Source organism: Passer montanus, unplaced genomic scaffold, assembly GCF_014805655.1.
Source record: "Passer montanus isolate IOZ18808 unplaced genomic scaffold, ASM1480565v1 scaffold3, whole genome shotgun sequence".
In the NCBI taxonomy this organism is placed as follows: Eukaryota; Metazoa; Chordata; class Aves; order Passeriformes; family Passeridae; genus Passer; species Passer montanus.
In genome coordinates this window covers 18635618-18779796 of record NW_024367707.1, presented here as the reverse complement: position 1 = coordinate 18779796, position 144179 = coordinate 18635618, and the positions used below count along the sequence as shown (strand labels likewise).

At 40.7% G+C, this 144179-nt stretch overlaps 3 protein-coding genes across 8 annotated transcripts; 1 reads left to right on the top strand and 2 right to left on the bottom strand.

Annotated features, from left to right (window-relative positions):
- Positions 1–15877: 15877 nt before the first annotated feature.
- Positions 15878–52066, bottom strand: TGFBRAP1 (transforming growth factor beta receptor associated protein 1). 2 transcript variants are annotated; one of them, XM_039714135.1, is made up of 12 exons: positions 51938–52066; positions 48602–49303; positions 41490–41684; positions 40393–40547; positions 34708–34790; positions 28766–29107; positions 27353–27410; positions 25822–25965; positions 24694–24840; positions 23246–23405; positions 21216–21649; positions 15878–20606 (listed from the first exon to the last, which is right to left on the bottom strand). In XM_039714135.1, exons 2-12 carry the CDS (start codon positions 49284–49286, stop codon positions 20418–20420), a joined length of 2592 nt encoding a protein of 863 aa, XP_039570069.1. In that variant the 5' UTR covers positions 49287–49303; positions 51938–52066; the 3' UTR covers positions 15878–20417. The 2 variants fall into 2 exon arrangements, with proteins under 2 accessions (XP_039570069.1, XP_039570071.1); XM_039714137.1 differs by lacking the exon at positions 51938–52066 and adding an exon at positions 50865–50885.
- A 3890-nt stretch (positions 52067–55956) lies between these two features.
- CUNH2orf49 (chromosome unknown C2orf49 homolog) lies at positions 55957–64576 on the top strand. The gene is made up of 4 exons (XM_039714411.1): positions 55957–56129; positions 57965–58131; positions 60460–60823; positions 63031–64576. Exons 1-4 carry the CDS (start codon positions 55992–55994, stop codon positions 63085–63087), a joined length of 726 nt encoding a protein of 241 aa, XP_039570345.1. The 5' UTR covers positions 55957–55991; the 3' UTR covers positions 63088–64576.
- Positions 64577–66714: 2138 nt separating this feature from the next.
- FHL2 (four and a half LIM domains 2) lies at positions 66715–120302 on the bottom strand. 5 transcript variants are annotated; one of them, XM_039714521.1, is made up of 6 exons: positions 120284–120302; positions 80465–80639; positions 73662–73836; positions 69139–69308; positions 68311–68497; positions 66715–67582 (listed from the first exon to the last, which is right to left on the bottom strand). In XM_039714521.1, exons 2-6 carry the CDS (start codon positions 80618–80620, stop codon positions 67431–67433), a joined length of 840 nt encoding a protein of 279 aa, XP_039570455.1. In that variant the 5' UTR covers positions 80621–80639; positions 120284–120302; the 3' UTR covers positions 66715–67430. The 5 variants fall into 5 exon arrangements, with proteins under 5 accessions (XP_039570455.1, XP_039570451.1, XP_039570452.1 ...); XM_039714517.1 differs by lacking the exon at positions 120284–120302 and adding an exon at positions 104436–104565 and having other exon boundaries at positions 80465–80644; XM_039714518.1 differs by lacking the exon at positions 120284–120302 and adding an exon at positions 104436–104564.
- Positions 120303–144179: the final 23877 nt, after the last annotated feature.

Here is a 144179-nt window from a genome sequence, read left to right as displayed (position 1 = left end):
CTTGGACGTGACTGTGGAGAAATTTCTTGATGCCTGACCATGGGCTGCAAGCATCTGGTAATCCCTGAACAGAGGCAATGGCACAGATCTATTTAGCTCATTACAGAGTTCAAGCTTTCAAAAGAAAATCCAGATATGAGCATGCTAATGTCAGTCACCCTGACCCTGTCTGTCCATCCTCATGGCTTCTCTCAGACAGCCTGCAGCTTCTGCTGAAGCCCTCGTGCTGTGTCCTGAGCTAAGTCTTTGTGTCTGATGACACCAGAGGTGCTGCTCTCAGAGAAGAGAAGCACAACCTCCTCGCCTGCCACAAGACCCCTGAGGGGGGTTCTCAGTTCAGCTGGCTTTTAGGACTTATTGAACCTTGAATGGCTACACTTAGCTGGTGCTCAAAACTGGCCCATGGCTTTTTGGAATGGTAGATGAAAGAGAATTGTGTTTCTAGGATGAGAGGCTGAGCTACAGAAAAGAGGAAAGTTGGGGCAGGAGGCCAGGTCTGACCTTTTGTTTCTGCTGCTATTAGCAATGCTGGAGACATCTTGAATGACCGCTGCTTGAAGTGGTGGTGTATCATTCCTCAAAACTGAATTATATCCTTTCTCTGTGTCTTCCCCTCCTCCTTGATGTCAGCACTGGTGCCCAAGCTGGCTCTGTGTGCATGACAGAGGCACTAACACCGTGGCCAGTTTGTTGCAGAGAGGTTTCCTCCCTAAGCCTCATCTGTCCTGCTCATCAGGCAGGAAAGAGAAGCTTTGTCCAGCTGGAGGTCTGCCACAGTTATTCCCAGGCATGACCAGAGAGCAACTCAGCTGCATTTGTGCAAACTTACGTATGTTTTTTCATTTTAGAGTTGCTGTAACATTTTGTCCTTACTTGCAGGGGAAGGTGGGATTTTGAGACATTGGGGTTGCTGCTTGCAGTGTCAGTGAAGTGATGGAGTTCAGCCAGCTATGGACCAGGACATCTGTTGCTCAGTCCTGTCCCATTTATGGGTTGTGTCTTGCAGGTCCAACAGCTGTAGAAACTTTTTAAAATCACTAGTTTAAGAAGATATATCTCTGGATACACCCAGGGAGGAGATCTGTTGAGGAAGCAGGTGCCAGTTTTCCATAGTTACTTTTAAGAGCCAAATTGTGCCTTAGTGCTGATTTTTAGTTTTAAGGCAATATTGAGAATTTAAACACCCTTCTTTCTTTTTTATTATTTTTTATTTGATCCAGCTGGAGCTCATACTTCCTCTTTAACTTTTTCTTTTATTATTTAAAATCCTTAATTATCTGAGACAAAATTGGTAAGAAAATCTGCAGAATCTAGGGATTCCACAGAGCTCTCTCTATAAACACTCAGGCTATTCACTGTTGCCAAATAGACATGTGCCAACTCTGAAACACCCACCCACTCCCTCCTTCTGCCGCAGCAAACTAATAAGCACATTGATTACATTCATTTAAGGAAAAACACTGCTCTTTTAAACTTTACATCCCGCATGCTTTAGATTTCTGATTACGAGAGATATCCTGTTTATCACACATCATGTGGTGAAAAAGCTACTTGACACACCTCAACGCATTAGATATTTTAAAAGAATATTTTATAGTGTACCAGCAAGTGGTAGTAGGAGATAATTATCATTTCCTGCAAGCTCTTGTACTGTTTGCAAGATGAACGAGAGGTCTCTTATATGTGATTTTTGTAAAGGTCCCTTAAATGCCTTCAATCCCCCCAAACAAAAATGTTCACATGCAGTTTCTCTCTTTCTTCCCTCTCCTCTCCCCCTTTTCCCCCTCCAAAAATCTGGGAAAACTTTTTTACAGTTATATGACACATCCAAGCAATGCCTAGTTTGCTTCTCTAGGAATCAGTCATTAATAATGACAATTCTGTTGTTACATATAGGTGCATATGCATATATATACATATATATATTTATATATATATATAAGCAAATAAAAATAATATATATGTGTTGTACATTGATAAAATACATAGTGCATATCTAAGCCAAAGCTGAAGCCCATCTTTTCAAGATTTGAGGACTAGCAGGAATGTCCCAAGGTAGATGAAAATCCTTTCCAAATGTCCCATGCAGCTATATGTAGTTATGTACACACACCAGCTTTCCTCCAGCAGACCCTTGTGGGAGTCCCCCACCAAGCCCCAGGGCCCTGGTGCTGGCCAGCAGAGCTCCCTGGGAGTGGTTCTGGCCAGGTTTCCTGAAAGTGTCAGTGCAGGGAAGGGAGGCAGGTCCCCACTGGAGCAGCTGGTGCTGGTCACCACCTCTGAGCAGCTCAGAAATGAGCAGCAAGCTCATTGCAAAGCTGTGCAAAACCTTGCTTAGAATCCTCCTCTGGGCCTCTTTGAGTTTACTGTGGTGAATTTTTGTCATGATTGAGTAATTTGGCCACTTAAAGATACACTATCAAAGGAATTGGCAAAAGCAGGGTTTAATATGAATGTGTGAAAATATGATTTATAAATTTTGATGGCAAGGTTCACTCTATTACTAACTGGACAATTTAAAGCATCCATAGAACGGTAAAGTTAGAAGAAATTTGGAATGATTTACATGGAAGCTAGGAATGCAAAAGAGTGCCAAGGGTATGGATGCAAAGATAAGGTTAGCAGCACTTAATCACTGAGTGCTTTAACATTTACAAAGCTATTCAATACAATTCACTACAAATATGACAATGACTATAGTTGAGATATAGTCTATATAACTATAGATTTGAGATAGTAACATTAATACCATAATCAATTCACACATACACGGGGTGCTGGTTTGTTAAGTGGGGAAAATACCCAGACCCTGAGTAATAACCAGAATTCTGATTCGTTCTCCTCACTTGAAATACCCTGATGGTAGGACAAAGAGGGTTGATGGTAGGGCACCAGCCCCACTGGCTGACCAGCCACATCCCCCAGCAGTGGGACAGTGGGACAGTGGGACAGTGCTCTGCCATGGTAACACCCTGCTCAGTTTCCAAGTCTCAGTGTTTCACACCCTTGAAGCTCCTGACCAGACCTTAACCCTGAGCCTGGCAGTGCCCCATGAGAGCAAGGGATTAGTGATGGAGAGGGATGGTGTCTGTAGATTCCCTGGCATCTGACCCTGCAGTACCTCTCCAAGCAAGAACCATCTTGAGCTGGCTCACATAGTGTAGTGCAGCTTTGCTTTTCTCCAGGAAGGAGAGATTATCTGCAGGTAGTAGAGAAATCTGTTGGGATCTGATTTTTCTTTCTACTGAACTTCTGTATTTGTGATTCTGAATTTAATGCCAGGTGCTATGAATAATAGGGAACAGAGACTTGTGCATCTGTAAAACCAGTCACCATAACACAAACAACCCCTCATGGGCATGAGGTGGTGTGAGTTTTTAAAATTCACTGTGCTCATTTGTAACCTAGAGTAAAACATTTGTCTCAGGTCCTGTTTCCAGACTATGACTGAAGGAAAAATCAATCCACAGTTTCTCATTATCAGGCTGGGGTCTGCTAATATTTCTCAGTATAAGCATGTATCCTCAGTTACAGATTCATTTTATTAGTTACCTTTAACCCTGTATATTATTGTCCAAATCCATAAATATTTCTAAAAAATGTATCTTTTCCTGTTCCCCTATACAGTACTAATGTAGATTAAATCTTTCAGTCAAACCCAGGTACTGTTTGGTTTTGGTTTTTTTTTCCCATATGTGTGCAATCTCCATAGCTATTCTAGTAGACTTTTAAAAGTGTCATTTACGAAGAATTCTTCCTAATATTTTGACTGCTAACCACAGATTTTCCCCCTTAGAATAGCTTTTCTAATGGAACAATTCAGGAAAAGCACTATCATCATATCATAATGTACTGTGACAAGAACTGTTCAGCTTTATGTTTTGGCATTCAATGTATTCTCAGTTCTTCACTGTGTCTGGCAAGGTATTATAGAGAAGTAGTTGAGACAAATCTTTGTAGTAACAAATACAGGACAAATTGTAGCAGATCTCTTGCTGTTTTTCAATTGTTTTTAACGTGTGTGTTTCTGTCTGACATCTTCCAGCAGGAGGACAAGACACCCGCTGAAAACTTCTGTGGCCTGCAACTGCAAAGTTTCTGTAGATTTTCCAGGATTCAGTAGAGCTTGTTTCTGTCCTTGGAAAGAAGGGAGCAACTACTTCTTACAGAAACCCTAAATATATAGAAATCATGCTCACAGTAGAGGGATTCAGTTGTAGATCTAAGTGAACTTAGTTCACTTCCAGAAACTTGACTGAGTTGTTCAACTAAGAATTACTTTGTTTGGATATATGTCACAAATCCAATTGTGAAGTTGAAGAATCCTCTGAATTTTCAAGTGCTGTTGAGAAGCCTTCGGTAGAGGGATCAGTAGAAATTGTAAAAACATTCCTCTGATTCTAAAGTCTTAGAAATTACTGAAAATATAAATTTATGCTGTGGAACATTGTTTCTCTTGCTACATATTTTTGTTGCTGTTCCTGTTGAGACTCTGCTATAGTGATCTTTACAGGGAGGATTCCCAGGAGGCCCGAAACCTTTCAGATCTTATTGCTTATATGTTTTCTTTTCTTGACAGAACAATATGAAATATCTGACCTTGCCCAGAGCAATGTCATTAAAGCTAAACAAGATAACACTTGTACTGTGCCTTGGTCAGGAGCTGTCTGAAGCCCTCCCCGAGTTTTTGTGGAACAAGAAGAAAACTTCAGGCAGTTGAAGCACATGTGATTACAGAAAACTAATATTTCTTAATTTAACACAAGCAATAATAATAATTATATATGTATATATTAATACACATGTTTAAAACAAGGAAATGGGGTGTTTTATAGCCCAGAAGCTCATACTGAATTTTTTTTTATCATACAGTAAATGAAATTCAGACCTAGGTATTTTGAAGGATTTTTGTTTGAGGACCTACTAATGTGCTTTGGGCTAACATCAGGTGACCAGCAGAGGTCTGTCAGGATGTTTTTTACCTCATGTCAAGCAAGGAGAAGATATGAAGCCCAGCTGACTGCCAGCTGCACATCAGTCAAGGTGAGCCAGGAGGGCTAAGGAAGTGAAAGCCAGCGGGTAAGGAGGGTACACAACAATTTTCTGCACTGAACACAAGAAGACAAAAATTAATTTTTGGCAGACAGTAAATCTACTCTTCCTTTTTTCCTGTACTTGAGGAGGAACTCAAAACACTTTATATATAGGTACCATTCATGCAGCCTTTTTGTCCACGTACTTAACTGGGCAAATATTTTAAAGCTCCTTTATTTGAGTTCTGCTTTGTGCTTGCACAGGATCAGTAGCACTGAGGAGGGCGAATAGCCTCAAGAAGAGGATTATTCTCCTTTCTGGATCACCTTTTCCCCTGCTATACTGGCTGCTGGGTACTTTTCCCCAGTACAGCAGAGTTTCACCAGGCTGGAGTGCCATTCACAGCACACTTCCCATCCTGGAGATTGTAGTCAGCACAGATGGCTCTTTGTGGCTGAGTGTATGTGAGAGCTAAATTGAATGTGAGCTCTTGTCTAATATTTAACAAAGCACATATTGAGTTAATGACTAATGTGTCATTATTGCAGGAAGCTTTTAGTTCCAAAAGGTTAAGTGGTTCATTTGAATATTGCCCAAGTATCTTTGCCCTGTCAGGGTGTTTTTTCCCCTAAAGTTAATTTGCTATTGTTGTGATCATGTCTGACAAGTGGTGGGTAAAAGCAAAGGCAGGTTATGGGGGTCTGTTTCCACAACATTCTTTTACTGGTTGGATTTATTTAGCTGAGCTTCTCATTTGCATGGGCATTTTTCAGGGATTAAAAACTGGTTTTGATCATAGGGCATCTTCCACTGGGAATTATTTGCATCAGAGGCAAAGGATTTGGGGAGAAGTGATAGGAAAGTGGGCAAAGTTAATGGATCCAGAAGAGGTAACCAGAGCTACAAGAAGAGACTCGCTGTGTTTTCACAGGTAGAGGAGTAGGCTTAGGAATTATTGTTAAATATAAAATTGTAGTGGTTGAGTACTAATAAAGCATCATAGAAACAAGTTTCTGCCACACTGATATTAATCATATGAACTGTTTATGACATGTGATCTTGAAAATGGAAAAAAAATATTTCTCCATGTTACTTTGCTTATGTTGAACTTTCCATTATTTGACTGAATTTTTCAGAGAAGAGCAGATTCCTCTTAAATTGCTTCAGCACATATTTTTCTATCATGCACACAAATGCATTCTGTCCTACTTTGCTGCTTCCAGCCCAGAGCAGTGTGTGAGGCTGTCAGCTGAAGCTTGCAGGGAAGCCACAGCTGCTGCAGCTCATCAGCCCTTTTCTGCCATGGTCACTGCAGCAGCTTTGCCACCCTACAGCAGAGTGGAACACCAAAGGTTCCCCTTGGCTTTGTAAAAATGGCTTTTTTAGCATAGCTGCTTCACAGGTCTGCACGATCCAGCTGTATTTTGAATAGAATATGGATTTATTTTTTTATTCTGTCTCTTCAGTTTAGAATATTTTTAAACTATTAATTAATGATAACCTCCAATGGCTCCTCCTCTCTGGAAAGGAGAACCAGCTTAGGACAGCAATGCTAATACAGAGGAAAAAACAATCTTACTTTCAAGGTAGTGGGCATGATTTTTTTATTAGTTCATTTATTAGAGTTTCTACATCTACTCCTTGAATTAGGCAAGCTTCTTTGTTCTAAATAATCTGAACTATTTATTCCTAAATATTTTTTCTAATGTCATCTGAATTAAGATGGCTGTTTAATTAAGCCTAGCTTGCAATTGAAGGTGAAATGTAGATAAATTGAGGTACCTCCTGGTTACAAATTGTTTTTTAATTTGTAAGATAAAAATGAAGCTTCTTTTCAGCTTTCAATTCAATAATAAGATTTGCTTTAAGCATTGGTAGGGAGAATATCCAGGAGCTAGACTGAGAACAAATATGTCTGTGTGCTAGTAGGGGATCTAAATTAGCAGTCATCAATTAATTTAATACACTTTCAGGCTTCTTAGTCCAAACACCAAAAAGCTTGGACTTTAAAGTATTTTTTAAAAAGTTTCTTTTAAAAAAAATTAAGATTTTTCTGTGGGCCTTTGAGTAGGCTGATATATGTTCTTGCAGTGGAGTGGTTCTTCTGTCCTGGAGCTCATCTGTGCAGATAGAATTACAGGACAACTACTAAATTCCTTCTTCCTCAAGAAACAAACCCATTTCCTCTTTGTTTACTTTACTGTCTAAGCTCAAAATGTTCCTTCAAATGGTTCTCAATGGCTCCCTGTGCACATTTTCAGCCCAATAACTTGCATGAAACTCAGCTTCACATTTTTCACGTTTCAAGGCTCCACAGAATTTTGATGAAAAAATATTTTATTCTGCATTGCTTAGAGTACTCAAAGGAGCTATTTTCTGCAGGAAAAAAAAAACCCCAAAAAAACCCCAAAAAAACCCCACCACTTGCCAAAGTGTGCTCTTGTGCCAAAGACCTTTGCTTCCCAAGTCCAGATCTTTACCTCTCTCTGAGAAAAATCTCCATGATGGTTTTCAAAACACTGTAAAATCATATTGCTTGTCCATGTAAGCAAGCTTTGCTAAACCAGGGTACTCTGTGCACCTCACCATTGCAATTCTGTGAAAGGATCAGCCTTCTTACTGTGAGTTTGGATCAAAAATAGGTGGAAGGAAGTATTTTTTTGTAAATGTGCTCTAATTCATCCAAAAGCATTATTCTCTAAGACCTAGTGAACGCGATCTTACAGGAATGACCTGATTTCACTCCTTGTTCAATATCATCCTTCTTGGTAACATTTTTTTCCTGCCCTACTGCATCAGTAGGTCCTTGCTTGTGGTGGTATCTCATCCCTTCTGATCCAGAAGTGAAACATGATCTGCAATCCTCCTCAGAGCAGGGCGTGTCGCAGTTCTTGGGCTGCCAGAGAAGGCACCTGAGCACAAAGCAAAATGAGCAATTCCATACCTTGGGCCAAGACACGGAGTTATTCAAGTGGGCAGGGAACAAATGTTCCTTCACAACCTCAGGACCCCTGCAGGAGACACACCAGGGAAGGGTGGCCAATGGATACACCCACATGAGAGCACCTTCTGCTTCAGAGCAGGATAAGATAAAGTGGCTCTCATCTCAACACCTCACGTTCCAATAGAGTGCCTCAACAGCCACATAACCCCAGAGGTCGCTGCTCAGGGATGCAGTAATGTGGGTACCAGGGCAGCAGCTGTTCCCAGACATGGGAAGTGAGGTGTGTGGGAGTTTTATTTTTGTGCCCATCCCTGCCTGTTCTGTGGGGCCAGACAATGCTGTGCTGAGGCATGAAGCAGCATGGAGTCTGTTTTCCTTCCTGGACCTGAAAAGGTTTGCTGGTTGGCACCACTCTGCTCAAGGTGTCAGGGGTCATTAATGGGTTGTACAGACCTAAACCCCAGATGTATCCAAAGGAAATGCAGCAAGCTGCCAGCCCCAGTGAAAAGACAACACCCTTCTTTTCCATGCGTGTCAGAGACCCGAAATTGTTTTTGCAGGAAGGAAGCTGAGGAAGGTGAGAGGCAGAGTGAAGCTGCCATGCCCGTGGTTACAGGCTGGCAAACGCTCCTTTGCCTGCAGCCTTCTCATTGCAGCACTCGTGGGTCTCCACAGGCTGCTGCGTTTTCCCTCTTACCATATGCTTCTCCCATGTAAGCACAGCTTTTCCCACAGGAGCTGTTTCTAGTGCCTGCTTCCAATGGCTCAGTTTCTCTCCCGGCGCTGCCGGAGCCGTGCTGGATGTTCTGGATGCGCTGGAGCTCTGGATGCGCAGGATGCGCTCTCCGCGGGATGCGCTGCATCTCTGGATGCGCTAGAGCTCTGGATGCGCGGGATGCTCTGGATGCGCGGGATGCGCGGGATGAGCAGGATGCCCTGGATGCGCAGGATGCTCTGGATGCGCGGGATGCGCGGGATGAGCAGGATGCCCTGGATGCGCAGGATGCTCTGGATGCGCGGGATGCGCGGGATGCTCTGGATGCGCAGGTTGCTCTGGATGCGCGGGATGCGCTCTCCGCCGCCGGGCACCGCCCCCGCTGCTCCGCAGCCCGAGCATCCTGCCCCGCAGCTCCTGCTCGCTCAGTCGCTTCGGCAGATGTGCATGATTAATGGATTATTTACCTTTTGCTGCCTGATTATTATTTTTCTGCCTTCTAACCTTTTCACTTTTACAAATATATTTTGGCTTTGAAATTCTGGGGATTCCACTTATAACCTTTATGTTTATTGGTGAAGTAGCTATTATTAGACTGTTTTTCCTGTTCTTCCTAATTCTGGAGTTTAATTATATTTTTCCTTCTACCTTTTCATACAGGTGCAGTAATTAAATGGCATTAAATCTGTTTCATGATCATTAAGTAGGCTCGTTATTGTCCTTTTTGTATATATTTCAAAGTGGTAAATAAGTCACCTTCCTAGTGAATCTGCTTGGTATAACTTTGGCATCTCACTGAGACAGTGATGCTGTGGTTGTGCACAAAAACCTCATGAGTCAGGTACGGCCCCTGTCCCTTCCCAGCCCCCAGCACAGAGGTCAGAGTGACCAGAGGAACACTGTGTTAGAGAGTGCAGCCCAAGACGTGCAGATGGGATGAGCCAAGGGCAAGAGAGGAGACAAAGAGGGGAGAGATTTCACTTGGCTGCTTGGACCACCATTCTCAAGGCCCTGCTGGCATATGTGAGTGCCTCCAGCCCTAAAACCTGAGTGGGCACTGAGGGAACCTTGTTTTTCCCCTGCCTTTTCTTTCTCTTGCTCTGTTGTGGCTGTTCTCCTCTATTCTCTTTGTAAAGAACAACTTGAATTGTGCTGAACCTGAAATAATAAATGTAAGTACTTAAAGCACTGACAACTGTTCAGGTACGAGTTCATTTTTAAACTCAGGCTTGTAAGCTCAGGGCACTTGGGCGAGACCCCTGACATTTTCTGTGAGCATGGGGTTTTTTTCAGAGTTTCTAAAGTACTATTGATGGGAGATTGTAGCGTGACCTTTTTTTAAACACTATTTAAGGGGTGAAACACTATATTGTTGCAGTGTGCATAATTTCAGAAAGGCTGAATTAATCAGCTTTATGTCTTGGCTGTGCAGGAAAGGAACTTGCATTATTACAAGCCCACACACTTTAAAATATGGTAGTGGAGACAGCAAATGGAATAGAAATGCCCAAAAGGTGACTAGGGCAAGGAGCAGAAAAGAAGAGGGGCTTCTTGCTAGCATAACTCCACAATGTTCAAGCACTTTTCCAGCTAAGTCTGGAAATTTATTTTCCACGATTATATGAGAGGAAAAATGCACTCATCTTTTGAGGCACGTATTCAGGTTTTAAAATCTTCTGGTAAGAATCCACAGAGAGTGACAAGCATGACCTGAATAAACATTGCCTCTGCATGGTACCTGCCTCCTTATGCAAGATGAAGGTGCCAGTCTTTTTTGTTGTGATTGTGTGGCTTTTTATTGTGATTGTGTGGCTTTGTTTGATGACCTTCACTGGCGCCATCAGCACATGTTGCTCCTAAGGCCAGCTTGGGTAATTTGAAACAGCTCAAGTGCAAAAGTAGTTGTCTGGGGCATCACCAAGTCAGCTTAATGCTGTGAGTCAATCTTTCTTTTTTTAATATATTATTGTTATTGTTCTGCTGTAGGGTGAGTGGCAATAAAGTTGATACCCATCTTTGATGCACCTCTTTGCCACTGCATTTTAGGAAGAGCAGTGTGGGTACTGCAGGTGTCTCCTCTTGGGTGCCCAGCCTCCCTCTTGCTGCTGGGCTTGGCTCAAAGAAAGCCTCCATTGGAAAAGGATGAGTAAAGGACAGCCTTGGAACGAGCAGGTTTTGCTGCACAGCTGAGCCCATGGCACATTTGCCTCTGACTTTTGTGCCCACCACAGTGCTGGAGCTGCTTGTCTCCCTCCACAACACCTGACATCTGCTGGGAGCAAAGTTGTGCTGGAGAGGACTGGTTATACTGGTGGGAACTCACACTTGTGCTGGTGCTGCCTGCTTTCTTTGCATTGTGTTTATATCACCTACTGGGAAGCACAATCAGTGAGAGCACACTTTTAGAACCACCGCTATCACTTCACAGGTAAGGCATGACAGCATTCCAGCAGAAATGAGGCCATTTTCTACCTTGGGTGCAGTTTTCTCCCCCTAAAATATTACAAAGAATAGGAAAAAACTTTGTATGTCAGAGCATTCCCAGTGCTCTGACAGCAGGAGGACAGTTGTGTAAAACCATGGCAGGTAGTGATGCATAAAATAAGCATATCAAAGCTGCTAGGCTGTTCATGGTTTTCATTGCTGAGACTACCTGGACAAGGCTGTTTATGAGTTTTCTGGGATGGCTCTGAGCTGATGCTGCAGGTAGCACAGAACACTCAGGTGCTGGGTTATGCAGCCCTGGAGTACCCAGATAAAACATGATGGATGAAGATGGACAGGGCTCATCTTTTCCTCCACATCCCCCGGCTTACCCCCACCAGAGAGACTTGTTATTTATTGTATGATGCAAGTCCACAGGCAGCAGGGCTGTTCCCTTGGCTTCCTCAGACCTCTGCAGAGCTGGACAGAATGGGACAGGACTGCTTACAAATGCCTTCAGACTCTTTTAAATGGCATTAAGACAGCAAGTCAAGGTATTAGATATTGCTTCCTTAGTAAAATCATTAAAGACAAAATTTCACCATAGAGACTTCATTAAAGTAGTGTGTGTGTTAAAGCATTTCAACAAAAAAAATATTGCTACAAAGTTAAGGGACCATGAATTGCTGTTTGGAGCACAGCTTTGCTTTTATTTAATGCAACATTGTTTAATAAACTCAGGAATCTCTGTTTAGTTTTCCCTCATTTTTATTTTCTAGCATTTTACTAAAACCTAATATCAAAGTGCATGAAGTTGATACAAGACTGGAGGGGAAAAGTCCTTGAACCCAGGCAGAGGGAATGCCCCAGGCAGGGCCCAGCCTGCACTGCCCCCAGGGCCACACAGCTGGAGGACGTGGAAGAACAAAGCGTGGCCAGGTAAGGGAAGGTGGCCAGGGACCCCCAGAAGCCTGGGGACAGAGCAGCCTGGCAGCCCCTGAGAGCTGGAGGAGGGCAGCTCATTCCAAGGCAGTGAGAAGGGGATGGGTGGAGGGAGCTCTGCAATTCAGCAAGTCATTGATGTTTGTTCTGCTTTTACAGAAGTAAAAACCTGTCTTGACAAGACATGAGATGAGGATGTTGCTTGCAAACCTCTAATACTTTCTCCCTACTCAACTCCTGAGCTTTTTCCATTTTAAAATTGTTCTGGTTCATGATTTCTTGAGGGCTGGCTTTTACAGTCAGAGCCCACTTGGTGCTTTTAAGGGCACTTGCTTTGAAAAAAGGCTCTGTCAGGTCTTCTCTTTGGCTGCCTTCAAATCTTGTCATGGCATGGCTCCAATCAAGAAAATCTTTCCCTTTTCCTGTCCACAGGGAGGAAAGTTATCAGCAGAAGTGATTATTTGTATGAAACACTGCACACTCTTGTGATTTGATATCAGTCAGATGGGAAAACCAAAAGCGTAGGGTATTGAGGCATTGATAATTAACAGCAGCTTAACAAGAGACTCCTCCCTCCTCTGGGATTGAAATTTCTTTGGTTTGTAGTCTTTAGTTTTGACCATCTGTGCTGGTTTTGGGTGGGATAGAGTTGATTTTCTTCACAGTGGCTGGTTTGGGGCTGTGTTTTGGGTTTCTGTTGAACACAGGGCTGGTACCATAGAGATGTTTTGTTATTAGTGAGCAGGGCTCACACAGGGCTGTGTGGGGGCTGGCTGCTGGTTGGGGCTAAACCATGACACCAGCACACTGGTATGGCCATTCACATTACAGAACCAGCAACTGTGAGGAGAAGTACTCCTGACATGCTGACTGGAGTACCTGGAGGGTATGGACTGAGTGGCTGCTACCCAGAACAAGAGATTTCAGGAAGGTTTTGAAGCAGGAACACTAAAACATCTGCTTGACAAATCAGCATGTCACAAAAGGCCACAGAGATGCTTTGAAATGAGATATGACAAGTTAAAACCTAAAGATGGATCAAAAAAGGACAGGAATAAAAACCTTCTTTCGCTTTGCAAATACAAATCCCCAGTGAATGACATCTTTTAAAAAAGCAGATACAAATCCGTCCTGTACTCCTCCCTCCCCATCTTCAACTGCTTGTGATTCAAGTAGAAAAACCCCTACTTCTGTCACACTCTGGGAGCTTTCTGGCATGACACTGCAGAGTAACCTTGTGTGTTAGAGGGACTAAAAGGATTGAAACATCTTTGTATGCTGTGACTTTCAAACCGATACAAAGAACTTGCATTTTATTTGAATATACTTCTCCAGGTTAGAGAGACACAAAGTACATTATCTTGAAGCTGTCACCAGTTCTTGATAATTTTTAGAAATTCCCTGCTTATTTAGTCTTTTTGTAATATTTGAAAAAAAAAAGCAAAACCAAAACCAAAACAAACAACAAAAAACAAAACAAAACACCAAAAAACCCAACCAACCAAAAAACCAAAAAAACCCAAAGCACAAAAAAAAAGAAACTATTTATTCAAGGCGAATGTACCTTTTAGCCTTTTACTTTTCTTTAACAAAGAGTATTTTGGATGTTTAAACAATACATGCCTCTGGCAAAGACATGCCAGGAGGACACTTGGACTCTTGCCAATCTGGTTTCAAGCTGGTCAACACTGGTTTAAAACAAGACAAGTAACCTGACACAGGAGAGAGTATTTTGGATGTTTAAACAATACATACCTCTGGCAAAGACATGCCAAGAAGACACTTGGACTCTTGCCAATCTGGTCAACACTGGTTTAAAACAAGACAAGTAACCTGACACAGGATGACCCTGCATCAAGTTGGGCTTGGACAACACCACCTCCGAAGAGCCCAACCAGCCTAGATTTTTCTAGGATTTAACTTGCATTGGGATGGTGAGGCCCCAGTCAATGCAAATACCATGCTGACAAGGTGGTCGTGGGACAATACCTTCAGGGGAATATTGGCAATTATAGGCATTGGTAATGATGTTCATGACTGCTATTGGATTTTGAGGCACTGTAATCAGCCTTGTTATCTACTGAAAACCTGCCATGTGTTCAGCCATCAGCTTTCTGCTGGCAGCCCTGGCCTCTGTGACCCTGTGCTGTCCTGCAGCTACAGTTGTGGCAGTGAACTGGACCTTTGGGGCTCATTTCTGCCTAAACTCAGCTATACTCTATTGATTATTTGTCTTGGAAGGAGTTGCCATCTGGATGATTAGCATGGACCATTTTCTAACTGTCTAGAGGCAAAACTAGCTGAAATCCCACTGTGCTGGAGTCACGACTGGGTTTGGGGCTTAATGCTTTCTGTGTTACCTTTCCATGGATAGATAGATAGATAGATAGATAGATAGATAGATAGATAGATAGATAGATGGGTAGATAGATAGATAGATGGGGCAATGCAAATCAGGGCTCTCCAGGGTGTATTTCCTGTTGGCTGAGCTAATAAAGTCATGCTTGTTGTGTTAGTTTTTCATTTCTTCCAGCATCATGCTGCACTCAAAATTTGCATCCCAAACACCCTCTGTAAGATGCCCTGAGCACCCACCAATGTTCCCACAGCCTTCACTTCAGCCAAAGGAACAAACTTTACCCGATAGAGCTGTAGAAACCTTGCCAAGTGTTCACAGACCTGAACTTCAAAGCAAGAGCCCTTCCCTGAAGCTCCGACTGTTGGATTTTAGCCCTGCTGGATCCCCAGTTAAGCTGTGCACACACCTGCCCTCAGCATGCAGGGGATGCCTGCAGCATTGCCAGTGCCTGCACTGCTGGGCAGAGTGGGGCTGGAGAGCAGCTGGGTTAGGTCACCCCTGCATGCCCTAAACACTCCTTTTCTGCACTTCTCCTTTGCATTCCCCTCTCAGTCCCCTTAGAGATCACACCAGTTTCCTTGGCTTAGCACAGACTCTTTACCAGCCCATTACCACCCTTCCTTTCCCAGGCTTCCTTGTCCTACAGTGTCACTGTGGTGGCACTGGGAGCAGCTGGTCCTTCAGGCCTGAAGTCAGGGTCTTTAGTCCTGAGAGGTGAGGAGGAAGATGAGGAACACCAACACCTCTGCCTTCTGCAGAGTATGTAAGCACCAGCCTCACTTCCACATGCCAGGGATCTGACCCCTCTGTCAGTCCCCTGACGAATCCTCCATCCATCAACAGATAATCTTTTCCCTTCACTTGGACATTCTCATTCCAGGGTTTATGTATCTATGAATCCATGACAAATGTAATTAAAAGATTTTATTTTATTAAAAATCAACATATTTATACATTTGTACATTCCACATACTGCTGTGTATGTTCACCAATATAGCCACTAAGTCCAAAGGCCTTAATGGTACAAACTTCCATCTGAACAAATTTACTGCAGGGGAACTTCAATTTTGAAATCAATCATACATTACAGAATGTTATTAACTTTTCCTCTTTTTCCTTAAAAAGTAGCAGCACATTTAACTACCAGTGTTCACAAGGCATAAGCCCCAAAGTGTTGTACAGCAAGAGAAAAATTAATTAGCTAATATAGGCAATAGGAAGAGAGCTCACAATGAAAATGTATTAGTTGCTGCCTGTTATGAACAGCAGGATGTTAATAAAACACTTAGAGCCATGCTGAATAGAGACTGCAGCAAACCAGGAAGAGTTATAAAATAAAAAAAATTACTCATTGATAGAACTGTATAAAACAAAATATTTTTAATGTAATTCAGGACAGGAGTCCTGTGAAGAACAGATGTTGTTATAAAGACTCAGCAGTCAGGATAATGCTTGTGTGTTTAATTAGGTAATAAAGTTCTCAGAAAACATACACATACTCTGTTCCTACCACCAAATATCCACAGCTCACGTTAGTAGGGCTTCATGTGGCTGAGTAATAAAGTGACATTTTACTGAAGACAGATCTGCTCAGGAGTCCCCAAACCTCTCAAGATTTGTACCTTCTCAAGTTAAATGCTAGAAGAATGACATTAATCAGGTCAGTAACACAGGCTGGAAAGTTCCTGGAGACTGGGAGCAAGGGGAGCAAAGAGAGAAGTTCCCATTGTGACTTGGACTCCAGTGCAGACCTCAGCCACCTCAGTATGGGCTGCCTGAACAAGTCAGTTCAGATGTGTCTGTGGTGTGCTCTGTGTAACAACCCCCAAATGCTTATTTCCCCCTGCCTCTGACAATATTGAACAATACTGATCTCAATGTGACAACTTACCCACTTAAACAAAAGAAATGAAGATGTAACTGAATTCTTTCTCATGAATATACAGCCATGAATCTTATTTTGAGCAGAGTGCCAGATTCTGAGCAATTTTTTCATTTAGGATTTTTCATCTTACTGACTGAAAGAGAGAAAAACTGCATATGATGACATACATACATCATAGGTCATTTTTACATGAGGAAGTGTGGAGCTATGAAAGTGTAGAAGAAAGTTTAACAAGTGCTTTTCACATGTACCATCATCTGTAGCAGTGAATGGCTGAAAAAATAGTCAGGGCTGCAATATTCCAGTAACTGGAGGTTACATGTTAGACAAACGTGTCTTGATATCCACAGAGGCATCAGTGTGAGAGACTAATCTCATTTATTATGTCCTGAATCACAGACACAGTGTCACATTAAAAAAAATCCACACTACTGTTTTAGTTTTGGCACATACAGACTTGGAGGAGACTCATTGGAAAAAGTGAGGGAGATGAATTTCAAATAATTTAGCAACAACTAAATTAAGAGTAAATATTCTGGCAGAATCTCTACTCTCCAAGGGCAGATCTTAGACTCCACATTCCCTAACTGGAGATAAAAAGATCACATCAAGCTTTAACTCCCAAAAAAGCATTTATTTCCAAACTAGAAGAATGGCCAGAGAAATATTTCTCTTTCCTGCCTCTCCATCTTCACATATGCAGTCAGCAATTGATACCCAGATCTGGTTCCTTCCCTGTTCTCTCCCTCTGTGCTGCTGCAGCCATAACTTACCACAGCAGCAATGCTGGCCCAGGATTTCAGGTACATAAATCAAGAATCACCAAACTGACAGTGCCAAAACAAAAGAAGGATTGGACTCAGGTTCCCCAGGATGAAGCTCTCTTACCCAAGGGCTGTTCAGTTGTCCCACCTAAGGAAATTTGAATGCAGGCCTTTCATAAATTTCCTGGTGCAAAGCCCAGAACACCACACAGCACCCTGATGTGGGCTGACATCTCCTCTGGTTAGGAATATTCCCAGCTGGACACACACAGGAAGAGCACTGCCCACCTGCCACCTCCCTGCTGAGCTCTTGCTCTGCCTCAGCCTCACATTGGCTTTCTTTGCTTTTTGCTTTAGCTATTGTGGGATTTCCATATTAATTCATTCAAATTACTTCTAGTATAAAACTTAACAAAGCAACAGGTAACAATGTATCAATTTTCCCAGTCCACGTTTTTGGGGGACTGGGTTTCAAAGATCTAGATGCCCCCAACTTTAATATCAATCACATTTTTGATTGCAAAAATACTGGCTTTCATTATTCTGATTTCTGTTTTTGTTCTGTATGTACAATTATTGGTTTTGCTGCATTTTAGCCAAAGTATATATCTGCAAAAAGATACTGACTATTAATAAAGAATTATTTAATCTTTTATAGACATACTTTTTCTTGCAATAGCAACTGAGAACTTTCCTGAGGTCTGGAATGATATGATTTTTATTCTGTTGCAGCAGTAGTTCATCACTACTAAGTGGCTAAAATGACCCTAAATCATGGAGAGGGGTCTGTTTTAGCATCTCCTTACTAAATAGAAAAAAAGAGCTTACTTAGGATGCTGGCAGCAAAAGGAAGTATTTCTTAAGAAATGCATGCTAGTGTACACAAAAATTTTATAGGGTCTTTGTAAGAGGCAGTTCCACTGTTATCAGCAAGTATTTTGAGGACAGGGGACTACAAATTTTTCTATACCATTACTGCCAGTTGTATGCACAATGTTCAAACCCCATGACTACAAGATAGAGACACTGCTTATACCAGTGCCACAGCAGAATCACTCACATCAGAACCGAGTCACAAATGCCCACACTTGACTTCTTTTGAAGTGCCTCTCACTAAATGTGACTTGCATGTCTTAGTACAAAGCACTACAAAATTCCTTACTCGGGCTTTCAAAAATAAATAAAATTCAGCACAACAGTTATACTTTCCTAATTTCAAAATTAGGAGAAAGATTCAAAGGTCTTTGCTTTAAAGCAAAGTACTCCACACCTCGAGTACAGCTCTGGGACCCACAATACAAGAAGATGTTGAACTGTTGGAACAAGTTGAGAGTTAGGCCTCAGTGATGATCACAGGGCTGGAGCACCTCTCCTGGAACACAGGTTGAGAGCTGGGGCTGTTCAGCCTGGAGAGAGGCTCTTGGAAGACCTTATAGCACCTTCCAGAACCTGAAGGGAGACAGCAAGGGAGCTGAAGAGGGACTTTGTACAGATGCACGTAGCAATAGGGCAAAGGGGAATGGCTTAAGCTGAAGGAGGGCAAGTTCAGATCAGATATCTGGGAAAAATTCTTTACTGTGAGAGGGGTGAGGCACAGGTTGCTCAGGGAAGTTGTAGACAACCCATCTTTGGGAAGTGTTCAAGGCCAGATTGGATGAGGCTTTGAAGAACCTGGTCTAGTGGAAGATATCCCTGCCTGTGGCAGGGGGTTTGGAATAGATGATCTTTAAGGTCCCTTTCACCCCAAACCATTGCATGTTTCTGTGAGGAGAGATGGATATCTTCTTCTGGATGAGGTCTGGCTGCCTCTCCTTGGAGGCAGCACTGTACTTCCTAAGCCAGCCTTTCTGTACAAGGAGGCTGCATGAGGACAACACTGAGGAACATGGTGTGACACTGGGTGTCCTGTGTGGGGCCAGCACCTGGACTCCATGATCCTGATTCATCCCTTCCAACTCAGCTTATTCTGTGATTCTAGAAAGGACCAAGCAGATACTCCATTTTGCTGAAAGCCTCCACTGATTTGGAATTCTGAAACAGGGAGCAGCCATACTAACTCAACTCCATGCAGGTCAGTAAGCCTGATTTTATTAGAGCTTTACAGAATTCAAAGAAATGCTTTCATTTTGCAGTACTTAAGTTTATTTAAAGTTGTTATTTTTTAACCTCTCTTGGGGGAAGCTACATCTTTTAAATCAACTTCTTTAAAATGGTTAAATAGCAATGTGAATACATATGAGGGCAGTTAAGTAAAGGGTTTGTGTTATTTGAAAAATTTTCGTTCACAGAATATTTAGTAGAATATAAAAAACCCAGTACCCCTGTAGTGCACTTTTGTAGATTTCTTACAATTTTATACCTTCTCTCTGTGTTTTTGATTGCACAAAGTCATCCATAAGCACTAAAACCTATTTTTGTGAGTTTCAACCTGCCTAAGCTATGTTATAGCAAACATTTAGCACATCATCTGTACATTTTTGTATCAGCTACATCTTAATCCTCCAAAGAAATGCTAGAATGATAAGATCAATTTATTCAACTGTATGTACAGCATATTTGCATATTAATAAATAAATCAGTATTAAAGTCAGGGCCTCTTCCCCCATATAAAAGTGACTACAGTCTGTCCAGACAAACTTACTTTCTTTTTTCTTCCAAGCTCACCTGTGTGATTGAGGTTATTGGTTTCCCCTCAGTACATTACAGTAACTGCAGGAGCAGAAACCTAACAGAACAGTGCTTACATTTAAATTCCATATAGCAGGTGGATGGGAGGGAGGTACTAAAAAGTGCATCAAAAGCCAACATTTTGTAGAGGAAAATAATTGAAGTTGATAATGTGATCCTGTAGAAGATAATCCAGCCCAAAAGAAGACATGCTGCAGCAAGCACAAAAATCGATGCACATCTCTGTTTTCATAGCAAGCTGCATGATGCCCATCTTGTCCCATCGCTCTTCAAGAATTCCAACTCCAATAAATGCCATCTTGCCCTCCACAAATTTATCAACACCACAGTCAGTGCAAAGTGACAATTCTTAAAATGACTGTTTGCCTTCACTCCGTAACATTCATCCTCACTGTGAAGAAAAGGCTCCTTTTCTCTTAAGTGTTTACTCCTATTCACAGAAGAGCCCATATCTGCACCTCTCCATGTGTGGTAGTGAATTTTCTTTTCTATCTACATTCATTAGAAATCAAAAAGATAAGTAGCAGTATTTTATATTTACTGGAAGTCTTCCCATTAACCCGAAAACTAGCTGTCCACCTTGATTTATACTTAAAGTAGCTGCACTGTTTTCTTTCCAGCCCACTTTCAATGGAATAAGTCATGGAAACTGTGGGAATATTTCAAGTCTGATTGCTGGAGCTGGGCGAGTGATGAGTCACATTGGAATTGGGATGTCTGTTTGCAGCACAGTGCGTGTGGGCCACACTCCCATTGGGGTATCTTACAAACACAGGCTCGCAGAAAGGATTTTGGCACACCTGACACACCTTTTTGTCTGAAAGAAGAATCGGGGCTCCTTTTTGTTTAACCTGAAAGAGAGGGGGGAAAAATTATAACAAATTTTCTAAGAAGAAAGGAAAGGAAATGATGGAGCATAATTGCAACTATACCAAATGGATAAAACAAAAACAGTTTTAAGAATCTGCTGTGAACGCTAAGCAACACTAGCGTTCTAGCTAGGAACAGAAGAAAGCTTTATCATTAACAAAATCTACTAACAAGCTTCAATTAATACTAAATGCTGGATAATTATTTAATAAATTTTGACAGGTGACACTGTAAAAAAAAAAAAAAGGAAAATTCTGACACTCTCTCCTACTGAAAGAAATGCTAACTGACACTTGTTAAAGTTTCTGCATGAACTTTGTTAATCTGCAAATCCCAGATTCACTTCATATTCATCCCAGAAGCTCACCAAGGTTATTCCTATTTCAAGGCTCCAACTTTCCCTTCTTTTACAGAGAAAACATACAATTAATTTTGAATCTAGTTGTCATGGCAAAAAAAAACCCCTAATACATGCCAAAGACACGAAGACAGCTTTTGTACTAATTCTTCAAACTGCTTTTGATATATATCAAAGGACTCAACTGTAAAGCTTCAAAGTGCTTTTATTTAACAACACCCCAGTTACCTACCTTCTCGTGCTTGTAGATTAAGTTTTCAGCTTGTGCTAACCCAAGTGCCACCTGAGTCATCCTTTTTGTGTGAATGCTTTGTCTCACTGCTCCAGCCAGGAAAGGGGAGAGGAGCTGCACTGACCAGCTGTCGGGCACCACCTGCAAAACCAGACCTGCATCAAATTCCGCAGCGTGGTTGTTCAGGAGGTCCACAGCAGCCATGACGAGCGCGCAGTCCGAAGTGCCTGGAGTTAAATACACTGACAGCAGCATGTGGAAAAGCCTCCGCCTGTACTGCAAGTCTCTGTTCTCAGAGTTCCACACACAGTACTCTTCAGCAGCATGGAAGTCCTTCAACTCGTGGACAAGGATGTGCAAAGCCTTCTCATGTTCTTCTAGTTTCCCATATAAAATTGCACTCTCCATATGAAGGTCTGTGCCCTGGATTTTGTCTGTTAAATGAGAAACAAGGCAATATTTGCTCAGTGGAGGAGACAACTGCTCCCTCTGCCAGGCAGTGCAACTATAGAGAAGGCAGATGCTTGTAAGCACAGGAAAGCTTAGATGTATGGAAGAAGTATGGAAACTTCTCTAACAAAAGAGCACCACAAAATATGGGACAAAGAAATTACTAAATAATAGGTAATCAACCACTGTCACTGACACCTTTTAAATTCTATCAGACACTGCTGCCATGTACAATGAACTTGAAGAGGAAGCCACTATATTTTTAACCTCTGCTTCTCCCAGTATTACAGGAGGTCACAGAATAAACTCCATAAAAAACAACAAAAATCAAATAGTACTCTCTTTGAGAAAAGGACATTACAAACCCTTAATGCAGTTTAAAGTTGAAGTGTCAGCACTAGGCAGGTAGAATGGCAAGTTCATCTGGCATTTCAAAATGAAGTAGAAAATAATCTAATTACTGTAAAGGTGATCATAGGTCTATGTAAAATGCATGGAAATACAATGTTTTTCTCACCAAAATGTTTTGGTTATCAGGGAGGAACACACTAGCTTGCATCGATCTCACTTTCATGTAATGTAAGAATTGTCATGTAAGAAATCCTTTATTTTGGAGCACATGGATTTCAAGAGAATAATCCATTTTGTAACTATTGCCTGGAAAAATTTGTTTAAAAACTGACTAAAAGATGAAGAAGAACAAGAGTTTCAATGACTGTGCTCTATTTGCACAGAATCCATCACATAACATTTTGCTGCCTGAAAAGGCAAGGAAACATTAAACTTTGATAAATTATTTTAGTTGCTACTCAGCAATTTTTATTTCCCTATACACTGGATTTTTTCCCACTGAATTTTAAAAAAATAATTTCACATCTTTCAGTTCAATAACAAGTCACTTCCCTTTCATCCATTATTCCATCATTCTTCAGCCATAATCCTCCATACCAGAGAAGATTTAAAAACTTGGCTTGCTTAATTGCATTGTATGTTTGTATTCCAGTGGATGAAACTTTGAAAATTAACCCCTATAAACATTGACCAAGGAAAATATTTAGTTCAACTGTTGCTTGCCTTATACCAACAATAACATGTACTTCATTTAAAAGATGTTCATATTTTTATTTAACATGAACCCCAGAGTTTCAGGGTTATGGGTAACAAGTCCTTGGCCATTAGATTCCTTAAAGTTTCACTTCCATTCACTTGAAGCAGACTGCTTAAAAAATAAAGTCGCAGGTCTCTCATTTGCAAAAGGTTATCGTGTCTTGTCATGAAAAAGTTCCATGCTCATCATTAAAAAGAAGGTGACTATTAAGAAAATTGTATGCAGATATTTGTTCTGGCCAATTGGTATTTTGTCTCTGGTGCAGTGGCAAATATACCATTGGAGCTATGGAGCCAAGGACAACACCAACACATATGCTTTCTAAATGAACCTGTTTGTTAGAAATACAGCCTATCAAACAAACACACAGAGAGCCCTTAGATCTTTTCATTTTCTACCCTTGAAAGGACTATGATTTTGTGTCCAGCTGGAAATCACATACAGCATTTATAACAGACAACATGCAACCTACCTAAAATAAAGCGAATTCTATAAAGATCAGATTTCTGAAGCAGACTGCGAAGTTTCAACAGCAGTTCAGTTGTTTCTGTACAATTATCTGTGGTCACAGATTTTAGCTGAAGTATTGCCTCCAAGTACAAGACAGCTAGATGAGTATGGTACTTTTCTTTCTACAGATGAATAAAACAAGGTTAGCTCAGTTTACAAATCTCTTGGCCTCAGAAATTACAGTGATGAATATTTACTTAATTACATAGAAATGTGTTTTAACTTATTTAATTTGAATTAATCCCAAAGTTTTTTGTCCATACAGATAGATAACAATTCAGAGCAGCATCACTAACTACATTGTAAATACGGGACTCCTCATATTCAGGTATGTTCTTTGAGCTTATATATTTCTGCAATAAAATCTGACAAAGCCAACACAGGTAGAATATCAGTCTGAAGGCACAGTGCTTTTTTTTGTTATCTACTATCCAATATTCATCAAAATAAGCTGATGATTTGACTGTTTTAAACATTCTCACTAAATCATTCACAATAACCTAGTAAGTTTTAAAGATCAAATTACAACCCAGTTTTTACTAGCGGGTGGATTTAATTGTAAAGTATTTTCACAAATATTTTACAAGGTGCTGTGTTTAACTCAAAAAGTTTGTTTGGAAATATCCACGACATCAGAGACAAGTACATTCATCAGTCATGGTGTAACACACCTGCAACACCAATAAGGGAAAACCACTGATATGACGGGCATTTGAAGAATGTGAATTAGTGCACTGACCATCAGCTCTGCAGAGTTCTTTCACTGTTCATTTCCTTGCTTTATTTCCAGGTTAAAGAACTTCTCCTGTGCTTAAAATGTTTCATATCCAAATACAACATTTGGCTGCTTTTGTATTGAGCTAAAGTCCCCAAAATAATACACTGTCACTTAGGACTTGTGAATGCATTTTTGAGCATTCAAAACCAAGAGTGGTTTGGAATTCTAGTGAGGGGCACATGGTTTTATTTGATTGTTGATTGTTCAAATCTCTCTAGAAAGACAGAATAAAACATTCTTACTTGTAAAACACTGAATCAGCAATTTTAATATATTGCTGCCGCTGTGCAATATGATCAACCTGATGCTGATAATTTTCTATGATCTTACCAGAAGAAGATTTGAGCCTCATCAAGTGAGTGAAATAGAAAATATGCAATAACCAGATGTAACCCCTTAAGTCTGTGGGGACATAAGAAATTGTTTTGCTATCACAAGCATGAGGAATTCAAAATAATGAAGGCATCCACTCTTCATCTTTAATCTTAAAAACACTCCTGCTCTACTCTGAATACATTTGAAAGACTTCATAGTATGTCTATTCTTTCCAGACATTGCCTATTTTCAATCCTGTTGATCATAATCTGCATTCTGAATCCTATGCCTACTTTTAGCATTCTTACAGAACTCACCTGTATTTTTCTCTCCAGTACTAGATGTTCTAGATATTTGACACGTGCTTTAGGATATTTATTAAGGCAACTGATGATATCATCTGGATTAAAGTTGTTTTTCTCCTGTTCTTCCAAGGGCCTTTTAGTGAAAATCTGTACACCAACCTAGAAAGAGTTTATTGCATTTGGGAACTTAATGGCAACTATTTTATTAAATAAATATTCAAAATTATAAAGGAATAGCACTGTTGTTAATACATTATTCAGGAAGATAAACATAAAACCTTGCTCAACACCACAGGATTACACTACCGTGTGCTTATCTTGATCTCACTCACTCCTATCTGCACACCTCAATTTGTGGTGTATATATTGTCCAGCCTATAAACCTTGGCTTGGGAACAACTTCCACAAAAAAAAATTGAATAGATTGCACTACAGAACCAGAGACTTCAGACTTTGCAGCAAGAAAGCTTGAATTACAGACCAGAATATTCTAAGCCTTTTCACATGTGATGATACAGACAGAGCAAGAGACTTCTGTAATTACCAAACTAAAAGCTTAGAAATCTGCCACTGCACAAAATAGACATGCTTAAATTAATATAAATCAGGGAGTGACAATTTTCAAGAGCACAGACTGTCTTATCAATATCAAACATCCCAGAATTTGTTTGGTTTTTTTATTTTTATTTTTTTTATTTTGGCAGGTTAATTCTTCTAACAATGAAATTTTGTCTTGAATGTAGGCTATTTATTCCATGTCCCAGTGTACACAGACACTACCCATCCCCTTTAAAATAAAAAGTAGCAGCAACAGCTAACCTGCCAGATGATTTATTTAAGGATTCAAAAATTACCTTACTCAATATGAAGAAAACAGAAGACATGCTGTATTTTTAATGCTCTAAATTTTGTTTTCAGAATAAAAAGAAGCAATTATCACTATCACCTGCTAATAGAGGGACTTGGATGAACTGAGAAACCTCCAAGTTTTCTTCTGCTGATCACTATTTAACTGGCATTAAGTATTCTGCAAAAGGTCCAATCAATATTAAGGAATCAAGAAAAATCAATATTAAGGAAAACCCAAACACCACTCCAAGGAAATACTGATATTCTGTTGTAAGTGTATCAATCACAAACCTCTTCATTTTTTTGTAAAATCCATTCAGAATACTTCCACACTAGCTCTTGGTCTGAGCAGAATGTAAGGAAGTCTACTATGTAGTCATAGAGATCTGAACGTGTAGAATCTTGAATGTCTCCATCAACTATTTTCACCCATAACTGCAACAAAAACACACAGATTAAAGTGCTTAAAACATGTACTAGCTCTTCCAGCTCAAAATTTATGTCAGCTACTAAAAGACTTAGTCCAAGACTTGTGGAGTCAGAAAGGAACATTGCTGGTCACTCACTTTTGCCATCACACCCTTCTCTTGCTGGAGTTAGAAAGAGTTGACAAGAACACCAGCTGCAAGGAACATTGCTGGTCACTCACTTTTGCCATCACACCCTTCTCTTGCATCTGGCATATTCACCAATTCAGACCCCATATCACGTGGGCTCTCATTCTGAGAGTGACTAAAGGAGGTACACTAATCACAAAAAAACCTTTTATCAAAAGTCCTTTTTTCCAATGCATGGTATACTTTTCATGTGTTCTGTGTGTGCAAGATAAAAACCAAATTATATAAGCAATTTAGAAAAAAACCTGGTGTTCTGCTTTTCTTTTGTTTTGACTGAAGAACTACAAGTACCATGTGATATTATTTTTATATACATTATAATTGGAATTAAAATGTGCTACACCTAGCAGAGCAGTATAGCAATAAACCTTGTTTTTTGGCAGCATCAAAATTCTCCCAAAATTTCTTGCTCATGACAAATGTGTTTTTGTTTTTGCCCTTACCTGTTGTCTTCTCAGGCCATTATTACTATTTATATAACTAACCTGAATACATCTGATAGAGTTACTGTGATGAATGTGTTCAAAAAGCTGCACAGTAAGGCAAACTTAAGATACTGGATATGGTCTGAGACACATCAAGAACATTCTAATTTCTCTAGATGGAGTTTTGCAGACACAAAGGACAGAATTATTTAGTCTGCAGTGTACAGGCCACTGCTAGTATTAGCGACATCAGATGGAGGGTCCCCAAAGGGAGAGTCCTAACCCAGCTGAAACCCACAGATCTTGCAGAATGCACTCTTCATCACCAGGTAAGCAAATAAACTCTCAGTTGCAGTCAGTGTCTGCCATGAGAATACAATGCTGTTTTGTTGTGTGTATACAAATCAATCAAGACAGGGCATGCTCCTTGAGTCCCATAAATATCTTTTCAAGTGATGGCTTGATTATTTTAGCACTTTTGTCCATCTTTCAGGAGTATAAACGTATGTTCTGGTATGTACAGTTTTGCTTTAAAAGGATCATACAAGTTGTCAACTTCAGTAGTTGTCAACTTCAATAAGCTCCTCAGACTTTTCACATCTAGCGTATTAATTTATTCAAGGAAGTCAGCATAAGTTTCAAGTTTCTTATAAACACACACATACATACACACACATCACAACTTTTCAAACAGATAAACTACAACCTCAGATTTTTATCTCAGAGCCTAAATGGTATTTTGGAATGGTTTTCAGGTGACACTAAAAGCTTTATTCTAACCTGAAGTGCTGCAGCATCCTGACCATTGTAGTGATACAGGAGACCAAGAGCAAAATACCTGTAAAGAAAGAGAAGATAATATTAACATTACTAGAACTTTCCCACTAATTTAATTATGGATGATTAGCACAGAGTGCAACGAATAATGGCTTACAATGACATGTACATGGCCATGTCTACACTTCAACAAATCTCTGTAGGTTTTGTTTATGAATCAAAGGGGAGAAGTTTGCCCTAAGAGTGTGTCTCCATCACTCCTGTCCCCAAGACAGTTTGAAGTTACCAGATCCAACTTATCCAAGTATGTGCCCAATTAGAAATTTTCCCATGCTGTTCTGTCAATTTTATGTACAGACATTACACACATCTCCAAGGAGTTATTCCTCCAATAGTTCATCAGCTGTCATTAAATCATATTTTATTATGTGTTTATTCAAAACTCTGTTTTACTATCAGAAACATTGTTCTTTACTATGGTATGGAGTCAGGTCAGGCAAAGAAGAGCTTTGTACAGTGCAACTTCAGAGTGTGTTTTTGTGTACTCTAAGAAAAATACAGCCAAGTTCTGTAATGGCTTTCCTCACGGAAAAATGTTCTAACATTGATTCAATTCACACTTGCAAAAGTATACCATGCAAACCACACTTACCAAAAGGTTTTAAAAAACCACCTGAAATAAATTAAATCACCCCAATTATAATCAGGACTAAAGGCTTCCTCACCAGTATAGTTGCTATTACTGCACCATACAGTTCAAAGCTAAAGAAATGAAAACCAAAACAGACATACTGCCTAAGGCTGGAGTTTGTATTTTACACACTTAATGTTTCTGGCTTAATGATTAATCCTCTGCCTGCTGGCATTTCTGGTTTGAAGTCATTTGCAGTGATCTTAAGGAACCTCTTTTTGGTCAATCAGTGGAACATAGAAAGTTTGCAATTCAGAAGTAAAAGCTCTTTCCTTGAACAAGCAACTACAATTTTAAAGCCACTAACTAGTTAATAACTTTTTCCTAAGGCAGTGCATGCTTGAAGGCATCTTTTCATTCTGTTTGTGTACAACTACTGCAGCCATTCCACTCTCCCATTACCTCAAGGGCAAACATTTAACTTTTTTCTCCTAAACTTGTACCAGTTCTTTATTTTTGTGTTGGATGCAGAAACTTTCATGTTGAATTCTGCATTTCCCAGGATAAGACAATGCATTTCCTTTACCTTAGACGGTCAAGTAATAGCTTTTCAGCAACATTTTTAAATGCTAACAATTTAATTGTTAATTTAGACTGAGTTGTCTTTTGGACAAGTGTAAGCACAGAAACTACAAGTATTCAAACATACTGTTCAATAAGCCAAGAGCATCTAAGGCAATTTTCCCTCTGATCTAGAAGGTGCAATAATAAAAAGTTCCACTTACTTTTTGTGTTTTTCCAGCCAGGCAGCACTATCTGTTAAAAGACAGAAGTTCTCTGAAACCAGGAGATCCAGCAGGCTTTCATGATTTGCCTCTGCATACAGTTTGAGTAAAGCAGTGTCGATATCCTCCTTGTAGCCATTTGCAACCTCAGTGCTGCGGACTTCATTCAAGTAACTCATGAGGAATCGTTTGCATTTTGTCATCTTCTCCTGGTCCCCTTGGGTCAGCTGGTTCAGGTCGGCGTACTCGTGCAGAGGGGGATGAGACCGGATAAATGAAGAGGAAGTAGGCAACAGGAAGGGGTACAGAGAGATCAGCTCCCGGACATCAAGCTGGCCGCTTCTGCAATTACAGTGTCAAACTAGATGAAGCAAAAAGAAAGAAAAAGTATACATAGGCACAAAAAAAAAAGTGTGCTCATATATGCTTAGAGTCAGGACACTAACATGTAGGCAGTTTCTGGAATATTTTTTGCTATATTTTTATCATTTTTCCTCCTCTAGATATTGAAAGCTCCGACAATTCAGAGACTGGACAGCCTTTTGCTTTTAAGCTTCCACAGCTGCTCTCTGGCATATACAAAAATCAGATGAACAGCCCTACAGCAGTCCTAGGACTGCCCTAGACTTCATCCATTCATTATGGGAGCTAGTCTTCTGCTGGCAGAAAAAAAAAAAAAGGCAAAAGTGAACCCTTTTAGGCAAGCCACAAAGATTGTGCCAGTGTAATTCTGGAGAAAACAGCAACTTCCTGTACAAAACTAAAGCTTCCATAGCATGTGTATGCATGATGAAAACATTCTCCCCAACCTGAAATGCACCAGATGCCTCACTTGGCTCTCTTCTTACAGAAGTTCTGTAAGCAAACCACAGATACTGATTATGCATCCCTTTAACCCATAAGTTTGTTGTACAGGCAGAGGCCTTGGGTGTACATCTATGGAGGCTCCCCTGGAGTGGCTTTTCCACTTTGGGTGTGAAGGACACCCTATACTTTTATTCAGCAGCAAGTAGTAACACAGATATGCCATACAAAATGTTTTTCTTTCAGCCTAGATTGAAATTCCTCAAGCTTTTAAAGAATGCATGTTGTGACAGAAGAATATTTTTTTTCACACATGGCAAACAATTCCTAGTTTTCACAGATAGAGCGAACCCTCTTTCCAGGCCTTGCTTTAGAAGAACAGCAAGACATCAGGATATTTTATAGTATTTTATTTCACTGTCAAAGTTTTTACTCAGAATTCATGTTTAAAAATTAACATTACTGAAGTGCAGGAAATACTATTGCTGAAAAAAAAAAATCAAAATGAACTTGACAGTTCTCTAAAAGAAACCCTGTTTAGTTATTTTGTTGCAAATAGAACTTTTAAAAAATAATTCTTATCTCCCTGGTGATCAGCAAGCTCAGACTTTTTCTTCACAACTTTGATTCAAACGAATTCCAAAAAGAAACAAATGACAACACAGACGTAGAAAAGCAGCAGATTTCTACAGGCAATAAAGTGTGAAAGGTTATCATAAACAGGCTCATCCTTTCACTACAGGCATGCCCTGCATTTTTCACTTCGTGCCAGAGACAATTCCAAAACCATTCAGGAAACATGAACTAATAGGAGCCATTACAATCACAAGCCCCATTTAGAATTTTTCTTTCAAGTTACTACAGTGCTTTGGCTACAAAAATCTATACCAGAAGAATGAAATTCTGGGAGAAAGCAGCAACAGCAAATTTAAAAGCAGCATCCTCTCTTCTAGAACCTAGTGACTGCAAAGCACAGGAGTAGCAACACAGACAATAGAGAAGAACCACAACAGACAAAATTGGGAAGCCTTCCCTTGAAGAGAAGTTTGAACAGCAGGTTTTCCCAATTCCTATGGAGAACTCCTACTGCCTAAAGCCCACCTCTACACTACAAAGACCCACCTCTAACAGAAGGTAAAGCATTCAGGTCTACTTTTCAGATTTCTGCAGTTGAAATTTCTTTTAATCCTTCTTTTGGGATTTGGCTTTGAAATTCTTAGATCTACATTACGATAAGAGGCAGAATAACCCAGAAGCAGCAAGTTCTGGCAGTGGCATGACCTGATGGTTCCAAGAATATCTGAGTTTTCAGTATGAACTTATCACAATAACCTAACTGCAGCTTCAGCTACTGCAACTACTCTGAAATTTCAAGTCCCAAGATTAAATATATTATATGAGATGCATTACACTAGAAAATTAATACTATTTGAAGAAAGAGATTTTTTTTCCCTCCAATCCAAACAAATCTTCCCCGATTTGTTTTAGAACAAAAGCCAACTCATAATTAGACTAATATCCACAGGCTGCTCAAAATTTGTGCAGAAAAAAGGAGTCTTAATTAATCTGGAGAAATTAAAATATAAACATCAATTCCCTTGCTAGCTATGCTGTCAAGTATTTGGAGATGGCCCTAAGCTTGGACTGGAGACTGTGACCATTGAAATAGATGATGTTAAAAAAAAAAGTTATATTTAATATGCCACTTTTAATAAGTTTCAAAACATTTTCCAACTTCTACAGTAGCTTCTGAGTCCTTTCATCTTACCATCCAAGACAGTAAGATGAGGAAGTAGTCATCTACCTTACCTCTGACTTCACAGATTCTGGCCTCAATGATGATCTGTTTCCAAAAAGGACAATCCACTTTAAACTTTGGCTAGCCCAGAGCCTGGGCTGTGAATCACCTGTGGTTCTCTCAGCAGATCTGACTCAACCTCAGCTGTACAGTTTTGTTCTCCCCACAGCAATGGTAAGCAGTAATCAAGCAGCCTCCTTAAAAGCACCACATCATCCATGAGCTTCTTCAGAAAAATACCAAATACTAAACAATGACCCCACCTGCACAAATGGCTAACATTCAGCCCAAGGCTTATGGCCCCTGGGATTTGTGGATGTCTTGGGGATCTTTCCATCATGTCTGGACATAACTTTTAGAGCAGCTACAAAGGACCTCATCTCTTTTGAAAAACATGTCTGAGCCTTCAGCTTCTAGCATTTTAGGTTTAGCAAAACACAGATAGGAACTTATTACACAGTAGAAAACAAACTCTTGAGACATCAGTGTTGTGAGCCAACTTCCCTTTGAGCAATTCTGCATTAACTCTCTTTGGGCTTCATATATATAAACAATGCAACAAGAAGAATCTACAAGTTTTCAGGAAACTTAGGCCTAAATTCAGACCCTTGTATTTACAGGTATCAGAGATGCCAAAGAAGTCTACATTGGTAACTGTTTTGCCTAAATCCCACTGGCTGTATTGGAAGCTTATGTTCTTGAATCACATTTAAGATGCAAAACCCACATCATTTCTACTTTTTATTTCTCCAGGTACAAGTGCCAGCAATTTTTTTAACCTTTTCAGTGTACCTGAATTCTCTTTATGGGCTTTCCAAGGTGAGGAATACTGTGCAAAGAGTTAACATTCTTATTTGTTAAAAAGAGCAAAGTTTAGAAAAGCTCCAGTATCCAGAGGGTCAGAAGGCAAGCAATATCTAACCAGTAAACACTGAAGAGAACTGGTTTCCCTATGACATCTGCCAAACATCTCAGTAAGGCATGGAAAATTCAGCAAATGACCTCCTAAAAAGCACTGTTTGTTAACCCTAATGATAGCAACATGAAATAGCATAACTATAAATCACAACTACCTAACATAATCACAATCCTGTTATTGCTTATAGCAGAATTTGTCAGACCAAAAAAGCCCTACTGTTACTTCTTACTCAGTTTTAAGGTTAATGAATCTAGCTGAAGAAAATTATCCTCCTTATGTTGAACTATTTGAGTTTCAATAAAGCTACCACTTTATTCTTCCTTTTTGTCAACCTTCTTCAGTATTCAGAAGCATCAGCATTAACCACGAGGAACTTGGCAAATTATTTCTCTTAAAAGTTCCAATGTTTAAGAACTATGAATTTAAGCATAAGGTAGAACTGTTTCTTGACAAGGTTATCCAAGAAGGGTAATATGCAAAAAAATGAAGACCTTTAATCCAATATAATTGCCCCTGCTAAGCTGTAACTGGCAGATATTTTCCAAGCAGTGAGACAACCTCACGCCATATTTAACCAGAAGCAGGACCACATATCACACCAAGATCTCTGAGGTACTGCTGCTACCCTGTTTCACTGCTTAACACCCTCTTTCCTCAGATAGGTACCAAGTTTCCCTTTGACATTAAGATTGAAGTGATTTCTAAAACAAGATTGAAATGTCTGCAGAGCAACAAACCGGGATGAGAGGAAGTGTTTTCACAGACTGCCACTCTCCCATTTTGCCTGTGAGCATCACTAAGTTTAAAACGAACAAGATTGATTGAGACTGTATCAGGTCACCTGCAGCTGTTATTCTAACTCAGTGTGCCCACCAGGGCTAAAAGTCAAGGAACCTAATTACCATAGCAAGTTTTTTCAGTCACCAAAATACTCTGCTTAGCTTGTGTATGGCTGGACAGAAGAAAAGCACAGAAACATACTCTGGCTTTCTTCCCTAAGCAGACATCAGCAATTCATTCATCAGCAGAACTGTTGTTCTGCTTTGGAGTTGCAGCTTTTAGAGGAAGGGAACACCCTGGGATGCTGCCTGAGCTGCACAATTTGTGGCTGGCCAGCACATTTTCTCATGAAGCATGTTTGTTTCTATGGAGAAGCTCCCACAACTCTATTCATTAAAGCTTATTTGTCAGATGGACTGATAGCTGGATGGAGGATGCATAAGCAACCCTGGCTCCTTCCACAAGGTGGTAGAACCCCTCACAGGATAGATTTCCCTGTTTTCACTGCTCTCAAAATATTCTTAACTGTGCCCTACTTGTACTTCTGCTTCAGATACACAACCCAGAGGTCAGATACACAAGTGTCTGAAAGATAAGGGTGGAGAAACACTGCAAATTTCTCACTAAAGACAACAATTGCTAGCTGATAGAGGAAGTGGTTGTGGCCAGAAAATTGTCGGTAAATGCTGCTCAGGCCTTTCCTGTCATTCCCTCATCTTCACTCAGTGTACACTGCTCATCCAAGCCCAGTGTCTCTCAGGAAGCAAAATGGCAAAGTCTCTCACCAACAGCAGCATTCCTCAAAGCTTTACTTTCCTCAATGCATTTCCATATATCCAAGGACAACTTTTTTCCTACACTGTAAATATGCTTACGGTATACTGAAAATTGTCTAACCTTAATCCTATTCCATAGACTCTAAACTGATTTAAAGTGAATTTCAGCAGATAACAAGGAGAGTTATTTTATGTGGTCAGCATGCATTCCACTAACTACAGACAGTGCTGCATCACAGGATGAGGTATGGCTAGCAGAAATGAAATTATCAGGTAGAATAAAGATAACAAGCAGCATTTTCTGAATGAAAGTGGAATATCAAGGTCAATTTATAAACAAGTGACTGCTGAAATGGCTAAATCAGCAAGGTTAGTACAGACTTCAAGAACAAATCTGTCTTCTGGAAAAGGTCTAACAGAACAAGTGGTAAAGCAAATTCAGTATCAACATCCTCATAAAAAATAGTGCAATTGTGTCAATAATATTTCAATTGTAATAATGTTTAAGTTATATCTTTTGTTAAAAGTATTAAAAAAAAAGAACAAAGCAATGTTCATGCTGTAAATCACAGCACAGACTCTGTGATAAAGCCTTGACCTTTATGGGCATAAAACAAAAAAATCTCCATACATACAGTTCTTAATGCTACTATGTGTTAACATCCCAAAAAATACCAGTTGCATTAACTCTTCAGCTAAAAAGTTGTTTCAACATTACTCTGTTCTTAACCCCAACAAAACCATTGTATAACAGTGAACTCACATCTACATCAAAAAATATTCAAACAATTAAGTTTTTCAAACCAAGAATACTAACTTCTTATTTAAAGAAGGTAAATTATTAAATTTCTTGTCACACAATTACCTGAAGAGTTCTTTTGCTTCAAGGAACTGAAGCTGTGCAAACTGTATAAAACCTGCTTGCTGCAGGATTCGTTTGTACATTACCTATAAAAAAGAAGGAGGGGGAAAAAAAGTTTTATTATATTTGTATTTATGTACTAGTTACTAGTGCAATAGCTATATAATACTAGTTACTATTGGTAGTTACTACTGCAATAGCTATCTGCCAAAAAACACCAAACAAATCATCTTCAGCCACACCTGACAAGTCATGAGCAAAATGAACCTTGATCCTCTACATTTTAAATTATGTACCTGAATATATTGAATCTGCTGCCCAGACTCATTCTTACACAAATGTGTGTGAACACAACACTGCTCATGAGTACTTACTAAAAGCAAAGTGAACTAACAGCAAATTTAAGTTTTCTTGTTCAAATTATGACTTATCTGACATCACACTGACTTGCCTCAAGTTTTTTGAGTTATTTGCAAACATAAAAGCCAATGGTTATCTTTGAAGTTCCCCATGATTCAGTAAGCACAAAAAATAAAGATGGTCCCACTTGACCACACACAGCCACTTCCTTCCTGTCTCACCTCTCTGTGCAAACTGCTGGCAACTCTCATAGTCTCATCCTCAGCTGATGGCCATATTTTTGACTTTCTGCCAGTTTTGCTACTTTGATTTTTTTTAAAAGAAAAAATTCTTCCAAAACGACTCAACCTATCCAATATGTGGTACATTACGCAATATACCATAAAAATATGGTTAAAGACCAAGTAAATCATAATATGGGAAGTTATGTTATCAAACTTTACTGTTAAGGACACACCTAGACAAAAAAGTGTTTAAATGAAGCTCAGTGGAAAGAGAACACAAAAACTACTTTAAATGATAGGTAGTTATTAAATCTGAATGGTCAACCAACTACCAATTACAAGATTAAATTAAATCCTTGAGCTCAGAGTATTTCCCACAGCAAAAGAGAAGTACTAAAAGCAAGGAACCTAAAGTGTGCTCTGCAGAGCATTCCCATTCATGACAACACTGGTACTTTGGGAAATACACCCAGCTACCTTCTCATGTCCTCAGTTTTTCCCTTCAGTTTGCTCATGAATACACAGCTTTCCAATGTTTCACACTGTTGCTAATATCAGACTTAAAAAAAACCAAAACATTTTCAGTGAAAACTTCCCAGAGAAGCTATAATACAATAGGAACTTATTCCAGGAAGGAATTGCTGAAGAGCACCAGGTCTCAAGTACAGTGGACTGACACTCTGACTGATGATTTTTCACCTTGATAAAGGTTATGGATTTACCAGAAAAGCTTGGCTTCAGTCCACTTAGTCTGTGCATACTTTACTAATGGTTAATGTAATGGAAATACTTAATCTCTGTTGTTAGCAAGTCTCTAAAATGCTTTGTAAGGTTGTGGGTCTTTTCTTGCCTCTCTTGTATATAGGAGAAAAGGGGAAACAGAGTAATGTGATCAGGCACAGTTTTTCAGACAAATATAAAATTAAACAAACAATACCTAATGACATCTTTATATAAACTAATGTTTTACATTCAATGTAAATGATTAACTAAAGCTAAAAGAGGATTTAATTAAAGTTACGAAGTAAAACTTCTTTAGAGGATTGACTCACAAAATATCCAGAATATTTTGGACTTCTGACAGTGTTATTACACCAATACACAGTAATCTGTGAACCAATGAATACCTACCTGGTCACCTTCCTAATGACACTGCTGAAGGATTAAATTCTGCAAATATTTGCATCTCATGGCAGCAGAAAAATGTTAAAATCCAGCCTGACTTTTCAGGGAAAGACTTCTCACCCCACTAGCTAGTATCAAAAGTAGATAGGCTGGCGTTTTTTCCCCCCAAAGCCCATTTTCAATTTTTGCAATAGTGATCACTAAAATTTACATATTTAGTCAATTATGATTTCGTAATAAAGTTTGAATTAATTTCACTGAAAGCACGGCTTGAATTGCAGAGCTAGTCTGTACAGTATCTTTTTAACAAAAAGTGGAAAAGAGTTCATTGATAGTATAACTATAGGCTGACGGAAGCAGTTTTAAATTTGAACTGATAAAGTGGTATTCACTTTCATTTAAATGTTGCTAGATCTTCAATTCCCCCTTAAAGACATGCAACAAAAAATGTAGAATATCTACAGAAAGACATTTTTCTGAACTTTTTAAAGATGCAATGACAAGATAGGCAGTACCCAGGTAGATTTTTAACTGACAATATAAACACTAGATATTAAGATGGCCTAGGGTGAAGATTACGGAGGAAAATGGAGCAGATTATGGAAAATCCAATATTCCCTTTCTCACACATTTTTAGGAATGGGCTAGACCTACATGTCAAACACACACCGTTAAATTCTGTTTATGACAGAAAAAAAACCTTCAGTTCTTCCAGATCATTTTGTCAGATCTGGAACAGGCTTCTTTTAAAAAGGTACTAAGCTATGCCCAGTCAATATTCAACACATTGCTTAGTCCTTTATAAGTTCTGAAGAACCACCATAGGACTTGCAATTCTTTAGGCAAATTCTGCACTGTTGACTAAATTCAGATCAAGACCAGTAGCTACAAAAACATGACATAAGATTTGTATTAATTCACACCTGAAAAAGCAATAGGAAAAAAAAAGATGACTGCTGAAGCTGTGATTGCTGTGAAGTCTTAATTCTCTCAACTGCTAAAAAAATCCTTTCTAAAATGGTCAGAATTACCAACTACATTGTCCAAAGGAATTTTTCTAGAAAGCCACTTTGTCTTTTGGTCAGATTTGGGTGCAGTTAATATGTTTTTTAAACTAAAAAGAATTAGGAAGTAAAAAAAAAAAAAAACAGAGAGGGATACCTATGCAAGATGTGTGTCAATCTAACCAAGGTCTTCACTACCATCAACCATGATTTCTGCAAACATCAGCTGTCCTGAAAAATTAATAAGTAGTATTCAGTCATTTCACGGTAGCATGGTAGAAAGGCCTTTGTATTCTATCAAAAATTATATCCAGCAGAGATATCCATCTCCTTGGAGCACTTGTGCTTAGCTTTTTTTACCTAGCAGGAATTTCTGATGCTCAAAAACAAAGAAATTTTCATTTGTTACTGCAGAGCTAAATTTGAAGTCTGCGGGAACCACAAGTCAAATGACAGGTTAGAGCTTCTAAGGCATGACCATTTATTTTTCAATAACTAAATATTGACTGTACAAATAATTCTGAGAGTATAGTATTTCATTGCTGCTATTCCACCACCATTCTGCATTACCAGCATACATACATATATGTTTATGCTGCTATACAGAGGGAGAGCATGCACCCAAGCATGCAGGCAGTGACAAAGTACTGAACTGTAGGGGAAAAAAAATCCCATGTCCTCAAGATCTGCCCTGCAGTGCCCTGGGTTCAAGTGACACATAAGATGGCATCAGCCATTGAAAACTGCATCATGTGACAAAGGGAACACTATGCTTCATGAACCACACAATAATAATCACTGTCATGTATGGATAGATTATAGTGGTTGGATCAAGTGCCTTGACGACAACCCTATGCAGTCCATCCTGCTACTTGTACAAAATGGCAAAATAAGGCCCCTGAAGTGTGACCTGCTCAGGATTCAGTAATGCTTGCAAACAGATACCAGAAGATAACTATTAAAAAATACCAATTTTCTAATAGACATGATAGCTATCTGAGGATAGCTCTCAAAAAGGAGTTATAAATGAAAGCTGTGTGGTCAGTTAAAGTATGTCAAAGAAATGTTGTAAAAACACATATGTAAGATGTGCAATTTGGTTGAAGTCCATCAGACTTACATTACCCAAGACTGATGTGCCTGTAATGACAATATCAGAGTATCAGAGTGCCTTAGAAAGCAAACTCAACATGTTACATTTCCAGCTACAGACAAACTCTGAAAAACTGAAGTAATGTCTCAACAACTAGGCCAAGCTGAGTCACTTTAGTAGGAGTCAGTGGGAAACTCCATCAATTCAATAATTTGATAATTGGTTAATATCAGTTTGCATATACACCCCAGAAAAAGAACAGCTATTTTGCTTGCAAGTACTATGTTTTCTGGTTTTCAGCTGTAGCATTGAGTTAAAATAACTGAACACCCTTAAAAGCACACTAAGTTAGAAAGAACTTACAATATTCTAGGAAATTAATTTCAGGAAGACCAACCCTGCACACTTAAGATATTTGTGAAAAGCAAGTAATGTATTTTAAAGGCTGAAAAATTCTTAATGCAAGAAAACTGAAGAGGAATGAGATTCTACATAATGTATTTTAGCTAATGAATTGTAGTTCATCCAGTGGCAAAACACAGGAAGTCATTCCCACACTAAACCTACATGAACTGTAAAGAAATAACTAGAAAATGACAGGTCATCACACATAGAAGACATTGATTAGATCATGCATCCTGCCCTCACAGCAAGATTTTTGTTTGCTTCTTTAAACAGATTGGAAGGATAAAGCAGGAAGTGAAGATGCAAAGCAAAACATGCTGGAAACTGAACTCTGTATCTGCCTAAATACTCTCAAGCTTCAAGTACTTTCAGGTAGTTGGACCTTCACAAAAGGATGGAAACGCTTTTCTCGAATAGCTTTTTAGTTCCAGCAGTCTCCCAGCTGCCCATTTAAGAGAGGAGTTAAGGATCAAAATGAAAGCTGATACAAGTTTCCTTTAATGTTTGCCTTTTAGGCCTTGACTGAAACTGAAATTAAAAGGAATTAGAAGCTTCTTGAAATTTAAAAACCAACAAAGATCCCGACAGCCAGAATAGTTTTGATCCATTGCAATCCTGTATCTTCCAGAGTCATGTATACCTTTCTAAACAAACCAAAAGTAACACAACTGTTTTAATGGCAGCAAAATGCTCCAAAGTATATTTAAAAAAAGGAAAACCACAGATTTTCTGCAGGTTACAGATAAAATTTTGCTTTTACAATAGGAAAGAAACTAAGTCAAATATTCATTCACCTACTCCATGAGTAGAGAAGTCATGTTGCATTCTACAAGTCCCTAAATAGAAGAAAATACAGTAGAATACGTAAGGCAATATAAATCAGGGGTAGAAGGGAATGAGTATAAATCTTTAATCAACACTGTAATCAAAGAGTTAAAGACACTTTGCCACACAAAAACCTTCAAATCTGAGTTACGCAGCAGTACAAGCACAACTTGTAAGAGCTTGGAAGTAAGATTTCCCATCACTTAACTTTGAAGTCAAGTGCTACTGTGGAGTTTAGGATATGGTGAGAATCTTTGATAAAAAAAGTAAAATTTCAAAATTCTAATTTGAAATATAATTTTTAAGCAACAATAGCAAATAATAACTGAATCTAGTACCAAAGAAGCATTCATTGGATTTTCTGCCGCTAGATTTCTGGTTTTGCTTTGTTATCAATTCTCCCAAGTTACAGTTGAAAAAATTCAACAAAACCCCTGAAGAATAACAGCATTCAACCCTGTCAAAGTCACAGCTCCTACAAGTACAAAACAATTTAGCAGAATACTTGTTTCCTCAGGCTGACATCAGAAAAGGTATTACAACTTCTCTACAATTTAAATTCTTCCCACACATTCACCAATCACCTGACCAATGGAGTACATGCCCCCACTGTGAAATTTCTGTTTTTGTGAAAATTAAGGGAAGGACAAACCTGAAATTTCTCTTTTGGAATATTCCTTCGAGCTCCTTTTGCTAGAACAAGGGCTTCTTCCACTCTGTGGCCAGCTAGAAGATCCTGAATCTGTTTTTCCAAAGGTAGTGGCACCAAGATATACACACCCTTGTTAGTAGCAACAATCACCTTTCCTGGACAGAACAAACAGATATATTCAATTTACAGCCTCTGCAGGAAAAAGCAATTTCAGAAATAAGCTTTAAAATACACAATTTAAGATGCAAGAACCTAAACAGGGCTAAAGTCCCAAAAGTGACCTTTGCTGCTACCACATTTACTCGATAGTGCCATTTACCTATGAGTTCCACCTCAGAATTACAGAGATATTGGTAAATTTATTTAGTTACAGCAGATGTTGTTCCACTCAAAGTAAGAGAAATTGGCTAGAGTCACTCATGATGAACTAAGCTGGTAAGGCCACTGAAATTATTGTCCAGATTCCAGAGAGTAGGAACTTTTAAGTAACAGGTATTTTCCCAGGCTTATATTTGAAAATTTTAAGCCATACATCAAATCTAGCAAGAAATACATAGTTCACAGTGCTGGAGTTTGTAGCTTTTCTGGAAAAATAAAGAGTAGCATAGTATATTCCACACTCAAGAGAAATTTTTGCATTTTTTTGGTTAACAATTCTATGTGAAAGATCCAATTTTAAACCTCTTACACAGATATTTTTAAAAATATTTTTCTTTTGTATTCCTTTCTAATAGGTAAGAATTTTGTCAGGATAGTCAATAGAAAAATACCTGTAGATCAAAATTACTGAGTTGTAGCATTAAATTAACATTGCTCCTTTGAAAGAAATAATCAAGTTTCAAGAAAAAGCTCTAATTCCACAGACTCCTACCCAACAATTAACTTGACAATTACAGCACATTTAATGAGCATACACTTTGTTAGATGCGTGCAGTTTTAAATTACTGAAGTCTGCAAGGAATCTAATGGGGAAAGCACTTGCAACAAAAGTTTCAATATTCAACACACTTGTTATATACTTTGTTTAAAAAACAAACCCAAGTGACTTCAGTGGTTGTTCCAGAACTACTGATGCAACAAAGTGTCCTTTTTAATACCTTCAAAGTCCTGTAGAATGTGACCTTCTTTAAAAGGCAGGGTTTGCTTTTGCTGCTGGTCCAGCATGCTGTGCACCGTAATGAACTCATCATCGAGAGCAACCACGTAAGGAAAGCACAGAGCTGCCCCGATCACGTTCTCTGACCAGTGCACCGGGGCACGCTGTGAAATCCCATCTACAGTAGCAAACATGCCTGGAAAAAGGGAAAGACAAAGCCTGAGGCTCATGCTAGTTGAGGATTGAAGACTGCTGTTTTTCCAACACAAAGCAGGGTACCAAGGTACAACAGTGGAAAGCCTCAGAGCAGGTGCAGTATCAAGGCAGCCCGAGGACAACACATCACACCTCCCTGGACCTAACAGAGATGTTGGTTAATTCAGTTCAATTTTTTTTTTCATTCTTCTTCAGCACAGGAAGAGACAATGCCAAAACCAGATAAGAGATGAATACTGAAACAAACTAGCAGGAATTATTCAAGTTTAGTAAATTTAAGAGCTTTCTTAAAGGAATTATGCCATGTAGTTTGAATTCATACCAGAACAGTCACACTTGTTGAGATCCAGCTTTCAAACAATCTTGCCTTAGTGTGAGCTGCAGACCTGCACCACCTGACCTATCTGGCAATGCAGATGTGTTTGTTCTTGTCGTGTTCAATGACTACAGAGCATTTTAGTGGACACAATTGTTTACTTACACTTTTTCACTTTTGAACAGACAACCTTTTCAGAGAACAAGGGCCCAGCTCCTTGGGGTGAGTCACTTCCTGTGAAGCATCTGCATTTTCAATCATTTGAAAAAATGCAGAGGCTGTGTATAAAGCAGCACAAAGTGAAGACTTTCTATTATTACAGTGATAACTCTTATGTTGTCTTCAGAATAACCAGATTAAAGCTTCAGTTAATTTGCAGGGTGTTTTTTTGTCATTCCCTTTTCTCATGTCTATTCTGTCCTCCATTCTTTTCCTAGCTTAATAAACTTTTAAATTGCTTTAGGACCACATGTCACTGGTTCTATTCATTCTACTTGATATTTCCAAATTATGAGACATAAATTGAAGAGAAATTTCAGTCACAATTTTCAGGCCCAGTTCTATAAATATTTACCAGCACAGTGTAAACTTCTATTCTGAATATGAATTCATACCCCTTAAACCAAGAATTCTCGTGCCATTAAAAAGACGTGCCCATAAAAATTGATCTTTGGCAGCAGTGAGCCACTTGACAGCTGGCAGAATAAGTCTGAGCTCTAAAGAACAGAAGAGATTAAAAGATTATGTTATTCAATTTACAAAATCTCTTCCAAACACAGGATAATGAGGCAAGGCGAGCTGGGTACAAGGACCTTCTTAGAATGAAAAAAAAAAAAATTACAAGAAAACCAGAGTAAATAAAACAGAAGATTGTAGACTTTAACAGAACTACAGTGTAGAGACCAAGCTTTTGGGTCCCTTACAGTGACTTTCAAATGATCAGCCCTTTCCCCTTGACTAAGAGTTCTTTTTCACTGCAATGATCAGCTTTTCAACCAGAGCGCCTTACAGAAAATTTCTAAGTCTAATATATAATTCCTAATTTACTCTATAGATCTTCATATTCTTATGACTCATCAGTAAAATTTTATGTCAGGCAAAATGTACTGTCCAGTTTTAAAGGCTTTCAGTTGTTATTCCATTTTATAATCCCACTTCAAAACATGAAAGAAAACCTGTTCTAAATTCATGCTAACCAGTGGTAAACTTAGGGCTTATTATATTTTAAAGACTAATTCATAGGCTTTTCTATTTCTATGATGTTCTAACACAAATAATTATAAACCCTTTTTTTTTTTTAATGAGAAAGCTCTTTTTTAGGTAATTTAAAAAATCCTTTATGGAAGTGAAAAGTTATGCATTCCAGTCAATGACTCTCTACTTCCCTCTGCCTTCACCAGCTAGAGCTTCTGTGGCAGAATGATGTGTTTTCTGTCTTCATCCAGCTCTCACCTAAGGATAACAATAAACATAACTACAACCAGGAACCACAGCCTTTTTATAGTGCAGGAATGCATCTGATGAAACTTGAGATGAGGCTGGCAATCAATTCCATATTAAAAATTGCAAAGGCTACCTATGGATTACAAGAGTTACCTGAAACAAAGCTACACTGTTTTCAGGACCAAGAGATACAGAAATATTTTGTATCATCTGCAAACTGTGTAAGGCGTGCCCTTCCCTACCAGCCACGTTGTTAAAATGATGTCAGTATTGACCTCACATTGGCCCCCTGGGGTACAAGACTGGCCTCCACCTGCACTCTGCACTGCTGGCTACAAATCTTCCAGCCAAGCTTTCAATTCACCTCAACTGTTCCTCCAGCTCATTTTTCATACATCTGTCTTCAAAGGATGTCATGGCAGACAGCATCAAAGCCTTGCTGAACTTCACAGGATCACAGCCCCCCTCATTCTCCAAGCTGGCCTCTAATCACAGAAGACAGTCTGGTCAGGCAATTTCCCCTTTTTAAATCACATGGATTACTTAAAATCACATTATTGCCCTTTGTATATTTGGAAACAGCTTCCAGGATTTTCTCAGATCATCTTCCTGAGGGATCAGGGTAGGGCTGACTGCTCTTCCCTGGTTCCTTTCTCTTGATCACCTAAGGCAGGGGTGAAAACGTTTGTTTTCTTCCAGTTCTGAGGAATATTCTCTGATCATCACGATCTTTCAACTGGCCTCACAATGACATTGACCATCACCCTCAAGCCTTCATGAGAACACCCCATCAGATTCCATGGATTTGTCTGTCCAGTTTATTCAAATGTGCCACAACCTGATCCTTCTCTACTGAGGGCAGCTTTTCCCACTGTTCTTAAGGGCTGATGATTCCTGAAAGAAGGTCATACCAGTAGACTGACATAAAGAAGGCATTAAGCACCTCTGTCTTTTCCATGGCCTTTGGCATCAGGTCCTCCATCCCATTTGACAGTGGGTTTCCACTAGCCTTCCTGTGCTGCTGATGTGCTTGTAGAAGCTCTTTTTGTTGCCCTTCATGGTGTTCAGCAGAGTCAATGCCAGATGGACATTGGCCTCTGCCCTGGTTTTGGTCAGAGTTAATTTTCTTCTTAGCAGCCAGTATTTTGGATTGAGTAGAACGATGCTGATAACACACTGATGTTCAATAGAGCACACCCCTTCTTATCTCCTCAGTCACTACCAGTGCACTCTAGAAAACTCCTGGCCTCCTTGTCTGCTTGCTGTGCTGCCCCTTCAGAAGGTATTGGAGTGGTTCAAGTGTACCCTAAAAATGAGGGCCTGCAAAGGTAGATTTCTTCAGGTTACCTAAAGAGGATCTTACCTACATTGTTTTCCTGATGAAGTGGTCAGTTTCAGGCACTCATCACAATTAGTTTGCTCACTCATGCTAGTTTGCTCTCTAACCCAAATCCATAAACTTTTATTGGCCTCATCCTTTGTTCCAAGGCACCCCACCACATCTTTCTACTGCTCCCATGTAAAGGGTAACCCCTATCTCACTGTTAAAACACAGCTGTGCTGATTTCCCAGAAAAAGTGAAAGCTTCCACTACCACAGTGTTATGTAAAGACTTTCTCTGCATGTGGCTGAAGAAGAACTTTTTCAGCTCTGTTTGCTGCTTATGAAGTCTCTCACCACACCACCTTGCACTGATTTGTTTGCCAACACAGCCTACCACCACCACCATGCCTAACCTAAATCCAGCTCACCATGTTTCTCAGTCAAGATGGCAAAAACACTTTTGCCTCACTTGACCTGGTGGATCCCATCTCTTCCTTAAATAGGGATCCAGAGTCCTAAAAGACAAAACCCATCACCATAAGCTGTACAGTCCATTGGTGACCTGCACAATCCAGGTAGTCCTCCTCAAGATCTCTCCTTACCTGCAGGATTAATGAGAAAACCCCATCTCCAATATGAGGGAGCTTCCTACTACTACTATTTGCTAACTCCTCCTGGTGCTGCTGCATTGTACAGGCTTGGATGATTTGTTGGACAGAACTTCCTGCTTTTCATCTGCTAGTGTAAGCACTGAGCATATTACATAGATGTAGATCAGCAAGCAGAGAAGGAGAATTCTTCCCATTATCAGAAGTCATGAGTTTCCGGAGTCAGACATCACAGAACAGCAGAGACCCAGCTTGTCCTTCCCCTCCGTACAGCTGGAGGTTGAAACCTCATGCCTGGGTCCTGGAGAAGATTCAATTTCCTTTTTGCCATCTCTGGTGCCATGTACTCTGCTGACCTCCCACTGCATCTCGTTTACTTGGCAGCAGAAATCCTCAACCAAGCACACATATGGGCAAGGACAATATTTTCCCTTGGTCCCGTCTCAGCATGAGGCAGGAGGCACTCTGTTCAGCTCAAGGTGTGAGGAGCTGCACCCTCCATTGGGAGCTCAGTCTGAGTCAACACCTCAGACCTTCTGGGGCAGTTGCTCCAGCTGGTGCTAGGCAGCATATCCTGTACCAGTATCAAGAAGCCAGTAACAAGAAGTGTCTGCTGTAATTTTAAACACTTAAAGCCACTGCACAGCAGGAAATCTGATTAAAAGCACGCAATAAGAGCTTCACAAACTAAAAAACTGAATTTTGGTAAGCAGTTTCATACCTATCAGAAAGGACTGATTTTCAATTGTCAATTAATAATTACTGGACAGAATGAAGAAGCACCAAAAATTAAGTTCTTCCCACTTTTGAAAGAACAAGCTAAATATTAACTGCAAGTAAAGACAACAAAGTACCAAATGGCTAAGGATCTGCTATGAACAATTCTAACAATCAGTTTAAAATCCAATGTACACATAAAGAAAAAGGTTACATACACAATAAACTCAGATGTTTTACATTGATTATCATTTTAAGCACTTGCTTTTTGCCAATGTAAATTCCAGTCTTAACTCAAAAGAAAATTAATACAAATAAGTGTCACTTCAAACACTCTAAAGCCAAATACATTAATGCAAAATATCTCCACATCTGTAAAAGAGGCTGCACTTAGCACAGATACTCTACCAAGTGCCAAACCAGCATGCCCCGATCAGTGAGACATATGAAAGCAAATAAAATTAGAACTGAAGATTTACATCAAGCCCTTTCAAGTCCATGCATTCCACAGCAGAGGCCCACCTGAGATACCAAGATACACAACACTTATCTACTATAAAGGTGCCCAACCATCTTCATAACTTCAAAGAGACAAGTGTTAAAGAATGCTAGCAAGGAGGAGCAGCAAGATGGATAATACTTGGTCAAAACATCAGTGGGGAGGGACTGGAGAACAGGAGGTTAAACAGAAGATTAATTAAGCAAGGAAAAATTATACAGTTGATAGCAAATACTCTAAAAGGTCTCTGAGGTGGTACAGGAAAGACTTTGCCCGCATCATGAGGAAAAGAGTGGTTTATAGCATGTTTACAGCAGTACAAGTGCATTTGCTTAAGATCTCCCATACCTGACACCTTGCACAAGGATGCTGGAGTTTATAAGTAACCTTCTCTTCATGTCTCTCTCTTATAGTACACCAGACAAAAGCAAAAGTCAGAAAAAATACAATTCTGATTCCTAAATAAATACAATTATGCTTTTGAAATTATATACTTAAAGAAAAAAATATAAATTACTTGAATGGAATCTGATTTGACATACCTAAATTTTTTTACAAATTAAAGTAAGAATGGAATCTTCTCAGAAAATTAGCTAATTGACAAATTTTAACTTCTCTAGCACTAGTAAAACAGTTCATGTCCAAAAATACATGTCCGTATTTAAAAGAACTAAGAGCTTTAAGGAAGTAGGCAGCCAAAATGACTTAGAAAAGCCTGTATCTGAAAAAAAACCCCAAGTTCATCTTGGAACAACTTTAACTCACATAAGCTCAAATTATACTGAGAGTCTACTTCTTCACAGAAAAGCTGGTGAGATGATGGACATCTTGCATTCTGATTACAAAGCAAAACTTCAATATAAGCAACTGATTTTCTTTGGAGTTAATAATTGCACACTTGATTTTCTTTGGAATCTATATTAAAAAGCCAAAACCCAAATTAAGAACCTAAATAGCTGTGAACTTTGTGCCATGCTATTCCTAATGTCTCAGGGAACATACATAAACAGTGTCTCCTGAAAGGAGAGTCATATGGCAAACAGCATGAAAGCATTCTGTCTGTGGTCTGTCAGCACTGGGATATTGCAGCTTTTCCAAAAAAAGCTCAAGATTACTAACCTCACAGCATATTGTCCATTTAGATAGATTACAGTAGTCCTTACAGTCATCTCTTAGACAAGAGCACGATTTCACTTTGGTTTTGCAATACTTAAACTATCATTTTCTGTTAACACAGAGCTGAATAAATACTACTAAAAATATTAAGCAAATGAGAGCATAAAAACTGGGTAGTATCTGATAACACCTACAGTTAGGACAGCATTTACTGTTATAGGAGGTAGGATGCAACTTACTTCCACTAAAATTTCTTACTAATACTGTAGCACAACATACCTTTTTGAGAATCTGTTAAAATCTATATAATGGACTTCATATGAGCTCCTCTGAATAGCAACTGAGGAAAAAATTAATTAATCTACACTAATTGAACAATTTTGTAGCAACATCCACAAACCCAATCCCCCTAGTCACTACAGACTGTCTATCAATCTCTGAAATTTCACTTGATACCCAACAATTTTTTTGGTAGGAGCTGCAAGACATAATGAAATGAAGCTTTGATTAAAATAAAACACATCATGTGAATAAAAATAATAATAAAATCTTGTGCATTAATAAAAAAACATGTAGTGTGGTTTTTTTACAGTTATAATAGTATTACAGAGTTATAATAGTACTAAGTATCAAAAATTTATCATATTTTTTTATCTCAGCATTCCAATATAGTTATAATAGTATCACAGAGTTATAATAGTACTAGGTATCAAAAATTTATCATATTTTTTTTATCTCAGCTTTCTAATATAGACCTGTGAAGGAAATCACCATTATTATGCATAACACTTAATTTGTAAAGCTTTGCTTCAGAAATTCAGAGAAACAAAGAGAAGTTATAAAAAACTGCAAAAAATTAAAATTCTTAGTCTCACCTAGGCCTCCAGGGCCAGCCAACAGAAACTCTTGTCTGCCTATTCTTTTCACAATTGGCCGTTTCTCATCACTGCAATAAGGAAATAGGTCCTGGGAGACACCAGTATTGTAATTCAAAATTATATACTGTGTAGTGAGGGCAAGGCATAAGTAGTAACCATCTACAGCCACAGCACAGGGTTGCTCTGGAGTAAACACTTCCTTCACTATCTGGACTCTGTCTTCAAACACCATGAACATTTGAATGGTGCGACGCTTGACCGAGATAATGCAAACTTCAACGCAGAAAGGATCCCCACTCACAGGGTTTTCATTCAGTGTGAATGTCACAGCTCCTTTGATCCTAGCACCAGTGGGGACAGGCTCCAAGTTGATCATGTTCACTAGTGTTATCGTGTTGTCACAAAGCACAAGCAGTCTCGTGAGGGCAGAGGCTGCTTTCAACTCGCTCACAGGCTTCTTCAAACCCAGGTATTTGTGTAGTTGCTTGGTGGCAGCAAAAGTTATTTTTCCAGCTGTGGATACCTTTTCATCCAACAGAAAGTGATAGATAAAGCAGTCATTGGTTCCAATGTAGAGGTTCTTCCCACAACACTCAATGCACTCGATGTTGATGTAATTTTTGTCTCCCATTAACATCTCCCGCTCAACAGCAGAAACGAGCTTGAAAGCTTTAACACTCATTGTGTCTTCTGGGTGATCTAATTAAAGAGAAAAAAACACTACTATTTACCTCTGCACACAGAATCAAACATCAAAGAAAGCAATTTGATATCCACTTATACTAAAACTTAACTACTGCATTTTTAACCCAACTACACAAGCCAGAGCAAGCACATTAATAACCACAGAAATTAATCAAATTGTATGCCTCCATTTCTAACCTCTTCTGAAACAGACTCACAACAGCACCCAGCTATTCTGAAGTGATGCTTTCTCCACAACTAACCACCATGCTATTGGCTCTCTCAGACACTGGCACTATAAGAGGTTATTGCCAGTAGTTAGTTACTTATAAACCTGTCATGCACAGGTTTCTATTGCCTGTACATGAAAACAGACAAGCTTCAGGTCTTCGATTTCCTGAGAAGCTGCAAGGCATTTAGTGCTACTAGTTAACATGTCATATTGCTTTACACTTCACTGTAGGCCTGTTAATACACAGCCCTTCACAAAATATCACACGTATATTCCATTTTAACACATATTTTACATTCCTTAGTCTCCAGCAATCAGAAATACATACTTTCCAAGCTACCACTGTAGGCCTATTAATACACACATTTTAACACATACTTTACATTCCTTAGTCTCCAGCAATCAGAAATACATACTTTCCAAGCCAGTTCAATAATAACTTACACAAGGCATCATCAAACTCATAATAAAAATCGTTGGTTTGGGTCTGTAGCTTGTTGGGTTTTTTTAACATAGGCAGTGTGCATGACCCATAAAGTATTCATTAAGCTCAAGACAGTATCACAGAAATTCAGAGTGTTTCTCTTCTCCACTACCACAATAATTCCAAAAGCCTGTCTTTAAGTGTGAACCAGCACGTCTAATATTTATTCTACAAACTATACCTACCCCTCTCCAATCAAGCACTGTCAAGGGACAGATGCAATTTATGAAGCAGATCATACTGTCTTAAAAATAATCCATGCAATTTTATTATACTCCAGACTTGTGTTATTTTTATAAGAAACCAGCAGACAACTGTGTTCAACACTCCAAAGAAGAGCAAATGAGAAACTGCTGGCCTCGCTTAATCACTTTTTAATTTGTCATGACTGGTCTGTAATGGCCCTTACCCAACGCAGGCACAACACTAAACATCTCAAACACACACAATTACTGTGGAGGCATAAAACATCAAACTAAATCTCTGTGGACCAGCAGAGAAACCAACATCAACAAACGGATCCTGTAAACAAAATTGAAACTAAACACAGTCAAAACAAATTTAGTTTCCAATTACTACATCTGACAAAACCCTTTGTTTTTACACAACTAAATCTCTGTGGACCAACAGAGAAACCAACATCAACAAACGGGTCTAAATTGAAACTAAACACAGTCAAAACAAATTTAGTTTCCAATTACTACATCTGACAAAACCCTTTGTTTTTACAAGAGAACACTAAAAACTATGGCCAAAAATTTCTATAACTGAGTTAGAAAAGATAAGGTACACAACCTGCAGATAACAATGAAATAAAATCATCTAAAACTAAGATTATGGCTAGAAGCAAACCATATTACCAAGATACAGTAGTAAGTGTTAGTGCCAAGTACTTCGGAGTTCATTTTTTGGGTTTTTATCAAAAGTTTAAAGGATTTTAATTTGGGCTTCCATGACATTTTCAAGTTCCATCCTCACCTGGAATGTAAATTAGTGTTATGACCTTCAACAAAAAAACCAACCAAACAAAGCCGGGAAGCACTAGAGAAACAGCTGAGGGTAAAATGATAATGCAAGTCTGGCAACACAGCCACCCTACCCTCCAACGGGATCAAAAGAAACACAGCATTTTAAGTTAGAGAGGACTGTCCAAAGGTTGACTGCCAAAACAACCCCAACAGTTTTAAGAGCCTGTTTGTAGCCTGAAGTGATAAACTACCATCTGCAGAGGTCAGGCAGCTTTCATACCTGAAGCTGCCAAGGACTCCGTTAAAGTTCCTGCAGCCCAAAGTAAAAATGTAACTGACAGAAATGCAGAATTTTACTCCTGACCAAGATGTGTTAAAAAGTCCAAAAGAATTTCCTAAACCAAAGATGATGAAAATTAAAAGTATGAAAGAAATCCTAACAGATACATGACTCCTGAACAGAAAGAACAAAAAATCCATAGTACTACACAAAATGAAAACATTCACTCTAGAATAAAAAATGACGTGAGAAAAAGCTTTTAGGAACAAACAATGCCAACATGCATGACCTGGACATAACTTCTTTTTTAGCATTTCTCTTGTTCTAATTTATGAAACCTTAGGGCCAGTGAGCACTGTAAAGGAACAGGTTCTGCAGAACATGCTGTTCCTTTGAAGTGCAAGAGGCCACTCCATAGTCACACATAGCATTTTTTATACTATATTTAGATGTAACAAGCCCGGAAAACAAGATAATGGGGATGTTTTCCCGTCAAAGAAAAATAAAGCAACAGTCAACAAAATTATCAGTGTAGTAGGCACTGATTTTTGAGCGCAATAATAACCCCGCACGCACTCATTTCCTGCAAGAAGTGGGAAGCAGCTCTCCCCCGCTCCAGTGAAGCAATAACCTTGCACTACATTGCGCTCTGCCTGCCTCCCCCAGCTCCGCACCGCTCTCTCACCTGCGCGGGCTCTAGTTAACCTGCGGCTGCCCCTCTCCCGAGCCGCGGAGCCCCGGCAGGGCAGGGATGCGCTGCCCGTGCCCTCACACACACAGCCCGCAGCCGGGCCCGCCGCCGGCCGGCCCCGCCGCGCCCTGGGGCTCTGCTGCTTCGCGGCCGAGAGGAGAGACCGATACATTCATTTTATATATATAATATATCTGTCTATCTCTATATAGTCTAATATTCATGTTTATATGCATATATTTATTTGTATATATATATATATTTAACATAGATACATAAGAGTCCAAAGCCCTGGGATACACACACACACACACACACACACACACATATATATATATGGGAGATGCTTTTTTCAGGTTCTCAGAAAGTGCCCTCACTCAAATTTGACTTAATAACAGTATAAGTCTCATCTCTGAAACTTACAATAATGCTGTTTATAGTATTTTATATATTATATAAGTCTCATATATTATAAGGGACTTATACTACTACTATTATTTGTATAAATATAAATATATAATAAATTTCCCAACTATTAAATGTTAAAAAGACAAATTACTTATCGGTAGAATTGCCTTGTTAAAGTGTAGGGCTTGACATGTCCCAGTGACCTAGGAAGAGGTTGACACAGCTTGGCGAGAAGGGTGTGCTCCTGATAGTGGACACAAAGAATGCAGACTTTGTGGGCCACAAATACATTTGGCAGATAAGAAATTCCTTATCCTTATTATAAGGGAATAAGTTCCTTATTCCCAAGATAAGGAACAAACTAACAAAGCCTGCTCATCAACTCCGCTGGAATCAGCTCCGACTGGGTAAAAAGTAATTCAGACGGGTGGGAACTCTCGTCACTGCCTTATGGCCACAGAAACCCACTGGCTCAAGAGAAGAGGAAGACTGTGCAGACTAATCAGCATGAGAAGTGAGGAAATCATTGACCAATAAAAGACTAATTAATGAAAGAACTGTGTAATTTGTAGCCAATGAACATAAATGCCTTTGTTTGCTAAAGTATGTAAATGGTGAGTTTTGATGCTCATCATGCTGGGTTTGTGGATTGGCTGCTCAACATATCTTTCTGCACTGAACTGTAAATAATCAAATATCTCAATTCTCTGTGTGGATTGGCCTCTTGCCCACTGGGTGAAAGAAGCTATTTTGGGACAACACATACAGCTAACGAACACAGTAAAGAGCAAGGTATCAGAAGTGATGTAAAGATTTTTATTTTTTTTTTGTAATTGTAAAATCTTAAAAAGAGAAAATGGTACCGGGTATCATTTATTTAAAATTACCCTATTGCATCAAAAAAAAAAAAAAAAACACAAAAAAACCCCTCTTAAAACGAGAAAATGGTACCAGGTATCATTTATTTAAAACTACCCTATTGCATCAACAAAAAAAAAAAAAAAAAAAAAAAAAAAAAAAAAAAAACCCAAAAAAAAACCCCAAACCCACAAAAAAACCCCAAACAAAACAAAACAAAACCAAAAAACAAACCAAAAAAACCCTCTACTATGAAATGCAATAGGATCATTCAACAAATCAATGAAAACAATATAGCTCATTAAAATGATATTATTTTTACAGCAATTATATTTTTATCAGACTGTTTGCATTTCATCCCTTTCAGAATTTTATTGTGGGAGGATACGCTATGGTTAATCAAAGAGGAAGTATACTTTTTAGTTACAAATGCCTACAAAGTAAATAGTAACATAAAGTCACAGGGATGAAATCTTGATCAGCACAACTAATTCAGTTAGCTAGGATATGTTTCTGTCAGGCAGAACTTACAAGGTACTTTAGGAAGAGGGAGATGATCCATGTAATTTACAAGAAAGTAATTTCATTCATTGAAATAAGCACAAAAATCCAGGCTGAACATTCACCCTAAAAGCTATCTTCATTAACAAGATTACTTGAGTTCAGCTGATTTTGTGTCGTAATTGGCTGAAATGAGAGAAATGAATGAGAAAATGAAAATAGAACAAGCCTATAGCTGTGTGCCTGCTGGGCACAGAGCTTTAAAGTTGGGCTTTGGGCAGTCCTGGCACACAGCCCCTGCTTCCCCTTGGGCACAGCTTCCCTGAAGAGAAAAAGCACAAGGGAACAAATTGTATATACTGCCAGAAGACACTTTTGAGGAAGCCATATGATATAATGTTACTACTTGTACACTGAAGTGATTTTTAAATATTGAAAATTTGAATTTATGCCTTTTGAAGTGCTGTATATTTGTAGGCTCTAAAGTGACATACTTAGTCATGTATCTTCAACTCCTTCCACGTGGATGTACTTTTATTGTGTTACATTGTTGCCTGTGCCTTGCAATTCTGTAAAATGCATCAAGTACTTCAAATTACCTTGTAATTTTATGTTGTAAAAACTACATGGTTATTTACACATGTAACCATTTGTAATTCTCCATTCTGCTTTAAAACATGTGAGCAGATGACAGACTCCAATGGGCAGGTAGCTATTGCACTTCGGAATTACAAAGCAACTTTTGTTGTTGCCTATCAAGCAGACTTAACCAGTGGGTGTCGCAATTATGGGCAGGATGGAGATCGTGTTTCATTCCATAGCAAGTTCCGGCACGCAGCAGCACAAAGCACTCATACTCTTGTGTGCTGACAGAATGACAATAAAACAGATGTTCTCCTGGTTCCATGCTATCAGCTGGGGGGTGACCTCACCTTATCAGCAACACCGAACTCCCTCAAGGGCAGAGAGGTCTGGTAGAGAAACCCAGACAAACAAGAGAGCTGTGCAATCACCAGCTGTATGACATTTAACAAGGGTGAGTGCTGGATTCTGCACCTGGCATGGTGAACCCTGGATGTATGGAGAGACTGGGGAATGAGGCTGGAGAGCAGTGCCATGGAAAGGGACCTGGGGGTCAGGGGCAAGTTGGATGGTGAACCCTGGATGTATGGAGAGACCGGGGAACAGGAGGCTGGAGAGCAGTGCCATGGAAAGTGACCTGGGGGTCAGGGGCAAGTTGACCATGAGCCAGCAATGCCCTGGCAGCCAGGAGGGCCAGCCCTGTCCTGGGGGCATCAGGCACAGCATGGCCAGCTGGGCAAGGGAGGGATTGTCCTGCTCTGCTCTGAGCTGGGACAGCCACACCTCCAGTGCTGGGGGCAGTCTGGGGTGCCACAGTATAAAAAAAGACATAAAGCTATTGGAAAGCATCCAAAATAGGGCCACAAGGGTGAAGGGCCTTGAGGGGAAGCCATGTGAGGAGCGGCTGAGGTCACTTGGTCTGTTCAGCCTGGAGAAGAGGAGACTGAGAAAAGACCTTATCGAGGTTCTACAGGCTCCTCATGAGGGGCAGGCACTGATCTCATCGCGCTGGTGACCAGCGACACCCAAGGGAATGGCCTGAAGCCGTACCAGGGGAGGCTTAAGCTGGATATCAGAAAAAAGTTCTTCACCAGAGGGTGGTCAGGCACTGAACAGGGTCCCTAGCGAAGTGCTCACAGCACCAAGCCTGACAGACTTCAAGCATTTGGAAAACACTAAGACATGGGGTGTAATACTTGGGGCTGTCCTGTGCAGGGCCAGCCGCTGGACTTCGATGATCCTTGTGAGCCCCTTCCAACTCAGAACATTCTGTGATTCTGTGGGATTCTGTGTGTTTCCCCTGACTCGGCTGCCCCGCGGAGCGGGGCCGCCCCGGCATGGCGCACCTCCGGCCCCCTTGCCCCGTTCCGGCCCCGCTCCAGCCCGTTTTGACCCTGCTCCAGCCCGTTCCGGCCCCGCTCCAGCCCGTTCCGGCCCCGTTCCGGCCCCGCTCCGGCCCCGCTCCAGCCCGTGACGCCACGGCGGCGCGCGGCTGCTCTGGAAGCGGAGCGGAGCCGCCCCGGCAGAGCGCACCTCCAGCCCCCTGTCCCGGCCCCGCTGCCCCGTTCCGGCCCCGCTCCAGCCCGTTCCGGCCCCGCTCCAGCCCGTGACGCCACGGCGGCGCGCGGCTGCTCTGGAAACGCGTTTTCCCCCGCGCGCGGGATTGTGGGAGTCCGGGAAGGGCCGCCGGGGGAAGAAGATGGCGGCGCAGGGAAGAGCCCGGGCGGGCGGCGGCAGTGGAGAGGAGGAGCGGGCGTCTGGGGGCTCGGAGTCGGAGCTGTTGCTGCTGCACCCGGAGCTGCTCTCGGAGGAATTCCTGCGGCTCACCCTGGAGCAGGTGCGTCCGGGGAGCCGGGCCGGGCGGAGCGGCGGCCCCTGAGGAGGGGCGGAGAGAGTCACGGCGCTCAGGGAAGAGCAGGCACCAAGCCGGTGCTCTGGACACCACGAACTTGCAGAGAGGAGGCTCTGGCGCGGGAGATATCTCCGTGTTTGCGAAGGGGCTGTGCTCGAACACCGAGGCTGCCAGAAAGCAATTTGCCCAAATCGAGACAGTGCCTGCATACAGTAAAACTGGCTGTGGAAGGATGAGCTTTGCACTGTTAGTTGCCACGTCCATAGCTGGTGTATCCTGCTCTAAGTGACCCTGCCTTGGCGGCTCGGTTGGACCAGATCATCTCCGGAGGTCCCTTCCAACCCTAATAGTTCTGTGAGTTAAAGAAATGCAGCCTCTGTAGTCAGTCAAGCTAATGCTTTAATGCATAAATACTAATATTTGATAGTTGAAAAATAACTGAGTTTGAAAGTGACTTCTAAACAGTTTAGGACCATAAAAAGCTTTATTTCATGTTGTTTGGAATACTAGTTACTGCCTTGGATGAAAATTTCAGGTGCATGAAATAATAGTAATGAAGGTTTCAGGGCTTTGTGTAAGCTCAAAGAATTTTCATATGCTTTTGTCCATGCAGCCATGTGGACTGGTTTCAGGTTTCACAAGTCATGAAGTGTTGCCAGAACTGGTAGTGGCAGAGGCTTGACCTGCTTTGTAGGATTTAGTGGGGTTTTTTTTCTCAGCCCATAAATTTGGCATGAGGTACCAAGAAATGTTCACAATTGTGTATTGACACGATTAGAAAGAAAACTGATGTTCTAACTGATGCTTCCTAGAATCACTGAATAGTTAGGGTTGGAAGAGACCTCTGGAGATCATCTTGTCCAAGCCCCCTGCCAAGGGAGAGTCACCTAGAGCAGGTGACACAGGAACACATCCTGGTGACATTTGAATGTCTCCAGAGAGGGAGAGTCCATGACCTCCTTGGGGAGCTTGTTCCAGCTTTAACGTAAGGAAGTTCTTCCTTGTGTTGGGATAAAACTTACCTCCATTATTCTTTGGGAACTGGGGAAGATAGCACAGTTCTACACCTATGAGTTTGACTTGTTACATTCTAGTTGTCTGTTTTCTAGAAATGTGAGAAGGAGTTCTGGTATTGTAGTTGGATTCAGGGAAGCGTGGTTAAGAGTGCATGAAAACATCAGCCATCAACAGTATGTCTATCATAACTTTTCCCTTTTTTGGCTGCAACTTTCCTTGGGAAAACTTGCAGTAATTTCAGTGGAGAGGGGCTGCAGGGTTGACCTTTGTGGGCAAAGGTGAATAACTGCCCAGTGCTGGTCACAGCTGGGTCCATGTCTCTCACACTGCTGAAGAAAGCAGCCCATCACACCCCAGAATTTGAAGCAGAGTTGCCCATGACACCTGTGCTCAAATGCACTTAAAGAGCAGCAGACACTGGGGCAGGAGACTGCAAAGGACACACTGGAAGAGGCACATGAGGACATATGAGAAGAAATGCACTTGCAGGTGGTGGAAAAAGAAACCACTATGCACTGACCAAAACATCCTGTGTTTCCCCTTGCCTCACTGAAGGGACAGGCTGAGTGTAATCCACACAGAAAATGAAGGAAGTTGACAGTAGGAAGGTAGGAGACCAGGTTGCTGTTGGCACTGAGCAGTTCATGGCCTCTCCAAACTGATCATCCTGGTCACCCCTTTACTTCTGGAACCCTGGCCCAATACAATACTTCACAGTGGATTTTGAAATAAGAAGTTCTGCCACTCAGATGGTTGAATGTTGAGTTGCATAAAAATAACAACTCTTTTTCTCTTCCCCACAGAAAAATATATTAGGTGAAAATGATGTGAAGATGGACAAAGATGGACTCACTGATCTCTATATCCAACATGCCATTCCCCTGCCTCAGCGTGACTTGCCAAAAAGTAGATGGGGGAGAATGATGGAAAAGAAGAGACAGCAAAATGACTTGAAAAGTGAGAAGAAAAGGTAATTTAGCTTTATTGGGCCAGACTTGGAAAATTTAGGACAATGCATGTAGTTTAATCTTTGCCTGATTAGTGAAGCTTGTACAGCTTTAGGATATTGTTACAGTTTACAGAGAACACCGTGTTGGCTTGCCTATGTCAGAAGTGTTAGATCCTACTGCTGCAAAAATAGAGAAAAGGGGAGGATAATTTTTTTTTCTTTTGCCATTTAATTGTTAACGCTATCTGGCATATAGTGCTTCTTTTCACAGAACTGTCTTTCTTCTTCTTCCTATTTAAGTACTGAAAGGCTGTTGTAAGGTCTTCCTGGAGCCCTCTCTTCTCCAGGATGAGCAGCCTCTGCTCTCTTAACCCTTTCCTTATAATAATTTTATGACCCTCCTCTGGAGCTGCTCCATGCCCTTCCTGCAGAGGCTCCAGGTCTGGATACAGCACCCCAGGTGAGGTCTCAGCAGAGCAGAGCAGGGGGTGCAGAATCATTTCCCTTGGCCTGCTGGCCACGCTGCTTTGGACATGTTTGTCTTTCTGGGCTGCAAGCACACGTTGCTGACTCGGGTCCTGCCTCTCACCCACCAGTATCCCCAAGTCCTTCTCAGCAGGGCTATTCTCAATCCCTTCATCCCCAGTCTGTATTGGTTCAGAGAATTGGTATTGTTCCTCCATCCCCCAGTGTGTGTTGATAATGAGTTATTGGTACTTTATAATGAGGAGAAAGGAAATATTTTTTGTTTCACTTTATAATTACTAATTAATAATCATGTTTGCAGTGTTTAAGGAAAGTGCTAAAAGCATATTTAACTATGCTTTCTTCTGTACAGGGGTGGCCTACTCTATCTAGAGTGAGAGGTGCACGCTGCAGAAATTTTGTGTGTCTGTTTCAAAAATAACATTTGCTTTCTGAAATAAATACTTTGTCTCATTTTAAAAATTGTTCTGTTTGTATTTGCTCAGAAAGCAAAATCTTCTTCAAAAGTTTGTTTTACTGAATCTCTTCACCCAACCTTCTACCTGCCCGAGACTTTGACGTGTGATATGCATGAGTGGTATTCTGATATGTTCAGCAGTAAATCCTAAGGAAAAGTGGATGGAAATTCCTGTAGTTTTTCAGTATTACAGCTTGTTGATGTCTTGAGTCTCTTTCAGCTTTGCTGAGGTTTCTAACTGTGAAGGGCTAAACAAATTCTGTCAAGTGATTTGGGGTTTTTTAAATGTTTTTTCAGTTTTTAGGTGTTTTTTAAAATTGTAGCAGTGGCTAAAACACTGAGCTGTCTTTTGTCCAGTCTATTTTCCATGTGCATAAGAGGTTAGAGTACCTCAGTTTGTTTACATCTGTGGACTTAAGGATGGAAGCATGAGGTTAGTTTGGGTAGGAAACTGTTAGTGTGCTGAAATAGGTGCAAAAGAGCTTTTTATCAAAACTGAAGTTTGTAATCAGGAATATTTTATCTCTTAATGGTGGTTTGGGGTTTTTACTTGTTATATCGGCACTTTTTAAACACTTTCTCTTTGTCATTCTTGAGCATTGCATTTTTAAAACTGAATTCATATAGTGTGAGTTTGTTGACTTTGTACTTTATTTTTTTCTCAGTCAATATGTATTCTGGTAATACTGTTTTGACTTTAGCTTGATAATATTCCTTATAATGAATCAGTGGTTACTAAACTGTCCTGTTCTGACTATGCATAGGCTTAAAGGCACAAACTATTAAAAAAAGTAATTAAATCCACTTAAGATTCCTATTCAAAGAAGACTTATTTTAAAAACGTGTGAGTTTTTTGCTTAGTGTTTTTATTCCTTAGCTAACAATCTTTTGGACTTACCTTAGCATTATGATTTTGAATAAGGGTGGAAACAGGAAAATTTAGAAGTATCAGAAAATGAGATGTTGTTCCTGCAGGTAAGGCAGCACACCCTTCCTTATATACTCATCTTTTGAAATACTTCACACTTATTGTCTCTGTAGTTACTCTGGAGTAACTGCAGTGGTAGAGGCATAGTGCCTTTGGTGTACAGCTATAAGTGTCTGCTTAGACAGTTCCTCACACGACTTTTCTTGCTGAGGAGCACTGGTCCTTACACAACCCCTTTGCCTTTATATTTTGGAAGTGGCTTTTATTGCTTTTTAGTTTTATTTAAGTATATGTAAGTGTATATGAGTATATTTATTTTTATTTAAGTTTGGAGCATCTCAGAGTTTAATATTACTATTTTGGGATATATGTTTTCTTCAGGGAGGGTAAAATTAACTTTCACTACTCATGTCATGGATGTGCTATTTTTTGATCATCTAACCTATGTTTCTGTGAATTTTATGATTTGTATTTTCAGTGTTACAACAGTGGAAGGTTTAAGGAAAAGGCCATTGATTGTATTTGATGGCAATTCGACAAGTACAAGCATAAAGGTGAAAAAGACGGAGAACGGAGCTGTGGATCGCCTGAAGCCTCCTCCAGCTGGAAGCACCACCAACACAGTCAGGAGATTATCAAATGCCTCCTCATACCTTTCAGCCTCCAGTTTGTCAGAGGACGCTAAGCTAGGAATAAGGAATAATGAGGCTCAGCAGAACAATATTTCAAAGACTGACAGCAGTGTGTTGACTGGTCTGAAGGTTTACCCTTTGTCTCCAATAGCAGGAACTACTGTTGTGAAGTTAAAGAGGTCTGTTCCAAAAGAGGAGTCTGATTTGCCGGTATGTTTGTGCAGTATCTTGTTTTCCAGCTTTTTTTTTTTTTTAATTTTAATTGAGATTTACAGGAGCCAAAGTTAGAGCCTTGCAAGAGTTTTCAGGATGATTTTATTTTGGAGTAATGGCAGAGTATTTAGAAACAGTGAGTACTAGTAAAGTGTAGCTAGTTTGGGAAGTACCAGAATGAAGGAAGTTTTTACTTGTCAATAGGAAGCTTCTGTGTAGGTAATGGTGCTGAGTGTAGCTGCCAGATGGGGACAAAGAACAGTGGTTAGTTTTGGCAATGGTGTGATTACAGGGCTTGTCAATCAGCAAGGAGCAAGGGGCTGTCTCTTAAAAACATGCCACAATACAGACATAGGTCTTAGGTCTTAACACTTGTGTTGTATTCCTTCATGATACAAATGAAGTAGCTTTCACATTTCCACTGGAACATGGGAATATCTGGAATAAATCTGGGCTTCAAAGGAAGAGATAGAAATATCTGTTCTCAGTTGAACTGCAGGGGGAGCTTTAGATATACAGTGTGCAGTAACATTGATTTTCTTAAGATGTGACACTGAACTTTGTTTTCTCAATATTGCCTCATGAGACACAATAAAACATTCATATTAATAATAATATGTAAACATATTAACATATTTTTAAAAAATCCTTTAATGAAAGAATGCAGGTAATATTCTGCTGCATGGATTGGTATGTTCCATCAGACTTCTATTAAACATGAGTACCAAGACATATGGCTGTTGTGAAACACAGCTTTAGCAGCTTTTAAAAGATCCATGGCTGAGGCTCTGAATGTAATTTATGCTTGAGATGTGTGTTTCCTACTACTAGTAAGAACTTACTAACTTCTTTCAGTATTTAGAACTGTTCCAAATATTGGTCGGTCTGAACCTACAGAGCTTTTGAAACTTGTTTGGTATACATCTCACAGCTTCTTTGTATTTGGTTTAAATGTCCTGTAGACACAATGATGACATTTTTAAGCGTTCCTGTATGACTGACAGTCAGAAGAAGAATGACTTCTGACATTTGACTTTGTATGTTAGCCACAGTTTCCGTTGTTCTAGTTAATACTTATAAGTTCAGTCATGCCTTGATTGATGCTGGTCAGAGGTGTGAAGCTAGGCATGTGTGTTCTATGGATGTTACTCTACCATCTGAAATTAAAAGAATGTGCTATTGAATAGAAAGTGAAGCTGTCAGGAAGAATCACTGTACTTGGCAGATATCTGTAAAGCCTGATCTATTTTTAGCGTAATGACAGTAAAGACAATTGTGTCTTCAAGCAAGTGACTGTTCCTTGACATTCAAGAAAAATTTAATAAATAGCACAGAACTATCCATATTATCTTTGGGTGCAATTCCCTTAAACATTTCAATGGTTGCAGTCCACAGGATTCCTGTAAATAAATTAGCACTGAAAGTCTTTTAACGAGAAGAGCGATCTCTAGATTGTGCTCCCTGAACCAGTGTGTTGCAGTATGTTCTTGAAAACTCATATGCCTGACTTTACTCTGCTTATATGAGCTATTAAAGCTCTAATTTCTCAGAATATTTTTTATTATTATTTTAGATGATGAAAGGGAATTATTTTACCACTTCATCTGCTATTGCTTTGCTTTGGGCTTTCTTGAGTTTTACAGGTTTCTTTGGGCAGGGGGACTTGAAAGATGAGTTCATCTGAGGCTTTGGCAATTATTTATCTTCTTTTTATTCAGATCATTACAAAGGAAGACCAAATTTTCTTTTTCTTTTTTTTTCACGTTTTTTACTATTTGACAAAAGTAAATTAGTTTCCTAGTTGTATATTTGGGGAATTTTCCTTATACAATTAAATTTCAACAAGTATTTTAAGAACAACCTGAAATAACTTCAGAAGTATGTTTTGAACTCCAATATGTACCTGTTTCTAAGCAGCATAACTGAAAGCAATTTTTGAATATTTAAGAATATTTAATTGTAGGTTGCTGAAAAGCAAAACACATGTATGATTTGCAGGTAGTTAAATTCATTGGCTCTATTTTTATCTTCACCAGAGAAATTCTGTGATATTTAGCTTTCTCCACAAGATGGCAATAGAAAGCTGTTGTAGTAGCTTGTAGCTGAATATTGTAATAGTACCAGATTGAAATATGTCAGATTAAAGACTGACTCCTGTTTGCACAATATCTCTAAGAATAATGATATATTTTCTTATATTCCAGAATGACCTAAAGCCTTCAGAAGCAAAGAAGAAAATCCAGCATGTTACATGGCCATGAAGTAGCTAATGGTGCTCAAAACATAAATATTTCTTCCGTATTTTCAAATAGATAGGTCATATTTAAACAGTTTAAATAAAAGTATTTTAAAATTTACAGACTTACAGAGATTCAGATTGCTGTGAAGTTTTAACAAGTTTAACAGCTCCCTGTTGGAAAGCTGGAGTCACTATCACCAGTCACCTTAAAAGTGTCCACTCTTGTACACCAAGTAGTTAATTACTTCTTTAAAAGGTGGTGATATTACACTATACTAAACCCTCCACTCTTAGTTTTCAAGATTATTATAGTTCATCTCCTCCATGTCACTGTGATTCACACATTGTTTCACTAAGATTCAGTTTTATTCCACATTTGATTAAATAGTTAAAATGCCTATTGAAATTTAGAGTGATCCATAGAGCCTTCTTGGCTTTAAAAAGGTAATTAATTTAGGTGAGAAAAATGACCATTCTGCTGATAGGATAGTCTACAAAATTTTATTTTTCCTTTTTGTTGCACAGGAGTGTAGAATTTGCAGTGCAAGTTAGGTTGGTAATAAGAGATGAACTATTTTAACAGCATTACTTCAAATTGAAGTTTCTCTTGATATATGAAACAAGGAATGCACAGATGGAAATATGTGACTAGACTGATATGAAACTTCGAGAGGAAGTAGTGAGTGGATTAGTGCCATGTTCTCTTAAGTTCACAGGCATATTTTTTACATGTGCAAGTGTAAAAATGTGCCAATGTAGGAAATTTGCTTGTTTTTCTGGTTACAATCATGCTTATTTATAAAATATGGGGAAAACCAGTGGAATGCAGACCAGTGCTTTCTCAGCCTACAGACAGTTGAAGAGGGATGTGGATAGGAAGACAGAAGTACCTTGAGAGCATTAACATATGTAATTGCACTCTAGAAAAAGCCCCAGAAACCTGTTTTCCCTTCCTTTGATAATTTAAGATGGATTTTGGTTTTCTGTGAAATTTGGTGTTTCATCTGGATTATTGGTAGTGCCTCACAGGGCAAAAATCCAATTAAGTTGATGGAAACTTTTTTATTAAAACTCATTGATTCAGGGTGAAGGCAGTTTAGATCAGTTTTAGATACAGATGGTAAATAAGAATAATAACAATGTTCCCAGACTTGGTAAAACAAAAAGAACCAACTTCTGAATCCACTTAGTTAACCCAGTAAAAGAAGTTTGGTAGTGATCAGAAAGCTTGTTTACATTTTTAACATTGGTTTATATTGAAACCAAAAACTGTAGCTTAGTTCTTTACAGAAGTTCTCCATTCACTGTTATGATGCAAAAGGCACTTCTCGAATGCTGTAAAATGGTAAGAATGTGTGTTTTGAAATGGTGTGCTCTTTCCCTTTTACTAAACACTTGTGCAGTTTTTGTACTTGAGTACAGCAAACTTTAACGTAATGTACGTTTTTTTATGTAAAGACTTGTCTTTTAAGTAGCCTTATCCTATTTAAATAAATTAAATTAAAAGCAAACTAAACAGTGCTGCCTTGTTTTTGTGATGTAATTAAGTTTATTCATTTCATACAGTTGTATTTCAGTGGACTTGACGTAATCAGCGTTTTAAGGGTAAAAGGTTCAGTAGCTGCTTTGCAGCTGTAGGAGCAGTTAGTCCTGGTCACATGAAGTGCTGGTTTTTGCACTTGTGTAGCAGTTTGATGGGAATTCTGTTTTGTGGCTGGCTTCCTGTCAGTGGTCTAGAGTGTAGGATGTATTTTGTGTAGTTCCATTTGCTAGGAGCCTGTGTGTGTTGGTATGTGCTGAGGAGGGATATGCAGAACTGCACTGGAATAATAGCATCATGCTGCTCTTGCGTGGTACAGTCCTGTTTCCAGGCTGGGATGCTTTCCAGCCTTGCAGGTTTCACCTACCTTTCCCCGAAGCTGGGGCCATTTTGCTGTCTGTTGTACCCCTTGGGAGGCAAGGTGCAAGCTTGTGCTGCTCCCACTGCCTTCTTAGAATCATCAAGGTTGGGAAAAACTTCCGAGATCATCAAGTCCAACCTTCAACTGAATTCCACGCGCACTCTATGTTGTATCACAAAGCAGCATGTCTGTGTGTTTTCTGTACACTTCTAGGGATGGTTGGTGACTCCACTGTTCCCTGGAAGCCTGTTCTACTGCTTTACCACATCCAGTCAAGAAAATTTTCCTAATAGGTGGCTTGAACTTCCCTTGTCAAAATTGGAGGCTGTTTCCCCTTGTCTTATCACAAGCTGCCTGAGAGAAGAGGCCAAGCCCCACCTTGCTATGATCTCCTTTCAGGCAGTTGTAGAGAGCAGTAAGGTCTCACCTCAGCCTGCTTTTCTCCAGGCTAAGCAACTCCCAGCTTCAGCCCCTTCCACTGCCCTTCAGCTCCATTGCCCTTCTCTGGACACACTCCAGCACCTCTGTCCTGCTTGTAGTGAGGGGCCTAAAACTGAGCACGTGACTCAAGATGTGGCTTCTCATCAGTGCCAAGTACAGGGGCACTACCCCTTTAGCTCAAAGGAATCTTTCTTGTCTCAGCAAAGTACTAGAGCAGAGCTGCAGTGTGCTGAGGGATTGGCAGACCCCTGAGGAGAGAGTGAGGTGTTAGCCCTCCTTTTAGCAGTGTGGATAAGGGGGATTTTTGTGGCTATTGCTCCAGCTTTCATTGTAGAATGAAAACGCCAAGGAATAGAATTTAGTCATCCACTGAGTTCTGATTAGCACAGTGTGCACTTCAAAAATGTCAGCCAGCCAAGTTCTTCCAATGATGTGCAATAAACTAAATCTGATCTGGTAACATCTATTTAAATGGTCAAATTAATGAGAGGGGAATGACCTGTGAGAACTTTGCTCTTGGTACTAAGAGACAAACTCAAGAGTGGTGGCAGAGACTAGTAGCAAACTTTCCCTACCCAGTAGCACATAGAGTAAGTATATTCCTAAATCTTAATTTCACATCTGAAGATTGCTGTTGGAGGTGTGACATATTTCTTTCCTCTTTTTTTTTGAACACAAATAAATTCCATCTACTACAAGCAGGAAGGTGGAAGGTGGGGAATGGGGGAATACTGGGACTATGCATCACATAACATGGCCATATTTCTTGCAGTTTGCTTTGGGAAAAGATTTATCTTCCTTTGTATTATTTCCTTTCCGTGTTACTGTCCTGCCAGCATGCTGTTGCTGACAGTTGATGCTGTGATAAACATAGCAGAAATTATGCTACAACAAAGAGTATTATGTATCGCAATAGAGAACAAAATTAAAGCATGCCCTACTATAGAAGTCAAACTTCTGACTTTCACAAAGATAGATAGATGTCTTTTGAGTTGTCTTGACCTCCTTGCTTGCTGAGAAGAAGAATATTTTGGGCTTGATTTTAGAGCCTATGAACACATTTTTATCAGCTCCAGCCAGTACAGTGTGTGTTTTCACACACTTGTTCATTTTTGCTGGTAGTTTTCCCACTGACTTCAATTAGTAAAAGACTATGTTGTACAGCAGGGCCATTCTGAGAAGTGTCTAAACTTCACACCCCCAAAAATTGGGTGCAAAAAGGGTTGTGTTTGTATGCATTGTGTTTCTTCAGAATGTGACAACATTTTTGTAAATATTGTGTAAATACAATTAAGCCACAATTGCAGTTTTGTTTTAAAGAATTTTATTTTGAAAAATACAATGTGCAGTGTAATGTCAACTAACTGTAATACTGACACTGTCGATCAGAACTTCACACAATGATCAGCTAGACGTGCAATAAAATATGTACCTGTCATGAAGCACTCCCACTTCCACTGTTTCATCATTATCTCTTTATGGCATGTCACAAATCCATGTACATTGAAACACATTCTACTTTTGCAGTCTTTCTACAGACTGGACAGCACACACTTGTCACATAGCTCAAGAACATTGGGGTCACACCAGCCTTATTGGAATTGAATGGCCTTTGCCATTGATTTCAGTGGGCAGAAGGCTTCACCTTGGATATCCACCTATTAATGTATTGTGTGTGGCCATTGTTATCCTTGAACTGTATCACTTGCTTGTAACTGGAATATTTTTTCAGAAAAAAAATCTTTAAAATGGTATGTTATGTCAAAAACAGCCAAATAGTTTTACATCATGGGTTTTGCATGAGTTTTTGTTATTGGTAGAAATCTTAAACACTGACACTGCTATTAGAGATTCTCAAGCTGTTTTCCCTCCAGATTTGGAGAGTATAAACAAAAAGATTAAGAAATGTTAATAGTACAGTGAGACACAGAGTGGCAAAGCTAGCTCTGAACATCCATGTGTTTCAAACTATATATTGTGAGCACGGCTCTCCTTCCTTCTTCCTCACCTCTTAGTTTGAGCTTTAAATATCCTTTCCACATTCAGGGCAAAGGATATCATCCCTTTCTGTGAGGAAGCCACGACCCACCAGTGAAAGGGAGCACTTCTTACAGTTAAAGCAATCATTATGCCACTGCCGTTCTTCAAAAGAGATGTACTTGGTTCCTCCGAGTCCTGTTTGAAAAGCAAAATCGTTCTGTTACAAGAAAAGAATAGCAGGTCAGCCATCAGGTCATGCAGACTGACAGGGAGATCTGACATACAGCAGTGAAAAAATGCCATTGTGGCAAATCTGTTTGTTGCTGTGCTAATTTTGCCACCCTTATTCTGTAGTGACTAATATTTTCATCCTCAAATACTTCTGCTGCTTTCAGTAAAGTTAATGAGCAAAGCTGTTATCCCTAGTGATAATAGCAGAAATGAACTTCCAAGGGATGGCTCTGCAACATGCAGCAGAAGAAAAGCAAATCACCTGCCTCTGAACAGAATTCTGGGAGTTTTTTAAGAATGTTTTATGGTGCCTGAATATGTTAATTTATGTTTTGTAGAGGTGCATTTAGATAATTAAAAAAGAAGTCTGTCATGTGTCATGACTTGATTCATAGCTCTGAAGGAAGAATGCCTCAGGAAAAGAAACAGGTTAGTAAAAAAGCATTCCAGAGTTTGAGGCTATGGCAGTTATCATCAGGTGAAGTTGTACAAAAGAAATAAAAAAGGAAAAGGTCTCTTAGTAGTAATTGTCTTTTGCTTAACCTAAAAAATTACTAACTGGAGTTCCATGAAAAGATTTAGTTGGGAATCTCTTCTACTAGGTCAAACTTTTTGTTTAGTTTTGCCTTTAGTAGCAGCTCAAAACACAAAACAGCTACAAAATGTAAAACCACCAGGCATGAGAGACCTACCACTGATTGGGTTTGTGCATCCAGCACACTTTTTGGCATAGAGGTTGCAGAAGCAGCTCAAGCAGTATGCAAACTCATCCCTGGAGGTAAAGCGCTGTCCAGACAACTGCTTCTTGCATGCAGTACACACGAAGCACTCCTTATGCCATGGCTGCTCCCGGTAGGTAACGCCTCCTGTGGTGATAGCCTGTTTTAGGAATCAAAAAAGACAAGAAAATGTTTTCTTAAGAGTGGCAAGTTTGTGTTTTGATTTGGTAAAGAGGAAGGTTGTTGAGATTTTTGTGGGTGGCAGGATGGGAAGAAGGCTTAGCAACAGCAAGATTATAATTTTGCTTGGAGTTGACCTTGAGAAAATCATGCCAGTGCTTTATTGTAATTTCCTTATTTATAAAAAGAACTCCCATGCTAAAAGTACTTTATTCTGCATATATTGTGAAATATCATTCTCAATTGTACTCTGTTTTTCAAGCTGCTCTTTGTGTGTTGCTTTTCATATGCATGTACCAGAGTTTGTCTCATCACTGTTCCTTCCCTTTCCCTTTCTTCATGGTGGAGGAATTACTTGATATGTTTCAACTTCCCTGTTACTTTCTTTGGGAAAGACTGGTTTATTTCATATTTTAGATGAAGTATTTACTTTCTGCTTCTACAGACTTTGTCGGGGAGTTTTCTCTTACAAGTAAGTGGAACGGAAATTATATACTCTCTTAAAACCAGTTAATTCTTAATTTTTTACACATACAAAAATGAGATATTCTGCCTACTTGGATATAAAATGGGATGGACTTCAATCCCTTAAGTTTCGCATAAGCAAAATAAGAGCACTACCTTCTTGCACTGGACGCATTGCATGGCAAACTGCTTTTCATAGCAGGGTACACAAAAGTTTTGATTGTCCTTAGGGATGAAGCTCTTTGTCCCAATAGGCTGTTGGCAGCGGTAGCAGATAAAGCAGGTCTCGTGCCAGCTGTTGCCCTTGTATTCCATCTTCCGAGTACCTGTAATGAGACCAGAGCATCAAGTGAACTTCTGGATGAGATGGATGCAGTTCGTAGCTCTGGTTTGCCTGGCAGCTGTCTGTCAGTCAAGAAGCATTGCAGCTGTGAGCTAGAGGCTATTTAATGTTCCTACCAGCTTTGCATGACATTTGGTACCATTTTAGGTTTTTTGGAGATCTCTTCTGCAAAGAAGAGAAATGTTTATTGCAAATAGCTACAGTGTAGAACAGCTTTTTGTGGTATTATTAAGCAAAGAATGAATTCCAATGCACAGGAAGATTCAAGGAAATTGGACAGACACCAACATAAGCTGCTGTTAGTGCTGAGTGGAGGTCAGGCCATTCCTCATTAAAGACTGACCTCATCCATTCCACATCTGTTTTGTACTTTTTACAAATAGCAACAAGGTACCTGGTTAATTACAGGCTCTAGAATGATTTGGGCTGAAATACACCTTAAAGATCAGCTAATTTTAAACTCCCTGCCATGGACAAGGACACCTCTCACTAGACCAGGTTCTCAAGGCCTGATCCAATCTGGCTTTGAACACTGTCAAGGATGGGACATGCAATTCCTGGCAAGTACCTTGCCTCCTTTTCCCAATGGAATACAGTCTTTGTCTGAGACAAAGGATTATTTCATATCTGCTCAGGCGCCTTTTTCTTGTTCTCATTGAGGTGCATTATAAGTTTGCAATTGTTTCCAGCTCAAGAGAACCTATCCTAAATGTTTTTCTGTGTTTTGAACCTTTCAGTGAGAAAAAAAGTTTCTGTTTTCAGTTGAATTAAAAATATTGTTGAAACGTGGAATTTAAACAATCCTTTATTGAAAAGCAGAAAAGTGGAATGGTATCTAGGAAATAAATGCATTTCTCTAGAACAAAGTTTTAGGGTTCAGATAGTGTTCTTTGCAGATTCAGTCCACTGTATGGCAGGTGGACTCTGAGCCCTTCCAGGAAATTGGAGATGCCCTATTATACAGATAAATTTATTTGCACACAGTATGATTTCCTATTTACCAGTCTGAGTCACAATATTTGATACTGGCCAGAAGGGTAAACAAATAAATGTTGTTCCTACAGTTCTGTATCACTCTTGGAGCCTGTAACAACAAACATGAAGTCAAATACTTGGAAGACTGACAAGCTGATCGAGTTGGCTAATGATGAAGAACCACGCTAATGCCTTTGATGCCAATTCTCTCTGCCTCTATTACTGCAGGGTGAAGTTTAACCATTTTCCCCCTTCTCAAACATTAATTCATCTTTGTTTACTAGTTGCATATTTTTCTTCTTTTATGATCTCATTAAATTCTGCTGAGAGGCATACTTCAGGATTTATTTGGTGGTTGTTTGTTTTTTTTAAAATTGACTTGCATCAATAGTAAGTGAATTGTTAATTATCTTTCTGATGCTTACATTCTTGAATATTTTTGTTCCATCTTATTAACAGACACCTTCTAAGAATTAAGCCCTCTCTATGCTGGTAACTTCCTATATCATGTCAAGGAGCAAATAAATCAGTCCTTGAAAGAATAACAATCTGGAGAAAGAAGATGTGGATAATTTTTTTTAATAATCTAGAATTTAATTTTTACATTTGCAGCTGTGCTCTCTTTGGGATGGTGTTGTCATTGAAACTCAAAGCAGGCAGAACCCTGTTTTGTTAGCTGCTAGACTGAAGTCAGTGTGAGTTGGGTTTGCAGAAGGACTGAAAGAACAAGCTTGTAATCACTTAAATGGGCACCTCATGGTAAATCTTCCACAGCTTGGACAGGAGCACTCTGTGCTGGGCTCTGAACGGGCTGGATGCTGTGCCCAGAGAGTGCTGGTGAATGGGGCTGCATCCAGCTGGGGCCAGCCACCAGTGGTGTTCCTCAGGGCTCTGTGCTGGGGCCAGCTCTGTTCAATATTTTTAGTGACGACATGGATGAGGGGATTGAGTCTTTCACTGGTAAATTTGCAGATGACACTAAGCTGGGAGCATGTGTCGATCTTTTGGAAGGTAGGAGGGCTCTGCAGAGAGACCTGGAATGGTTGGATGGATGGGCAGAGTCCAATAGGATGAAGCTGAGTAAGTCCAAATGCTGAGTCCTGCATTTTGGCCACAATAACCCCTTGCAGTGTTACAGGGATGCTGTGACTGGACAGTGCCCAGGCAGAAAGGGACCTGGGGGTGCTGGTGACAGCAGCTGAACATGAGCCAGCAGTGTGGCCTGGTGGCCAGGAAGGCCAAGGGCATCCTGGCCTGGATCAGGAACAGTGTGGCCAGCAGGAGCAGGGAGGTCACCCTCCTTCCCCTGTACTCGGCACTGGTGAGGCCACACCGTGAGTGCTGTGTCCAGCTCTGGGCCCTCAGTTTGGGAAGGACCTTGAGACGCTTGAGTGCATCCAGAGGAGGCAACGAGGCTGGAGAGGGGCTGGGAACACAAACCCTATGAGGAATGACTGAGGGAGCTGGGGGTGTTTAGCCTGGAGAAAAGGAGACTCACAGGTGACCTTACCACTCCCTGCAACTCCCTGAAAGGTGGCTGTGCTCAGGTGGGGGTTGGTCTCTTTCTCCAGGCAGCAGCTGACAGAATGAGAGGACACAGCTTTAAGCTGCACCAAGGGAAATATAGGTTGGATATTAGGAAAAAGATGTTTACAGAAAGAGTGATAAAGTACCATCCTCCTCTGCTGTAGCTGCTGTACTACCGCAGTATGCTGTGTAAGTAGAAAAACATGCTGAGTGTACTGCTCTTCCAGTGTGGTGACATCTGAACTATCTTGGGTAAGCAGCTAGAGACTAGCAGGTAGTTATAAAGCTTACAAAAATTAATTTGTCATCTGGTTATAAGAGAAGCAGGGATTCTATAACACTGAATCCAGCCTCCATTACTAAATATCAATGTATAGCTGGCATAATAGAAAAAAAGATCCATTAAAGTAAATCACTGATAATGGCAATGAATCTAATGAGCAGTACTAAAAATATATACACATAACATTATAGAATCATAGATTCGTAGAACACTTTTGGTTGAAAGAAACATTTAAAGATCATCTAGTCCAAGCCCTTGCAGTAAGCAGGGACATCTTCAACTTGATCAGGTTACTCAGAGCCCCATCCAAACTGAGCTTGAATTTTTCCAGGCATGGGCAATTCACCACCTCTCTAGGCAACCTGTTTCAGTGTTTTGCCTTACCCCCTCATTGTAGAAAACTTGTCCTTATACTATTTTAAATCAACCCTCTTTTACTTTAAAAGTTACACTTTGTTCTATTGCAACAGGCCCTGCTGAAAAGTTTGTCCCCATCTTTGTTACAGGTCTCCTTTCAGTACTAAAAGGCTGCAAACAGGTTTCCCCAGGTTTCTCCAAGCTGAACAACCCCAGCTGTCTCAGACTGTCTTTATAAGCAAAGTGTTTCAGCCCTCTTTGTGGCCCTCCTCTGGACCCCCTCCAACAGTTCCATGTTCTTCTTATGTTCCCAAAGCTGGATGCAGCACTCCAGGTGGGATCTCTCAACAGCAAAGTTAAGGGGCAGAATCACCTCCCTTGACCTGCTGCCCACGCTGCTTTGGATGCAGCCCAGGATACAAGTAGCTTTCTGGGATGTGAATGGACTTCCTGTGTCATGTAGTTCCAGCTTTAAAACTAGCACTGGCTATTCCCAAGCATGTCTGGTTTTATTTCTGTGTCAGCAAAATGGGTGCACATGGGGATAATAGGAGATATTTAAACTTGGAATAGATAGAATAGTCTGCTTTTAAATATTGTTGCTCTATTTCATCATCAAGCCTTCATTTTTACACCCTAGGAGCAAAATGTTGTGGTTTCCTCTTATTATCTGAGATGACCAATGTCAGAACCAGCTGACAAAGTAACTAGTAATCATGACGGAGTCTATATGAGGATTCTTCAAATTGCCTTTTAATATTTTGTTTCTGCACTGAGAGCACTTCAACATTAAAGCCCTCAAATCTTCACAGAATGCTACAGTATTGTAAGAAGACCAGGTTTTAGCAATTATTACTATAACCTCATGTTTCATGCTAAAAAAAAAAAGTTCTTTCCTGTTCCTTCATATCTTTGTGTTCAAGAAAGACCTCAGAGGCACTTTGACCAATTTTTCATCTGTCTGAGAGAAGCTAAATTTTGAGTAATTAGACAAAATTTTCACATGAATGAAAGTTCTTCCATGAGACATTACGGCCATTACATGTTCTGGTCATGGATGTGGCCTAGAATGCACTATCACCAGTTTTTTACATAGTTCAGCATGACCTGGTAGAGATAGTCAAGGAGAAACATTTCTCACAAATATTGCTGAGTTTGGGATTGATATTTAGTCCAAAAAGTGAGCATCCTAACCTGGCATAATAGTCTTCTTGCACTCATTACATTTGGAAGAGTATTCATTGGAGTAGCAGTCAGTACAAAGGAGATGTTCCTCTTTTGCAGCAAAAGGTTTGTCCACCAAGGAATTCTTGCACTGGAAGCAGTGGAAGCAGGTTTCATGCCAGTGGCGGTCCTTATAAGACAGATCCTGTAGAAATCCAAAACCACAGAATAAGTGGAATGAATAGTTTGCACAACTGGAAGCTCAGAGAATGCAAACACATCCAAATCTGAACTCCAGCCAGGGGCTGGGGCTGCTTTGAGGAAAACAAAATGTTCTGACAAAGGTGAACTTACTTTGCTGCGATAACCAAGAGCAGCTCATGACAACTACCAATGCTTTTTCTGTTCAAGATAACCCTTTTAGTTTGTGACAGAGGAGCAGCTAATTTCACTTAGGCATTTCCTTTGAGAATAAAGCCCCGCTTTTGAGTTGGATTAAAACTTGTTAATGTGATAGGTATGATAGACTTCCCCTATTTGCCTTATCTATTGCTGATTTCTAGTTCATTTCACAGATATTTACGCCTGAACAGAAATATTTTTCCCAATTGCATTCTGGCATTTTTTGACAGACCATGAGTGGAATGAGTCTGATATCATTTGGGTTTTTTCCACTACAACAATTTTTTATTGACTCTTGTATTTTGGTTTACCTATATTTCAGATGTGGATTGTACTGAAAGATACAAGACCACATTGTACCTACATCATGTGATCCAGAGTACTGGCCAAGGGATAGTGTGGGCAAGTTAGCATTTAAAATACTCTTCACACTGGTTCCTTTTATTATTTAAAAGAAACAGTCCTTCTCAAAATTGTGACCTAAACTGTGGATTGTGCTTTTTAAAATTTAAATTAAGGTGGCCTCTATATGTAACACTTAAACAGTGTCTTTGGACTTCAAACAAAACAGATCATAAGATGATTACAAGAAGTGGTGTCTACCCCAAAATATAGAGGCTCTGGTTTGGGTTGGGAGTGTGACAGGCTAGAATTGTCATGAAGACAGAGTATGAAAGTTCTGCTGAAATAAGTTCTCAGGTTCTAGCTCAAGATCTACTGTGTATTTATTGCAGACTCTAAACTAATTGGGTTAACTGAAGGAAAAGAGCAAGAGGTAGAATAATGAATTCCAATTCTGCAGTTGTGTGAAGCATCAGAGAGGGTTCATACCTGATCTGGCATAAGCTGTACTATGTCAGCCAGTGCAGTCACAGGTAACTACAAATGTGCAATCTTAGGCCAGAGCAAGATACCACAGATTTAGGTTAACCTAAAATAACAGTTTGTCTTTGGGAGCCTTGTTCTCATAAACAGCTAGCTGGAAACACTGAAATAGTTTCATCTAGCTCAGCTGATATGTGGTAGCTTGTTAAACTTTAGTAATTTCTGTCCAAATTTGACTATGCAATTAAACATTTCTGTTTGGACATCTGTGCTACTCACCTAAATTTTTCAATCATTGTGAGTAACAATTTTCATCTCTGAGATTGCACTCTGTGGTAGAATATCTAAGACTTTTACTTCACAGCTTTCAGACAGTTGTTTATTCAGCTCATCTATTCATTTCAGCTAAATTCTTTTGAAACAACACAAATTTCTGACTGTAATATTTTAATCTTTTCTAATAGCAAATGCAAAACAATCTTCTTTGGAAGTTACTTACATTTTTTTTTCTTCTCTTTGGGAGAAGTCTAATTGCCTAAATCTGGTCTCATATTGTATTTTCAACAGAAAATACAATATACAGTGCTTTCCAAAATAACTGAAATTTGACTTTTAGAAAGTAGAACAACAGATCTGATCTTTCTCTTGTAACAAGATGTATTCAATTATTTTTCCTCACTAACTGCCATTTCCTGGTTTTGCAATTTTCAGCAAGCTATTTTTTAATATCCAAAATTCTTGTGGTGATGAATGCTTATTTTATCAATGAAATGATACCCTGGAGATGGTGCATGCCTTTTAGAAGAGGAGTAATGAAGACAAAGATCAGGTGTCAAAGATGAGAGATTTGATCCCTGAGTCAGTTATGATGGCAAGATTTTATAGGCAGTAGTTGGGTAGGTGACAGTAGCAGATATTTCATAATGATGAAATCATGAAGCAAAACTACAACAAAAAGTACCCAAGATAAGAAGTGGATGAATAATCTTTAGTTACTCTGGATTGCCATAACTCTACATTGAATGTAGAGCGAGTCTAAGGTGTCTGACTTTGAGAGCAGAATATTAGACTGATGAAATGGATATTGCTTTCTCTCTCTGAATCTGTCACATCTGAAAGCAAGGAAGTCCAAGGTACTGATGAAACCATTTATCTATCATGAGTGTTCTTAGGTAACTGAAAAGGAGGTTTGGTCTATTTCAGCATGTTGTATATATTATTGGAGCCTTTGACTTGTTCATAAGCTGTGGATGCATTGATCTGGAGCAAATTCTACACTGGAAAAGCATGAGCAAAACCTGACTTAAAGCTGTCTGAATGTCAGGCTGCTCCTCTGTTAAGCTGAAAGAACATCAGATTTAGTCTAGGCATGTGAATTCTAGTTTATGCTAGCTGAATTTAACCTAAATAAATCTGTTCCAGCAGAAGGTAAAAGTGATATACAACTAATTCCTGTTGTATTTTCACTCATTTTCATTATGACACCCACAAAGAAAACTTTGACAAGAGAACTATTAACACTGGCAAGATCAAGTTTTACAGATTCTCCACAGCTCTGTATAGTTTTTCTCCAGCATGGTTTATTTGGCCTCTAGGGTAGGACTGCAAGTGACTTAGAAAAGTGTGCTTTTTAAAAAAAATCCCAGAAGACCCCCTTAGACTAGGGTTAGCAGTTAATTGGGTTAAGCTTGGGCTCCTCAAACCCTGCATTTATATTGTCTTCTCCTCAGGCTTTTTAAGTCTAAGCAAACTGAAGCCATCATGCAGTACCATTTGTCTTGAACAACAGGGTTTCAGCTTCTCTGGGTTACAACAGGGACCCAGTAGGAAGAAGGAGATTAGAGAACAGTAATTGTATATGTTGTTCATGGCTTTTTTTACCACAATGTTCTTTTCAGAAGGTTGAATGTAGGAAAAGGGCTACACCAACTAAATGCTGCACAGATTTTAGCTACACATACCCTGTAGCAAAACACTTAAGCATGTTAGACTGGCATGTTAGACACCTATAAATGTATGTTGAGAAAAGGTAAAAACAGGTGATATTGTGCTGTACTCAGCCCCTTACATGTATGAGAAGATATTAAGGTATTCGCCTCTTTTACCATTTCACTTTACAAGAAGTAGCCTGAGATTCAATAATGAGCTGAAAAAGTGTTGTATGTTGGGACAGGGTTTAAATATTAAAACCAATAAAAATAATTATTTTTTCTCTTTCCTGACCCTCATTACTGGAGGTTTTATTTTTTGTTTAGTTCATGTGTGAGAATGATCCTTTTGAGCCATTTTTGGCCCACATGCTGACACAGTAGCTGTATCTCACAATCTGCTCATAATTTGATTTGCACATTTCACAGAGGGAGTTTTCACCCCCTTCTGCCTGCCAAGGCCAACTTGTGGACTGCATTAAACACCAGATTACCGTAGGTATTTCCTGTATTTGCAATGCTTTCCATACCATAGGATCTGCAAGGAAAGTATTAAAAAAGCCAAAGTCAACCAAAAGTAACCCTCCAGCACTTAAACAAATGGGTGCAAGATGTATGGATTTCCAGAAATATGCATGAAACTGTAGGTGTGGTCAGCATTCACCAGGAACTTAGCCAATAAAATGCTATTTTTTTTTCTAGAAAAAGTAAATTTCTCCCATAACCTGTTGGCATAAGGATAATGTGTAATAGGTGTGAGAGAAATGGCATTGTGTTTTCACACTGCCTGCTGGTGCCTCCTGCCAGTCAGTATATGAAGCTTTTAATTTGTCTGTGAAAGTTTTGTAAGCATCAGCTAGAAGAGTTTGCAGTTCATAAAATGGCTTATGCCCAAAGGTGTCATTCAGACATATGCTGTCATTCTGGGATTTTCTGGTGGCAAAGACTTGTTCTTTTAAAATAAGGGACAAATTAGTTATTACTCAGTTAAGTTCACAGTTAACCATAAATTACCTTAAAACATAGAAAGATAGTGAAGAAATGTCTCCCCTGACCTGAATTCAAGGTAAGTTTCTCTACAGCATTGTTGGTTTGTGGGCTCTCTGTGCTATAGTTAACACACAATGTGAAAATGCAGCATCAATTTCATCCTCTCAGAGTTCAGTGCCATCAGAATTTGAGTATTACAAGTGTCCTCTTCTCAGCACCTGTGGTTTCACTTTGGTGTAATCCTGTCACTAACAGGAAGTTTGATTGTAATTGGGAGGGTGTGAAAGAAGGAAATTAAGAGCATCTGGTTTTCAGTGCATCTTTTCTTAGTGAAGAGAAATAATGGTGACCAAGAAGGGACTTATGAAGGAAAATCTGATGTGAGAACTTTGTGGGACTTTCCAGGTGTAATGTGGATGTAAGTGTGGACACTGCTGCCAGATGCAGAGGCCTGGATGTGACCTTTTCTCATGACACTTCATTATATTTTTTATTCCAAATTTTACAATTTTAGTTTATGTCAAGCATACAAACAAATTGGAGTCCATTTTGTACATGCAGTAAACACAGTGGTTTCATTCCCAAACATGGTATAATTTATTTTCTTTGTTCAGGTGAAAAAGTAAATGCTATGTGTAAAAAGATTTATGTAAAAATGCATATATATGTGTGTGTGTGTGTGTGTGTGTGTATTTCTTATGTATTTATATACCTATATATTCATACATTTAATGAGGAAAAACCTGATTTTTTGTGACTGTTTCATGGCTGAATTATGCTCAGTCACAGTGCACACACTTCATCTGAAACTTATCTTGTGGCTGAGGCACTTGTAAGGGCTCTCTCAAATGTGTTCTCTAGTGTCAATTACTGTCATTGAAAAACTACTCTAGTTTTCTTCTCAGTGAGAGCATTTATAGGATCTCTTTTTCTACCCAAACATGGGGTTTTTTTTCAAAAAACTTGCAGGAGTTTAAGTTTTAACTTTTATCCATCTATGAGAATTTGCTAAAATTGCTCAACAGCTTCAAAAGCTACAGCATAAAGTATGAACAGGCACAAACAGCAGTCACAGAAACAAAAAAAGGACATGTTTGTATTTGGCACGCTTTATAGCTCTTTAAGAAATCTTTATTTACTATCTCTTAGCTGTATTTTCCACATATAGTTCTGGTTCTTACACAGATAAAATATTCTTAGATTGCAGACAGTTTGGGTTTTTTCTTTTTTTTTCTATCTGTTATTAGAGTGTGCTTCACTTAAAAGTAAAGAAAAGCAGTATATCGGGTAACACTCACACTCCCTAAATACATAAATCTGGGTTGAAAAGTTCAGCCCGATTAATTCCTGAATACTTTGACCAAGATTTGTTGAAGCTGGTCCAAGTTTTTAAATTCTTGACTATCAACACATGGAAATATCTTCTCAGGGGATTAGAAAGAGACCTTAAAACAAAAGCACATTCTGGAACAAGGCAGGAATATTTTGCTTTTTCAGGTCAGGCCAGGCCAGCTGTATCTCATCTCTAACCTGAATATTTATAAGCTGTAGGAAAGCTGGCAATTTTATACCTTCTTACAGATTATTGCCAGTTCCCTGTCTTGGTAGTGAAAATTTTTTACCTTTTTAAGGCTTCTGAAAGGGACTTTCCTACTGATTTGCCAGTAGGGTGTTGTAGATCAATTTGGAAGGTATGAGACATTTATTTTTTCCAATCCGAGTAAGCATATATTTTTATGTCTCTGAACTAGTGATTGGGTGGTAGTATCACTAATGGGAACTAGTTTATCTTTGTAGAGGCATGGATCAGCAGTGGGAAATCAAAAATCAGATCTCCTTGGGTCAGTGAAGAATCCTGTGGCCATGCAATACAAATTGCAGTTCTACTGCAATCTTATTCTGGCAGTGGAGATCTTGCCCAACTTTGAACAGGCCAATTTTTTGTGAGGAGGATGTATATCAGATGAAATCTGTTGGTAGCTGTGTAACAGACACTTCACTGGATGGCTCCTCTGTCCTCTATCAGGCAGGTTGAAACTGGCATGAACTCCAGTTGTTTTAATTAATTTCAAAGAAATACAGGTGGTCACAACTAACCTGTACCAGGCAGGTGCTTCCTGGCATTGTGTTATAGCAGTGCATAACTCAAGTGAGCAAGGCCTCTGCTTTGTCCATCCCCTTCTTTAATTAGACTCCACTATCATCATTCTGTATTTAAAAGGTTAATTTTTCTAACTCTATCTGATTTATTGCTTGAGTCAGCATAAGCTGGATTTCTGTGACCTCCAAGTTAGCACCTTGAGTGTGTGTCTCTTGGTGACCACAGAAGTGGTCACTGCAAAGCCAGCAGTGGCTCAGCTCCCTCTGACCCAAAAGTAGGCACAACCAGCTTCTGTCACCCTTTCAGATCTCAGCTGGCCCTGAGGAAAGGCTCACACAATTAGCTAAAAATACATCAGAGCATTGGATCATTCTGTGCTTTACAGGAGTGCACTTCTATTACCATGCCGGGTCAAGAAGGGTTTGCCAAGTGAAATGATACAAAACAGATACAGGGGTCCAGAAAACATGCTCTCCCATCAAAAGAAACCCCTGTGTAGCTGTTAGACTGGATCCTTCTAGATCTCAGAGCTCTGTATCCACGCTGCTCCCTCAAGATTTCTGTAACAAGACACAAATCCAACATACCTTGCAGTCAGCGCCAATAGGTTTTTTGCATTCCTCACAGGTGTTGGAATAAAGGTTTTCATAACATTCCACACAGTAGGGGCTATCCTCCTTCAGGATGTACTTCTTACCAAACAGAGATTCTTTGCAGTAGTGGCAATCAAAGCGTTCAGTCATGTTGGTGTTTGGAGTCCAGCTATCCTGCCACAAAGACAGGAACAGGCACACGTCAGACTGAGCTATACTTGACCCAATCCCCCCACAAAATTTTATCAGTTCTTGTTTTTCACATTGTAACTCAGTTTTAATCCGACTTACAGTCAAATAAATGAACACAATAGGAAAAAACTGGGCTATAAATTATGCAGTGCAGCCATCTAAATTAGCCATCTGTTGATCCATCTTTGGCCAGACCTAGTGCTACAGATGAGAGGAAGGATTAAACCCCAAGTGTGAAGAATTCTCATGGGATTTGTAAATGGAATTTGACCTATAGGTCTGCAACAAGAAGGTGTTTCTCTAGGAGATGGAGGCAGTCAAGTCCATTAAGAGGATGAGCCAGCTAATCTTCAGAAGCCACATCTCCTGGATAAGGCAAGAGAAAGGTTTATGTTGCTAGCAGACTTCAGTTGTGCACAGACTATCAGGCACCACAGTTATGTGCTTCTGCACCTTCCTTCTCTACATTCTCAGTAGGGCAGTGTCTGGCAATCATTCCCCCAGAGGCAGACACCAACCCTCCTTCTCTGCTTGTGCATGGGACTATGGGGGTAGAAGGTGTAGGATCGGTGACTGTGTATCTGAATCTCCTCTGATGCACCTGAAGAAGTTCTCCATTAGCTGAAGTGTATTGGGACACAAATGGGAGCTGGCTCCTGGGTGCTCTGGCTCAGAAAAATGTAAAAAAATTATTATGGAAGGGGAAAATCAAGTAGAAGAAACTGTATATGATGTTTCAGCTTGTCTGAATTAGGCGCAATTGATGTTTGCTCCTCAAGTTTTGTTACGTCTCTATAATTTTCTGGATGCACACACAAGCAAAGATGACACAAATGCCTTTGATGAATATTTATTATTGCCTGGGACAATTTATTTTGGGTTTCATTACAGTCATTACCTTCTTTCTTAACCTGAGGCTTGCAGCATGTGTTGCACCTGAAATCTGTTTGGAGGGTACAGCTGGAGCAGGGCATAGCTGCCTGCTTAGGAAAGAGAATTTCCCAAGCAGAAAGTACATGCCACCTGGACTGCATGATCTTAACTGCCTGCCAGGCTGTATCTCCTCTTTAAGGCACATCTGATCTATAAATCCTTAAATGTTTTGAGTACTAATAGCTTAAGTGGCTACCTCTGTCTTTCATGCACAAGTGACATTTACAGCATCTGCAGTCATTTTGCCAACTTCAGCTCTCAGTTTTAAACAAAATGTTACTTGCTTGGTGTTCTTGGCACAGGTTGCTGATTTCTGGAGTTTGTCCTCTCTCTTTGGCAGTGGGAGCCACCCATAGGGCTTTCTGAAATCCTGAGTTCTCCTCCAGGATTTCAGTTTTTATTATTATCTTTCATTCTGTCTAGCTGGGATGTGATTAAGGTTTTAGGGCTGGCTGAATGGAAAAAAATTATTTTTAAATGGCCATTTTGTGGTGACTAGCACAGACTGAGGTGTGAGTGCTTTCACATGTGTGAGGTAGGTAAGTGATGTCTCAACTGCAGAAAAATCTTATGAATTCCAAGTAACTACTAAAGAAGAGAGACAAACTAGCAAACCCCAAAATGTGCTTGGAGGAAGCACAGATCCTGGCAGCTGGTCATTTGTGCTTCTGACAACCCAGGACTAACAGTACAACTGCTTTGGCCTTCAAAACAGTCTAGGAACTAATTAACTTTCTTATCCCAGAGGGAAACTGGGAGTATGTAGGTGCTCTTTGTCCTTAAGGAGTAGAGAGGCTCTTAGGACTGATAAGAAGACAGAAAGTAAGAGGATGTGCTGGACAGAGAAGTGCAATGACCCAAAGCTCCCCTGTAGCCCATTTCCAGCAGCAGCAGCTAGCAATGGAAGTATAAGGCAGGAGAACAGGGACAATACAAAGGGACATTTCCTTAACAATTGCTTCTGGCAAGTTAGTCTTCTCTTGAAGTACACCTGCAGTCTTTACTAGAACATTTAAAAGATGATCGTGGATTTTCCTCTCTGTTTTGAGCCTGTTTACACCCCTAACCTACATAATAGTTTTGGACTTTTCCAGGAAAGAGCTAGTCAGGACTTAATTTCCTTCGGGAGTAATCTCAGCAAAATGAATGGAGTCAGACAAAGGTACACTGAGTTATATGTGTAGATGTATAGGACTAAGTCTGAGAGGAGTGATAGCTTTTGCTCAAATAGTCTGTGTTTAGGACAGAAATTTGTACTTTTTACCTGACTATGTTAGGTATTTCTTTTCCAAATGATAGGATTTTATTGCCCATTCAATGTGCATTGTTGATAAATTAGAATGTGAGCAGAAACCACTTATGAACTTGCATTTGTCACCCTTCTTCAGAATTATTTCTTGCTAATCCTGATTTAAAAGTAGATGTGAGATACTGAAGAGTGAAAAATTTCTCTGCAGTCTTGATGTGTAAAAGCAAAAACTATAGGGTGTGATTCCTTTACAGGTTTATACCATTTCATCCAAAGCTGCTAAATGTAAAATAGAGAAGTGCTTTGTGATTGGAAGGACTGTTCCCTTAGAAGTGGACATTCCTGTCTCTTTGTCATAGGACTTCCCCTCTTGAGTGCTGTATTGTCTTCTGGACTCATTTCACTGGAGCAGAGACAAGCATCATGAAATAGTTGTATTTAATAATTCCCATAATAATGCAATAATTCAACAGTTCTAAATAACTCGGCAATTATTTAATAGTTTATTATACTATTTCAGAAAATACCTGGGCATAGCCCTCCTATCCTGAAAGAGATCTAGTTTTGTAAAATGTGCTCTAAGATTGTCCCAGGGGATTGTCCCCCCCACCCTGAGCAGGGACAGGCAGTCCTCATTTCTACATCTCAAACAGATTTAGGGATGAACTCTGCTCTATGAAGACAATGCAGGGACAGCTCTGGATGAGATTTGAGGAACAACTCTAGAGATTTGGGAAACTGAAAGACAGGATCTGCATTTTGGCTTTAGTTATGTGAATCTCTTATTGGATCTGGGACCAATTTTGGATCCAATATCTCTTAAAGTTAGGAATTCAGGTTCATGTGGTTTCATTCAGTAAGCTGGAATTAAGGTTGAAGCATCCCAAAATTCGAGGCTGTTTAAATCCAGGTCTTGGACTGAATCTCATGATCTACTATGTGGTATTTTTAAGCATATTGTACAGTTTTTTTCTGCTCCAGAGAGAATTAAATGTGAGGTAATAATGGGTCCTATCTACTAAATACTAGAAGAAATTTCAAACAAATAATTTCACTGTTGTCTTACATTCAAGAAATGTAAAATCATACCGAGCAATATTTTTGCCTGTCACTTTGTACACATGGTCCTTTACATTGCCAGCCCATTAATTCCTGTTATATAAAATCCCCTCATGTTTAGCTTAGTGCAGGCTTTATGCACTGTTTTGGACTTTAAGGGGAAAAAAAAACAACAGGAGACTTGCACAGCAGTGGATGGACACAAATTGCAATTTAACCTCCTTGCCATTGATCTATTTCTTTCTCTTGTGTTTGATATTTGTTGACCATAAAGTGTTGTGGGACAGAGGCTCATCATTACAGCTCTTTGTGGTTAAAGATCTTTAGATTTTATCACTGTGGTCATTCTATACTTATGCTTTTTCAGATTGCTCTCAACATAATCATGATGAAGAAATTGATTTTTTCTGCCATTCAATCTCCCTCCTACAGCATCAGACACAACAAGTACATCTCCAAAAGGAAAAGAGCTTTCTGTTGCCTGCCCAAAAGAGAAGCTACAGCTTATGCCAAATGTTAGTACTACCCACACTGTGTCTCACAGGAAGTAAGAATTGGCAGGAAAATTAACAAAAAGTTAGTAGACTGACTCAAAATCTATGCTTCTTTCCTCTTCTTTCCCTGTTGGCTCAGTCTCATTTTACTGGCAGCAAGTCCCAAATTTGTCATGTTACTGCATAAATATTAGGGCTCATCATGCCATTAAGAAATTATCCAGTGTTCCCCCATCCCATGACACTACTGACTACTGAAAAAGCAGACCTTGCCTGCTTCTTCAGCTACGTCTGCAAGCCTAACAAATGCTGTCGTGTCCATCTCTCATTTCAACTTTTCACAGGGGGTGTTGAGCACTGAGAGGTGCAGATGCACACGCACCACAGAGAGAAAGAGGCCAAGGGAAACTATCTAAACCGTGTAGGAGTTGTTTAGTTTACTCAGTGAAGTTCTGACCTCTTGTTGTAACAGCATCTGGAGACACAGAATTAAGCCCCTGTAGATGCCAAAGGGGGGCTTGCTGTTGACTGAGTTAGGTGGCTAGTGCTGGGGTTGTCTCTCCCCGTGCCCCTGCACAGGAAAAAAAAGCTCTTCCTTCAAGATGTATGGGCATTTCTCCCACTTGACTATTTTTCCAGAAGAACAGTACACATGGAGAATTTTCTATCTGTTTATTTCTCTTCCTCTGAGGAAGGAAGATTTGTGTCTGGCAACTCCAGTGACATGAGCCATGCAGGTATAGAGCATTTGGAAACAATTTATGCTAATGCTCCAAAGGCTAAAATGAAAAGATTTATTTACAGCCATGAACTGACAGTTCAAACTATGCTGGTCTTTCTGGCAAGAGGTGATTTTTTCCCTGCAACTTAGCTGCTCTTACCACATTCATTATCTATCATCTTGTTGCAGCAGCAGGAAAACACTCTTGGAAGACCTAAGCATCTTTCCAAACCAGACCATAAGGCCATGCAAAGGGAAAAGAGGGAAACCTAATTTTATTTGTTTTTTATTTACTTTAGATAAATAAGGAATGATCATTTTCTCTTCATTAAGAGCCAGGAAAATTGCTTTAATATTTGAAAAGAATAGTAATAATAACATAAAATAAAAAAAAATTGAGCTCAAATAAAATATCTCAATCATGCCTTTAAATGCTAAATTTTAAAAGCTATTTTGAAATAAAAAAAAGTTTCATTTTTTAATAAAGTTATCTTGCAATATTCTTCAAAAATGCATTTGGACTTTTTCCAAGGACTCACCTTCTTTGGAAACGGCTGACTTATTTTGTGTATGGTATAACATTCCGATCTATTTTTTAGAGTTTTTTTTAAATCTCTGTAGTGCAATTTTCTGACCAGACAGACTGCATTAATATATGCAGATAACCAAAGCATACCTGGTTCCTGTTTGGATTGCACAGTCAGCCTGTCATCCACTGGAAAGTGGATAGTGTGCTGGATAAGATTGTATTTCTTAGCAGAACATAAGTAATAATTAAAAAAAACAACAAAATAGAAAATGTTTCTTGTGTGACAAGGTTCCTCATGCATAAGGTTCCTCATGCATCTGGCTAAAGTAATCCCAGTTATAGCAGTGGAGAAGGAACTCTCCACTTGTGGTTTCTGTGTGGTTTATTGTGTTTGGCAGCCAATAAAGATCTGCTCCAGCAGTGGTAGAGCAAGAGCCAGTAGTAGTATCTACAAATGCCACAGAAGAACTGAGCACTGAGACTTTGAAATTGTACCCCACAGCTCTATGCTTATCTCAGGCTGATACTGAAATGACTGGAGGGTCTACGGTCTTACCCATATTCCTGCACACAATTCAGTTACAAAAGAAGGGTGTTGAAATAGCATGGAACATGACTTAAATTGCCACAGTTCAAGTGGAAAGGCTTGCTTTTATTTTCTATTTTAAAGCCTTTTGAAATTGCTGTCCTCCTTCTTTCTCTTGCAAAATAAGCAAATGCTTGTTCAGAGGAAAGGTCAAGTACTTGATCCTGCTTAAGCATAAAAATTTATATTTCTAATAACAGCATTTAAGCAGATAACAGAAAATTATAGTGGAGAAAAATAGAATAAGATTAATAAAGCTTTTTATTATTTCTGGCACTATCCTGCACAAGTAGTGTATAAGCTAAATGTCTACAGACACTAAACTCCAACCAAGGTTTGTTTTCCCAGAAAAGGATTGCTTTCTTTCGTTGTCAGAAACACTGCTAATCTCAGTGAAATTAGATGAAAATACCCAGATATGCCAGGTGCTACCATGCAGTCATGTTTCCAAATTTTTCTGTATTTTTTAAATCCTGCATACTACTACCCAGGGCACAAAACCAGAACAATGTCCCAAATAGCCTGTGTTTCCCTCTTTCAAGAAAGGACAGAAGAAAAGCTGGGATGATTCTGTGGAAGAAGAGTGCTTTGTTTTTTGTTCTGTCCTCTAGCGGCACAGCTCTGGTTCTGTCTACTGAGGTGAGACCACAAAGCCCCTTGTGTCTGAGATAATTGGCACGCCTGGTTTGGGGGATCAGTTAATGCACGGCTTACAGCTTCCCACACTTCCCTGCCCAGCTGCCATGCTTGTGGCCTCCAAAATGTGACAAAGGAGGCTATGTAAACCTTGGGGGCACCTCTTCAGCTGGGCACATCTTAGCAAACCAGTTTGCACCTGTGTGAAGCCAGTTAGGCCCAGTTTGGGGGGAGGTTGTGGCTAAGACTGGAGAACATCTACTGAGAACATCTACTAAGGTTGAGCCAAAGTACCTCTGGTGTGTGAGAAGTACAGAAGAAAGCACAAGGACATAGAGAGCCTGATGACATGGACATAGGCAATCTTTTTGTGGGCAAGATTATTTCCAGCTGAAGAAGGAAGATGTTGAATCCACCATGGAAAGCTGCATGGCATAGTATGGAAAGGTGGAATTCATCAAAGGCAAGATCCTGGTATCTGAAGACACTTCTGCTCTAAATCCCAAGGGCGCTTCAGAGCAACGACAAAGTACATCTATGTAAATGATTGCAGGTATTTCATGGCTTGATGCAATTTGCTGCTTTTATTATGCAAGATGAAGTGAAGAAACAGTGGTGGGTTTTGAGCCCTCATGCTTGCAGAGGGTCTAGAACTAACTCACATCATCAGAGTGGCACCTTAGACCTTACTCTGCAGTGGTTGGTATATTTGAACCTTTAAATTCAGGAATTTTCTGTGAAAGGGAATGGTGAATATGCTTATGTCAGTGTTATACTCACCTGCATTCCTCTTATGGCATATTATTATTATATGTACAGTAACCATTCAGCATCCTAGTTGATGTAATGCAGCATAATATAGAAGGGTATGTAAAAAGGAAGAAAATTAACTTTATCACCTGGCATGAGTATTTTGATGTTCATCCTTAGGAGAAGTCTCTACTGGTTTATATTCAAATTCTGTCTATATATAGTTAATTAATATTGTTGAAATGTTAATGCTTCAGTGGCTGTCAATGTATCTAAGATTTATTTTCATGAAACCTGTCATTACCCTGCCATTTCACACTCTCACTTGTGGTGAATCTGCATCACAAATAACTGTGCATATGTAAATTAAATATTAAAACTACACCATTAGAATTAATCAGTCTAAAAATGCAAATTACAAGATTCCCCCAGTCTCTGAAGCAGTACCCAAGTGAGGAAAGATGATTGCCTACAACACTACACCATTCAGAGTTTGTCCAGAGATGCTCAGGACAGATTTACTCATCAGAGAAACATGCATGAGACTTAGACCCGAATGTTCATGGTCCCTGGGGACCCTGAAAGACTGTGGGCATGCTGGCCAGCAACAGAAATTGCTTGTGGCTGATGTTGTTAACACTTATCTGACCTTCCCTTAACTCTGGGAATATCCTGGTCCCTGTGAGATGGGCAAGGCAGGGAGGTGAGGACATCAGCAAGTAGCACATTGCTTGGCTCTGAGGCTCAGAGCTCAGTCCCTGGAGAATGGAGCCAGGGATCTCTCATGAATATAGGTCTTTGCAGCCCTCCTCATCCTTTTCTTTTGGAATGAAAGCTTGAATTTGCAGTGCAGCAGGAACTGTCATTAACCCTTACAATTGTAGGAGTTGTACTTTGTCACCAAAGTTTTGAGGTTGTTTTCTTTTTTTGGCTTCTGACATTCAAAGCATGATGGAATCCTGGTAGACTGTGTTGTGTGTGATCAGAGGAGTTATCTGATTTCTTTTCCAAAGCAAAGTGTGCCATCTGGGAGAGCCAGAGCTGATGCCTGTATGGACAGGAAAGATGTGATTTCAGGGAAAGTGCTATCCCTAGACTTCTCCAAGGAGTGGGAAACAGATTATTTGTACCTGAGCTCTTCAGCTGGGGATCACCATTACATGCTCTATATGGTAGGAACTTCACCTGGACAAACAATATCTGACACAATATAGCCACTGCTGGGAGATAACAGTGGTTTCACAAAATCTAGTAGTATTTTCCTGTAAATCCAAACCGCCTGGAAGTGACTATTTGGTGCTTGCATAGGTAGCACTGCTGCTTTCTGTGGGAGCACATTCAGCAGAATGGTGAGAGTCAAAAATAACTATTTTGTCCCAGCACTTTTGCCATCTCGGGCATTTTCAAAAGACCACAAGAACTGGTCCACCCCCTAGCCTTATGTGTGCTAGTTAGAGATGTCAGGTGGGAACACCAGCTAACTTTTACAAATCTGATTCCTCAACAACATCATTTTATGTCTTTTCAGCTGCCCCACTCACCTCCACTACATGTTGGTTCACAAGCCAGAGATTATTTTACCCTATGGCTAGGGTGAAAGAGTTTTATTGGTGCTCTGGTGAGATTTTGATAGTAATGCTATGGTGTGTCAGGAACTGAGTTCTCAATAGAGCAAGTCATACCCTTTTTTTAAAAAAAATTTCTCCATATGTCACCAAGAATTGGTCAGGTTTTATTGAAAAAGCAACTTTTAGAATCCATCCTTTCCCAGTTATCTCTACAGGTGTGCAAAGCAGACCAAAATTTTTGTAAAATAAACACACACATGCTTTTTTGTTTGTTGGTTTGTTTGCTTTTTTCATTCCATATCCAAATGCCTGAAGCAATCATGTTCAAAGTTTACCATCTGGCTGATAAAAGGTACAGAAGATTTTGTACAGAAAGCTGGGAGTCCAATAAATTTAGAAACTGATGAAAATAGGGTTCACAGCAGAAACCCAGAGACAACCTTAATTGTAGCATTCTTTCACATTTGGATTAATTTGTGTACCTAATTAACATAGACGGGACCAACAGATAAATGTTGGTCCCTTTCAGAACAATTCCTATTCAAGACAACATATAAATACACATAACCATCGATAAAGGTTACAGCTACTGACCCTGAGAATTTCAATGCCAATCACTAATCTTAGTTAATATACCTCTAGACAGGAGTCAGGGGAGTGGCAATCACAGACTGACTTGCTGGTATCTATATTTTTATAACATTTTTTGTCTCGTGTACTCAGCAAAGCTGGAATATGCAGGTATTTGGTCAACTAAATAAAAGCCAGATCCCTTGTGGGGGGGGAGTAAAAAGTTTGGAACGGCCATCAATGCAGACAAAAGTTAGTATTTCCTTTATTACATACACAGAGAAATCCACGTTAGTATACAGTAAGGACTGGGTTATTGTGGCTGCACACACATGCACACAGAGAGAAGCACAAAAGGAGGATTGCAGAGCTCATAATTGGGATTTGTATTCTAATTTATTCTCTCCACATAAAAAGAAGAAATGCAATGCCGATGGCTCCCCGTTTTTCCCATACACAATCTATCCACGCTCTTTGCCTGCAAAGAGGAGAGGCTACCTTTGTTTCATGTGCATCTGCTCTTGCTACAGTACCAAACTGCTCCTTTGTTGAGCTCGGCAGCAGGAGTGCACGGAGGTGTAAGGAATCTAAGACCCCATCTCCTACTTTTTATCACCTCCCCGGTGGATTACACACGCAGCACAATACAGTCATTAAAAATAGTTACCCACGAAAAGACCCAGCGCCTCATCACCTCGCTGATGTGTCACTTTACTGACGGACATGCAGCAGTAATTGCTGCGATAAGAAATTTGTCTTTTTTGTCCTCTTCACACCCCTGCCCGTGCACTCAGGAGAGAGGGGGACCGGCAATCTCTCTCTCGCATCCTTCCCCATCAACCCGCAGGGGCATTAAACAGCCCTCTCCTCCTCTCTGCACCCTTTGTTCAAAGCGACACCTCCAAAGACGTGTTCTGTGGCTAGTGGGGGGGAAGGGGAAAAAAGGGATATTTACTTACAGAGCAGTAGCGGGCAGTTAATGCCACCTCCGGGACCGGGGACAGGGGCTCACATCCATTAACAAAGGCGCAAAGGGCACGCTGGCCTGCCCGCAGCGCGGGGCTGCGCTGCCAGCCGGGGCTTTCTACTGCCTGCAAAGAGCGGCTCTGCAGTCGGCGCGTGTGGAAAGAGCTGCTGCCTTCCCCAGCCTGGTGAAACCCCTCGCTATCATTTTACCATATAAGGAGACAAAAGCATCGGAGACTCTCATTCTTTGAGGCGCTCTGCAGCTGGCATTCGACACTTTCTCTCTTCCGAGGGTGTCAATACTTCCCCCTCCTAAACATCTTGTCTTTCTTGGCCCCCTTCCTAAAATAAGGCTCCCTCTCCCCTCCTCCAGCCTTTGTTTCTCTAAACCCCTGATGCTTATTAATAACGTGGCTTTGCTAAATCCGAGAGCTCGCTCTTTGCAGAAGGAGAGGTTTTACAGCAACTCGAGCCCAAACATTTGTAAGGCTCTTCACCTGGCTGAGATAATAAAGTCCTTGGTTAAAATCAGTAATTTTGCCTGCTGAGTGTCTTGCCAAAGAAGAATGAAACAACCTGTCTCCTTCTTTGTGGAGAGGTGCACATTTTTTACAAAGACCACGAGTGCAGGCATTTCTTTATGAGCATTCAGACCCCAGTCTAGTTTCTCTCCACCCTTCTTTCCTGCCAAGCTTCCCCATAATCAGGAGGAAAACGAACAAAAGCAGGGGAAATCAATGAAACCAAAACCAACCACCTTTTTCTAGGAGAAAGCCAAAGGAACAGATTGTCTCAGCACATGCTCAGTACCCAGTCGAGAGCCTTGCCAGTGTGCACATGATAAGAAGAGGGGGAATTATTAATCCTACTATATCAGGAACTACTTTTTCTTCTACAAAATCCAATTTCATTTAGCAACCATTCTAGCAGAGACACATTCTGTTAATCAAAACAATGAGGGTCCTGGGAAACCTCCCAGAGGGAAGAATTTGGATCAGAAGCACATGGGAGAGCTGCTCTCTGCAGCTTGAGGGGTTGGCTGGGGAGACATTTCAGGGTAATTCTTCAGTAATGACTGGTGCTTGCCAAAGGGACGTGCTTTAATATGAATGCTTTCAACCTTAAGGGAAACCAGAAGGATAAATATGTAAAGCCCATTATCCCGAGAGAGCCTTGCTGTTGTTTTGCACCCAGAAGATGCCAGGCAGTCCCGTTTTGTGTACTGGCTTCTGGCATGTGCCTGAGCAGTGGTGTAGATGTGCACATGGGTTAGATAACAGTTTCTCCTGCAAGACAAACTTATGCCAGAATCCTGAGCTGTACTTGCTGTCCTCTTATGCACCCAGATGGGGTGAAATGTGTTAGTTGGTCTCAGTGTTGCTCCAAATCTAGAAAAGCACAGAATAAAATGGTGGGAAAGGGCCATTCCTAGTTCTTCTATCAGAAGCCAACTCTCCTTTGGAGATGTGAGTTATTTTGATAACCAGCAATGATCTGTTTGTCAGTTGATCCAGCCTTTGCTGTTGAGTTTTCAAAACAGGCATCCTACCCTGGAAGGCTGACAATGGGCATACAGGATTAAGGATGCCATGGCAATTAAATCTTATTTAAATCAATGCTGCTGCACTCCCCAGCCACATGGGGAGTCCCTGACTCTTCCCTTGAATTTGCAGTGGCACTGCAAAATTAATTAAACCAGGGAGTGAAAATTTTTCATTGAACCCATGAACTACATGGAGCTGCATCTATATCTTGGGAGAGCTACTGGTTGGGTTTCCAGTCCCGTCAGTGACTTCCTGGATGCCCTTGGATAGGACATTTCACCTCTCTGTTCATTAGCTTCACTGTCTGTAAATATAACGCTCAGGACAGCCAAACTCATGTGTAAGTTGCTAGGAAATTTACAAAGGACTAGCTAGAGCATAAATATAATAGGAGTAATAGTTTCTTTTAGGTTAAACTATTGCATAGTGGCAGCAATAATAATTTATTTTCATCTTAGTTACTGTTCTTACCTCAGTTCTGATTTAGTAGTGTACATAAAAAGGAAAAAGGCCTTCAAGGTAATTAGAATTGGGCTATTTGATTCCAAGCATTGCTAAACAAATGAAACATTCTGAATGTGTTGATTTTTTTCAATTTCCATGATATTTTTATTGCCCCATCTGTCCATTGACAGCTACTGCAGCAAGTCTGACAAATTTTTTTGATGATCCCTGTGGTCATACAAGTCAAGTGTTTCTCACAATTATAAGTTTAAATATATACTGGCTCCAGCTGAAATGATTTAGTTTATCTGTTGCAGGTCTGGGTTGACTTAAGGAAGATAAGGGAATTTTTGCATATTTTAATATAACACCTTTGACTCCTTGAAGGCAGAAGAGCCTCTGCTGATTTAAAACCCCTTGATTTGTGGGTTCACAATGGGACTGGACACTCAGCAGCCACATCAAGACTGTGTGGGTCTGTGAAAGGGATGACGAGCAGCACCAGGCAGCACCTTCCCTCATCCCAGGATGAGGTGTATGCACTCCATCAAACATTACCATGGAAGGTACAGGGAATGTCAGACCTCTTGCCCCCTTCAGGACCACTCACTCCAAATTTATCTGGCAAGTAAATATTCATCAATGATTGGCAACCTTCCCCAACCTCTTTCCCACCAGAATCAAATCCAACAGGTGTGGGTGGGTGGGAGAGCCGCAAATTTCATTAATTTTCAGAGAGATGAGGAGGAAAGAGCAGAGGCCCTTTCAGTAATTATTATGTACCCCACTTCTTCTTTTTCAATAGGTATATTTTATATTTTATTTTTACTTCAGTGGTTCTCTGAAGAACACAGCAGAGATCAGGCATCTCCAAGGCTTCAGAAGAGTCAATGCAATGAAAACGGGCAGTGCTTCCAACAGGGGGCCTAAACCACGAGTGGAAATGCAAGTACCATACAGTGGTTTAGAAAGTTATCCTATGGTTTATATTTTCCTCATGTGTGGAGGCTATGCATTTACATAGCATATCTTGCTTGTTCTTCAGTGGAATGTGTGTTTAACATGTTAATTCTATGTGTAGAGTGCTGTACCTCCATATGGGTAAAAAAGGTGGGAATAGTACCATTCTCATAGCAGGATTTCTCAATGATTTTACTAAGCCTTCATAAGTCTCACTTCAGCTACTTGGCTGATGCTGGAATAACTATAATTTCAGCACTTATCTCCTTTTCTGCCTGAAAAGAATGGACAAAGAAAAGTAGTGGAAAGAGATAGCTGGAAGTGGAGTATTTCTATTTCTCCCAGTTTGAGACAGAGAAAAATATAATGTCTCTGAGAGAGCAAGGGAGGGGAAAATATACTCTTTTAGGTTTGAAAATGGCTAAGCTACGGGCTGATTTCTTACTTCACCAATTTATCCTGGAAACTGTTAAGTTGCTTTATCAGAATTTAACTAATCCCCTTTTTGATGCTTGAATCTGTGTAGCACAAGCTTCAATTGAATATGAGAGGGTGCATTTAGGAGAGCTGCTATTTTTGGCACTACAACTTAGGAAGGAGTGTAGACTAGTGCAGAGGTTGCATTTTAGTTCATTAAACCTAAAATAACAGCTAGGCAATATTAAATCTTCCTGAAATTTCATTCTCGTAAAATGCTCACAGATATGTATTTTCCCTAAGATTATGAGGAATTTGCAAAGGATAAAAAGATATTTTCAGCATGTATTTCTTTCCCAATTCAGCTTCCAAGTCACAAGATTTTGTGCAATATTCTGATCTTCCTTTCTTCCCCTAGGAGACCTGAACCTCAAGTAGAAAGACAGATCAGGTAAGAAGTATCAGAGTTTCACAGATTCTGGTGAGGGAATTACAGACATGTTTGGACAACCCATTAAAACCACCCCAACCAAGGCAGATAGAGAAAGTCTGTCTGCTTTGGGATGATGCAAGACTTCTATTATTGATGTTTAGCCTAAATCAATGTGGAAACATTAGTGGTTTAGAAGCTACAATCTAATCTGAAAAAAAAAAACCAACCCAAAAAACACTTCCACTTTCTTAATATGTTTGAATAGTTTTCACATGCAGTGTTAAACAGTTTTCTTCAGTAATTTAGAGAAAGGTGCCATGGTTCAGTAGCATCAAAGAACTTCTATTTTCATAGGAAAAGTTATCTTTAGAAGGATAATATGATGCTATATGATAAGACAGATGACTGAGACTCAAATACAAGTGTACCTCCGTGATAGCACAGTCTGGGATAGAGGCAAAAGCATTTTAGACCATTATGGTCAGTCTGGACACAGATTTCATTACTTTTTTTTTAAAGTTAGTCAGGACTTTTGATCTAGTTAGCGCCAGTTTCATTCAGAAAAATCTATGTCCTAAAAGAGGTGTCCCAAAGTGAATGTGGCAGTGGGACACCCATGGTCTGTCACTTTCTGTGTAATTGCTCCCATACCCTTCCCTCTGTGGACAATTGAGATGTAGGAGAGGGCTTGCAATAGATGACCCAAGCAGAAAGACAGCTGCATCCCTTTTTCTGCTGCTTTCCTCTCTCCCAGCTGAGTAGACAAACAGCTTTTATCACTGATGTGCAGAGGAACACAATTTGATCACAGAGAAGTGCAGTGGTGCTTGAAGAAGCAGACAGAACACCAGAGGAAGCTTCAAGGATCATCCCAAAGATTAAAGGAATGGAATCTGCTAAGGAAAATCCCTCTTGTTGACATATGAGTTTCCAAAAGCTTGGAAAGTTGAGGCACCATGTTACAGGACTGACAGGTCATTCACTGGACAAGCAGCATTGTCAGAAAATCTATCCCAGGACCTCATGGATTAAAAAAAAAAAGCCATCCAGGCCATTCTAGGATAAGGGCAGCCCATCAAACAACTCTCCAGATCAGCAGCTGCCTGTACCATGTGGGGCAGCCACCCTGAACTGCCCTCACCAAGCTGTGAACTGTGTGAAGAAATAATGAAGATTTGCAACAAAGAGAGTGGAAGACAACAATCCTTATGGAATACAATCTTTTCCCTAGCATTCTTTCTCATTCTTTCCCCTCACTAAGCAAAGGATGGTGCCTTTACTTTTAAGGAAACTGTTGTGAAACATTCTGGTCTTTGCCACCTTCACACTTCGGTTTCTAAGTGTTCACTAACAGCTCCATGGTTTGTTCATCTGTAACCAAGGGTAGAGACCTTAGTGGCAAGTCTTCAGAAGTGCTTTGGGATAGAGAGATAACCTCAACAACAGGTGAGGGCTCTCCATGTGACTCTAAATGATAATAGTGCAGAGACCTAGGCAGAGGAGCTCTTGCTTCTTTCCTTTCCTCTGGATTCAACTTGACTGCCATGTGGTGTGGGTAGATAAAATGTAGGAGAATAGAGATGGTGAAGATAATCTCACCCCTAAGGAGTTACAGCTGTGCCAATTACCAAGCATTAAGAACAAGCCTGCCCTTAATAGGCCACAGCTGGTTCCAATTAAGAGGGGTGTTATAAAAGAGCAGGTTGGCTAGTGGAGGTGTCAGATGGAGTTTGTTGCCTGTGTAGAGGAGGAGGAGAAGAAGAATGAGTCAGTGCTGTGAGGAGCTGCCCATGAGATATCACTGAGAAGGTATGAAACCTTTGCAATAAGATGGCAACAAGGTGACAGGTTGGGTGGTGGAGATGTCAGATGGAGTTTGTTGGCTGTGCAGAGGAGAAGAAGAATGAGTCAGTGCTGTGAGGAGCTGCCCATGAGATATCACTGAGAAGGTATGAAACCTTTGCAATAAGATGGCAACAAGGTGGGCCTGAATATGACTGATGGGAAGAGCCTTTTGGGTTTCCTACCCCTGCAGATGCAATCTGGGGTGTCAAATTACTGCAGAGGTTGCAGTAATTGCTGGTCTTCTGAGCTGGCAAATACTACCCCTTAATTAAGGATTTATTAATTTTAGTATAATCGTGATTTATCTTATCCTATTCTAGATGCATGAAACAAACACAGTGTGATTGTTCCAAGAAATTAATGATTCTGTGTTTCTGAGAGCACCAGAGACTTGTTATTCTGTAAAAAATAGCTCCCATTACCTGTGGTGTTCCCAGCAACACTTCAACATTTTTAGGCAAAATCCCCTTCCCACAGTCTTTCTCCTCTCACTGCTCATGGCTTCTCCATAACCTTTCTGTGTGTATTATACTTCTATAATTTGCTTCTGCTTCCCTTAGCATTTTTTCTGCATGTAGTCCTGATTTCCCTGCATTGTTATCACCCCCTGGAAATAACCAAGAGCAACATTTGAGACTACCATTTCACTTTGTCAGACAGCCAGAGGCCTCAGGAACTTCTGAGCAAAGACAGGTTTGAAAAACTGAGCAGCTGGCAGACACCTTAAGAACTGACCCAACTAATTTCCAAGGCAGAAGAGACAATGTCCTAGTCATTTCTGGCAGATCACTGTCTAATTTGAATTTAAAGATTAACATTAGGACTCCACAACCTCCAAAGAGGGAGGAAGGAAGGAAGAATTTAGATTGAAGTTTTCAGTCTCACATTCACCCCTGTAAAGGATGAATAGTGTCAGGCAGAACTTGTCATTTGTAGTTATTCAGATCACACCATAGCAATATGAGAATCACTGAAAGCAGGGTTCCTCTGATTTGTTATGCTGCTCTTGGGAAATATCTTGGGAAGAAAGTGAGAAGAGAATGTAATGATATCTCTTCGTAATACTCTGCCAGCCTCCAGCAACTTTTGGCTTGGGGATTTCTTAACCTGGAGGCAGTATTCATACTGAATATCACTTTCATGAACTTGCAGTTCCCTCCTGATTGCCTGAAAGGAAATTCACAGTTTCCAGTAGGCTAAGATCAAAGTTGATGAGTAGGTAGCTCTACTCTGTGTTGCTGAAGAACCATCTTCTTTGTGTTAATTTTGAACATATTACCTACTAGTTTCATCAGAGGTCTCCTAAGTCTTTCCTTTGGAGATATAATGAGAAACTTTATCTTTATTCATATGAACACGTTGTTCATGTCTTTGTCAATCTTTATCATATCTGCCCTCAGCCATCTCTCCTAGGCCAGGGAGTCCCAGTCTGCCTGTTCAGTCTGTATGAAAGGTACTTCTCCTGTTTTATCATTCCTCCTCAAACTTTTTCAATATGACAATTTAGTTTTTCAGGTGACGTGGCCAAAACTTTAACATTCAATTTTCATTTTGGCTGCATATGTTTTGTTGTTTTTTTTTTTTTTTGTAAACCTATATAACCTCTAAATTTCACACCCAGCTAAACATCTCAGACCCATTACTTTATAGCTAAAGTTCAATTTCTCCCCCATGTTCACTGTTTTATGGAAATTTTAACATTCAATTTGCATTTTGGCTGCATATGTTTTGTTGGTTTTTTTTTTTGTAAACCTATATAACCTCTAAATTTCACACCCAGCTAAACATCTCAGAGCCATTCCTTTATAGCTAAAGTTCAATTTCTCCCCCATGTTCACTGTTTTATGCTCATCTACATTCAGTATAAGATGCTATTCTAGTGCCCACTCATCTTTTTGCCTAAGATTCTTTTCTCTCATCTGGTTTCTCAGTCTTAGAAGAATTCCCACTAATAATGTCCTATTAATCTCTTTACTGTAAAACCTATCTCTCAATTGATTTTATGCTATACGTGCAAATATCTTCCCTTTTATCCTATTACTGCTTAGGTGTTAAAGTTTTGTGGTGAGAGCCCTTAGTGAATACATGGAAAAGGACAAATAGGCAGATGCTGCAACCAAAGATTTCCTGTATCTCAATGCTGTTTATCATCAGGATACAACATGATTGCTGTAAATCATCAGGAACTTGAAGGATTTGTAGAATGTGATTTCTCCTTACCAAGGTATATTGAATTTCTCCCAGTGTATCATATTTACCCATCTTCTCTACCCTAGTAGTGATTTCTACTAAATTTGACAGTTTTACCAGGATCTATTTCTCCCATTTTCTCTTGGAAGCATTTGAAAAGGCTGATTCTGTATTGGATACATTCAGGTCCTCAGTTCTAAGTCTGCTTTAAATTAGAGGCCATGGACTGTTATTATTACTTCAGCTAATTCATCCTTCAGTCCCTTTAAATCTGTTGGATGAACACCATCTGTTTCTAAAATTTTCTCCCTATTAATTTTATTTGCTCCATACCTCTTCTACAAATACTTCAGCTTGAAATAGATCCTCTGATGATACCCATAAGGAAACATTTCTGCTGCAGGAAGCTCTCCAAGTTCCTCACAATGAACACAGGAGCAAAAAAAAGAGATCCTCTTCTGTTACAGCCATCTCTTGCTCAAGGACTGGTTATCTGTTGGCCCTATCATTCCCCAAACCCTTCAATTTGCCTAATATTCAAAAGACTCAGAGTTGCAAATCACTTCCCAAATTACTTCAGACTCATAATATTTTGATGTAAGTAGAAACAGTCACCCTCTCCATTCTGACCATGACTGGGGATGTCCTGATTTGTAGAAAGATCCTTCTGTATGGCAACAATTATTTTTCTTCTCAACTACTGTTTGTATATACTACAGATAAACTGAGAGGGTCTGAGATGTAGGCTCAGACATATATTATGATTGAGTACATGAGCTTAGATTGTGCACTTTGAAGTAGAGTCATTGCTGTTGATCTTCTTAGGCCTGTGCTTACTTTGAACCCTATATGTGCTCAGGCCCTTTAAATAATAGGATTAAAGTAATCATTTGGTTGCTGATGTGAATTTCATGTCTATCACTTCACACAGAGCTGAAAAAATATACCAACCATTGTCAGCCTGATAGCAATATGGATTGTGTTTGTTCCTGCCAAGTTTATATTCCCATGGCTGTCTAGTGGAGTTGATGTCTTAATGTGAATGAAATTCAAATGTGAGTAAAATGAAAAAAAAAAAACAAACTTGTACCAATGGCTTATCTTGAAGATGAAGTGTCTCTTGCTGGAAGATAAGTAATTTTTTGTGATTTTTGAATCATTAGAGTGGTGTCAGAACTCACGTTATGAAGCAGTGCTAATCCTTTTGCTTGTCCCTAATGTCTAACCATAAAGTCCAGTGAGTCCTGGCTGGGTTGCTACAATGTAAATGCCTGGCATGCCTGAGCACTGCCCATCTGTGTGTCCCTGAAGAGCCTGTCCACAATGATGCTGACTCTTCCTTATATCCAGAAGGATTTCCAGGAACCCAGACTCCTAATTTGCAAGGAAGAGTTTCTAACACTTGGATATCTAGCAAAAAATGTGAGGAAGGGGCTGGCTTTCTGGCAGCAAACACAGCACTGGCAGGCAGTGGGAGCTTCACTTGTAGGAGAGGGCAGAGGAAGACCTGTGAGGAAGGCAGACTGCTCTGCCTGAGTGCCTGCAGCACTTCCACAGCCATGCCACAGTGCTTCTCCTGCCAGCTTTCTCTGTGAGCCTGCCCTGGACCCAGCACTCTTTGCTTTTTCCTTCAGTAAGCTGCAGATACACGCTACATTTACACTAATAAACACAGGGCAGAAAGGAAGCATGGCTGGCCTCAGCTCTGGTTCTTAGAAGACCCTTACTTCTTTTTTCTGAATTAGGAAAAATTGCTTTCTCTCCCCTAAAAGGAAGTTGAGAGAAGAAACCCTTGCCAGTGAAATGCAGGCTATGCGAGCCCATAACACATAATGTGTTTAACCTGTGCTCACACAAATTCCTCACTGGGGCTTTTGTGTGGAGCTGAAAAGTACAACAGAGTTTGCTCTGAGAACTCCCTCTCTGTTGTTGTTCTGTACCAAAAGTGCCATGCTGTATCTCTCTCTGTATGATAATTAGTGTTCTAAGCCCCTGAGTGTCCTGCTGCCTTCTACACCCAGCGCTGGAGGCAGGGAGATGTGTTGCAATGGAAGCCATGCACAGGGAATTAGGATACCAAGCATTTAAAAATGGGATAAATAACAGAATAATGGGCTTCTCTGTGATGGCATCTATGGCTTGCAGGTATTTCTGTTTTCATATGGTAATCTCCAGGCATGTTGGTCTTTGCTTCCCTAGCCACAGACTACCAAAAAGGAGCACTAGTCAATGCTGTCAATGCTTCCCTCCTACAAAAAGCATGCAAATTTCTAGGAAGACCTTGGTGAAAATCTCTTCAGCTTGACAGGGAATATGCTGATCTGAAGGCCCACTAGCTTTGTTTATGGAATGTGTGAGAGAGCTTCTGTCCCCATTTATGTGCCCATTTTATTCTCATGACAAAGCACTTATTTTCCTTTTTAAAGGAGAGTTTAACTCTAATTTGTTGTGATATGGGAGTTCCACAGACACTGCAGGAAAAAGAATATTATAAAAGAGAACCTGTATAAGTAGCTTCATAAAAATATTACTGAAAATATGAGGTTGAAATTAAGGGAAAATAGTTTTTCTTCTAGCTCTTTCAGTTTCACTGATTCTTGGTAAGCATGTTTTAACAGTAGCCAGTAAATTAACCTGCAGCAGAATTTTTTTAGTTTTCTGAAGTTGATAGATCCCTTTCAAATATCTGTGATAGTCCTCCTTCTATGTTTGTCAGAGGGAGTTGAGCAAAACCAGGAAAAATTGCTCCAGCTGCTTTCAGAAAAACTAGGACTCTGTGCAATATGACCTATGCTTCTCAAAGCTGATCAGTGTTAGATGATGAACAGTGTTGAAACAGCCTGAGATTTATTAGCATGAAACTGTACTCACTGTGATATAAAGACAAGGATAAAATATTGCAGTCAGTAATAATTCATCTCACTGAAAAACAACTGTGTCAGTGTCTGTGGTTTGGTTAGACAACACACAAAGAAGGAAAAATAGTAAGGAAAACATGCAAATGTAATTTTGTGGTACAAATCTACACAAGTTTGGTACTATTAAAATTAGGAGGAAAAGAAAGAGATGTGGGTTTTGTTAAAATAATCTGTGGATGCATCTGAGAGAATTCCCATTGATATCTGTGGGGCCAGGATTTCACCCCAAAGTCAGTATTCACATCCACTTCCTTCTCTGGTTTTCTTCCTTGTGAAATAGCCTTTTACATTTTCTGTATTAAAGAAGTGTTTGAATGAGTCTGCCCCCTCACAGCCTCTTGCCAGCGACAGTCAAAGGTCTGCCTTGTTCTGATGGCTTGCTCTTTGCAAGGGGAAAAGTAAAGTTATTCATCCATTAATCATATTTTTAAATGCTAGGTAAGAACAAAGTATTATTGTTGGAGATTGCCTTTAGAATGGCTTCACTTTGGAAACAGGCTTTGGGTCTTTTTGTTTAATTTCACTTTTAAATTCAAATCCCATGAAAAATCACAGCATTAGTATGTATGTTCCTGCATTTTTTTTCCAGCTAAAGACTTTTGGCCAACACAGTTTTTTTAAAAAGATAATGCTTTGCTGTACATGATTGGAATACTGCTTCTGCTCCTTGTTTTTGAAAGGTAACACTGTCAATACACCAGTGGCTGCAATATTTTAACACTAAGTGCCCAACCAGGATGATTTTCTCATTTTTATCATTTTAGCCTGAGGCTTGGAAGATAGGCAAAGAATTCGAGGACATGAGAAAATTTCTAGTACGCAAGAAGTGAGACTACTATATTTAAAAATGCTAGTTTTGTACACTATTTCTTTACTGCACAATTTGCTATAGAAGTTCATCTGTTTAGCTTAATAGCAAGCCGTTGTAATAACCAGGCAAGTGAAGGCAGCTGCCATGTCCCACTGGTGTCCCTCTAAAACACTGCAGTCTCTGGTGGGACAGGCTGCCTTTAGGTTCCAGGTAACAGGAGACTCATCTCACCAGTGCTGGGGAGCAGAAGGTGGAGCTCTGTGCAGATCTGACCAGACCACGGTGCAGTGGCCAGATGGTTGTGGCTGGGGAACAGGGAGAGGTGTGAGGTGCTGGCTGCAGTGTCTGCAGCCTTCTGAGGCACTCACATGGGGAGAGTAAGCCCCAAGATAAGTGAGGGTACAGATAATGTGATATTTTACATTACTTTATTCTTCCACTTAAGTTATGTGCTGTTCTGGACATTAAAGCTGGAGCAAACTTGTCCCTAAGTATGTTGTCTAAGCACTATCTACACTGTCACAGCCCACACCAGCACAACCCTGGAAAGCTAAGCCAGACATGACATATTACCTGAGGATGTCAACCATGGCAGTGAGTCCCTGTCACAGGTGAGGTTGGATACATGGAGGCAACCTCAGAGGCCATGTCTTTACTGACAAATCAAACATGACTCCAGGATGCTCCCAGGCACTGAGATTAGCTCACCCATGCTGGTCTGCTGACCAGACATGTAGGGCTCTCCCTCCTGGGCATGGCCTAAGAGCAAATCCTATCCCTAGGACCTGTTTTGGATGTGTTCACTTGATTTCAGAGGCCATGAGTGTGTAATGGCCTGGGCACAGCCCCAGGGCTGCATTCCCCCGAGGACAGCCTTGGGACCAGACCAAACTGCTGCACCAATTGCACCAATGTGAACGCATCTTCAGTCTGTGCATCTCCAGCAGCTTTAGACCAAGTAATCATCTGCCCTCCTGCCTTTGAAATCCTCACCCTCAATCCCAAGCACTTTGAAGTGGTCTGTCCCTTCCTACAAGCACTGGCTTTGGGTCAGATATAAGGGGTCCTGCTCCTCAGAGTACCAGGGATCCTGAGATTCCATTTTTTCATCATCTGAGAAAACCTTTCTTTCATTTAAGTTCTTGAATAATGGAATAGTAAACAAACTCTAGTGCAATGTGTGATAGTTTTAGCTTTTAGGCTAAAAGTAACTTAATATTTCTTACCTTTGTGTCGTATTTTGTGATCATTGGATATAAAAGCTTTTGGTTATAAGAATATTTATAATAAAAATGTATCTGTAAATGCATCCAAACAAATGCATGCACATGCACAAATAATCTTATTTTTTCTAAGAGGTGTTCTTTTATTGGCTTCATTTGAAAATTAATGCTGTCATGAGATGAGGTTATAAGTCATTTAATATAACAATATCCTGATAGTTGGCATTTGGCAGTTATTGCTACTGCAATTTTACAAGCTAGTTTTGATGAATTCCCGCTTTGACACACAGTTAATATTCAGTGCTTTGCTTTCTTTTTCCTTTTCTCTCAGTTGCTGTAATCCATAGCAAGTAATTGTTTAAAACGTGAAATCAGCAAGCATCACCTGCAATTTTCCTTTTTTTCTTTCATGGCCTCTAGAAAATGGTCTGAATGAAGAAAAAAAGTAAGGTGTTCCTTCTGCCTGTCCACTTTTTTTCCCCACTATCTATTCATTTCTCAAACATTCAGCATAAAAAAGAAAATGCTGATAGAGGGGGAAAAGCCTCCAAAAACTAATGAAAAGCTTTCTGCCTGAAGTAATTCAGTTTGCTATTCAAACCAGGGAAGTGTCTATACTATAGTTAGATATGGTTGTGTTCCTTGAGAACATGGAAACATGACAGTGTATTATTAGTGAAGAAACTAAAGAGCAGCTGTTAGTTAGCACCTGGCTCCCAACAGCGGACTGGGATACAAAGAGAGACTCTCTGTATGTGTCCTGGCAGCAAGAGAGGAACAAACATGTTAAAGCCCACTCTTCCCCGGAGAAAGCAGCACTCCCCTCAAGACGTCTACACAGAGCCCTGGGAAGTGGTGGCAAATTGCAAGTGGAAAGGAGAAAAGGGCTCAAAAGACAGTGAAAACCAAAACAAGGCACTCTCTTACCTTGCTGCAGCTCAGTGCTGCCTCTGCTCATGAGTCTGTGAACGAGAGAGGACAGGACAGCCTTGCCTCTTTATTGCATTGCCCAAACTATATGTTTCGTAATTACACAGTTGGGCATCTGTGCTGTGGGTGAGCTATAAATACAATATCTCCAAAGCAGCACCATGGGCAGGAGATAAGGACGGCAGCATCCCTGTGCTCACCAGCCTTTTAAGGCATCACAGTCAGAGCTGCATGAGGGCCCTGATGGAAGGGGCTGTTGTGCTCTCGAGCAGTGCCAGCCCATCACTTTGCTGCATTTGGGAGTGCCTTCAGGAGGTGCTGCAAGGCACCCCGAGGAGATGGTGATATTTCAGGGCTCAGTATTTTGTCTGAGATATGAGCAACTCTAATTTATCAATCAGATTATTTGTCAGGCCTTTGGGATTGACAGAAACACCTTAAGAAGTGCTGACTGCTCTGTGGATGTCACAAACTCCAACACTCCTTCATCTGTCCATCTGTCCACCCCAGGTGTGCAGCCCTGTTACAGAGTAGTTTGTGTCTTGTGTCCTGCCTTGTTTTTGCCCTGCACCTCCTCATGGAGGAAGCTGTAGTGTCACCTCACTACAAAAGACAGCAGCTTTAGAGATTAGCCTGAGATCACAAAATAAGTCTATGTTGGCAGCAGGACTGTAGCTCAGGGGTGAACTTTCTGCTTCAGGCTTGTTGTACCCTTCCTGCTGCAAGGTAAGTGTGGTGCTGGGTGAAGGGGACACTGGTATATTAAAAATAATAAAAAAATTAAAAAAAAAAGACAAGGTGTTTGAGGTGGAAAAAAGCTCTTCCAGTAGCTCCCATGGGGTCAGTCTTGCTGGCTGGGGAGGAAAACCTGTCCAAGCAAGGCTCAGTGCAGAGGTGGGGTTACAGCTTCCCTACCTCCTTGCCAATATTGGATCCATCTCTGCATTTCAGTGTCGTTCTGCAGAGAAAGTTGTAGCAGAGACATGGTCCTTGGTACAAAATTGAACTATTTTAAGGGGAAGAAAAGGAAAACCTCTCTGTAAGATGGTGTGGTGAGGAAATAACATCAGGCAGACTCTGTGTGCAGGAAAATTACTCTCTACAGCAACATACTCATCTGAAGAAGTGCGGTGCTGTTGAACTGAAGTTGTGGGTTGTTCCTTCCCATGGCTGAAGAAGCAGCACTTGACGAGGGATTCAACTCCTTTGCTGATTTATTTATTACTTCCACAGTCCTGAAGAATACTTCATTCCCTTCATCTCCTTTTCTTCAGAGCTCTGATTGAGCAATAGTCTTTAGGAGAGAGCATCACCTCCCAGTTTGTCTCTGAGCAGTTTGGACAAGTGTAGGTCAAGCTGCAGAAGCTGGACACTAACACAAACTGTGTGCCAGGCTTTTTGGCATGGCAAACTGATTTATGGCTTGACATGGAGCCCAGTCAAGTTTTATGGCTCTAACTCCAAACCAATGAGAAGTTGGCATCTGAGGCATTCATCCTACCATTAAAGAGCTTGCAACAGCATGTCCTCAGCCTCTGCCAAGCAACATGATTTGACACCCTGATTCAAGCCTCTGGCAGAAAATGACTTTCACACATCTCCTTTTATCCCTGCATAAATTCCTAGCTTCCAAGCACCATGGGTGAGGACCATGGCCTAGAGACTTGGGTAAGGGAGATAAGAGAAGTATACCACAGAATTCCTGGGAAAAGTATTGCTCATCCTAGATCTAGTGGCCTTTTACCTAATTTCTTTAGCTACCATGTAAACAGCCCTTTCACATTTCCCAGAACAATAAACAGTTATGAAAAGCTGTTTAAGCAGCAAAAAGGGGGTAGTTAAGGCATATGTTTTGACAACTCTGGAAAGTCTCAACCTTTTCATGTTACAATTTTTTTATTTGCAGGATTCAAAGGTGTAGCTGATGTTGTAGAAACAACCTGGATAAATTATGGTTTTCACCTGCCCCAGTCCAGGGTGTTCTGGGCACTAAGGACATCTCTAATCCCCAGGTGTCAGTCCGACTTCAGAACATTTTTTGATCTGGTGTACATCCAGCAACCAGGGACCAGCTTGGGGTAAATATTGCCTTCCAGAACACTTAATCTAGAAATTTGAGAAGGTGGATTACAGATCTGCTAAAGCAAACTTTACTGCTTTTCTCTCTGATAAGAGCAAATGTTCTCTAAAGCTGGTTACCCCACACTGTCCTGCTAGTTAAACTGTCCCAGTTTCATTTTGGGTGTTGCTTTACTCTCGAGGGCCCTCACCAGGGAAAGGACTGGTGAGGAAAAAGCATGTTACCAGGAAGCTAAATCATCAGCAATGTGTCAGGCCTTGATCCTCTGCTCCTGGCAGCAGGTAACAGCTGAGCCCCTTCCTTGAGACAGGCAGGGGAATGCCCCCACACGTAGGGGACCAGCACTTCCATGGCACAGAAGGGTGGCAGGCTAACAGGAGAGGCATTCCTGTGGATGTTGTTGGAAGCAGAGACATAGCCTTTATGAAAAAGGGTGGGGGCTGAGGCTCTCTATCCCACCGTAGTGATGGCATTGCTTGGCACAGACCCCCTTTGCTGTGTCGAGGGGCTGTAGCCCCAGAGCCAGCCTTGCTGCTTCCATGACTGAGGCACAGCAGGAAGCAAAGCAAGAATTTCAACCAGTTCCATGCTCCAAGGCAATGGGATGTGTATGTAGAATAAGAGCTGCTTTGTAATCACAGAATCGTTTAGGTTGGAAAAGATCTGTAAGATCATTGAGTCCAAACGTGCTTTAGAAATGGAAAGGAAATGCTGCAAGCTGTAAAGCACAGCTCTCTTGGAAGCCATACCAAGGTGCCATTAGCCATCCATTCCAGTGAGGTTAGAGGTTTTACCACTAATCCCTCACAATCAGGACTTGCCCTGCCATTCTCTGCAAGTCACAGAAGATGCCAGAAATATGGTCATCCAAGAAGAACATAAATTTTCAGGATAGGCTTAACAAACCAAAATCTAACCAGCTTGCACTGGTAGTGTGTTTACTAAATGAAGAACTCTACTAACAGATATTCATGGGAATCTGTCCTTGCTCTTCTGACATTTGTATCCTTGGTAGGTGTAGCACAGCAGTTAAAACTGTGTTATGATGTTCTTGAGTCTTTAAGCTAATTTGGGGGATTTAAATGTGGGTTCTGTACCTATGATATTTACTGCCAGAAACTTAGCAGCAGAGCCAGAGGGGAAGAGAGCACCTGTGGAGATTGTGCTGGTAGTCAATATTTTGTCAACCTTTCACTCAGTTTCTCACAGTGACAAAGATGGGATTAGCATTTGCTGTTATGAGCAGGGGATTTGACTGCGTTAGCAAGACATCAGCCTGCTGGCTTCTTCACACACACCAGTGCCTTCTCAATTAGACACCTGCACATAAAACTCCCCACTTGGCCCTCCTACACCTGGGGGGAGTACCTGGAGGATCCCAACCCCACCTCCCTGCTGGTGGGCAGCTGTCCTCATTGACGCTGTTGTGTCCAGACTATGGAGCACAGGTGAGATGTAGGTGCTTTCCTATGAAGGAGCAAAGCAGGGTGATTTCCAAGGGCCTCATCTCTGCATGATTTCCCCTTCTGCTCTGTGTTTTGAGCTGAAGCTCCAAGAAGACGTCATTGCTGCAAAGATACGCTCAGGCTTGGGAGAGGGTGAAGCACTCAGAGCCCTGTGACGTGTGTTTTCTGTGTATGCTCTCATCAGCAGTTCACCTCACAGTTTTTGCCATCAAAAGCTGGCATCTGGTGTAAGCCAGTTATCTGTGTGCTTTCTGTGAGGGTTGGAGGTGCCTATCTTGCTGCTGACTCACTCTTTTGGGTGAGATATAAGTTAACCTAGCCTATTTTCTTGCCCCTAGCCAGTAGCGTGTGCTTGTGAGTATATATATGTATATCCCAGAACAATTTTCTGAATTCCCACAGGTTTTGGGTTGGGAACTGTCTGAGACAGAAACAAATTGTATTTAATGACCTTGATGCTTTTCTTTATCTTTTCTTTCTGTGAATTTCCTGCTGTTTCTGATCCTAAGAGCTTGAGGTGTGTGTTCTGTCCCATGCCCAGTCTCCACAGCTTGTACCCCTTAGGCCTGGTGGCTGTCAGAGCTCACAGCACAGGCAGGAGTTCTTCCCCTAGCAAACAATGCCACATTTGGGTAAATTATGCAGATGAGCCTGAGTTTGAAAATTGAGACACCCAATTATCTCCAAAACCTCTAAAACCAAACTTTGCATGGAAAACCTAGGAAGATTTTCCATTTCTCCCTCTCTCTATTCTCTGTCCCACTCACACTGAGGGAGATTTATCCAGTCCTCAGGCTGCCTTTCTGTGCCTACTTATTGGCCCCATGTCTTAGTGTTCACTTTGCAGACCTGATGACACTGCACTGACAAATGAAGTGCCCTGAGTGAAGAGAAAATGAGTGGTGACTCTTAAGCCAGAGAGAGTGCTGGATGTATTTTCAGAGTACAAACAAAGTTGGAAAAGCACAAATAATTTCTTCTTCACTCCTCCACTTATATGCCAAGCAAATATCACAGCTCACAAAAGGCCACTGCTCTTAGCAGCTGTTTCATGGCCCCATCTCTGCCCTTTCCCATTTTGGCTGAAATACTCCTTCAGTGTGCTTTAGCTGCTGGTTTTGTATCATGCTAAGTCTTCTTCAGTCCAAAACTAAATCTGCCCTCATAATCTACCAAAATAAGTCCTTACAAAGCTAAGCAGGCTTCACTTAACAACAACGAAACCTTTTGTGGTTAGTAGTGCCAAAAGGATCCAAGTGATTGCCTGAGTTTGAAGCAGACGAGACACACAATCCTGGTAACACTGAACTTTGCCCTCTCACCTGCCTGTTTGAACTGATGCCTTTACCCCACTCTACCTAACTCCACCAGTGAGTATATGTGCAAAAATTTCTTTCACGACTCCTTTTAGAAGAGAGGAATGTTCTCTGGAGGTAACTCTTATCTCAGAGAAGTACAGTGCCGTGACCCCAGCAGCAGGAGTCAGGAGCTGCCACTAGCAAAATGAAGAAATCAAGAGCCCAGACTGCTTTGCCTGACTCCAAGTATGAGGCTACTTGTATGGATCAGGAATTTCATACTAACCAGTTTTATTTTGGCACTCATAAACGTGAAAGCAGACTTTTGTAATAGAAACAGAAGATTTAAGCTTAGGTGTAATCACCAGCCTGCCCATAATAAGTAATAATAATCCCAGCTCTGACATTAATTAATGGTCTGACCTTGGACATGACACCCACATCCATGTTAGCCAACCTGGCAAGTAAATGCAAGTCCCAGTGACAGACAGAGATGGTGCAAGTGCCAAGCACTTTGAAATAAAATCAAATTAAGCTCCCAACGTCTCAGGTTTCCCACTTGTAGGGGAAACTATGAGAGAGATCATTGCTCAAGAGCAAGATCTGAAAAGTACACTGAGATGATAAAAAAACCCAGCCCCCAGTGGATTCAGAGTTTTCCACACCTCCACAGCCAGTAAAAGGATCTTTCTGTCAGGAGCCCATTTCCCAACAAAATCTCCCAAGACTAGCTGTGATAGCTCTTTCCTCACATCTGACTCAAGTTGCATGCTGAGTGAGGGGTACATGAACAAAGGTGCTTCAGCACTTCAAAATCATCCTGTCTGCTCCCATTACTACATTGCAATCAATAAGCTGCTCTTAGGCTATATAAGGTAGGACTTCAGACGTAAAATTCTATGACATTCCACTACCTTCAAAGGCACTTCCCAAAACAGCGTGCAAATAAAAACTAGGATAATGCAGCTGGAACTAAGGATAAATCTAAATCTTGCCCAAAACTGTTTAAGCCTAGTATTGTGCCTGCACATTGTGGAGTAGGGCAGTAATCCCCTTTTTTGATATTACCCTAATGCAAGCCTGGTAGCTCAGGTTAGCCTGCTGAAGGCCATCATGTGTGATTTGAAACAAGACCAGCAATATTAAAAATTGTGTTTACAAAGAGCAGCTGTTGTTGTTAGAGAATATATCCTTCCCCCGGACACATAATCAACAGGTAACTCAATCTTTGCTAGAGCTTTGCTGACAGAAGTGCAGCCTAGGGCTTCCGTGTACCTCTTAGGCTATTTAGCATAATGAGAAGAATTTCACTGTAGAGCCCAGATTAGCCTGGATGCAAGTGCTCAGATTAGAGTCCAACCTGCCACCTGCCACTGCCCCTTATCCTGATCCTGTACGTGACTACAGGAAAGCTCAAATGCTTCTTTTCTCTTTATGTTGGGTCGCTCATTTTCTCCTCCATGACATAAAAACCTCTGAAGATGATTGAATTAATACTTCATCTGTTTCAGTGATACCTTTTGTGAGAGCTCATAGTGATTTCACTGGTGGATTGAAAAAGTTACATATATTATAGCTGCCATAAATTTTATGGTCAAGTTTAACAGAGAACATGACATTTACCAGGAGAACAGCTCTTTATGGCACCTGAATTAAACAATAGCGACTTCTGACATCATTGGGGCTGCTCAGATTTTTCAAAAACAATTCAAAGATGAATTATCAGCTCTATGGACATGCATTAATTTGAAAGACTTGACAGACACGTTCAGCTATTAAGTTGTTGGAGCGCAGAAATCAAAACCAAAGCATGCTGAGCAAAGACATGACATGTCTCTGCTGTATAGGCCTTCTCAGCCAAGACTAGCAACATTTTTACACACTGATCAAAATGCACAAATATCTCTCTGTTTTTCAATTTTTTTGCGGGAAAAACCCCACAGCGTCTATTTTTATGCTTTAAAGAGATACATTTACATTCAATATGACTGAAGGACAGTGAGATTAGCGTCTTTATCATGCAAAATCTGCATTATGTTTTTGCAAATATCCTGACTATGAATTTGCTGACCCTTTTCTAATGCTGTCTGTATGCATACCTCAGAAAACCATCATCCAATGTAACACTAGACCACCTTAGTATTACCATAATTTTCTGTGCATTTAATTCCATGTTCCACCACCTCTTTTCTTCTTACATGTTATAGCTGGCACACCACATGTCTCCTGTTCTTCCTTTCTGCCCCAGACATCTGCAGTATCAGCAGTGTGGTCTTCCAACCTCCCCTCTCCACTCAAGCCATGAAAATGACAAGGTAATCCTTTGAATTGTTGCCTCCTTGCCACCACTTCTTTCCTCTCAAGGATTAACAGATGTTTCCTCAAAACATCTGCCATTTCTCACCTTCCCCTCATTGCCCTCACCTCCCCATTTAACCTTATCTCCCTAGAGCACTTTATTACTCTTTGTTTGCCATTGACAAATGTCCTTGTGGTATTTCTCAGCTATTCAACCCCGCACAAGTGTGCATGTCTGGCCACTATTTTGGCAGGGTGTGCTAAAGCAAGACAGGAACTGTGGCCATCCAAAGCAGGGCAGGAGCTGTGGCCATCCAGACCAGGCAGGAGCTGTGGCCATCCAGACCAGGCAGGAGCTGTGGCCATGTGTTGCAGCTGTTGTTTCATGGCTCCTTGCCGTGCTGGAGCAGCCCCAGTCTCTCAAGCAGGAGGGCTGCAGAGAGCAGATGAAATCCATAAATCACCCAGACATGCCAGGTATGCCCAGCTACAGCAGCATGGGCAGCTGCTGAGTGCAACCCAAGCGCCTCTTGGAAAACTCTTCTGTAAACAAATCTGCCATTGATTTTTTGGGCACAAATATTAAACACTCTGGACAGCACCCTGCCGAGATAGAGATGAGAGGGTCACAGATCTCTTTGATCTGTGATCATGCTAAACTTGGCTCCTGCTCAGCAGACAGCAAAGCTTCTTTCTGTCTTTTAGGAAGAATCTGCTCTTTTGCTAGTGTATTGAGAAGGTGTTTTTCTGAGTCTCTGCATGAACCATGGGCATCACCTCTAGTTTGAAACTGAACTTGAGCCTGAACAGATTCAATAGTTGCCAAATATAAAGAACTATTAAAAGAAAGACCTCCTGTCATTGAAGAGTCTAGAACTAAGGGAGATTAACAAGTAGAAAGAAAGAGAAGCTGTTATCTCTGCCTCGCATGCTGAAATGCATTTAGAGCATTCAGTTCTGCAAATCATCTCAAACAAATCCTAAAGATTGGATCCCAGACCTGAGGACTCTCTGATCCTGCTCTGGTCTTGCTCTTTTGTGTCAGGAAGGGCTCTGGAGACAATTTTGACTTCTGGAAATCAAATTTTAAGAAAAACAGATGTTGACTATTGACAGATATTGATGATGACATTGATGATGATGAAGAGGAAGAGGAGAAGAAGGAGAAAGTATGGTAGACAAAGGCCAGGGGATCCCAGAAATTTAGCTCTCAAAGTATCCTTTCTGGCACAGTTGTGTTAAAGGACTGAATAGAGAAGCCTTTCTCATGTGAGACCTTTGCTTCCATGATGAAAAACAACTTGCATCTCTCAATGTGACTAGAGTAGTTCTGCTCTTTTTCCAACATGTCAGCAGCTCAAATCGCCCAGCTTTCTCTTGGTAGCTCTGTAAATAGGAATGCCAGGATCTTATTGAGGACAACCATTCTCTACAACACTGTCCAGCTGGCATTGCTTGTGCAAAAACAGAAGTTATTTTCTAAGTCAAAACCATTTTTCACGGAGATGTGGTCACATTAATGTCAAGCAACCCAAGGTTATTCCTCCAGTTCCTGTGACCATTGAAATGGTATCTACACTCCTTACAAAATAAGTAAGAAACTTTTGCCATCAGAGACCAGTTTTGAAACTTTGCAAGTGAGGATTTTCACCACTGTCCCATACGGGACTGCTTGATGCATTGGCTAATGTGAATCCAGGATTTTGGAGAACAGATGAAAAATAAAATTGTGTGAATAGAGTATGGAGTATGATAAATTATTTTTTGTTTTAATGTTGTCCAGAAATCTCTCATCCAGTACATCAACACCTTTGAAGGAAGAGGATGCCATCTTGGAGTATTGCATGGGGATAGTTCATGCCAAGCATGTTCATGTCATTTTCACCCCAAAATAATTAGATTGCCATTAATTCTTGTCTCAATACAGTAAAGATCTAATTAACTATGTGTATATCACTGTTTATATCTACTATGATTTTTAGCTTATTCACTAGCTGGTGTTTTCACTATATAAAAATTTAATACAATGAGGCCTGAATCTTGCTCTGCCTTTCAGGACAAGCTCTCCTTCATAATCAGCATGCATGAAAGTAAGCACTGAGATATTTTGTCTGGGCAGAAGAACCCACCTATCCAGCAGGCACAAATGCTTTCCAGCTCAGGCAATGGCATGTGTGGGAATGAAATAGCCCAGGGGAGAAAAGAGGTGTGCAAGGATATGCATACCCCTTAACAAACATCCCTTCAATGAAATACATACTGTGGACCAGGTCTTGCTTAAAGACAAGTTTCAAGCTGAAAGGTATGTAAGCATGCTGAGAGCATTTCAACAGCATAAAACAGAATAAACAGATAACAGAATAATCTGTCTGCAGCTCTAAGTTTTCTTTTCTTTATGCACAGCTGCCTCTAAATAAGGAGATTGTAATGCTGATCTTTGGATTCCTGAATAAATTCATTCCTTAGTTTATCTTCAAGCCTGTCTGGTGGTAGGAGTGATTTAAGTATAACTGGCAAGCCACCGTCATTCCATTCCCATGTAAGCCACAATTCAGTAAAGGGCTGGACTGTTCTCCTACAAAAGATACAAAACCAGAGGTAGCCAGATGCTGCTTCACAAGTTTCATGAGACATTGTGAAAGTTGGTAATGAGGCTTGTAAAGGAAGTTTTCCAGGGACACAGTCTTTATCTCTGGAAAGCTGGAAAAGTGCCTCAGCAAGGATGTCCATCAAGGTCAGAGTTGGCTGAACTTCATGACCTTTAGGATGCAGGTGAGGCTGCTGCAGCTCTGTGTGCATGGGTCCAGCCTGTAGTGAGGCTGAGCATATGCTCCTGCTGGGCAAACACACACATGCACACAAAATGCACATTGCTGGTTACAAGAGGAGCCATGCTGCATGCTGGCTTGCCACTGCTGGCTCCACAGAGTATACCTAAACAAAAAATACTTCTTAAGCACAGAGGAATAGCTGGATCTTCAATTCTGCTTACATGTGTAAGACCAGGTTTCCACAAGTAATCTTGATGAATTCCATCTTGGAATGTCCAACTTGAAATATATAAAAGAAGCATGATTTCTAGAGGATTCAAATGCTGATGAAATTCAGTCCTTGGAAAGCTTCATATTCCCAGAGAACAGAATCTCTCCACTCCCCTGGAAGCACAAGTGCTGTGTTCATCCTCAGCATCTTTGCCTCACATACTCCTGGAGCTGAAATAACCCTAACTGCCATAATTTAAATTAAACTATCAGTGTGAAAAGTCTGAGTGTTGTATTGAGTCTGCATGGAAAATATGAGCACAGATAATTAATTGTGTTAGCTAGGAATAACCAAACAGCTTGCAGCGTAAGAGGAGGCTGACACTAAGCGTTATCTGAGCTGACAAATCCTCAGGCTATGGCATTAGGCTGGTCCTCTTGTGGACTGCTGAAGGACTGAGGCTGGAAATGTTTATTTTAAAATGGGCATCCAAGGGTGTGCTCCAGGTGATTTGTTAACTCCTTGCTGAGGTTATGTGTATTCCCTCAATAACCACTGTAGATATTAGCCCAGCCAGGGCTTGGTACTGCATGAGCAAAGCCATTTTTAAGGTGGACAGGACAAGACCTGGGCTTACTGTTGGCAACATCTAGATCACAGAGATGCTTAGAGACTAACCAAAGCTAGGGAGGCTTTGGCCCCTTTAATTTATACTCAGATGGCTTTTCTTTACTGGCATTATGTTTATTTTCACCTCACTCAAGCTGAAGAGCTACCCTGTGAGAAAGAGGAGAGCTGCAAGGGAGATGGTGGCAGTTGCACAATACTCTCCACCTCTGAGAAAGGTTTGTCAATCCCCTGTATCCAGGTGGTGAGCTGTGCTGTGTGGTTTTCCCTGAGCTTTCCACTGTGCTTTAGCAGCAGAGAATTCTGTGACAGGGCTGCAGCAATAACCTTCTGCTCCCTCCTCCAGGCCACTTCAGCCCTACCAAGTGGTCGCCCCACCCTCAGTGCCTCCTGGCAGCTCCTGCCCAGGCAGGTGGGTGACACAGCAGGTCTGATATTTGAAGTGACACAGCTGGAGGTGGCTGTTTGTGGGGAGAAAGCAGCACCACTCTGTTTGCTTATCCTTTATCAACACACTTTGAATAAAAGACTGCAATCCTTGTTGATTATATTGACATATATTAAAAAAGCCTCTACCAAGAGATTGGGAAGTCATGGCAGCTAATTAGTAGAAAAGCCATTAAAAGGCATTTTATCTTAAAAGCAGCAAGGTGTGAAAAATTGTTTTTGTTTTTAAGGCTAATCAGTTATGTGTTGTGAGTTCTAAGGCAAGATCACAAAGCAGGCTGCTAGAGGCAATAATTAAAAAGTAAAAATCTTGATTTTCCTACTCTTCTGAGGATTTTATTTTTAGAGTGTGTGTTAAGTGCATCTGTGTGCTTCTAAACCAAAAGATGTGAAAGGAAACAAATGTGAGACTTGTTTCACATCAGCAGCTTGGCTCATAGGGCTTTCACAGTGGGAGGCTGCTCTTTGGGCTTTCTCAGAAATGGAAAAGCAAAGCTCAGTTCAGCCTGAACACAACCCAGATTATAAAGACTGACTTTGGACCAGGCCCAGACTAAAACAAACCACAGCTCTCATTAGCCCAAATCAAACCTCTGCCTTTCCTGGGATTTGCTCACCAGCTCCTGGGACAGTCACAAGGGCTGCCATGGGTTTGTAAACTCCTCTGTGGGCTCAGGGGTCACCCCATTTCCTCGTGCTGCTGCACCAGCTGCTGGTCACCTTCTGCCCTCAAGGCAGCATCTGCCCAGTGTGCCTCTGGGGACATCTGGGACAGCTCTGCAACCTCATCCTGCCCCAGTGCTGCCTGCTTTCCCCACCCTCCAGAGGCCCTGGCTGACAGCTGAGCCATGAGCCTCATTTCTCTGCAGGAGCTCCTGCTGCTCCATTTCAGCTGCCTATGCAGCCAAAGGCCCTGAGGGCTGTCCTCCTCACAAATCAAAACAGGAAGGGAAATGTAACATTAAAAATAATCCAGGCATTAGACTATGAGTTGCTATGGGGAATCAAAATCCACCCAAACAACAAGAACAACGAAAACCCCAAAACTCCCAAAATGCCACAGTATCCGAATTATCTCTGTTGGACTCTTTTCCTGGATCTCTCCAGCAGAAAGAGTCAGTTAATCTTTTTGCCCTTCCAGGCTGTTGGGTAGCTTTTGGACATGATCCAAGGTCCTCTGAAGTCAGTGAAAAGTTCCCAAGGTCTCTGAATCAAGTCCCAAATGCAAGGTGGTAAAAAGTGTGAGTATCCTGCCTTATACTCCAGGTGAAAATACACACATTCTACAGGTGACAAACATCAGAGCTCCGTATACAGTTTTTTCCCTTTCCCTGTTTCTCCAGTGCATGAGCACATGTCTCTGATACAGTAGATGAATCTCTTCTCAGAAAGGAGGACGGGACTGGCTCCCTTCTAGCAGTGAAATTGCTATTGGCAGTGGAGATGAACATCACAGGAGTGGTCCTGCTCCTGGTCCTGGACTGCATAATTTCACACAAAGCCCTGTTTCTGTGATTTTGTCTCCATATGAGATGCTTTACCTGGTAGCACTGTCTCTGAATAATAACTCCCTGCTTCTGGTCAGGCTGAAAAATTGTGCACGATCCCTGAATAATCATCAAACTGTCCATATGGCCAAAGCCATTTATGTCTTAAACAGCCAGCCTTTAATTTACATTCTCCAATCAGCAAACACCCTTAGATAGCACAATTTCAATGGCAACCTAAGAGATGAGACACTGACTGATGCCACAAGCAGATAAACTTCTGCAGACCTGAGTGCCCGACAATCTGACCCTTTGCACCAAGGTTTTTAAAGAGAACAGATTAGGATCTGGCCATAAAAGTAGTTCCACAGACAGAGAGACAGAGCAGCAGAGGATAAGGTGATGGGAAACATTTTAAACCCTCTAATTCATCCAAATTGCTGTGTGTGAGACCAACTCTGCTTGCAAATAGCTGAGATGAATGAAAAAAAACTCACCTGTGACTTCGTAAGCTCTGTTCAGCACAGTTTGTGCCAGGCACAACAAAAAACTTACCTGTGACTTCATAAGCTCTGTTCAGCACAGTTTGTGCCAGGCACAAGGACAAGGTTTGCCAAAGCCTTGCATGAGGGTCTCTCATAAAGGCATTGAATTTTGTAGCAAACACATGCACACTCCCCTCCTCACTTGGCATCATCTTCTAGTGAAAATGAACATCACAATGATGTAAGGGTAACCCCACATCAAACCACTACTTGCTCTATCAGCTTGGTTTTTCCAGAAGTGGTGCCTCAGGCAAGTTTCAAAATTTAAATTTCTGCTACTCTTCACTTTTTCCCAAAGCTATCTTTTTTTTCCTAAGCTGTTACAACTCCCTGAGAAATTCAGGTTTTGTGTGATTTCCTCCAGCTTTCCTCCTCCTGACCATAGGACTCACTGAACACCACAGATTCACAGAAAAACAAAGCTGGATCTTCTGCCCCCGGGCAAGATCAGCTGCAGACATACAATTTCTGACACATGTCCTGACCAAATGTTGTCTTGTTCTTATTCAACAGCCTTTCTGAACCATGTCAGCCTTTTCTGCTCATGCCTGACTCAGACCTTTAGCTCAGTCCATAAATAAAACTTCATGGGTCCTTCTGCAGTCAGTGGAGGCCTGCAGAAGGTGAGCCAGAGGCAGCTCAAGTAGGGGCATGGACAGGTGCCCTGGGCAGGTCAGGTTAGACAGCATGAACACCTGGCTATGTGCATTTCCACAGTGTTCCAGGCTGATTTGGAATAAAACTCTTGCAAGGTTTTCCTCTCAACCCCTGTGTTGTGGTAAAGGCCAAAGGGGTGAAGAACATCTGGCCAGCTGTGTTGTAGGTACTCAGAGAGAACAACTAGTGGTGGCACCATAGGTGTACACATGCAAAGATAAGAAAGATTTATTTTTTCCATGAAAGCTGGCAGCAATTGTCAAAATTCCTCTTCTTGGTACCAGTTATTTTGAAAGTTTCACATACACACACACACCACAAGACAATGAGAGTGGTCTAGGACTCATCCTCAATCACCTTACATCTTCACTTCCCTGCTGCAGGCAGCCCATCCCACATTGATTAATTATTGCTATTATTATTGTTATGATTATTGTTATTATTATAAAACCTGCTAACAATGGTAATAAATATAGCACTTGGTTTAGATTGGCTTCTATCAGCATCTCCCTTTTGAGTGGAGTAAGGTCCCTGCTGAAACTTCTTCCCACCTACAAAATATTATTCTGAACCCCTTCTTCCATCATGCTCACAACAGACACTTTCCAAATACTTTGGTTCACCAGTCACTCCTTGGAAATGTCAGATGTGTCTTTTGTGAAGAGCTCCACTTTTTAACAATAGATTGCTCTTTCAAGCAAATACTTGGTGAGTCTCCAGGTTTTGCCAGTGGGTCCTGGCATCTTTGGGGGAAAAAAAAAGGATATTTATGAGCAATGCTAGTGGGTGGAGGGGTGTACATCAGGCATGTAAAAAGCATACCTTGTGGTTTTAGTGCTGCATGAATTGTAATCACTGAAGGTAGTGAGGTGCATTCCAGTCACTGTGACAAAGATAAAAGGCAAAGATTTGCTTTCCTAATTATTTATGGAAGCCTGGGGTTCAACTATGCAATGCTGTCATGGCTAGATTTCCTTTCAGAAATGCACTGCAACATTAGCTGCCCCTCAAAACATCCACTCAGTCATTTTTGCATAGATTACTCGTGACATAACAGGACTGCTGTTTGTTTTGCAGGTGTGACTGGAGTGGCTCCCTGTGCTCCCCAGGTACATCATGTTATACCTCAGAGACTCCATAAAGCAGGAACACAGGAGCATGTATAGCTGCCCAAAAATGAGTGTCTCAGCCATCCTGGCTGAAACTCCAGATGGGTAGAAGTCTTCTCCCTCCTGCTTTTCCTTTTAGCTTTTCTCTCTTCCCTCTCTCTTCACTCCAGATTATACTCTGGTCAGTTTTAGCATGTCATCTGCCAGGCATCTTTTAGCTAACTATTATCAGATGACTTAGATAAATACTGTCTTGTCCTGGTCTTGGCTGCTCATTCTTACCCACAAACTACCTCTCCTGCTAGGCTGAAATATTTTTTTTTCAAAAATATGTCTGTTTTTTTGGCTGAGTGAATCACTTTAGGCCAATGGAGCCCAAAGCACCATTCAGCTTACCCAAAAGTGCAGGGACATCCTCACTTTTTAAACATCCTCACTATTTTAGACAGTGAGCACTGCTAAAGAATACAAGACGAAGCCTCCCAGATATAAACTATAAAGACTGCTTTAGAAAGTGTTGCTCCAAGTCAGCCTTCAAGTGGAAATCATCCCTGGTGGAGCTGGATTCAGAGAGGAAAAAGGGCAAGAGAGCCTGTGATCCACAAAGGACTTACAGTTTTCCCCTTTTGCCACTCAGTGCTTTTCAGCCAGCTGTGGCAGCACAGCACTAAGGAAACTACAACTCTGCCTGCTAAAGCAAAGCTAATCCATGCACATGCTGCTCTGAGCTGACATGGGATTGCAGCAGGAGGTTTTAAAGGAGATCTGCTTAAAGCCTGCTAGCGGCTGGCAGGTCATTTGCATGTCACAGAACACTCCCGGTGGAAACAAGCAAGCATAAACACCTACCCTTTACAAGGCTGCTTCCATGCTCAAAGAAACCTGATGCTCATCCATGTGGAGAAATCATTTCTTTCCTCTCCACAGCATAAAGTTTCACTGAAATGGAAAACAGCTCTTACAGCTGAGTGCTCCAACTGGAATTATTAAGTATTTTTAATAGCTAGCAAAATGATGCATTCATTTTATCTGCTACCATGTAAATACTCAGTACTAAATACACGAAACCAATTTTTGCAAGATTAGTTTGGCTTAGACACATACTATAATAATTTTAACGAAAATGTTTAGGCCTGAAAAGGGATTTAAATATTATTTCCTATCACTTTAGTGCCTTTGTAAAAAGGTGAATGTGATCCTCTATGTTTCAGTGGCTTAAAGCAACCAACTTAAACTGCATTACACAAGAACTTCTGTGTTGCCATTAATAGCCCACATTTAATTGAAGTACAGAGGAAAAATAATAATCAAAACCTGAATTTCCAAGCATTATCTAGTCTGAACAAATTGCAATCTCACTTGTGTTTACAAATATGACTTATTTGCTAAGTTAGGAGAATCTTAAAAAAAAAAAAGATACTAAAATCAGAATTTATAAAGCATACAGCTTACCTGAGCTGCCTCGAGGAATCCCTACAACACACACTTGCCTGGGCTTATCCTTTAAAACTGAGTTAATAGGGATTTAATGGAAAAGCAATGCCATACACTTACCAGACTGGCAGCCATGGCTCTCTGACTCCTTCTGCATCCTCGTCCCTGCTGTCCCTGCTGTCCCTGCTGTCCCTGCAGACAGTGGTGGCCTCTTTCCCCACATAAGGCTCACCCAGCACCGAAGCAGTACCAAGTGAGTGGGAGGAAATATTTTCTGTCTTCAGGTCAAGGAAGCCACTATATTTTTAGTACCTGGATCCTTGACCATCCCACTGCCCCTCTGGGATCAGCTCCCTCCCTTGGATTTTGAGCCCATGATCGACAGTCCCAGGAAGAGACAAAAACCTGTTCTCAGACCTGAGAACTGTGCAGGCTTGTGGCATGTTTCAGCCAATGGGCACTCACACACATTTCAATCCTTCTCTGGCCTAGGGTCTTAGGCACATGCTAAGACTTTAGGGACCAGTTTCATAATTTGGAAGCCACTGCCCAGCAAAACTCAGACACCTGTTGTCCTTGAGTTATTGACACTCAGCCTAAGGACTCTCAAGTAAAAGTTTAGGGTCTTCTGAAAGATGAATCTGGGAGGGAGCCACTAAGTTGTTCACATTTGGTCACAGCTCTTTTGCTTTCAGACCAGAGGCAGGTGGCTCTCCACAGTGAAGGTATGACCCCAGCAGGAGCTCTAGCACCCCCTCACCTGTGAGCATGATTTAACAACCCTCAGGCCTCTGCTAGAGGTTTTAGTGTTTTATTGGGGATTCTTGTCACCCTTTAGTACATTTTATTCTGAAATAAATTAAACCACTTCTATCTATATGCTTTGATGATTTTAAAATATGATTTTACATTATCTGAATGGTTAATACTGTGCAAGACTTCATACCCTGGAAAAAAGTCTGCATTCTTCACCAGTCAGCAGCCCTGCAATGACTAACTTCTCAGAGCTGTTGAGAACCATTTTATAGCCACACAGCAAGGTGATAGGTCTGGCTCTTGCAGCAGGAGCCACCTGCATGGCTCTCTTCTGTAACCCTGCAAGGCATGACAATGTGCCAGCAGGGGACACATATTATGTCTGGGGCATTCCTGCTGGGTCTGCTGATGGCGAGTCTGCCCTCACAATTCCTTCTCCTGTATGATAAACAGCCCTCTGTTTGCAGTTCTCCTCTACTGGAGAAGATGATTCTTGCTCCATCACCTTAAGTCTTCTATTAAGGGATGGTGCAGGAGAGCAGAAAACCTAAACTGTGTGAGTTGAGGATGGGTTGCAATGGCCACAACCATGATGGAGGAGTGCCTGCTTCAGAAGCAGGACCCAAGTATGTCTGTCCTAAAAATAAACAACTTTGGGGCCCAGGTTCTCAGACACTTGTATATGTCACAGAAATGCCTGTTACAGCTCTTCAGCACTTTAGAACTAGAACTGAAGTTAATAGCTACAGGCACATGATGGGGAGCCAGAGTGTAGAAGACCTGAGACGTATAGCAGGTCACATATGACACTTGCAAATTATGATAGAGCAACTTCACCCACACAGACAAATGAAAGAACTAGCAGGAAGTTACCTGTGTCCCGTGTCTAACCTGTCAGGCTACAGCTGTCTTATTTTGGGCCCACAGATACTGCTTCTTAAGGTGGTAGCTGTAACCTAGGCTACAGAAATCTGTCATACTCTAGCTGCCTCAGTTTCCCTGCTTTCTGTAGCTAGAATGCAGCCCTGAGCTCTCCCAGTGACCACCATATCCTGAGGGATCAGTCACTTTCCATGACTATCAGATAAAGAAAAAGGGATGGGTTAAATTGTCACTAAAATAAAGCAGCAAAGCTCTGATTTTGTCATTTGTCCGCTCAGCCTCATGTGTGGAGACAAGCCTGAAGGTTAGATGGACTACCAATGCTAACTTCTCCAGGGGTGTGCTCCAGATGAAGCTGTACTCTACATCACAATCTCCCTGGCCAATGTGTCAAAAGATGTCTGGGTTAAGCCAACCCAGGTGTGCAGGCTCAGGCAAACGTCACACCTTTCCTTTGCATGAAGATGTACTGCTGGAGAGTGCTGCCTGAAAGCTTATAGATCTTACTCATTGGAGCTTAGACAGTACCACAGACTCATTAAGGCTGGAAGGGATCTCCAAGATCAGCCAGTCCAACCATCAACCTCACATCACTATAATCACCCCTAAACCATATTGCCAAATGCCACACTTCCTATTTGGTGTATCTTGATTTTAAAAAGAGGGGAAAGCTTTTAGAAATTTTTCCCGAAGCAATTAATTTGCCTTTTTCCAGTGTCCTAAAGCCATTTCTGTGCTCACTGACAGATTAATTTCCCTTCACAGAATGACATTCATAGATGGCAAATCTAGCTGGTCTTTTCAGTGTGTGATGCATGTTTCCATGGATAACTCTCCCCATGGCTACACCACTGTCAGCAAAACCCACTCCATCCCTCCAAAACTCTCCTGCACATCCCCCAGATGCCCACCTCTGCTACCACAACACAGGACAGAGCTGGCTCAGCTGAGTGAGTGAGTACAGCTCTGCCTGGGTCTGCACTGAGACAACTGAGCCACCTCAAAATACTCTTTTAAAAATCATAATATAACCCAGCTTGTTCCCCTGCTTGGTTCAGTATGTGCTTCACCCCAAAAAATGTAGCAGCACAAGTAAAGTGGGAACATGTCATTGGAAACTACGAGGGAAAGTGGGAAGGTTAGCAGAGGGTCTTCTAGCTGGAGTCACCACAGAAAGAAAATCTGTGTTATCACAGAAAGCTTCCTCCTCCACTGGAACCTGTCGTGGTCAGAAGGTTTCAGGCTAAGTCTCTGTGTTTCCAACCATCTATTTCCAAGAGATTGTGAGAAAAACCAGTACAGGAGTTAACAGAGGTGGCCAGAGAGCATGGTGCATATCTGTGGGTTTTTCCACAAAAAGATCTTGTCTAACACCACAGAGAGCCCACAACTTACACTATAGAACAGCATTATTTGGTGTGGGAAGGTGAAGAAATCACTCAAATAAACAGGACAGCTCAACAGAAGCCTTCTGCTATATTTGGGTCATAAAATGATCTTTACTTTGTGTTTTTTCTCTTGACAAGAGGGCATGAAGTCTGCCTGAGAGACTCAAGTAACAAGAAGAGCTCAGTCTCATGATTAAGGGAAATAAAGTATTTGGGCCAGTTTGTGCATGGGGTATAGTACTATTTTGAGCACAGTTTGGGAAAGTCCTTGTCCAGTGCCATGGTTTAGGAATGGTACTCTCCAAATCAGTACCCCCACCAAGACTCTCTCAAACAACTGCTCTCTCTTGGTCCCACTTCCCCTCCTGCTTCCCACTGTGGTGGGATGAAATTGAGAATTGGAGGCACAAAAGTTGAAGACAACAGCTTGAGGTAAGCACAATTTATTGGAAACAGCAATGAGATAAGAAAATAAACAGTAACAGTGTTAATAACAAAATTATACAAAGACAACAATTCGCATGCAAAAAAATGCTCCCCATGAAGACTGTGACAATAAATACCAAAGAAAAAAATACAGTCTTTCCTCTTTCCCTCATCATTTTAACAGAGGCATATAACAGGAGACATTTTTTAAACAAATGCAAACACGGGGTTATTACAGTGTTATGACCTGATTATTGAGAGATGCCTCTACCTCTATAAATAAACATTGGTTATCACTTTAAAAATTTCCATGTTAGCTAACTAATGAATTCCAGTACTCCTTATTTATTCCTTCAATATCTCATGCTTTCATGCACCAACAATGAAGAGGACTGCATTAAGCTGTGAAGCAGCTTTGTGCCTTTCAGGACTTCTGGCATCAGTGGATTGCTATCCCCTTTCACATCCTGACAAGTTCAGTTTAGGGAAGTGCACCATTTTGGATCCAGACTATTATTCTGCTTGCCATGATGGTCTCTGAACATCTGGCTGTCACTTATTCTTGTGGTCAAGTCTTTAGAAGCTCTACAAAGGGTCAAAAAGTCAAGACCTGTGGTTGCTAAACGTGAAACAAAAGATGAGTCCAGAACAGTGAAGGTTCTCCCAAAGTGCTTGCAATCCCATTCAGAAGAGCAGGAGACTAAAGTGGTCCTGGAGACAGGTTCAGCTGTGCTGTAGCCCTGTATCTTACAGCAGCCTCCTCAGCAGGAGAGCAGAGACTTTGGCCCCTGAAATGCCTCCTGACTACTGCTGCAGAGCTAGGGGCTTCTCCTGCAGAGACAACTTTTGCCATCCCTCCCCCGGAGCTGAGTTTCTGAGAACACTCTCTGCTGCCTATCAGCCCCACTTCAGAGGTGATGAATTGCTGTTGATAGCCCTCTTCAAGTGAGCCAAATACACCAGCAGGAGCCATGTGAAGCCTGACTTAGATTAAGGCAGGTAGTGGTTATCCATCATCATGTGTCTGTCATTAGCCATTAATTAAACTATGTAAAAGATAAACATTGTCTTTAAGAACGATTAAGGCTTTGCCCTCACTGTATATCCATACCCTAGCACCTGCCAAAAGCAAGTTAAATAGCTCTTAAATTCTTTGGCTACGTTTCACACAGTATTTACCCTTAATTTTAGAAATGTCATCCTGTTTTTGGAATGGCTGAAACTTTATGTAATGTTCAATTTTTAGCAACCTGCCTACTGTCAGTCTACACCAATGACAGCAACTAAATCTGTCTGGGAGCCTGAGAAGGATTTCTAGGAAAACCCTTGATAAGATGATACAGTGTGTTATTCAAGTTGGTGCTGGCCTATCTTCTTGGCTCTGAAGCCAAATGAACATTTTGGCTGATATGGGGCTGCCCCCATAGTCGCTGCTTCTCACCCCTTCTGCTGCACATATGATGGCTCCTAGCAGTCCCTAGGCTGTGGGAACCTGTTGGGAACAGGCTGGACACGTGCACACCCCCATAAAAACCTTCCAGCCAGCTGCTTGCTGCTGTGATCCTCACATCCTCTGATCCATGCAGGCCCCAAACACTGGTGTGCCCATGGAAGCAGAGGCTCAGCCAGGATATGTGGGTGGCAGTGCTAGCATCACATGGACTTGCTCAGCTACCTATATCTCCCTCAGCCCTCATTCAGTGTGCCTCTGTTCAACCATCCCAGGAGCTAGAGGGTGGCTGGGGTGTTTTTGCAGGTGAACCATCTCCAGATGATCCATCTGCTTGTATCCAGCCACAGAGGTGTATTCCTACTCAGAATTTAGCCAAGGGCCTGGCTTTCTGCTGCTATGTCAGTGGGCTCTGTCTCCCTTCTGGTAACACAGGCCATTACTCTAAAGTCTAAAAACCAAGCATCTCTTTTAGTGCTGTTGTTTTCTTCACTGAGATATCAATATCAAAGTCACATAGGGAGGAGACAGACCTTGGCCCAAAAGGCAGAAATTATCTCCTGTTGTCTGCTATTTAGACAGTGGTCTCAGATAGTGTAAATTTAGTCTGTATTGATACAGAAATCCTTGGAAAATTCCAAATTTCTAAATTTGCAGAAAGCTTTCTATGGAAAGAAAATAGTTGCTGGTTAAAATTTATGGTTTGTATTCAAATAAGGGCTACATTTTTCAGGAATCAACAGAGGATAATGCCATTGCCTTAAACTTGAACAAACCTTAAAGAGGATACAATAAGATATGCTTTAATTGGTGATGTATGTCATAATAAAAAACATCCTAGTGATGCCTCAAAAGAAAAATTCTTCTGTGTCTTCCTTATTCTCTACTCTCATGTCCTTTCCCTACTAATTACTAAATGTTCCCAGAAGTCTGAAGAGAAAAATGTAAACAATAATTTTATTCTTTAGACACTGGTCTCTTCTTTATTTCTTTGCAATCCCCATGCCTTATTTCAGCACATACAGTCAGTTGTTTAATATGTTTAGCAAACAGAAACAAAATATTTATAACATCGAACCTAAAGGACATCTTCGTTTCTATTATCTTGGCAGAGTCAAGATACTGTATTGTGTAACATACTAGATTTTGAAACATCTCTAAATGTCCTTGAGTCCTGGGTGTGAAAGAAGTGAAGCTATAGCTTTCATCTCAAAGGGGCTTAGCAAAAATTGTGTTCAGAGGTTTTTCTCAGCCTCTCACCTTAGACATTTTTCTATATGCATCCACCATGAAAAAATGTAAGCTGCCACCTAAACTAGCTTTATATCTTTGTGGATCTCCTGCTAAGGCTCACCAGATGAAGCAGCGCTTGCTCAAGCCTAGCAAAGTCTCAGCAGTAGCCATGAACCGTTTTGCAGGCAGGTTCTGCCTTAGAAGTGAAGGAGGGAACTTTCAGTTTTGCGGGTTCGTTACTGCTAAGGCTTATGCATCCTCTGCCACTTTGCTAGTGGTGCCCTGGAAAGGAATTCAGCTGCAAGAATTTTTTTAAAAAGAAGTAGCATTTATTATTTTGCTTGATAAGTATGTGAACTTTTGATCTAATGTATCTGTGCCTGTCTCAACGCATGGTATCTACCCACCACTGTTTCCTAGCTCTGCCTAGACACTCCCCTCTGAAACAATTCCTTTTTAGAGTGTCTCCTTGCTTTGTGCCAGGCACTTTGCTATCCGCCTGAGCAGATGGAAATACACATGCCTCTAACAAATGTGACCTTGTTAAGCTGCTCATCCTTCAAGTCTGAGCGAGAGAGAGCAGAAAAATGTTATACCCACTACCTTCCAGAGGGCAAAAAGCCTCCAACGACGTGTGCTTGCCATGCTGGGAGGTGTCTCCTGGTAACGCTGCCTTGATATGATCAACATTGCAGCTACTGCTTCTCAGCATCTCAGCATTGCTATGAAGCATATGTCTGCCTGCACACCAACGCCTGCTCTCCCTTCACCTCCTGGAAAACACACCTGGGGGCTAAACGTGGGGTGCCAGGAAGGAGCCGTGGCACAGCAGTAGCTGTCATTTTGGCAGTCGTTGAAAAGGTAATGTGAGAGATAAGCACAAAAATAGAAAGGTAATGTGTGAATGGAAAAAGAGGATAAATGGAGGTTTGTAAATAGATTTGCTCTGTGACTTGATCCTAAAAGAAAGTTCTAAAAAATTACTGCAACTGCTACAGCATAATTGGGGTTTGTCTGACTTTGTATACAATACAAGAAATTTGTAAGTCTTAAGTCTGTGAGCATGACTAAAGTAGAACATGAACCTCCAGAGAGTAATTCATCCAACCTCTCTTAGGTTGTTTGTCCTCTGGAGCAGCCTATTTATTCCTAGAAGAAGAAATTCTGTTATTCTTAGCCCTTGAGGGCTCCAGTCAGTTGCTCACAGGGAGCTGTTTCAAGCTACTGAGTATACCCTGGGGTCTCTGAGACACTGCATGGGCAGGAGGGAGGATGCAGGAGCTGGAGGTGGCCTGTGCTGTTGTGGCTGCATGAAGGACCCCAGGGTACCACAGGGCATGAGCCAAGGTGGGCAGTGCAATGAACTCCCTAACCTTCAGCTTACATCAGGGCTGATGAATCTTCACACAAATACAATACTAACACTAGCCACACTCAGCCCATTGTCTTAATAAGGATAAAAAGTGTGCCTGTTATAACTCCATGAACTTCAGGCAACCAAGCCCCACCCCTGTTCCTCTGCCAAAGTTCTCTGTAGAATGAGGCCCAAGGACTTTTCCCAGTGTGAATCACAGCTGAGGGCTCATTTCAGTGCCTTACAAGCTACCTTCTCATCTTAAGCATCATCCTAGTAGAGGAAGATTCTTGAAAAGTGGCAGGGGAATCCAAGGGAAAGGCTGCAGAGACATGAGGTTGGAGAGTGGGGAGGGTTTGACAGTGAGCAAGGAAAGGGTTGCAGTGACCTTTGGTCCATCCTAAGCCTTCTCTCTCCTCCTCCACATCTCTTTACAGCTTTCACATCCTCTTCATCTACTACTGGCATTTCTTTCCAAGTTTTGTAGCTGCTGAATACAAGGGAAGGAAGATGATGCAATTAGAATATACTAATAGAATATACAATTAGGGGCACATAGGAATTTTTGTCTCTGTATTCACATAAGATGCATGTGGCACTACAATAATTTGAAATTGAATAAATCTAGGCCCTTTCAGCATATTTAAGACTGTTGAAGCCTGACAATTGGCAACAGAATGACTTGGCTTTCATCATTCACCCTTTGTCTTTGGTGGCAGGATCCCACTGATGCAGTGAGATAAGGAGTGAGCTACCAAAAGCTCATGTCTGTTTTTCAGACAGGGCAGTGTGGGTGAATGATAGCAGCTCTTAAAAAGTATTGCCTAGCTGAGCAGTTGTTAGCAATACACAAGAAAGTCCTAGCAGACAGCCTAAAAATCAGAAAGAAGCTCATGCTTGGGACAACTTAAAAGCAGCTACCAATACCCAATATCTCTCCTTTGTTGGCGTGGTGAGGTGGCTGCCAGCCAAGTGTGTGTTCTCTCCTTTTAGGGTCTAGGTCCCTGCTATTGGCAAATTGTTTTCATGTTTGGTACATCAGACAAGTTGTGACCTATTAGCTGCTGACAAGTGAAGAGGGTGCTCTTCTATCCCTGGTATAATAACCAAAAATTGTAGGCCAGATTATCAAATCTGATTGGGTGCTTCTCTGGTGTTCAGGAGACGAAAAGGAGCTGGCAAACATCCAGCTGCAAATGACAAGCTAAAAATGCCTCTCCTGGTCACCCCAAATCACAAGAAGAGCAAAAATTGAGAAGAAGCAGGTAGAGATGTTCCCCACGCAAAGCTAAGCTTAATCCAGGTCTCTCCATCAGTGTAAGTGAGGTCTTACTCCACAGGTATAGACTGTTGAGAAAACACAACTGGACCTGTCCTGGTAGCTCTCACTTTCTGAACCAACCTAGATTAGACTGAAGGTCAACCAAGAAACTGACCACAGCTTTTTGCCAAGCAGTATTTCTTGGGGTAATCCTTGGTGGTACAGTGTCTGAGGAGGGCAGAGAGATGCTATCAGCAACTTCTGAGTAATCCTGCAGCAGTGAAAAAGAGAAGAGATTCTTTTTCCACTGCCCTAGACCCATAGGTCTGTCCTCCTTAGCTGCTCTCTCCAAAGACAAGGGAGGAAAGGCAGCCTCAGATTGGGAGTAATTTCCAGCTTCACTGGAAAAAAAAAAACAGAAAAAAACCCCTTCTTTTCCAAAAATTTATAAACTGCCACTTTTCCTTTCTTCCCCCTTGAAAACACCTCTCTTAAAAGGGGCATGAGATTTCTGTCCTCCTTAGCTGCTCTCTCCATAGACAAGGGAGGAAAGGCAGCCTCAGACTGGGAGGTATTTCCAGCTTCACTGGAAAAAAAAACAGAAAAAAACCCCTTCTTTTCTGGCAAGGAAATATTGGCAGTGTTAATCATTGCCGGTGCCAAGTGTTAAGAAAAAGACAAACAATGAGGCAGATTTCAACAAACATGAGATTAAAAGCAGTGCCTCTGGCTTGTGTTAATGGCCTCCTGATACTTGAGCTTGTGGTGTTAAGGAGAGGTTACATATGTGTGGGATGGGAAAGAGTAGGTGTTAACCTTACAGGTTTGCTGTATCTATCACATGTCTTGAAGGTGTCTTTTTAAAAAATGAAATCTGGGATTCTTACTCAGCCCTCTGGTTTCAGAATGTGAGGTTGGTTGTAAAAGATCAAATAATTGAACAAAATTATAAATGGTCATCACGTGCAACATATTGTGGCCTTTTGCTCTTTCTAGGTATTTCTGCTTAAAGTATCATAGAGTAATCCTCTACCACAACTAAGACCTGGGAGAAGCATGCAGTAATTGTCTCAATTTTAGATCTTGTGGCTGTGTAGACTCTTGTTTCACCACAAACTCTACTTTTATAGATACCAATACTCTTCTTTTTGTTTAATTAGTCTCCTGACTCCATCAGGACAGGTTCGTTTTTGCAGTAGCTGGGATGGGCCATGGCCAGTAGCTGGAGGTTGTTCTATGCCACCTCATCATTGCCAGGCGTGGGGAGAAGAGAATTTCTCTTCCAGGGAGAAGAGCTTCCTTCTGGTGAAGCCAGCATGGCAGAAGGAGCAGCGGGGTAACACTGGCTCTGAGCCAGAGGGGCAATGGTGATTTTGTGCAGGAGGAGGCAGTTGGGTATTGTCTACTGTGGTGAGCAATAATGTCTGTTTTCTTTCACCCTCTCTCATCAGTATTGCTGCTCTTACTGTTTGCTTCCTTATTTATTGCTGTTTCCAGTAAAAAAAAGTTCTTATCTTAACCCATGATCTTTATTTTCTGTGCTTCCAATTTTCCTCTCCAGCCCACCTCAGGGGAAGAGGGAGAGGGACAAGGAGGCGGGCACCAAGCAAGTAGCAGTGTGGTTTGGAGAGTCTCAGCGGGAACACTAAAATGGGGAGTACCATTCCTAAATCACAGCTATTAGTCTGGAATCTTCCTTCAAAACTTTTTTGGTGGAAACCAATGCAACATTTATTTTCCCAAATAAGTGTTTGCTTTCCAAGACAAATATTTAATTTATTGAGAAAATAAATTTAATTAATTGAAACCTTGACCCTAGGACCTCATGAAAGCTGTGGTTCAGTGGTTCCCCTGCATCAGCTTGATTCCTACCGTGTTCCCCTGCTTCCCCAGGGAACACGACTCTGTAGCAGCAGAGTTGCAAGGTCACAGGCATCACTTGCCCAGCAAGCCTGCTGTGTGTGTGGAAAGGATGTGGATGTGACAGAACTAATAAACAGATCTAACAGTCACTGCAGAGACATTTCTAAAATACCTTGATTCTTGGTGGAAAGATTTTTAAATAAAAAAAAATTAAATAAATAAAAATTTTAAAAATTAAATAAAAAACCCCCCACAGTTGTTTCTGTTATTTTTTTTCACATAATCAGATTTTCCTTGCAAAGTGAGAAAGAAGCATTTGTTTTCTCTCAGCTGGTACAAACTATTTTTTCACCTCTGTAATTTGGCACTCAATGCATTAATTATGTTTCTGTATTGCCACAGTGCCTCAGAGCCCTGACAGAGACCAGAACTTCAGAGAAACCAAAATATTTCCTTCTTGAAGCTGAGGTAGCAGATTTCTAGCTGACAAATAGCAAATCCTTACATTTGTTTGAAAAAATTCTTAATACCTTTCAGGCCACAATGAGAATTTAAAATACAGAAAAACTAAAATAGGGATGTGTTGAGATTGCTGTCTATAAGATGACAAATTTTAAAAATTTCCAGTTTAGGTGCAACATGTACAGAGACACAACTAGAAGCAGAGACTTTTTAGCAATTAAATACAAGAGCAGGGTCCTAATGTTCTGTGCAAATAAAAAGTTGAAAAATAGTTGTTGATGAATTCGTGTTGGATTCAGCATTATCAAACAATATTCAGCCCAAAACTTCTCCTTTGTTTGGTGTCAATTTTCTGATGTCTAATGAGATAACCTCAACCCTACATCCCTTTAGGGTTTTGTTTCTCTAGTGAACTGCTTATTTGCATGACTCCTGTGGGGGGAAAAAATAAAAAAGTAGAGCTCTATTTGAGAGCACCACCCTTCTAACAGTGTATATGGAAATTATCTTCAATGGTTGTTGGGTGATACACACACACAGTGTGACTGGACAGAAGGACATCTGCAACAGTCTGCCCAACAGGATGCTTTCCCTCTCTTTTGAATTTTGTGGCATCCAGCAGCCTAAAAACCTTTCCTGTCAGGCTCCTCACTATCAGTTTAAATAGGAAAAGCACTTGAAAGCTAAGTTCCTATTTTTGCCTTTATGATGGCATTTCAAAACTTTCCCCAGAATCATCTCTCATGTGTTAAATAAACTGCTATGTGGGAAGAGAGAAATAGTGCTGAGCAAGACCACGAAGAGCATGAGAAGGCTGTCTGCCAGATTTTGCCTCATCATCCTCAAATTCAGTTCTGAGGGAGTCCTGAGTCACTTTCACACATATAAAAGTAGAATATTTGCACAAACCCAAGTAAAGATATTGGATTTTACCTCCACTTTTTTCTGCTGGCTTCTCAGCTTCTATATTTTTCTTGCCCACTTTTCCATTTCATCCTTGGATTTTCTCAGCCTTCATTTGCTCAGTAATTCTCTGGTTTATGACCACAGCCTTGTTAGTGTTGTCACTCAGATGCTGGAGGAAAAGACAGCATGCTGATGTCTAGAGGAAAAAGAGGAGGGTGGGTAGGTCAGATCGCACCTCTGCTGTGTTCATACCTGTGCTGTGGCTGACCTGTTGCATTGTCTGGGGGTGTCCCCCTGCTGGGTACCCCAGAGAGTCTCAGCCACACCAGAGGAAAGGCTGTCATCTCTCTGACAGTGTGCAGGAGAGAGGTGAGGAGAAAAAGGAGGGAAGTCTTCAGGCAGAAGAGAAAATTAAATGGAAGGTATCCCTGTCTCTGGCAAAGATTAAGGCAAGTCCGGACAGGGGCAGGAATCTCATTCAATTGTTGAGAGAAAGAGAGATATAAAAAAGAGTATTACTTAATTTGGTATGGTTGTTTGTGGTCCTTGAGTAAGGAAGGCTCAGCAGTTCCCAGTGCAGGTAGAGATGGGTTAGGCAGAAGCATGGGGAGTGTTGGTCAAAAACTCTTCAGTTATCAACAGACCCCAAATCTCTTCCATGGCCAGGGAGAAGGGCAGCTCTCTTCCACCAGTGCCATTCCCAGCCTATTTGACTTTAGAAAAAAGATGGCTTGACCCTTAGTCATTGCCCTTTTAGATAATAGCATAAAGGTCACCTCTGGTTTTGACAGCCTTTTAAAATAAAAAAGTTAAAAGGTCACATGGACTCCAATATATTGTTAAACTTTTATCATTCTGCAGAGCTTTGCTGTGTCATGGGACAGAAGGAGGAAATAGCTGTTGGCCTTTTCTCTTTAAATTCATAAGGGAGGAGATGGAATTTTTTGCCTTCATTTATAGAAATAACTTAAATTGTTTATCAGGAAAAAATTGTGTATAGAGATGGTTTCACAGCCATACCATGGCTGCTCATTGTAAAATAAAACCTGTTTGATCCACACACACCACTTCATCAGGATATCCACCTGGGAAAAGTGGAATAAGGCTTACATGTTAGTGATGTAAAACTACAGCTGCTTTAGAGAAGAATGTTCCACAACTACTTATAATCAGGATCTGTCCATCCTTGCCATTATTTAGCAAACAGCTTTCTTTTGTGGGGAGGAAACTACAATGACATAATCTGCCTCCTAATGTGTCTGAAAAGAGATCTATAGATGTGAGTACAAGAACAGCAATCTTCCCCCACAGTATCCTTCCAGTATCCACAAATGACTACAAATTATTATTACACTGATATTTAAAAAAACCCAGTATAATATGTCTAAACAATATTTTTTTTTAAAAAAATAAGATGCTGCAGTTAGTTAAGTTTAGAAATGTTGCACTGTAGGAGTAGCAGCCAGAATGACAATTTAGCAGGAAATGCCCCTCTGAGTTGCAATTTTGTGTATTTCTAACTACAGATGATGAAAAAGAAAAAAAAAAAGTCTGTAGGAAGAAACCTAATTTGGATTAGATATTTATAACATTCTGAAAGTCACATTTCCCCTACCTCCCCGTCATCCTACAGCTCATTCAACAATCAGAAGGCCATACCCAAGCTCCTGCTGGACAGACAACAGTGAGCATCATCCCCCTGGTCCTGCAGAGAGGTCAATTCCAAGTCAGCAAGCACATCTCCGGGAAAAACATCTTTATTTTTTCAGTGTGGCCACTGTCCCATGGCCTCTTTTTTGAAGTTCATTGCTTTCAAGAGTTGTGAACATCCAGATGTCTCTTGTCTCAACTGAGAGAGCTTCCTGAGCATTTTCCTTCCCTGTCCTTCTGCAGTTCATAATTCTGACATGAGCCATCTTTTCATGGGATAGAAAGTCACTTCATGAAATCAACAGGACAACACTTCGTGGATCATTAGGCACCCCAGCACAGGAGGATTGTTTGGAGGAACAAGGGAAAATGGAGAATACAGTGACAGACATTTTTACTCTGTCATATCCTAAATCCTGCATGCTTGAATAATTTATGCTTGTGCACAGATTCCTTAGTGAGAAGACAAAACAAAATCTGATAATGTTTCTTTTAAGCAAGTCTCAACAAAATCATAGATCTTGCTTGCCAGATAATGAGGTTGCTGTTTTTTCCTTCTCTTTTTAGAAGGCATTGTATGAATTTTTGTAGTCTTGGGTTATTGCCCTGGAGAATGGCCCATAATTTGAGTTACTGAACATACTGTCTTTGTTATGACTTTGAATGGGGTTGGTTCTAAATAAATCATGAATAACAAGAAAAAAACACAGCAAACAAATACAGAACATCCATGTGACCAGACCAGACAAGACCAGCCTTTTGTTTCTAAGTAAATCATGAGGCGGGGAGTGGGTCTGCTCACACTGAAAATGACAATTAAAAGTCCTGGTAGTGGCTGCAAACTTTGCATGCCCATCACAGTGATGGTTTGTGTGCTCCCTTACATTTTTCATGGTGGGCTTTCTCAGGCACTAGAGAAACCCCAGCCTTGGCAGGAAGGTCACACAAATTGAGAAGAGGAAATCACAAGAGGCCTTCAGCATGAGAGCAGGGAGCTCATGAAGGTTTGTAGGGCATTCAGGCATATTCTCCTCCTGGAGGAGTGAGATGAAGGTGGCCCAGTTCTAAGGGCAAATTCCTTTGGAAAAGTATCAGCTACAAACTGTCTAGCAGTTGTGTAGGCACAGGGTTATCCATGTATTGAGACTGATTCACTTTTTCCAGCTGGCATATCCAACATCCAAAGATAATTTGTGGGTTGCCATAATTTCATGTCTGTCAGTCAGACTGTCTTGGTCTAAGCACCGCTCATCTCTCACCTGCTCATATGTCATCTGCACAGAGATGTGCTTCTCTTGGCCTCTGCAGATCATGCTTCTTGCCACCACTGCGTGTGTACCCACAAATATGGACCGCAGGCTGTGCAGGTCCTCCAAGAAAGGACAAAGACATGGCTCCGTATGCATTCTGGCAGCTTGAGGGACAGCTTCCCAACTTTCCTCCTCCAGATTTTGTACCAGGCTGACAGCTGCAGGAGAAGCTCCGGTGGTCCCACCCAAAGATGCTTCTGGAGCCAATGTCTGGTATGAACAAATATTCAAGGGATTAAAAAAAACTTACTGTAATACAGAAAGACACATTTCTTCATTAACTTTGGTAAAGGCCTACAGGCTTCAAGTTAATAAGAGCTTTATCCCTGTTTTTTGCTTTAGAACAGATCCAATTAGGGTTCAGACCTTTCCTGTTTTAAACAAACCCCGTGCTTCAAATCCTAATGTGTAGGCGATGTGCTGATATGTGGGAATGAAGGGATATGCTAAAAATATAAATACACTTAAGGGAATAAAAAACCAGGATGAAATGATCATTTAAATGCTAAAAAATAAGCATTTATTTTGTTCACATAAAGTAGGTACAAAAAAGACTTCAAGTGTAATTTTTATCTTTGTAATATTTCTTTGAAAACTGTGAAAGTATTTGTAGCTGGCTGAAGATCCTCTGGGAAAACATGTACATTCCAGCAGCATTATCTTCTCAGTCTGTTCCTATGACTGTTGTGTACTGCTGTTGTGACAACAGATTAGCTGCAGCTATTCCAGTTTCCAATTGAATTTGGATTAATGGGTCATTTTAAGGTCTTCTCTAAATCTATTGCATACTCCACATAAATTATATGAGAGCTGGGGTATTTTGGAAGTAAAGAAAATGGTTTCAAAAACCCATATAATGCTACAGTTTGGTGGGGTTTTTTTGGCTTTTTTTTTTTTTTTTAGCCTTGTGCCTTTGTCATTTTTCCAATGGAAAATGGAGAAAAATGTAGTCCAGGACAATGTACAAACTTTCTCTGTTTAGCTGTATGGTGTTAATATTTCATTCTAGTCCTTCACAGTGTATAAACTTGGAGCTCAGTGAAATAAATGGGGTAGCTGGAATTCACAAACATAGCTGCAAATCCTATTAGCAGTTAAACACAACAGGTCTGAAATGCACCCTAGTGTGCATGAAACCTACTGTGCAAACATAAAACAATCACTTCGGGTTGAGTGACATTTGCAACTTATAGGTAAAAATACGCAGAGAAATTAGTGTATTTAAGCAACTCTGCCTTTTCCTGAAAGTGTCTACTAAGTCACTTGAAACTTAACATTTAATAGAGGGGAGAGAAAAACAGCCAAGGAGATGTCCTGGTGTAGTACAAGGTTGGATTGTGACAATAGATGGGCCTGTTACGTGGCAACTAAAGAAAAGCAGGAGGGTGTTTAGCTTCCAGCCGCACTAAAGTAAACAGGTAAGAGTGGGAGGCTGGATGGAGATGTGCCTCTGTTACGCACTGGAAACTGCTATCCAGGATATCTAAACACATTCCTGGTGCTCTTCCAGCCAGCACCTGTCTCTTACATCCGTGCCCAGGTCTAGCACACTCGTGTAAGCAAGCTTGTTCCAGCTGCTGCAACAGCCACCAGGCAGGAAGAAATCCAGTCCATTTTGAAAATTAGCCATCAGTCCCAGAGGCTCAGCAGGATGTCACTGACATTGACTGCATGGCCATGAGCTGCTCAGTCTTTGTAGGACCAGATCTGCCATTCCATCCTGATGTGGGGAGGGGAGGAGAGGGGAGGGGAGGAAAAAGAAAGTCTTCCCACCAAAATACTTGGTATCTCTCTCACTCAGAGACAGTTAATGATGGCAAGTGCAGCATTTACTTTTGTAACTTATTCCAGCAATTAACAACCTCACAGCCAAAAATGTCTATTCCTGTTTATGGTTTTAATGCATTTGGATTTAACTTCCAGGTATTACTGCATTCCCCCCTGCCCCTCACAGGAAATTACACCCTTCTCCACTCTGTTTTTGAAGAATTAACAGATTCTTCCTGTATCAGAGCACATGGCAGTTTTTCCAACCTTTAATTCATTATGGCAGCTCTTTGCTGCAGTCTCTGTAGCCTTTCAAGTCCCTTTAAATATGGGTATACCAGAATTATGTGCTGGTATCTGGGTTGACAACAGAGCTAAATTTATCTCACTGCTCCTCTGATTTTATACACAGGATCCCAGACGCCCTGGGTGACTGTGCTGGTCCTTCTATGCCATCACCTCTCAGACTGCTGTTAGGAGCTGATGTTTCTGAGGATACAGTTCCCCCACCTGAGAGGATGGCCTGGCTCTTTTCCAGCTGTGGTTCTTCCACGTCTGATCCCCACTTGGCACCAGCATCAGAGCATGTTTTGGCTGTGACACCTCACCTGAGGGAGGGTACATCCAGCAGTGCTCATGGATGCCCTAGGCTGGAGGAAGATGTTGGACCCCAGCTTCCTTGAGTGATCGAGGTCACTCAGTATCACTGTCCTTCCCTCACCATTGTGTCCTGCTTCATAACCTACACCTATTTCTAAAAATAATCTTATGCATGCTTCTCAATTTGAAGTGATGAACAGAGTTAAATTCTAATAAAAATGTCTGTGGGACTTGGCTAGAAATGACCATTTATGAGTACCCATGGGCAAACAATTTTTGATGTCTGTCATATAGACAGTTTAGGGCATTTAGTGTATTATATCCATAGCACTAGCCCGTATGTCAGGTAGGATATTTTTAAGCAGAAACTAAGTATACTTCTTACGCTGTCAAGCTCCTTTATGCCACAAACTTGTAATTTCATCAAAAAAAGGAAATCAGACTTTCTTTAAAAACAGATTGATTTTCCATAAGACCATGTTGATCAGTATTAATTTAATTCTCTACCTTTGTTTCTTTTTTAATTTTCAAGGCCTTTCATTATTTTTAATTTGCTAATGACTAATATCAGGCTTAATAGCCAAAGTAAGTCTGCTGCTGGCACAGAATCAGCATGTTCTGACACTTTTGGGATTTGCTTGGGGCTTCAAGACCTCTACAAAATTAGTGTCAAAATAGGCCATCTCACTTTTTTTTTTGCTAGTATTAATAGAAATTCTCAATAAATTATCATCTTAAATAGTTTGTCCCCTCTCTATAGCAATTGGCTGATATCACAGCAAATATTTTGCTCCTGGTAGAATAAAAATTCCTCTAACAGTCTGTGATTCAGGTAGAAGATAGACTCTGCCACTGATCAAAGAGGCAGCTAGCACAGCACTAGCTGCACACAAAAGCAGATGCTGAGGAGAGGTAATAAGGATGGGTAAATAGCCCTAGGTACTCTTCCAGGAGCCAGCTAGTGTACTAGTATTTTCTCTTGTTTGTCTACACTGTATATATTCTACTTTGTATTAGTTGTCTCTACATTCCCTGTGTTCACCTCTCTAGATATGCACAGGTATATATGCTCTCACATACATATGTTCTCACCTTCAATATTAACAAGTTACACTCAACCAAAGCTCTCTCAATTGAAAAAGAGATATTTTTAAGCTGAGTCTAAAAATCCTCTGGATATGCAACTTCTTTATCTGTTGATGGATCTTCCCTGTACTGACCTGGCTAGGTATGGCAAACCCCAATTTAATATAAATTATTAATTGTCTCCTGTTGCTGGCTTCTTTAGGGGTCACATTCACACAGTCCCCCTTTTTTCTTTCCCGTTGAATGGGTGAGAGTCCTTAGAACAATTTTCTGACAGCACTGTGGAATATATTGATAAAGTACCCCCATTAATGTCTTGATTGTGCAGAGGTCTCTGAAAAGGAACAAGATGACTAATAGATGATAAGTATGGTACTTATTTTATGCTCTACAATAATCTAATTAAAACATAAATTATTATATACTTGTAGACTAAACATGCATACCAAAGAGAGAACGCAAGAGGATCTGAGATGGGCTCGCCATTTGGTGAGCACACTGTGCAAGAGCATGTGTCACTCATTTAATTTAATGTATTATTAACAACTCCTGAACATGATTAGCACTTCTCTAATTGTGATTGATGTGGAATATTCTGCAACAGCCTTTCCACAAGTGAAAATTCGTAGATTGTTAAAATGGAAAAGCAAATATATTTTATCATCAGCCACCCAACATCTTGGAAAGTTCTAGAGTCTCTTCCAGCATTGTCCCAGTGAGTCTCTAATTATGCCTGACACGAGTGGCTTTAACTATATCCCCGTTTTTTTCAGAGCTGACATTCAGCTCCAAGATGTTCTCCAACAGGTGGCCTTTAGCTGGATAGTTACCAAGTGACCCTGGTGACAACAATAATCTGCCCCATACATAAAACACAAGGGATGTGGCAGTGTCAGGAGATATCATAAAGCACAAGAGGAAAGCTTCCAGATATACTGTGGCCAGTTCTCTTTTTTCCCTCCCTCATTTGCCTGTTTAAAGATGAGCTTTCCTGACCTTTGCTCTTTAAAAAAGCCTGGGTTTGCTAGTTCACTTGCTTGCTTCCACCTTTCTCCAAGGGCATTTGGAAGGTAAACACTATATTCTTTTCTGCCCTCCCCAAAAGACTTTAGATGCTGAAAGAAAAATGTTTGAAAGGAAGTGTCACTTCTCTTTTAAAAATTAAGTATTTCAGTGCCTTTCAGAATTTCTATGTTCCTTCTGGGTTTGGACCACTTGATGCACACAGTGCATCAAGTGTGTCTTCATATCATTGTATAAAACCATTTTTTGTTTCATTAAGTTATCAAAACTTTATGGGAGAAGAGCATAATTCCTTCACCTTGGCTGAGCTGCTAACAATCCTCAGGAGAGTTTTGAAGAAATTGCCTGGACTCCTCTGGCTGTGTGATGACCAGAGAAGCCAGCAGTGGTTTATGAGCCAAAGGAAAGGGGTGCAGTCTGTCCTCAGGGAATTAACAGGCAGCAGCCAGCTCTCCTGGGAAGCAGAGTGCTGGCCATGGAATAATTCAGGGAATTTAGGGAAGTCCCTTGTCCTCTGTGGGGTTTGAAAAGGTCTGTGAATAAGACCTACACCCTGGGTCTCCTGGGGAGGCTGTTCCCCATATCAGTACCCAAGGCAAGCCTGGGCAGGGAATAGCAAACACTCTGGGTTCAGACACACTGTCTTTTACCCTCAGGGAGGTTAAATTCAGGGGGTTAAACCACAATTAATCTGGCCAACATCAAGTGGTATTCCAAGGTAGCAGAGCAGAGGGGACAGCAAGCCACCCATGCTGGGGGTTCTGTTCCGTGTCATGCAACATGATGGAGCCACACAGCCCCCCGTCTCCCTTCAGGTCAGGGATATTTCCTCCCCATCAAAAGGCTTTTCAATGAAATCATCATAGTCAGCAGAGAAGGGTGGAAGCTGGTACCTGAGCTTTCAGCATTGTACAGAGAAAAATGGAGTAAAGAGCGTCATGGACAGAGTAAGAAAGCCAGGTGTGAACTCTGCCACTTTAGGTTTGAAAGTCAATTGCAAGCCAAAAAGCTAGGTTCAGTGACCGCTGTGGCAATCTTATAAAGTAACATTTGTAACTGTGTTTTTGTTACCCCTACAGGCATTGCTCTAGCAGTATAAAAAGCCTTTAGACCATCCCCGGATGGTATTGTCAATTCAGACTGAAAGCCTGCCTTGCAGCCATGCTGTTCCCGTGGCATCCAGCCCCAGATACCCAGCTGAAAGCAGAAGTACTGAGGAACAAAGTACAACAAGGGATTGCCGATGGTGAAAGGAGAAGCAGATCTGCCCTCTTGTGTACATGGCATCTACTGCAACTTTTTCTAAATTAATATGAAGTTAATTTATTCCTTGTAGTAATAAATAGGGAAAAGGTATTAATGCTTTGAGTGTTTTAACCCCACCATAAAAGAAAAATAAGAAAATAAAGGATGAAGGATTGGGTTGTTTCTTCTCAGGAATTGGTTTGTAGACCTGAAGGTAACCAATGTGTGCAGCATGATCAGGAGAAGCTGCTCTGAACACTTAGGCTATCAAACTAGAGACTATGAAAATACAAGTAGTACAAAACCCCTAAGAAGATAGATCTGATTGCTAGGGAAACTCAGCAATCTGCAAAATTATTACCCATTAAAACTAAGCTATTTTGTTGCTGTTGTTGTTTTTTTGTTTTTTGTTTTTATCAAGGATGCAATGTAGCTTGAGTGTTTTCATTGCATTCATCACAGCAGGAAGGACCACGAGAGAAGATTTCAGCTGAGACAAGCATAACTGGCCAGTCTTAATTAAACCAGAGAAGGTCAGAGGGCAGCCAGCTTCATAGGGCTGGGAAGGTCAGACCTTCCATATCCTCCTCCTTCCAGCTGTTTTCTTTTGAAGCTTCACAGCCAGTTCCTTTAGTCCCTAACATACCCAAATCTCATGTATTAGACATGACACTTGTAAGAAATTATAACCTGGACAGCTTCTCTGGACACACAGATCAAAAGATCAGACTCTCAACAAAGAGAAAACATAGCACAGGTTGTTTCGAGTGCAAAGCTCAGGCTTGTCTTGCCATGGCACTGGCAGATCAACCTGCCAGTTTATAACCAGCTGCTCATTTTCTGTTTGAAAACAACTTAATAACATCTGGGGGTAAAGAGTAGAGCTTGTTCTGGATTGGACTTCTATGAAGAGGGTGTCCTTCCCTTCCCTTCCCTTCCCTTCCCTTCCCTTCCCTTCCCTTCCCAATGAGGAAAAAAAACAATCAAGGGGAAAAAAAAGAAGAAGCCAGGGCACTACTACAGAAGCACCTGTCGTCAGTAGACAATGAACTTACAGCTGAATAGGCCAGCTGTAAAAGTAATGAAATCTGGATTCAACTTTAAAACACAGGCTACAGCAAAAGGTGCATTTTCAATTTGTCATCACTGTTCTGAAAATATGCTAAGTCCAATGGCATCAGTTTTTCACTTCTTTACAAGGAAAAAGCAATTATATTCTAGGCCTGAGGATATAGTAATACATAACAAAATAAACTAACTCTTCAGCATATAGGAATTCCATCTTCCATAGAAGTGGTAAATGCTGCTTAAGTGCATTTCCCTACAATTTTACTGATTCTCTTTAGAGTGTTGTTTTTAAGAGTTCCAGGGAGATAGCAATAAACCAATCTCATGTGAATTAGCCTGGTTTTGTCTGAAGCAAATAAATGTGACTTGGTGGATCCTATCTAATATAACTTCATTATAAAACAACACCAATATCCCTTCTTACCAAACAAGAACAAGAACAAAAAGTAAAATTAATAATTTCTGCCATTGAAATAAAACCAATAATTATTATGGTTCCTTTTTCTCACCTTTTACCTGTTTCAGACTCATTGTTGAAGATCTGGGGGATTTGTGGCCTTTTATGCTTGTTTATGCTAAAAAGTTGTGTCTAACATCTGGGCTTGTAGTTTGAAATTGTACTCGGGGCAAAACTAACTGCATCATAAAGCAGTCTGCAAAATATTGAATGACAGGAAGGTGTTTTCTGTTAATTATTTCTCATTAAAAGAAAGGCCAAAACAAATATACTTTGTAAGTCCTCTTTACCAAAAAAATATTTAAACACTTTGTTTCTTGGTATCAGATCCATTCTTTGATTTTTGTGTATGTATGTATATATATATATATATATATGCACACACATGTAAAAACCTCCCAAGTATCTTTCATTCTTCTAATATTTCTTTCTTCTCTTCCCAGAAGGCTGAAACTCACATACAAGTAAACACACTATCTCCCTCCTTGTTTCTTCTTAGGACACATCATGCTGGTGGATGTAAATAATCAGTTCCAGAGAGGGGATGCCCTTGAATCCAGGAGAACTGGAAGAATGTGGAGGTGCCCCTTCTCACCTTCTTTAATTGGCCATCCAGACTCAAACAGAAGCTAAGACATCCTCAAGATGTCTTTGGGCAATCACAGCACTGACCTTATTTTTTGCCATTTTTGCAGAGATGCCTGTTTCAATTACAGTCATTACATTGTGGATGCTTAAGTGTAAATTTCAAGGTCTATATTTTAAAAATTGAAGGAATCTGCAAGACAGTCAGCAGTTGGCAATATATGAATGACTAATAGCCAGCAGAGGTTAATGTCCCTTAACTTCCTCACAGGCCATCAACCCTGAGAGCTGATCATTAATTGCCTGCAGTAGCCTGTGCCATGGCCATTACTGCTTAGTTATTTAGATGAAATGAGTAATACCAATTTTAGGATTTCAGTTTTCAAAAGTGGAGAACTCAGTCTTTTTTTCCCTCAACAAATTCCATGTCCAATCTGACATTATTTTCTTCCCAACTTTAATAAACAATCCTTTATGCCTGTTAAGCTTTCATAAAAGTAAAGACTTTTCCTATGTATTAGCCTATACAGCAGACAAAT

What these genes read in the sequence shown, in the direction of transcription:
- TGFBRAP1 (XM_039714135.1), bottom strand. Translation starts at nt 49,286, where the DNA reads ATGAGTGTTAAAGCTTTCAAGCTCGTTTCTGCTGTTGAGCGGGAGATG. An exon ending in GGCTGGCCCTGGAGGCCTAG is followed by an intron (nt 41,685 to 48,601) that starts GTGAGACTAAGA and finishes CCCTTTTTCCAG; the next exon opens with GCATGTTTGCTACTGTAGAT. An exon ending in TACTGGAGAGAAAAATACAG is followed by an intron (nt 23,406 to 24,693) that starts GTGAGTTCTGTA and finishes ATTCATCTGTAG; the next exon opens with AAAGAAAAGTACCATACTCA.
- FHL2 (XM_039714521.1), bottom strand. Translation starts at nt 80,620, where the DNA reads ATGACTGAACGCTTTGATTGCCACTACTGCAAAGAATCTCTGTTTGGT. An exon ending in CAAGAAGACTATTATGCCAG is followed by an intron (nt 69,309 to 73,661) that starts GTTAGGATGCTC and finishes GTCTCATTACAG; the next exon opens with GTACTCGGAAGATGGAATAC. An exon ending in AATGCGTCCAGTGCAAGAAG is followed by an intron (nt 68,498 to 69,138) that starts GTAGTGCTCTTA and finishes TTCCTAAAACAG; the next exon opens with GCTATCACCACAGGAGGCGT.
- CUNH2orf49 (XM_039714411.1), top strand. Translation starts at nt 55,992, where the DNA reads ATGGCGGCGCAGGGAAGAGCCCGGGCGGGCGGCGGCAGTGGAGAGGAG. An exon ending in TTGAAAAGTGAGAAGAAAAG is followed by an intron (nt 58,132 to 60,459) that starts GTAATTTAGCTT and finishes TTGTATTTTCAG; the next exon opens with TGTTACAACAGTGGAAGGTT. An exon ending in AAGAGGAGTCTGATTTGCCG is followed by an intron (nt 60,824 to 63,030) that starts GTATGTTTGTGC and finishes CTTATATTCCAG; the next exon opens with AATGACCTAAAGCCTTCAGA.